The sequence below is a fragment of the Rhamphochromis longiceps genome, linkage group LG17 (assembly GCF_057381845.1).
Source record: "Rhamphochromis longiceps isolate RC_006_pf linkage group LG17, R_longiceps_female_GT1.1, whole genome shotgun sequence".
In the NCBI taxonomy this organism is placed as follows: Eukaryota; Metazoa; Chordata; class Actinopteri; order Cichliformes; family Cichlidae; genus Rhamphochromis; species Rhamphochromis longiceps.
Genome location: NC_140573.1, coordinates 33,444,106 through 33,587,016, shown reverse-complemented (window position 1 = coordinate 33,587,016; position 142,911 = coordinate 33,444,106). Strand labels below are relative to the sequence as shown.

The 142,911-nt window shown below is 40.7% G+C and overlaps 8 protein-coding genes and 1 pseudogene across 14 annotated transcripts; 7 read left to right on the top strand and 2 right to left on the bottom strand.

Annotated features, from left to right (window-relative positions):
- Positions 1 to 24,367: 24,367 nt before the first annotated feature.
- On the top strand, positions 24,368 to 30,641 carry tmem229a (transmembrane protein 229A). Its single transcript, XM_085386977.1, has one exon. The coding sequence runs from the start codon at positions 24,459 to 24,461 to the stop codon at positions 25,521 to 25,523; it is 1,065 nt and encodes a 354-aa protein (XP_085243103.1). The 5' UTR covers positions 24,368 to 24,458; the 3' UTR covers positions 25,524 to 30,641.
- Positions 30,642 to 42,124: 11,483 nt separating this feature from the next.
- Positions 42,125 to 44,447, top strand: LOC146650032 (uncharacterized; annotated as a pseudogene).
- A 15,811-nt stretch (positions 44,448 to 60,258) lies between these two features.
- LOC146650031 (actin nucleation-promoting factor WASL-like) lies at positions 60,259 to 85,538 on the top strand. 3 transcript variants are annotated; one of them, XM_085387702.1, is made up of 12 exons: positions 60,259 to 60,771; positions 69,261 to 69,395; positions 69,544 to 69,630; positions 70,829 to 70,925; positions 72,649 to 72,672; positions 77,844 to 78,030; positions 78,941 to 78,983; positions 80,163 to 80,316; positions 80,504 to 80,521; positions 81,297 to 81,838; positions 81,931 to 82,039; positions 83,070 to 85,538. In XM_085387702.1, exons 1-12 carry the CDS (start codon positions 60,667 to 60,669, stop codon positions 83,129 to 83,131), a joined length of 1,563 nt encoding a protein of 520 aa, XP_085243828.1. In that variant the 5' UTR covers positions 60,259 to 60,666; the 3' UTR covers positions 83,132 to 85,538. The 3 variants fall into 3 exon arrangements, with proteins under 3 accessions (XP_085243828.1, XP_085243830.1, XP_085243829.1); XM_085387704.1 differs by lacking the exon at positions 72,649 to 72,672; XM_085387703.1 differs by lacking the exon at positions 80,504 to 80,521 and having other exon boundaries at positions 60,274 to 60,771.
- Positions 85,539 to 90,006: 4,468 nt separating this feature from the next.
- Positions 90,007 to 96,958, bottom strand: lmod2b (leiomodin 2 (cardiac) b). 2 transcript variants are annotated; one of them, XM_085387700.1, is made up of 6 exons: positions 96,342 to 96,958; positions 95,369 to 95,845; positions 94,097 to 94,357; positions 93,794 to 94,009; positions 92,630 to 93,085; positions 90,007 to 91,069 (listed from the first exon to the last, which is right to left on the bottom strand). In XM_085387700.1, exons 1-6 carry the CDS (start codon positions 96,615 to 96,617, stop codon positions 91,043 to 91,045), a joined length of 1,713 nt encoding a protein of 570 aa, XP_085243826.1. In that variant the 5' UTR covers positions 96,618 to 96,958; the 3' UTR covers positions 90,007 to 91,042. The 2 variants fall into 2 exon arrangements, with proteins under 2 accessions (XP_085243826.1, XP_085243827.1); XM_085387701.1 differs by having other exon boundaries at positions 90,008 to 91,069; positions 92,630 to 93,082; positions 96,342 to 96,957.
- Positions 96,959 to 97,818: 860 nt separating this feature from the next.
- Positions 97,819 to 106,409, bottom strand: asb15b (ankyrin repeat and SOCS box containing 15b). The gene is made up of 14 exons (XM_085387553.1): positions 106,290 to 106,409; positions 105,917 to 106,025; positions 105,217 to 105,269; positions 104,944 to 105,075; positions 104,650 to 104,814; positions 104,454 to 104,560; positions 104,197 to 104,335; positions 103,942 to 104,113; positions 103,435 to 103,595; positions 101,294 to 101,438; positions 100,312 to 100,467; positions 100,107 to 100,209; positions 99,869 to 100,022; positions 97,819 to 99,739 (listed from the first exon to the last, which is right to left on the bottom strand). The coding sequence occupies exons 2-14, from the start codon at positions 106,021 to 106,023 to the stop codon at positions 99,570 to 99,572; spliced, it is 1,764 nt and encodes a 587-aa protein (XP_085243679.1). The 5' UTR covers positions 106,024 to 106,025; positions 106,290 to 106,409; the 3' UTR covers positions 97,819 to 99,569.
- A 1,112-nt stretch (positions 106,410 to 107,521) lies between these two features.
- LOC146650028 (uncharacterized) lies at positions 107,522 to 111,104 on the top strand. Its single transcript, XM_085385840.1, has 7 exons — positions 107,522 to 107,533; positions 108,101 to 108,193; positions 108,430 to 108,486; positions 108,589 to 108,747; positions 108,982 to 109,198; positions 109,339 to 109,427; positions 110,764 to 111,104. The coding sequence occupies exons 1-7, from the start codon at positions 107,522 to 107,524 to the stop codon at positions 110,863 to 110,865; spliced, it is 729 nt and encodes a 242-aa protein (XP_085241966.1). The 3' UTR covers positions 110,866 to 111,104.
- A 1,083-nt stretch (positions 111,105 to 112,187) lies between these two features.
- LOC146650027 (uncharacterized) lies at positions 112,188 to 117,968 on the top strand. The gene is made up of 7 exons (XM_085386648.1): positions 112,188 to 112,297; positions 113,292 to 113,399; positions 113,557 to 113,613; positions 113,702 to 113,860; positions 114,273 to 114,432; positions 114,781 to 114,881; positions 115,151 to 117,968. The coding sequence occupies exons 1-7, from the start codon at positions 112,286 to 112,288 to the stop codon at positions 115,313 to 115,315; spliced, it is 762 nt and encodes a 253-aa protein (XP_085242774.1). The 5' UTR covers positions 112,188 to 112,285; the 3' UTR covers positions 115,316 to 117,968.
- Positions 117,969 to 119,662: 1,694 nt separating this feature from the next.
- On the top strand, positions 119,663 to 125,704 carry LOC146650026 (uncharacterized). 3 transcript variants are annotated; one of them, XM_085386711.1, is made up of 7 exons: positions 119,663 to 119,859; positions 120,539 to 120,738; positions 120,936 to 121,028; positions 121,129 to 121,218; positions 121,355 to 121,465; positions 122,917 to 123,040; positions 123,198 to 125,704. In XM_085386711.1, the coding sequence occupies exons 1-7, from the start codon at positions 119,835 to 119,837 to the stop codon at positions 124,886 to 124,888; spliced, it is 2,334 nt and encodes a 777-aa protein (XP_085242837.1). In that variant the 5' UTR covers positions 119,663 to 119,834; the 3' UTR covers positions 124,889 to 125,704. The 3 variants fall into 3 exon arrangements, with proteins under 3 accessions (XP_085242837.1, XP_085242836.1, XP_085242838.1); XM_085386710.1 differs by having other exon boundaries at positions 121,126 to 121,218; XM_085386712.1 differs by having other exon boundaries at positions 119,663 to 119,955; positions 121,126 to 121,218.
- A 1,209-nt stretch (positions 125,705 to 126,913) lies between these two features.
- On the top strand, positions 126,914 to 135,819 carry LOC146650025 (uncharacterized). 2 transcript variants are annotated; one of them, XM_085386708.1, is made up of 12 exons: positions 126,914 to 127,778; positions 128,539 to 128,736; positions 128,818 to 129,195; positions 129,406 to 129,756; positions 129,842 to 130,216; positions 130,766 to 130,968; positions 131,488 to 131,589; positions 132,436 to 132,528; positions 132,942 to 133,052; positions 133,259 to 133,421; positions 133,633 to 133,878; positions 133,966 to 135,819. In XM_085386708.1, exons 1-12 carry the CDS (start codon positions 127,334 to 127,336, stop codon positions 134,811 to 134,813), a joined length of 3,513 nt encoding a protein of 1,170 aa, XP_085242834.1. In that variant the 5' UTR covers positions 126,914 to 127,333; the 3' UTR covers positions 134,814 to 135,819. The 2 variants fall into 2 exon arrangements, with proteins under 2 accessions (XP_085242834.1, XP_085242835.1); XM_085386709.1 differs by having other exon boundaries at positions 126,917 to 127,778; positions 133,298 to 133,421.
- Positions 135,820 to 142,911: the final 7,092 nt, after the last annotated feature.

The following is a 142,911-nucleotide window of genomic DNA, read 5'->3' as shown; positions in this document are numbered from 1 at the left end:
TTGGTCTGCGTTTGAGTCCTCCTCTGCAACACATACGGTCTGCCCCAGCCAGACCGTGACAGTACGACCTGACAATGGCATGAAGAAAACAAAAGGCTTAAATACAGACATGAGGTGATCAGGGGAAGTGGCGACACATGGGGGAAAACAGCTGACAGACATAAACCTAATGACAGGACCAGGAGAGGAAAGCTAAATACAATAAACAAAGAACACATGACATTGTCAGAATAAAACAGGAAATACTAAAACATGACAACACAACTTAACAGACCTAATATGTGATGAATAAATACAAAACCCCAAAACATAGAAAACCCAGGAACAATAACTGCCTAAACTAAAGGCAGATAGGAAATAACAAACTAAATCACATAACAAAATGAGACAAATACAAACATGAACTCAGAGCGCTGGGTCAGAGACCCAGCCTGTGACAGTTTGGTTCTTTTGCCATCAGAATTATTGTCTAAAGGCCAAGAAAGATGCCCAATGGATTTACTTTACCAAATGCCATCCCGGCCTTGCTGTATTGGTCCATTTGATTGACCTTTGTTTTTATTGTTTATTTTATTTTATTTTCACTTGCTACACACGGGACAGACATGACTCAGGGAAAGAAAAGGGAGAAAGAAAGAGAGATAGGGAAAGAAAAACAGCAGGGAAGAGGAACGGTGATAAAGGGCAAAAAACAGTCAAAAAATACATATATCAGTCACCTGGATCACCTGTTGAGAAAGAAAAAAGAGAAAACAAGCAAGAAAAGAGAGCAATATAATAAACAACATCATCGCAATAATCTATGTGAATATAACAGTAAATACTAAATATTAAATATTATTGTGCAGCACGTAGGATCGACAGCGCACAGTGTGCTCTGAGGTAGGAGCCAAAAAGGGTGTAGTTTGTGTCTGTGAGCACTCGTGTGTACACCTGTGAGCATGAGCGCGCTCGTATTCAAAAGGTTCCTTCATGTAATGATCTGCTAGAGGGTGTGGGGAGCCACAGCCCCATCATGAAGCAGGTATGGAGGAGATCCGGCTCCAGAGACCCTCCTACTCATCCTACTTTTTAAAGGGGATTTATTGCTCTGTGTTAAACTGATACCATGAGAAACCAGCAAACTCATCTGAATTCTTACAGTAAAAGCTGATGTCCGCATTCTTAGAATGGAACTACACATCACATCGACGCAGCTACCATTGATTATGATTGGCCTGTTAGGTACCATCATATCCTCCTATGCATGGCAGGCCATATAAAACTCTAGGACACAACCACGAGGTAATTAACACATACATGTAATTGCTATAACAGTCCAGCATGGCAGGAAAAGGGGTGATGTAAAAAGCCAGATTTTCAAAATGCATGTTAATTAAAAGCAAATGTGACTGAGACTGAGATCTGACGTATAAAGCTTTTTTTTTAAAAGACGCAACAATCTGTGCAAAAATTGTGCCAGTTTTCTTCTCGGGGGATTTATGTATATTTTCTGAAGCTCGTTCTGTCACTGTCTAGGACTCCCTGTGTTTGTCTGCCTTTTTCTGTCATACCTCATATGGAAGCTCCCTCTTTCTCCACTCTAACATATCTGCTGTTTCTCCTCCTCCCCCCACTACTTCCTTTCACCCTTCATTTTCCAGTGACACAGAGGATCATATCCTCTCTCAGGGGAAAAGGATGGAACTTAATGCGGGTCAGGGATACACATTGAAATGCCCTGTACCCACCCCTAACCCACTTAGTCACTGAGATTGTAGTGAGCGTGGTGCTTTGGGTGGGATGGGGGTGGAGGGGGTCGGTGTATCAATATACTGTATGCATGCTAGAATCTATATGATTCCTACCAACCCCCCCAGCAACAATCATGGGTAGTGCTGTCCTCACAGTTGTCTCTTGCAGCACGATAACAGGGCCATTATGGCTTAAATGCACTTGCAGACCTCTACTGCACTTCTTTAAATTCTCACAATAATGACAGGAATGATTATGATAATGAAAGCTTCCCACTTCTTTAGCATTTGGAATGAGAACATTTCTAATTCATTATGTCAACAAAAAACAACACGACCTTGTCGGTGTTCTTCACAGGGGTCAGGGCTTTGTGCAGAGCAGCTGAGCAGGCTGATGACTTTTCCTATTAAGACACGTCCCACTTACCTGAAGGTAATTGATTGGTATATGAATTATATTTTAATATTTTTTCTCCTTTGGGTCGCTTGTGTCATTTTGTGCTAGAGGCACAACACCATGCAGCCACTGCATCACTGGCCTGCATCGATAGTGGGTGCCAATCAATCAGCGTAATCAGTGTAAATCCCAACCGTATCATTCCTATATTTCCATTGTTTCTTGTTTTATTTTGAAAGCCTGTTTCAGTCTTTACGCTGTGCTCCTGCTATTTTGATATCAGTCAGCCAGTTGCTATATTTAATTTTTTTGTTTGTTGTTGTTGTTTTATTCCACAGCAGTCACTTCAAGATAAAGTATAAAGATGGGGAGAAAAGCCAGTAATCCGCGAGTCCCTTGTGAGCAAGCAGTGGCAATAGTGGGAAGGAAGACCTCTCTTTTGACAGGAAGACACCAGGCTCAGGGAGGGACAGCCATCTATACTGACCTCTCAGTCATTTCTTGTGTTTTTTGTATATTTTAATTAAATAATAAAGATATTTATTTATGGTGAAAGTTGGGAAATTACTGAAAAAATAATAAAATGGGAAACAAAACATATGCAGCCAAAGATCTTCCGTGAGTATGTTTATCTCCAGTTGTTGAGAAATTGTACCTTCCTATACACAGATTTTACTTGTTCAAGCACTTTTCTTCAAATGTTTTTGCCACACTCTATGGCCCCTGGACAAAGGCTTGTCACATTTTTCCTCAAATTGGATTCAAAAACATTCTCAAATGACAAACTCCAGTTTTATAGTTCTTGTTGTAAAGCAAGGGCGAGTTTTCTCGGAAGAGGTAATATCCTCAAGAGGAAGATTTCTCAGCAGGAGCTCTGCCAGAGAAGAGTGAATATGTTACAGTAGGAGTTGACCTTGGTGAGTATGAAGAAATAATGCTGAATTTGCAACTTGATTCAAAGGCCTTACTTGTCTTTTTGGGCGGAGGCTCCATAGGAGTTATTAGCAGTCAGGTGGAATTTCAAAATGGCTGGAAGTGCAACGGTGGAGAGTGGGCAGGAGGATACGTTTCAGGTAAGCATTCTCCTTTGCAGGTATGGAGATCAGCAGTTAGGCTCAGGTAAGAGTAGCTGGTTAATGTAAAACTCCTCAGAGAAACTGGATCCAAGAGAACAGGCTTGTCAAACTGGCTTCAGATGGGTAAAAAGGAAAGCAGATGGAGAAAGAGAGTTACAGAACGAAAAGCACAAAAACCTGCTGGTTTCAAAGTTGTCCTGATTACCACCATATTGGCACTAACAATCTGGCAGAGAGCAGTAGCACAAGCCAGCTTTTAAATATCATGAGCCTGGAAAGTTAATCAGAGTAGATACTGGAAGGAAATCCTGGGAAGGAGAAGCTCTGCCCACAGGCAGATCAGTGAGAAAATGCCAATCCATGACTTCACCTGAAACTCTGTGATAGGCTTCAGAGGGAAAGAAAAAAAGATAAAAGAAAAACAAAGGAGGAAAAAAATGCCAGGGATACCAGAGTTTTGGACTTTTGGATTGTGATTTACTGTGGGTGCTTTTTTTGTGCTTAGACTACAGATGTGTTTTTTTTCCTCATTGATAAAAACAGCTAACAAAGAGATAGCTAAGCCTGCCTTTAAGCATTTCCTGAACTTTTCTCTTAGCCTAAACATTTTATCCAGTCTGTCAAGCTTCAACAAATGAGGATGTCATATGGAAAAGTGTGCTAATTACTGTTTTGCCTCAGCTGGAGTGGCCGCAGGCTGAGACTGCGGCCAGAGGTCAAGTAACCATCTGGGGAAGTTTTTCACAGAAGGCTGGTCAATGAGTTCAGCAACATATTTTTTATATCAGTACTGTAGCAGAGCAACATGTCAGTGCTGTCAGTGGAGAGGCCATAAGTTCATCTTTCTGGTTAAGAAAACTTTTCACATATTTTCACATGCTACATTAACAGGGATTTTTCCTGCATTCATATGCTTATCCACTGGTTTCCTTGTTTCCTTCGCAGACAAGGAAACCAGTGGAACAGCACTAAGCTGGGAGCTTAGTGCTGTGCTGTTGTGTTTAATGAAGCAATCAAGTTAATGGGTCTGTTATCATTTTATCATCATCAACATAAGATGTTTGGATATTGTGCATTATGAGCTGCTCACCGCATGTTTAATCTCATTCATGAGCATTAAACATGCCGGAGGCTACACTTGAGGAGGCTCCTCAAGTGTAGCCTGCGGTCACCCTCCAATCAGAGCGTTTGGTCATATTTTGGTGAGTTGCTACATTACCACCTGGTGGCGTTGCAACAACATTGCTCATTACTCACAAAGTAATCTGATCTTGTATTGATCTAACTATGACTCAGTATGTTTCAAATGTAATACTAATGAAAAACAATGTAAAATATTATATTGTTTGAAATGTCAAGCGGTCCCCTTTAAGGAGATACATGTAGAAGGCCCTGTAGTATAACTACCTTCTGATGTAGACTGAAGTCAGGCTGGACGCCCTTTTGCCTTAAGAATTTCCTTAATTCTTCATGGCTTACATTCAACAAGGTGCTGGAAGCATTTATTCATTTTGGTCCATATTAACATGATAGCATTGCACAGTGGCTACAGATTCGTACACCGTGCATCCATACAGAGGCTCCTGTTTCTCCACAATCCAAAGGTGCCCGTTTGGATTGAGGTCTAGTCACTGTTGGAGGCGATTTGAGTCCAGCGAACTCAATATCATGTTCAAGAAACCAGATTCACATTTGTGAAATGGTCTGTATCCAGCTGGAAGCAGGAAGAAGATGACCAGCAATAATGCTCAGGTACACTGTGGCATTTAAATTATCATTGGGTACTAATGTGCCCAAAGTGTGCCAAGAAACTCTACCTCACATTATTACGCTGCCAGCAGCTGTCTATATATGTTTGGACCGTCTGAATGTCGCAAGAAAAATCGAAACTCATCAGACTGGAGTAATGTTTTGCAGGCAACATTAATGAGTGGTTATTTGAGTGACTGTGAGTGATGGCCTGGCCATTCTCTCCTAAACATCAAGAAGGAATTTTTACCTGAGAACTGCTACTCACTGGATATTTTCTCTTTTTTTCCAATCTCTGCAAAGCCTAGAGATGATTGCATGGTAAAATCCCAGCAGATCAGCAGTTTCTGAAATATACAGGCTTGGCTTTGAGCACCGATAACTATGGTCCATTCAAAGTCACATAAATCATCTTTCTTCCCCATTCTGATGTTCGCTTTGAACTTCTGTCAGAAGTGTTGGTCATGTCCATGTGCCTAACTGAATTGCTACCAAGTAATTAGCAGATTACACATTTGTGTTAACAGGCAGTTGAACGGGTGGACTTAATAAAGCAGCTCGTGAGTGTACGACCAGCTGTGTCTATCACTGATAAAAGTTTGACCTGAAAAAAGGAAGAAAAAATTGGAGTGCGATGTGTTGATTTGTTACCTTTTCGTCTTCTCTTTCTGCAACTCTAAATTTGGATAAGCAGAAGAGAATGGATAGATGGATGGACATTTAATTAAAAAAGCAATATCACAAGGCAAAAGAAATAAAAAAGAGATTTTTTTTTAATTGATGACGCCCATACAAATTGTATGCAAATACAGTCATGCAGCATTTGCATCTTCTTAAACATTCATCTTCTCTGGAGGAAACAGTAACAAAGGGGAGGCTGAATTTCACAGCTGACCCTCAGGAGCAAGAGAGGGAGCGAGCGACAGAGCAATAAGCAGAATGAAGAGAAAAACCACTAGCACTCACAACCACTAGCACTTTATATAGCCTCTGTAGAAACTATCTACACCCTCACTTATCTTAACTGCACTACTGTATAGCTCTGTGTAAATAATCATTCTGTACATTCGATAATCTTTAATCCTACAACTGTTTACAACTTGCATAGTTCCCATTTCTGTATAGCTGTATATCCCAGATTCTGTAAAGTTATTTATTTCATTTCATATTCTGTATAGTTTTTCATATTTATATCCTGTTCATATCCTGTACATAGCTTGTACTCACTACAGCCTGTACATACTTATAGTTATAGAATATTCACAACATACTTCATACCGTGTACATTATAACATACCATAATAGACCCATTTCTGTAATATACTCACATATCTATATTATTGCTAATATATATTGTAATATATCTATATCACTAAAGCACTTCTGGATGGATGCAAACTGCATTTCGTTGCCCTGTACCTGTGCATGTGCAATGACAATAAAGTTGAATTCTATTCTATTCTATTCTATTCTAAAAACAGACACAGTGGGAGAGGTGGGGGTGGTGATTGAGGAGTTGTTGGTATCTGACAGAAGAAAGAAGGGTGACTGGAGGCAGAAGGAAAGAAAGACAGATGAGGAAATGAGTGTGCTTCTCACAGGCAGATACATGGCATAAACATTAGCTCCTTGGGGACAGGGAACGCTCAAGACACGTCACGCTGATTATCTGTAAAGTGGCAGACTCCTTCAGGAAATCACCTGTAAGGAAACACATTAGAGTGCAGCTTGCGTGATTTGCATTCACTTTGAAGCAATCATTTTAATGACAATCATTTTGTTATACCAGAAGTAATGATTGGCCCCAGCGATTCATCTGAAAAAGCTTGGTCATTTGTGAATAATATTAATACAATGAGGCGCTGTTGGAGTCTTGCCTGCAGCTGCACATTGCTTTTAATCAGACAAGAAGTCAATTTAAATGAATGGGAAGTCAATAGAAATATACTATAAAGAGTTTTCCGGTTTACTGATTTATTTATGTTAAAGTAAATCAAAAGATTTTCTTCCCTGTTTTTTAATTGACCTAAAATATCAATGTATGATCATATCATTTAGTAACCATAGTAAATAACTAGTATATTAAGGTATAGAGGTCTATAGGAATATGACCTCTTTCTAACCCCCTTTATGGTTGCTCCTGCTAAACAAATGAAGTGTAAAGCATTCAAGTTTCAGGGTGAAACATTCAAGAAAACCCACTGGAGACTTCCTTTTGTTAACCCATGTAGGCAGGCCACCGTGGGACCTCATTAAGGGGGAAAGGTTTTGTTTTTGTTTTTCCCCTCATTGAATTTTTTTTCCATCAACAGCAAAGAAGCATCTTGACAACCACCTTCATTTAAGTTTAACATCTTTATTTTAGGATTCGGAGGGATTTTGACATCGCGGAGTTGAGCACGGTGTCTTATTTCCATATCCGAGCTTTTGTTATGCTTATCAAAGACGCCAAAAATAGGCTTTACAGAGCAACAATAGAGAGAGCTTTCTCTTGAAAGGTGATTCTTAATGATAAAATGGCCTTATCTTTCACTAGACCCAGTGACTGTATCCTGTGGCATCCTGTGTAGGTGCTAAATTAGTTCTGTCAAGAAAAAAAGCGCATTAGTACAACATAATTCGTAATTCGGTAAAGTTACATTTTTTGTAATATATTGTGCCAAATCATAACAATTCATTCATATTCATTTTGTGGCATTTTTTATTTAAAGACCTCACACTGCTATAAATGGAAATTGATAATGCTACACTCACTGGCTCTCCTCCTTTCATCAGCTTCTACAGAGATATAAAAGTTGAGGTCATCTGTGACATCTTTGCTCTTAAGAGCTCAGACTGACGTGCTTGCTGCAGAGGATGCTGAATGTTTTTGTTCTGCAGTCAAGGCTGGCCTCATTGACATCTGAGCCTTCGGTTTATTCCAACAAAAGCTTTGTGTTACTAAAGGTGTGTTTAGAACAACACAGGAAAGGTGAGGCTAATTTGGAGTGATGCACATCCAGCAGCACCTGCAGGTCTGCCACCAACTTCAATCACAAGCTGGCTCCCCAAATGAGCACAAAAACTTTGAGAACTCCCTTTGTCTCCAAACCTGTTTTTGATCTTTGTGGAGAGGCATAGCAAGGGTAAGAAGGGTCTCCACTTTGGGAACTTGAGAATAGCATCCCTGTGTTTTGCGGTAGTTCTCTTGGTTTCTTTAGAGTTTGCGCTTCAGCACTCACTGGAGCGGGATGAGAGTCCCTACCTCCAAGTATGAGGTCATTGTTCTCTTCTGGAAAACAATGGAATGCTTCCTCTAGGCTGGGGCGGAGAGTCTGCCTCAAGCAAAGTTCAAGTACTTATTCACAAGTGATGGGAAGATGGAGATGTGAGTGGGGCCAACGGATTGGTGCTGAGTCAAAAAACTGCCACATGAAATCTTAGTTATGACTGAAAAAGTGATGTTGTAGGTACAAGTGGCTAAAATGAGTTTGTTTCGTAGGTTGACTGGGCTCAGCCTCAGGGTTAGGGTGAGGAGCTCAGACTCTGAGATACCTCTCAGAGCAGAGCTGCTGCTCATGCGTATTGGTTACGATGCCTCCTGGGTGCACGCCCAACTGGGAGTAGATTCAAAATACAATGGAGAGATTATGCTCTATATCTATCTGTATATCGGGAGCACTTTGGAATCCGCCAGGAGGAACTGGAAACTGGCTGAATAGGACACCTGGAGTAACCTCCTTAGCCTGCTGCCACTGTGACCTGACTCTGGTTTAAGAGGATGGATGGATGGATGGATGGATGGATGGATGGATGGATGGATAGATGGATGGATGGATGAGTAAGGACTCTCAAAAAAACCCTGTTACCGGCGTTAACACCAGTTATACAGTATACGGAGTATGTTCATAACCTCCAATCAGGCTTTAGCAAGGTTTTAGTCTGAGGTGGCCAAGGACAACCCTAGTCACCTGTTATCATCTCTTAGCTCCATTGCCAGGTCAAAGAACATGGAAACTCCATAAAGAACAGCTCATGCTGAATTAGGTCATATAGGCCAGAGGTCATCTATGTCCTGGCAGACAAGCCACCTGCGGCTTTCTCCTGTTTACCTTCTGGTGCCATAGCTAATAAAAAACATCCTACACTCTGCTTTTTCACTGCACATCCACACACAAGCACTGACCCGACAGCTCCCTCTTGTACTCTAGCGCTCTTATATCTTTATTTATTCTCTCTCATGTGATCACTCAGTCCCTGCCTGTCTCACTCTGTCTGTCTGTATGTGGATAACAGCACAGGCAGGGATAGCGCTGTCTGTAAACACAGCTGAGAAGCAGGCTTGGCTGAGGATTCAGACAAAGGCAAAACCAAAGGACTTGGAGAGTGACACAAAAGGAGCTTCATAAATGATCCATATCTATTCTACTGCAGGTCTAATACATGCCTCAGCTGGTGGAAGGCTAGACCAATCAGAGCATGACATACATTCATAGAGTCTCAGTATCCCATGGCTGCAATTTTCCAGACCTCCCCTGTGGCTTACAGAGGATGGTAAACAAAATTGACAGGATTCACACAGGCTTACAATACGTAATACATAACAGAGTCTGTCTGTCCATTACTATCCATCCTCCTTCTTTTGTTCCATCCCTGAAAATAACCACAGAAGTAGTCCCACCAACAGCCTGAGCTCTTTCCCCGGGCAGCTAAAATTAAATCATGCCATCCGATTCTGCCCTGGCTGTCTAGACAAAGAAAGAGAAACACAGAAAGAGTTGGAGAAGTCCGGATAAAAAACCAGAGGAACACAGAGCAGAGACTGTTTGGTACTCATTATAAGTAATAATGAGGATGAGCAAAGGTCAAAGGAAGGATAAAAAGACTTGTAACTGTCAGAGTGAGTCAACAGATATGCAAAGAGCAGGTAGGAAAAAAGAGATATAGCAGTGTGAAAAATATGCGTAAGAGTAGGTAATGTGGGCTACTCTTGTTTGTGTGTATGATGTTAATTATCCTTTAGCTTAGCCTCTGCCAACAATATAACAGAAGGGATGGGTATCGAAAACCGGTTCTTGTTGAGAACCGGTTCCCACTGTTTCAATTCCTTGGAATTGTTTGCCATTTTTGCAAACGATTCCCTTATCGATTCCAGTCGCCCCGAATGACGTCACCACGTTGCGGAGCGTCATTTACCTGGCAGGAAACACGGCGCGTAAGCAGCTCAAACGCTCAAAAGTTTGATTATACTTTACGAGAACGGATGACAACAGGGCAACTTGCAATACTTGCAAAGTGGATATTTCATTTACGAATATGCAAAAGCATTTGCTCACAAAACACGCGATGACCTTAAATGAATGTCGTGTTTTTAATTCCGCTCCGGACTCGTGAATCTCAACCCAGCAGCAGCGGTAACGTTTGCACGTCCTCTCCCGTTAATGCGGCAGGTAAATAATCAACTAACAGTGCATATTATGTTAGCGCGATCTGCCTTATTACAAAACCTGCTATTACTGTGCATTTAGGTGACCATGATGAGAGAGACAGATGGAGTCTGGCTGGCTCAGATGCTGGCAGTTGTCGCTGCAGTCTACCGGTAGCGTCTCCTTTCAGGCCAGGATAGACGAATGTCACCGAGCAGTGTCACCGAGGAGAAGTCAAAGTCTGAAATAGAGTTTGGGCAATAAGAAATGATGTTTACATTTTTAAGTTAGCATTGAGACGAAGTATGAGAGGTTGCTGTTGCTATGCTATGAAAGGTGCATACTGAACTTTAGAGAGGCTGTTTCTGTCTTTCATATTTAACCCTATGACCCTATATTGCAGGAGGAAGCTGGAGTACTTGGAGGAAAACCACTCCAGATACTCTGTATGGCATCTGTTCCTTATGTGCACCACATATGATCACTTCTAAGCTTTGTATTTGTATCATGCTCATTGCATGATACAAATACAAATACTGGCCATTTACCATGATCCTCCAGATCCCATCAGGCGACCACATCTGTAGGAACCTGAGCAAATGTGGTTGAAGCACAGACAGTTTTTGTGATTGAATCAAGGTCCCCTTGAATCCTGCCACCACTTTCTCATAGAAAATGCACAAAGACATTTCCTTAAAAACACAATTTCCTTTGAATTGACTGATGCTGGTGCATCTAAAATCCACTGCAATACTTGTGAATCAAATTTGACCCAGAACAGCATGTACAACTGTTTAAAACCTTAAAATATTTTGATTTTTGTGGGCTTTTTTGGGTCACTATAAGAAAAGTATTAAAGTTTCAGACTAAAAGAAAAGAAATTTAGACTATTTTTGCTGCTGTCAAATGTCAAACCAGGTCAAACTGAATCTGCAACAATACATAAGGGTTACGGCAAAGTCACAAGTCTTTGTAAAAGATTCAACTGGGATGAGGGGGAAAACAACTGCAGTGTTTTGGAAAGAAAACGAGACAAAGAAGCAAGAGGTTTATCAACATTTTAAAACAGCTTACATAAGTGTGGCTGTAGGAAAAACACACACATACACACGCATACGCAAAACCTGGTCTGCAGGTCAACAGAAGGAGTGAGCCAAACAAGCAAGCGCTCCTTTCCACAGAAAGGAGTGGGCAGCTTAAACTCTGGCAAAAACAATGTTCCACTGACATCAGCCGTGCCCCCTCTCTGCTGAGCTGATGGCTGAGTGGAGTCAGCTGGACCTGAACCACCAGCACCATGAGACACAAGAGAGAAAGACAGAGGAAGAGGGGGGAAAACAACCCACTTCACATAGGCCATAACATGTTTATTGATTTCAAAGCAAAGCACTCAAGGTTGAAAATGTTACTATGAGTGCTGAGTGAGTTTTTGAAGGGACTTTTGAAATGTCACCCAAAAAAAGAAAAAAATGGGAGACGAAGAACATGCAGCAGTCGGGTTGACAAAAGAGAATCTTAGACTATAATGCTTGTAAAGAAAGAAGTGTTTGTGTTTCATCCATCCAACCATTTCGTTAAATCCAATTCAGGGTCGTGCATGGCTGGAGCTTATCCCAGCTTTCATGGAGCGAGAGGTGGGGTAAACCCCACACAGATCACCAGTCTATCGCAGGGCTAACACAAAGACACAGACGTATGTTCATGTTTTTCAAATCACACACTGCAAATTCAGTATATTGTCACAGTAGAGCTCTAAGCTAAATGCTAATATCGGCAAGCTCACAATGACAGTGATAACAGCTTTATACTCTGAAAGCTGTGCACACTGGAAGAGAAAATAGTTGCCCCCATATGAGTAGAAATGGGTCAGGGAGCACAAATATGATATGAATAAGGTAAAGTTTTTGTATTTGTAAAAGCCCAGAAATTTTTGACCACACTTTGTATGTGTTAGCAAGCTACAGTAGTTATCGTAGGAAGTTGTAAAAAGAAGAAAAGCACACTCCGAATTTCCTAAATCTCTGAGTAAATCTTTCCAAAGCTTAACAGATCTCAACTCAGTAGAGCACCTTTGGGATGTGGCAGATTTGCCTCATCGATGTACAGCCGGCAAATCTGTTGCAACTGCATGATGCTGTCATGTCAGTATATGGAACAAAATCTCTGTGTAATGTTTCCATTGCTTTATGGAATCTGTGCTAAGAAGAATGCATTCAATTCAATTTTGTTTGTTTTTATTTTAAGGCAAAGACCCTACAATCATACAAAGAAAACAGGAAAAAACAACAGTTATATTAACCATTTTGGTAACAGTGGAAAGGAAAAACTCCCTTTTAACAGGAAGAAACCTCTGGCAAACCAGGAGGGAGGCGAAACCATCTGCCACAACTGGTTGAGGGTAAGGGGACAAGAGGAATTAAAACAGCTCTGAAGCCCAAAAGGGATCCAAACTAGTACTATGAAGGTGCAGCTAATGAAGTGGTGGGTAATTAGCCTAAAACCTACAAATGTGGACATAACAGGATCAGGATTGTCACAGTTGTGCGATTCGTCCTGCTGATGTCTCACATCTTTATCAGCTTTTGCCTAACTAAAAAGATTTACCTTGTAGCAGTGCTGCTTTTACATCTTTCTTTGTCTTTTCTTTACTTCTTTGACGAATAGAAAGACATGAAAAATATATATAATGTAAGTAGAGAGCCACAATTTACAGTGTTATCCTGACAGCGAGGAGCACTTGTTTGCACTCTGTCTATGACAGCAAGGGAAGAAAAATCCTGATGAGGAGAAGAGGTAACAAGCACTGCCACAGTCAGTAGAATATCAGTCTAACAAACATGAAAGAAGAAAAGAGCAATGTGAAATGCAAAAGCTATGCACAGGTAACAAAAAAAGGAAAACAAAGGTTAGGATGAGGTTAAGGGTGGAAAAGGGTGGAGGGAGGCTATTTAAGACAAGGGTAAAGGAGGGGTCACTAAGGTTACAGCAGGGGGAGAGGCGGGGCAGAGAGAGGAGGAGAGGGTGAGCAGGAAAATGAGATGTGTGATGATGGTTAGGAAGCACAGATTAATTATACTAGGAAATCTACTGGGAGTTACTCAGAAGAGAAGAGAAGAGAAGAGAAGAGAAGAGAAGAGAAGAGAAGAGAAGAGAAGAGAAGAGAAGAGAAGAGAAGAGAAGAGAAGAGAAGAGAAGAGAAGAGAAGGCAAAAATAAAGGAAGCTTGGAAGAGAAGGTGAGGAAAGCTGAAAGTCTCCAACAATAGAATTATGTAGCAAGTGTTAAATGAATATTTAAATAATATTGCCCATCGTCCTTGGAGAAGATGTGGTTCATAAAATTGTAGCGGAGGAGAAGCAATCAGTGAATACCAGTTGGGCGAGTGTGAGTCAGTCACAAATGAATTAGAATATCAAAAGCAGAGGAGAGGAGCGAGCATTCAGAGGCAGATGCAGCAAGAGCAGAGAGGTATAAAGCAAGGTGACACAGGGTGAGTCAGGTTGTTATGTTGCTGTGTGACCAGGTGAGGCCCAGAGGGTCTCAGGGTTGCACAGAATTTCAAATGAGGAAGAAACTGCAAACAAAAGCTGCCACGACATTCGGGAACGGTGCAAACCTCCAATCAGTTAGATGATCTTTATCACCTCCTTTCTCCCCCTTCTCCCAACTCCGTAAGGAGCACTACTAATTCCCATGTACTCATGCAGATTTCCACATTTAAGCGACAGGCACAGGCCTGCTTTTGAAATCTCGAGATGAGAAAAGTATAAAAGGAAAAATGCACATGCACGTGCAGGCTAGATACACAAACACATCACTATACCCAACCTGACCATGTGAGACAATATGAGAACATAGGGCCAGCAGTCCATTCAATAACAGCTCAAATTGGAGGAAATGGGTTCTGAAATTACATTTTCAGGTTCTCATTTTAAGTGCATGACTGGAGATTCGCATTCATTTCCTGTGGGACAGAGGCGGAGGTGTGGGTAGGAGATGGGGTCAAGCGTCACATCAATCAGGCGTAGCGCAGTTTCATCTTACAGCCATTCACAACCTGTAACGAGCTTAACGGGACGAGAAAATGTTTTTTTTTCTGCCCAATTGAAGAGAGGCTATCAAACACCTGGTGTGTCCATTTTGTTCATTTACAAGCGCCTTTTTCATGTGAAGCGAGTGTGCTAGAAATGTCCTGTGATGGACTAAACGTATTTGGATTGTGTGCCTCAAATGGAGTGACGTCCTGTACGATGACAGCAGGAGCAGAATGATTCCAGCCAGCACAGTGCGGTGAGCGTTTGGCCATTATTTGAGCCATACGTGCCCAGGAGGGTGAACATCATGTTTTGTTTTGGGGTTGTTGTTTTTTGTTTTTTTTTTTTGGGGGGGGGGGTTTAAAAGAAAAACATTTTGGTGTCAGAGGGGCCCACCCAAGCCATGGGAGTCTGTGTCGCACTGCTGCCATCTAGTGTGTAATTCCAAAGAGACAATATTTTGAAGCAGCACAAAGAGGATAGGGATATATACATATATATGTACAGGTATTGCATTGGTGGTGCTGCATTTTGGTATTATATTGGTTACAATAATAGACAAGTTATTGTTCATGACATGCATGAATGTTGTTGCTTGTGTGTCATTTAAATACTTGAAATCTCTGAACATTAGTAAAGTCAAGTCAAGTCAAAGTTAAGTTATAAATGTACATTACACATAACAGTCACTAAATCCACAATAAATATGCACTTTAAAAGGTAAGGTGTGATGGAAAACAGCAGCAGAGCGAAGGATCTCATGTGGCATTAAGAGAGAGGAAATGCATTCTGAAATTAAGATGCAGTTAGGGCCCTTAAATTGGGACAGGGACAGCTTTTTCTGTTTGTGGTTCTGTACATTACCACAATGAATTTTAAATCAAACAACTCAGACGTATTTGAAGCACAGACTTTCAGTTTAATTCAGTGGTCTGAACAAAAAGATTGCATAAAACTATGAGGAAATAAATTGTTTTTAACACAATTCCTTCATTTCAGGGGCTCAAAAGTTAATTCAATCAGTGATAAATAGACTGGTTCTGTGGCACTTTTCTACTCCGAGCACTCAAAGTGCTTTGCACAACTGAAAATAAAATGTTAATTTCTAATACTTGGTTGAAAACCCTTTGCTGGCAATGACAGCCTGAAGTCTTGAACTTATGGACAGCCCCAGATTCTGCGCTTCCTTCTTTTTTAATGCTCTGCCAGGCCTTTACTGCAGCAGCTTTCAGTTGCTGTTTTTTGTGGGCATTTTTGTCCAAGGTTTACTCTTTAACAAGTGAATTGCTCAGTTCTGTTAAGATTAAGTGACTGACTTGGCCATTCAAGAATATTCCTCGTCTTTGCTTTACTAAAGTCCTGGGTTGTTTTGACTAAACGTTTTGGGTCGTTGTGCATCTGTATTATGGAACACCGCCCAATCAATTTGACTGCATTTAGCTGGATTTGAGTATGTCTCTGAACACCTCAGAATTCATCTGGCTGCTTCTGTCCTGTGTCACATCATCAGCAAACACTAGTGTCCCAGCGTCACCGGCAGCCATGCAAACCCAAACCATCACACTGCCTCCACCCTGTTTTACAGATGATGCGGTTGCTATGGATCATGAGATGTTTCACGCCTTCTCCATACTTTCTTCTTGCCATCATTCTGATAGAGGTTGATCTTGTGTTCGTCTGTCCAAAGAATGTTTTTCCAGAACTCTGCTGGCATATGTAGATGTTTTTTTAGCTAAGTCCAATCTAGCCTTTCTATTCTTGAGGCTTATGAATGGTTTACAACTTTCAGTGAACCCTCTGTATTTATTTTCAGTCTTGGTAGACTTGGATATCAATACGCCTACCTCTGGTTTTTTATTTGGTTGGCTTTTGTGGAAGGCTTTCTCTTCACCATGGAAATGATTCTGTGATCACCCGCCACTGTTTTCTTTTGTGGACGTCCAGGTCTTTTGCATTGCTGAATTCACCAGTGCTTGCTTTCTTTCTCACGATGTACCAAGCTGTAGATTTTGCCACTCGTAATATTGTAGCAACTTCTCAGATTTGAGTTTTCTGTTTTTGCAGCTGAAGGATGGCTTGTTTCATTCTTTAGCCGCATGTTGTCTGTTCACAGCAAAATCTTCCAAATGCAAGCACCACACCTCAGATCAACTCCAGGCCTTTAATCTGCTTAATTGATTAATGACATAACAAAGGAATTACCCATACCTGCTCATAATATAGCCTTTGAGTTAATTGTCCAATTATTTTTGGTCCCTTTTAAAAGAGGATGGCACATGTTAAGGATCTGAAATTCCTAAACCCTTCATCTAATTTAAATATGGATACCCTCAAATGAAAGCTGAGAGCCTACACATTATGTCCGTGTCCATCATACATCTATAACTGGAATATGTTTCATTAAACAGGCAAAAAACCACACAACTTGTGTCAGATTCTAGAGTCAGCATGACAGGCTATATTTATGTTTTGTGCTGACACACCCTTTTATAATCATATTCATTATACTTTCTACATCATTTCCTCTGTCTTCCTTTTTATTTAATTATTATTATCTTACTAGGATTCTCCTGAAAAAGCATTAAAATGCACCACATTTACAAAAGAGACAAGACTGACAGACTGTAGGACATAAGCTCAAGGTCTACAGAGTTTTAAACACGGACACGCTGGACATCAGACACGCTGATAGGTCACTGAAGGACAGGCTGAAGTGTGGTAATGGTTGCATGAAGCATCCAGATCAAAGGCATTTCACTCACTTCTTTTAAGTCTCATAAATCTGCAGGAATTTGTTTTGCTGGACTGATTTTAAATGACAACTGCTCATGAGGGAAAGAAGCCAGCTTTATTGTTTGACTCCTCAGTGAAGTATGGCACTGAATAGTTTATGTGCATGATTATAATAACCAAGGCATTGTGAAACGTCAAATGTGCTGGAGCTGTAATAAATGAGGATTACTCAAAATAATTTTGCAACACCCTGAGATCATTTACAACCCCACAAAAACATTTTTTATCTGGATTAGTAATGAACTTTCATCTATTTTTTTTCTTCTCATGATAGAACAAATATTTGCTTTTCTGTGTTCTCCGATAAATGAAATTAAACTGTAAAATATGAGTGAGAGCATGGAGAAATACAAAGAAATCCAATATAGGAGGCAGTGCTGGCGTTTTCTATCTCTTTTGTGGACTCAGATGAGATCAAATGGAAGCTTCACTACACAGAATAATATTCGAAAATCCAGAAATGATATGAAGAAAATCATTTTCAGTTTGATTTCTATTACCAGGATCTTTCGCACTGAGGTTTACAATATAATACAGTATCATGCTGAGCCTTTGGCTTATATATAACCTTGTTAATTAAAGAATGGTCCGTATATTTGTAATATACTGCCTGCAAACACAAAGTCTACTGAATAAAAAACTTTTCAGTCTGTCAAAAGCCAAGACTTGTTAAAAACTAGTGTAAATCAGAATGGATTTTGAGTCTTTTTTTCTTTTCTTTTCTTTTTTTACATAGTCGCTAAGTTTATACAGCAATCTGTTACTGAGCTGCACCTACCAAGTTAGTTAAATGTAGCATCAAGATTCAGAGCAGAGATCAATGCAAGTGCCTATTTAATCAATAAATATCTCTAATTTTCTTCATGCACTGAAGGCGCACTGCACTCTTTCTACTTATTCTGTCTGTCAGGATGTGCATGACTAGCTGACTAGCCGACTAATCGTTGTTGCTGTCACTAGTCGGTACTGGACTTGCTAGGCCAGGGGTGCCCAATCCCGGTCCTCGAGAGCTACTATCCTGCAGCTTTTAGATGCATCCCTACTCCAACACAGCTGAATCAAATGGTTTGATCTCTTCAGCATGCCATCATGTTTGGCAAAGGCCTGATAACAAGCCATTCATTTGATTCAGGTGTGTGGGAACAAGGATGCATCTAAAAGCTGCAGGACGGTAGCTCTCGAGGACCGGGATTGGGCACCCCTGTGCTAGGCATTTAATCTAATTGTTAGAATTTTAATTGATGCCCAGGGCTGGTAAATTATAATTAACTTCCTCCAAAAGGTGATTGGGCTCTCCCTAGCCATAGGGTGAGGAGTTCAGTAATTATGGAGCGGTCCAGAGTTGAGCAGCTAGTCCTCTACATTGAAAGGAAACGGCTAAAGGTGTTGCCTATTGGTTAAAGTGTTCCAGCTGAGTATGTCCTACTGTGAGGAGGCCCTAGCATAGAGCCAGGGCATGCTGGAGATATTACATTCATTGGCTGGCCTGGGAAAGGGTTGAGGTTTCCCCATATAAATATAACCTGAGAAGGATGAAGAGCAAGAAGAGGCGCCATCATGGAAGGACAAGGCCCTACACGGTATGTACCACCAGCAGATAGAAGAAGTGGCTGATGTCAAGCAATCTTACCAGTGGCTGGACAAAGCTGGATTGAATGACAATCCAGCAGATAATAGGTAAGAGAAAAATCTGTGCCGAGTATGACCTGGAAGTCCTGAGGTCAAAATGGGAAACACCGACTAGGGTGATGGAGAATGACCAAGCTAAGATCCTGTGGACTTCAGATAAGTGGTGGACGAGCAGAGGAAGCCCGCATAGCAAGCTGGTCTGGCCCAGATCTGGTATCAAGCCGGCACTGCTGGCTGACTTCTGGCATGGTAAGTGGTATGTCATCCAGATATGGGCCAGGCCTGGAATAGATGGCACTGTCTATGTTCCTATTTTCCTATTTTAGTTAGAAGATCCAAATGCCATGTTGCAATACTATACTGCTATGGTAGCCAACCTTTCAAATGCAGGTTTGACAGGTTTGTGAGTGTGCACTTTATCCAAAACCTAGTGACGGTTTACTCACCTTTGCCGGTGGATGGCTGTAGCTCAGGAGGTAGAGCAGGGCACCTACTAATCAGGTTAGTGGTTCGATCCATGGCTCCTCCAGTCTACATGTCAAGAGTAAGAATGTGTGTGGCTGTAGTTAAGAAGCGCTCAATTTAGAGAAAGTGTATAAATGTGGCATGTTGTATAGAGCACTCTGAGTAATCCGGGAGAGTAGAAAAGTGCTATATGAGAATCAGTCCATTCAGTGTCTAAACAGAGTTTCATCATGTTACTTTTGCACTATCATGTTCCATCGCATGTTGTTATTACATGGCTTGATTAAGGTACACATTAGGCTGACATCTGGGGCCAGAGCTGAAACTGTTCTGGGCCAGAGCTGAAACTGTTCTGGGCCAGCACAGGGCCAGCAGTGTGTCTGCAACTGGCCTTGTGCTGGCCCATGTGTGGGCCACATCATCAGATCTGGGCCACCAAAGGGCCGTCATTCTTTGCGGTATGTGGGCCATCTGTAAGCACATTGTGTGGGCCAGATCCAGGCCATACCAATTTTGCTATGTGGAAGACGGCCGTATAGTGATAGATGTAGCTATAGCAAGTGATAGCAACGTGAAAGAAGGAACAAGAGAAGCTCGAGAAGTATCAAGCACCAGAAGGAGCACAAGCGGTGAACCTCCTAGGACCTGGCATCCACATATGTGGACATCACATTTTGGGTTATTTAGACCAAAATACTCAATTTTGCTTTACAAGGGCCTGATATCCACTTACGAGGACATTATACTGCTACTGTTATATCAAATATTTAAACGAATATCCTCATATGTGGCTCTTATTTTTCTTAAAAACAAAAATAAGGTAAAAAAAAAATCTGGTAATTCTTTGTTTTGACGTTCTTGGGCCCCAATATGCCCAAATATCAAAGAGAAATTAAAAATGCATACCATGGAAGAGTTCGGGTCTTAGGAGGTTAATACTAATAACTAATGATTAAATGCAGAGTGTTGTGTAAGCAAATAGTGAATGGAAAAAAAGGTGAGTGTAGACGAAAAACCAAGAGCATCATTCCACTGCAGCCTAGACCTATTGCAGGTCTAGGCTGCAATAGGTCCAGCAGCCTAGACCTATTGCAGCATAACTAAGGAGGGTTTGAAGTCACCTGATCCAGCCCTGACTGTATGCTTTATTAAAAAGGAAAGATTTAAGCCTAATCTTAAAAGTAGAGAGGGTGTCTGTCTCCTGAATCCAAACTGAGAGCTAGCTCCATAGAAGAATGGTCTGAAAGCTGGCGGCTCCCATTCTACACATAAAGTTAGGAGGGTGTGTTACTGTTAAAGAAGAGGTAATGGAGTGAGGTATGTAATAGAGGGAGTGATATCGCTCTGCTGGCATATATATTTGACCCAGACTATTTGAAATGTGTTCTGCTTTCTCGCCTCTAAATCTGCTGTCACTATTCTGTGACTGAGATAATACTAAGCCAGCAGAGGAGCGCCGTTATCTCCGTGCCCCAAAAAGACCACTGATATCTCTATTTCCTGTGCGGGTGCGTGCGCACAAATACACACACACACACACATGCATAAACAGATACACTTCTTTCCCAGAAGTGCAACCTACAGATGCATGCCGACACTCCCAGAAATCACTCAGCACAAACAACTTGCGCTGAATCTTTTTTTTTTTTTTTTTCATTTTCTGTCTGTGAAACCATGACTGCTGAAATAGGTGGAATATAAACAGTGGCATATTCATTCTGTCTCAGCAGGCGCACACACACACAAACACACACAGACGTCCTCTGAGTAAAGCAACCCAGGCAGAAACAGTCAGGGCTCAAATGAAAACACACATCTCGAGAAGAGATAAGCGAGCCGCGGCATCTTTCACGAGAGAATTTTTGTAGTTGCGTCAACAATTGTTGCACCGTGTCACCCACACCGCCTGGATTCACATCAAAGCCTGCGATGAAAATGCACTCAGTTCTCTTTAGTGAACATGAGCTCCACAGTAACATGCTCAGCAGTGCCCCCGTGTGGTCATACAGGGACACCGAGCACATTATTGCATTGTATATGACCATAAGACCAAAATAATGCATTGTACAACACTGAAGGCTTTGCAAGGGATTGCGATTTAAAGTTGTCTCGCTAACATTTTATACAAGTCTCTGAGAATTGAAGCCTCTCTGCTGGACACACTATGTGATCACACCATTTTTAAATCACCCAAGGATCTTTTCCTGCATTAAAAAAATGTCATCAAATGTAATGTTGGCCAGCATATAGACCAGTCGTGGGTGCTGGCTACATGTAGGATTAGTGCAGTCTGCGTCTGGCCTGTACAGCGTGGTTAAATGCGACTCATAAACTCAAGTTTCACTTCCTGATCGAAAAGTTGAAAGCCTAAAATGCTTTCTCACTGTGCGCGAAGCTCTTGCAAAGGCTGTGGGCATTTCGACAGCATAGTGCAGGCTGAGAGCGTATATTTTTGTGTCTACTGGTTATCACGTAGCCTATTGCTCATATTTCCACTAAGTTCAGTTATAAAATCATTGTGGTCACTATCACGTTTGCTATGTCGTGAGTCTAACTGTTGCTGGAGTAGTGGGTGATAATTCGATTTAATCTATTCCTCTGAACGACTGAGAAAGACGTTTTTAACCCATCTTTTTATCGATTAAAGATCACGACAGTGCAGCAGTAACAGTGAAGGAAACCTCAAGAGGAAGTAGAGAAACATCATGGTTAGTCTGCATGCAGACTGAATCTAATGACTGCATTTTTGTTTTGTTTTCTTACTCTAATGTAAGAATAAATAAATACATAAAACAAATTTGAACACGTGATTTAGGATTAAGGTTATCCCTCAATCCCTCAATACACTGCTTTACTGTGTGGCTTTTACAAATGAGTTTAGTTAGCCTAGCACAGGGCTGCCCAATCCCGGTCCTCGAGAGCTACCGTCCTGCAGCTTTTAGATGCATCCCTACTCCAACACAGCTGAATCAAATGGTTTGATTACCTCTTCAGCATGCCATCATGTTTGGCAAAGGCCTGATAACAAGCCATTCATTTGATTCAGGTGTGTGGGAACAAGGATGCATCTAAAAGCTGCAGGACGGTAGCTCTCGAGGACCGGGATTGGGCAGCCCTGGCCTAGCATAACAGCAGAGTAATCGGCTGTAATTATCATTAATGAGTCGTAATTATACAGCGTCAGGACGTCGCAGGGGGACGTGAGCTCAATTACTAACCACGTCTGCAGCCATGCTGCCTTCTCTATCAGCTCGTGTTGCGTTCAGTTGCTATTGGAAATGTGCAAAATCAGCACTGTGTTTCTTCACTGACATCAGTGGCTGCGCATCAAACTGCGTGATCATCATATTTATAATTTCTAGCATGACTGTGGGTTGTAGCGTTTTTGTTGCATACAGTTGGTTTCATATTTTATTCTATTATTGTTCAAATGGAGTGTTGTGCAAAAGTCTTGGATCACCCCTCATTTCTCTAAAAGTGATCTTGAGCAACAGTCTAATGGCAGGGGTAGGGAACTCCAGGCCTCGAGAGCCGGTGTTCTGCAGGTTTTAGATGTGTCCTTGATCCAACACAGCTGATTTAAATGGCTAAATTAGCTCCTCAACATGTCTTGAAGTTCTCCAGAGGCCTGGTAATGAACTAATCATTTGATTCAGGTGTGGTGACCCAGGGTGAGATCTAAAACCTGCAGGACACCGGCTCTCGAGGACTAACGTTTCCTACCCCTGGCCTAATGGTCTTTCAAAGTTTGTGTCTGGACACTTCTTTTATAAGGCTCTAAACACTGATGTGTGAATTGATCAGCTATTAAGCAACAAAGTCAAGCGATGAGACAGTGTTTTATCTAGACATAAAGGACTTAGCTGTCTGTCACAGAAACATGTAATTTATTACATTTTTTTTAGATAAACCTTGAAAAGTGACACATTTTACAGACGTAAATTAGTATTTTTGAACCAACAAGAAGCTGCAAATCTGCCATTTCTTGCACATGTTCTTTTTCTTGCACATGTTCTTTTTCAGCTATTTATTAATAAGTGACTTTTATGTATATATATGCCTGTATATATTGTGTTATTCTTAGTTAGGGTATTGTCTGTCTTTGTTAATGTTTGTTTATAATGGAGCACTGTAACAAAAAATAATTTCCCCTAGGGATCAATAAAGTATTCTGATTCTGATTTCTTGGCATTGTTTGTATTTTGGCCTTTAAAAAAATGAGGAAACTGAAACAAGTGGAAAACAAAAATAAGAAGTGGGAGGCCTAAACATAACAAATGGGGGCATCTTAAATTACAAGGAACCTTGCCTATGAGAGTTCAGGGTATGTTGAAGAATAAACGTGGTCATGGTGACTTTAAAGCTCATTAGAATTGTACAAAATCCGCTTTTGTTTTGTTCGGGTTTTTTTTAATTTATTTGTTTTTTGCCTTATAGACTGTATTTCTATGTATGTTTGTACCTGTTTTAATAAATGTCTGGAATCGTTTCCTATTTTCCTTGCAAAATATTGGAAAATGTGGGTTCTTCATGACATTTTCAGTGTTGCATTGTAGTGAATGTGAATGTACACCTGTACATTTTTTCACATCTCTTTTAAACAGTTTGTAAATTAAAGCAACCAATGCATTCCTTTTAAAATGTAGGCCTACTGTGACATATTTTCATAAGTGGGTACATGTTTTATTCGTGCTGTAACAACAGAAAGAACACACATCGAGGACATACATCCCACCACTGGCTTCATTCTGGTCTGTAATTCAGCTGTCGTTTATGTACTATGCTGAAAAATATCACTGTGCCCACAAAGGAAAGGAGAAGACTGGCGGGTAATTAACATGTATAAACAATTCAGTTTCAAAGTTGAATTTGCAAATGCCTTATCGGGAAGGAAATCCGCTAAACAAATTAGTTAAACCTCAAGTACAGCCCGCGGAAAGGGCGTCTTGATGAGAAAAAGTAAGCGTAAACAGCACATTTATGGTACGTAGGAAAACTAAAACCCTGTCAAAGTGTACTCAGAAAACTGTTTCTTCTGGGGAGCACGTGAACGCAGCATCCCGTACTCTTGCAGGAGATGCTTTTAGTCGCAGCTCGCTCACTGCGCGTCTGCAGCACAACATAAAAGAAAACAATGCACAGGAAGGGGACAGCTGGAGCTCTCCGCACAGAGTGATCATGGCCGGTCGGTGGCGCGACGGTGCTCGCGTGTGTTCGGGAGAGCAGGACGGTGGCCTCAAACCGGCACGAAAGCTCCGCCAGCAGCAAGAACCGGGCTCAGACACCGGGGACGCGACGGAGCCGCCGCGAGGACTGCCGCGATGGATGCGGCTTTACTTCTACGGGATGCACGGCGTGACTCTGGATGTCCTGCTGTCATCCTTACAGGGGCTTTTGCACTCACGGGACCCTAAGCTGATGGGCTTTTCCTCTCCGTATCTTTGCATCATGCATTCGCTGACCCATTTTGCGCTGGAAAAGATCTACTCACAGAAGAGGTGCTTCCTAGGTCGGCCTGTGGTGTTTCATCTTGTTTTCTACCCGTCCATCTACATCGGGCTGCAGATTCTGATCGGGAACATTAACACTTTGGCCGAGCAAGTGAGGGTGGTTTCTGGGACTCAGCTGGTAGTGCATTACATCCTGGCTCTCTACTTCTCTCAGGTGTTTCACAGAGAGCTGTCACATCTACAGTATCGCCCATCATTCTCCGCTGACCTCCAGCTGGAAGGCAGACCCCCGCACGGTCTTCCCGGCTTTGCGCGCTTCTTATTCTTCGGGATGCACGGCTTTCTGGACGAGGTCCTTTTCACCTCTCTGTTCAACCTGGTGGAGAAGTCTGACAGGACCCTCAGCGGTCACACGTCCCTGTGGTCTTTCCTGATGTACGGAAGCTGCAGCTTCGTGGTGGAGAAGCTCTACCTTTACCTGCACTTCAGCCTGGGCTGGGGGTCCTGGCGACGACTCCCCATCTACATCTGCTTCATCTACACGTGGGAATTCTCTTGGGGTCTGGTCCTGAGGCAGTTTAACGCTTGCTCGTGGGATTACTCCCACTATCCTCACAACTTCATGGGACTTATCACCCTGCTCTACCTGCCCGGGTGGATCTGCTTGAGTCTCTATCAGGACGTGCTGTCCAATGTCCTGCTGAGAATCAAGTGCACCAAAGATGTGCATGATTTAAGTGAAGAGAATGGAGACGTCAATGGACAACTGGAGCCAAACAAAAAGCAACTTTAATTCTAAGTTTGATGGTTGTAAACTAATATATAAGTGAGGAAGAAATACAACTAATTTAATAAGGGACATCTATTTATTATCAGGCAGTAAACAACAAAAATCAGAGTCTACGTTACACCTTCTAAAAATGAACATTTGTCCATATATCAAAATATTGGTAGCACTTTATAATACAGTCCACGATCAAGGGTGTAATAGACTTAAATGGAATTTACATGTAGACAAACTTGAATAAGAGGGTAATAATTCAACTTTTTTTTTTTACAGGAAAGCAGAAAAATGTTCTTAAGTACTGCATTTGTAATTTAAGTAGTGCACAACATCTGGGTATTTTACAGGAAATGAGATAGAAATCAATCATTTTAAGTAGTGTATTATTTCCATCTATTTTAGTGAACAAAAAAAGATCCAAATTTTATTCTATATTTATGCTCTACTTTTTATATTGACATTGTGAATTGCATTGGTGTGCCTCAGAGTATAAGTGGGCGGATCAATCCAAATACTGTTAGATATAATACCGAAGCTAGTATTGGTGTGGGATTGATACTAGTGTGATAGGATTGAAATTTTGTTTCTAGGTTGGACTCCAAGGAAAAGTAAACACCAGCCCGATTACTCTATTGTTAAAAGATCACATGGGCCACCTGTGTGGCCTGCAGTATTTGCAACTTTTAGTTTTTTCTTCTAAGTGGGAAAGGTACTTTTATAGGTAATATAAATGGAAAATTGAATATAATCCAGAAAAAAATGCAAAAAGTACAGCATATTTACAGTACAGGATGGTTAAACTCAGAGAAAAAGAAAATACCTGGACATAATAGACTACTTAAAATTATAATTATTTCTTCTTTCCTGTAAAAACTTGACTTTTTAGCTCTAATTCTAGTTTATCTACTGCTAAGTACTTATAGGTAAATAATTATCATTTGTGGGTTTACCACTATCATTCATGCAGTACCTAAAATTATATACAGTATAATTATTTCTTCTTCCCTGTAAAAGCTTGAATTATTACCCCTAATTCTAATGAGTCTACTACTAATTATATCTAGATTAATATAATAACATTGTCATTTCAGATAAAATACATTGGCATACCAATTCTAATTCTAGAGTTATTGCTCTCTTAGCTGCGCTCTGTATTATAAAATACTATCAGATTTTTTAATACGTTTCATTTTCTTCAGGCTGGTGAAGATTGGTGTGTTCAGCAAGATTTTCTGTGGAGGTAATAACTTCTGGAAGTTACGAGTCGACCCTAACCCTCGTTACCTGTGCTTTTATTCTGCTCTGCCTGATATTTTAGGGTATAGCAAGGAATTCAAAACTTTGGACCCTAACTGTTTAAATTCAATTACTGCCGTTTTTACCCATTTAGTGGAAAATACAGTTGTAACATGAACAACTTTTACATGTCCTCATGACTTTGAAAGTGTGAAGATTCCGTTTTGTATGGATTGCAGTGACTGATTTCCCGTTCTTCACATATGGCAGATGTGTTTTGGATTTGATCGCTTACGTTATTCACCTATACATCAGCATGCTTTAAGTGTCCTATCTGCATGCTAAAATACCAGTAAAGCTTTCTTTTATTCATTAACTCACATGTATCAACTAATATTCCAAAGTCAGTATTTTTAAGACAGAGTCATCTGTTAATTTTTCACCTTTTTATTCGACTCCTTAACATTTCAAAACAAACTGCATCCACTCAGCTTGTTAACATGATCACAGAGCAATGCATGGCAATTCTTAGAGTTGATATAAACCCAGTGGTATATGTAGCAAAGGAATCCGTAGCTAAATGATTATGAGGAGACATGATGTTGCAGTTTCTTTTTCATGACCCAAACACTGATTTGCTCGAGTGCCTTCCTGCGCAAACTGAGTCCAAGCGACACAAAAAAAACTCAGCTTTTTATCTGCAAGTGCTACAATTGTGGGTCGAAAGGAAGTGCCTGACTGAAAATGGATTTTGGGGGCCAATGTCAATATTGATTTTTTTATTGATATACAAAATATGTGACTTAGTGATATATGGGTTAATATAATATTGATATAATATAGGCCATACCGGTTCACCAACATACTGTAGCAGCCAGTCACCTATATGTATCACCTGTATCATCTATATTCTCTAGATATTAACCTCCTATGCTGCCTCATTAGAAGTAATATGCTTCAATGAACTGCAAAGAAATGATTCTGCTCTGTGACCTTTTTGAACACCATTAAAATATTAGAATCAGTCACTTTGCACTTAGAATTAGAAACACGATGATCTTCTCTGGGATTGATTGATTGATTATTTAGGTGACAAATTATTTTTTGTCTATACAAATTTAGAAGCATACTTTGCACAGGTGCTTTATTTTATTATTTTGTTTATTAACAAATATTCATATTAATTGTTTTTTTAGTTTTAAAGCCCTTTGAAATTCTACTGATATGATTAGCACTGAGAGCTGAACTGAACCCTACTCAGCCTAATACTTTGGCTACTGATTTTTTTTCCTTGTTTAACCTGGCAGCTACACTGGTGTTCTTAAACATTTACACTCTGTCCCACATGAATAACTTTGTACAACTTACAGTTTTTTTCCATGACAGAATAACTGTATTTTAATCATACTTAACTTTCGTGTTTGGCTGTGCACTTTTTGAAGATTTAAAAAAAATGACCAAACTACTTTTAAAAAGCTATAAAAAAAAAAGAACGTTTGAAAGAAATTGCACAATAACTAAAAAAAAATATCTAACTTGCAATGGCATGTACTGTATGACTTAGAATTTTAAATAAAAATACAATTTTCCTGTGACGCAGCTGGTATTCCTTCATTTCTTTAACATTTGCATTATTCAGCAGAGGCGCAATTACACCATATCTATGGAAATATTTACTTCCTGTTGAAGAGTCAAGGTTAAAAGTTAAAAGCAGTCCAGGCGTAAAGTGAAAGGGTAAATCAAACCCTTATACAGAGGTTTTGCCCTGTGGAGGGTGCGGTTTCTTTTTATTTACTGACTTGGTGTTTGCATTCTGCTAAAAGGCTAGGAACAAAAAAGGTCTGCCAGACACTGGTAACTATAGGAAATACTTGTAGTTTTCCATACCACAAGCTTGAACAAATCTCAGCAGATCCAGGCACACAAGCAACAGAATCAAGACAATCTTGGTTTTATGGCTGCAAATCATTTTCTTTAGTGCATAAGATAATAGTTCCTGGCACAACCTGATAATATGTGTGTTATCTGTAATTACTGCTTTCTGGTTGAGTTAGCACTGATATAAATCAAATAAGACAGAGAAAATTGCAAAAAAGCAATGTAATTCATTTAAATTTTTAGTTATGTGATGCTGGGGTTTTTTGTATAGTTGTGTTCACTTTCTCACTCCCTCTCTTTCTCCCCGCGACACCATGGAGATCATTGTGACATAAGCAAATACGAACATTTAGACATCACACACACCACCCAGAGGACTCTGAGTGAATACACCAGTGACCTACAATATTTACTGTAAATCACAATGGGAGCAACATACACCAAGCCTCATTAACACGTTCAATCAGAAGTAATCTGTGACTGCTGTTTATAAAAATGAACATGCATTTTCAACATATCTTTTGGTATCTAATACTAGGAAGTGAAACTGAACAGTTGGCTTGATTATTATGGCAACTTCCTTTCCAACACCTGAATAATAAAACATTATAATATGGTCCTTAAAACTTTACTAGACCAGCGGGAAATTCCATTAATTGATATTTCTCTAATAGTCGCCACATTACATATCTGTTTATGTCCTCATTAATCCAAATGTCTAATCCGACAATCACATGGCAGCAGCTCAGTACATTCAGACAAGTAGACATGGTGACAGAGAGTTTAAACTGACCGTTAGAATGGGGAAGAAAGATGATTTAAGTGACTCTTTGAATGTAAGTTGTTTGTTGGTACCCGTTAGCGGCAATTCTCTGGGTGAAAATGACTTGTTGATGTCAGAGGTCAGAGGAAATGGCAAGGCTGGTTTGAGCTCATAGGAAGGCAACAATAATTCAAATAACCACTTGATTGACCACATTTTGTACCGCTCCTCAGCTAAGAACAGGAAATTGAGGCTACATTTTGCATGGACTCGCCAAAATTAGACAGTAGAAGGTTGGAAAAACATTACTTGTTCTGATGAGCTTCGAATTCTGCTTCAACATTTGATTGTAAGTTCAGAATCTGGCATAATCAATATAAAAGCATCCTGATCCAAGTACTTGCTGCTTTTTTGATCCGAGAAAGACCCTTTATGACCACCAATCTTTTGATGGCTTCTTCCAGCCGGACAACATGCTATTTCGCGAAGCTCAAATCATCTCAAAATGTTTTCTTGAACATGACAGGTGCTCTGTTGAACTGAAATGGCTTTCACAGCCACCGTATTTCAATCCAACAGCACCTCTGGAATGCGATCGAATGATAAATCTACAGCAACTCTGTGGTGCTATGTGTAATGCTGTCATAGAAGTACAGGCAACTTTCTCTGAGGAATGTTTCCAGCACTTTCCTCATTTGTCATTTATAGACTTAAATAATCCACTGCTTGTCAGACCTTTTCTCTCAAGCAATCAAAAGCCACTGACAACGATCTAAACTGGAATAAAGGTCAGTGCGTCTGGTGATTCATGTTTATTTTTCTCACACAAATTATATTCGCTATACATTTGCATACACAGACATATTTTTAAAAGAGCCGAGATAAATTAAATAAATTACTGAGAATTTAAAATGAAAAATGTTTTCATTCATTCAGTACTTTGTCATTGCAGAGAAAGAAATAAAAAACTGCTGCAGTTTTTCTTTTTTTTCCATTTGCATATGCAGTCAAATCATATTCAAATACCAACTGGCTGTAATATTGTCAGGCACAGGTGACACATCTGTGATTTGGTATTGTGCTTGTAGTTTATAGATTCTGTCAGTGGTTTTATTCATAGTACATGAAGTAGCCCTATGCTTACTGAGTTGTTTTTTACTGACACAGCAAAAGGTAGCAGTATATATATATATATATATATATATATATATATATATATATATATATATATATATATATATATATATATATATATATATATATATATATTGAGTTAATCGTTGACTATAAGCTCATCTTCTATGTGAGTAGAAGTTTGATTCTGGGTTCTAGACCAGACTAACAATTTAGTTTGTAACCACCAAATTTAATTGTCAGCTGCATTAAAGTTCTTATTAACTTTATCTTTAGCGGTGCTGGCCTGCTCGGTGTCATCTAATCCAACTTTTCTCAGAGTGGGGGAGTTCTGGTACTGCCCTCGCTTAACACTGAACATCAGGGCCTTGGCAAGCTCTTTGTATGTCCTAGGAGTGCATTTCAGTCCTTTGTAGCACTGACAGTTAAATCTCCTGCTTAAAGACTTCAGGTCTGCCAAGCTTGGACTTCCTAGAACAAAGTAGCGTTTCTGAGTATTCACAACCCTGAAACTTTCAGGGTTTAGGTGGAGGTAATGGCTGGACTTGTAGTTTTTTCTGACACAGCGGCCATTTCCTCGGCACAGGAAGTCGCTGCACAGCTGGGCAGCTGTCGTGACATTGGTGATGTAAGGATTCAGGGTGGAGGTGAGGTAGAAGGAGAGGGCTTCACAAGAAAGCTGGAGAGGAGAAATAGAGAGAGGAATAAATAAGATCACTATAGTTGTGGACACAAATTTACATGCACTCATCGTGGGCATGAATGTCACGGTAAGTTCAGGCTTTTTATGACTTCTTTCAACTGTTCTTTTTCCAGACTACAATAGATACATCCCCAGTAATATTTGGTAAAATATTCCTTAGCAAGTTGCACCTCAACCAGATCCTTTCAGTAGCGATCAACAAGCTTCTGGTATAATTCTTGCTGGTTATTTGACCACTCTTCTTGGCATTATTGGTAGAATTTATTTAAATTAGATGGTTTCCTGGTCCAGCTTTTAGGCAAAATAAATGTAAACTTGTGTACGCAAATTCTTGTTTTTTAACGTCACTGAACATGTATGCTGTTCTCCCTTTCCACCGTGGAAAAAGAACAGTTCAGAGAGACCATTAAAAGTTCAAAATTACAATGATATTCATGCCCGTGATGTGTGCATGTACCTTAAACTTCTGACCACAATTGTGTCGCCTAAAACAGAGGACAGCATCACAATAATTCAGTGACCGTGAATTGTATTAACATGTCCACGTGAAAAAAAAAACTGATCAATACCACTTGCATACCTATTCCTTAAAAACAAGACTAAAGCTAGCTTAGCTTTGCTTAGCTAGCCTTAATGATTACTAAATGACATTAGTGGGCTACGGTGGCGGTGGTGTTAGGTCAGTTTTGTTAAGACCAGACTGAAGACACTATATCGGTTGACGTATATTGGAGTGGTTCAATAACATGGACAGATTAATTCTAATGAGGCATAGGATGTTATTGATTTTCTTACTTTATGTTGACTTAATGCAAAAATTTCACAAGGCTAGATCTGGCAAGTTTGTTTCTGCAGAGAATTAAGCTAAGCAGCTGCTAACTGTAGCAGCAGTGTCACTGTTTTATAAGATAAGATAAGATAACCTTTATTAGTCCCACACGTGGGAAATTTGTTTTGTCACAGCAGGAAATGGACAGTGCAAAAGTTATGACGCAAAAATTAGAATACAATAAGAATAAATACAGTACACAGCTGTACAGAATAGAATAAAATAATATACTATATACAGTAGAATAAAATAGAATAAAAATATACAATAAGATAAAAATAGAATACGAATGCTATATACAACTGAGTAAAAATACAACGATGCCAGAAAAGATTACTGCACTTAGTGTTATTGCACATGTGTGGATGTGTGTGTTTGTTCAGTTAAAGTCTTTGTTGTGGAGTCTGACAGCAGTGGGGAGGAAAGACCTGCGAAATCTCTCCGTCCCACACCGTGGGTGCCGCAGTCTCCCACTGAAGGAGCTGCTCAGTGCTGTCACAGTCTGCTGCATGGGGTGGGAGACGTTGTCCAACAGGGATGACAGCTTAGCCGCCATTCTCCTGTCACTCACCACCTCCACTGGGTCCAGAGGGCATCCTAGAACAGAGCTGGCCCTTCGGATCACCCTGTTCAGTCTCTTCCTGTCCCCAGCAGAGATGCTGCCGCCCCAGCAGACCACACCATAAAAGATAGCAGAAGCCACCACAGAGTCATAGAAGGTCTTCAGGAGTGGGCCCTCCACCCCAAACGACCTGAGTCTCCGCAGCAGGTACAGCCTGCTCTGCCCTTTCCTGTAGAGGGCGTCTGAGTTATGAGTCCAGTCCAGTCTGTTGTTCAGATGAACACCAAGGTACCTGTAGCTGTCCACAGCCTCAATGTCCATACCCTGGATGTTCAGTGGTTGCAGTGGAGAATGCTTGTGCCTGCGGAAGTCTACCACCAGCTCCTTGGTTTTACTGGCGTTGATCTGGAGGTAGTTCAGCTGGCACCAGTCCACAAAGTCTTGAGTCAGTCCTCTGTACTCCTTGTCGTCCCCATCAGTGATGAGGCCGACTATTGCAGAGTCATCAGAGAACTTCTGCAGGAAGCACTGGGTGGAATTGTGGGAGAAGTCTGCAGTGTAGATGGTGAAGAGGAACGGAGCCAGAACCGTTCCCTGTGGGGCCCCCGTACTGCAGACGACCCTGTCCGACACACAGCCCTGAGTCCTCACATACTGTGGTCGGTCGGTGAGGTAGTCCAAAATCCAGGTAGTGAGGTGATGGTCCACTCCAGAGTTCTCCAGCTTGTCCTTCAGAACCGAGGGAAGAATAGTGTTGAAGGCACTGGAGAAATCAAAGAACATGATTCTCACAGTGCTTCCAGCGGTCTCCAGGTGAGCGAGGGAACGATGTAGGAGGTGAATGACGGCATCATCCGCGCCAATGCCAGGCTGGTAGGCAAACTGAAGTGGGTCCAGTGATGAGCTTGTTAGGCGCCGAAGCTGAGCCAGGACCAACCGCTCCAGGGTCTTCATCAGGTGGGATGTCAGAGCCACCGGCCTGTAGCTGTTGAGGTCCTTGGGGCGTGAAGTCTTTGGCACTGGTACAACACAGGAGGTTTTCCAGAGCTGTGGGACTCTTCCCAACCTCAGGCTCAGGTTGAAGAGGTGCTCCATCACCCCACACAGTTGGTCCGCGCAGGACCTGACGACCCTCGAGCTGATGCCGTCTGGGCCCGCTGCCTTCTTGCCATTAATCCTCCTCAGTTCCCTCCTAACCTGGGTGGTTGAGAGAGACAGGCTGGAGCCTTGTGTTGAGTGTGTATTGGATGCTGTTGTTGGGGGTGGGGAGGAGTGAGCAGGGTGAATAGAGGAGGTGTGAAGTGTCTGAGGTGGAACAGCAGCAGTGGGGGTGGGTGAGTCTGCAGCCGATGTTGTAGACTGTCTCATGGTTGAATCAAATCTGTTGAAGAAATGATTCAGTTCATTTGCCCACCTCACATCCCTCCCAGGCAGAGAGTTCTGCTGTTTGTGGCCTGAGATGGTTCTGAGGCCTCTCCAGACTTCACCAACGTTGTTTTGCTGAAGCTGGTTCTCCATCTTCTGCCTGTAGCTGTCCTTCCCATTCCTTATCAGTCCCCTCAACTCTCTCTGCACCCTTTTCAACTCCTCTTTGTCTTTGGATTTGAAGGCCCTCCTCTTCTGCTTGAGGACAGCTTTAATTTCTGGGGTAATCCAAGGTTTGTTGTTGGAGAAACACCGTACAGTCCTGGTAGGTACGGTGTTATCCACACAGAAATTAATATAGTCAGTAATGCATGTAGTAAGGCTGTCGATGTCCTCTCCATGGTCGTCACAGATCACCTCCCACACAGTCAACTCAAAACAGTCCTTAAGAGCCTCCTCGCTCTCCTCTGACCATCTCTGCACTGTGCGGGTGGCTGGTGGCACCCTGCGCACTAAGGGCTCATTATACATTCAAGAGCAAGCAAACTAGCCAACACGTTCTCACTCCCAAAGCATAACATTTTACGCTAGGTGCCAAATCGTCAACATATTACGTTTTCGGCTACCCACCACGTTCCTAAATGACGACTTCAGAAAAATGAGGAAATATGACAACCGTATGGACTCAATCTACACATGTTCGCTCTTTTTCTTCAAATCGCCGACAAAACGTCGGCATGTTACGCCTCGGGAGTGAGAACGGGCTGAACTAGCATACATATTATAAAATGTACTGTACAGTTGTTCCTGTGTGAGAGCACTATTTTGATAGATCTGTAATGTTACTGTACTGTTGCACCCAATGTGACCCAGTGTCCTATATTGAGATTCACAGCCAGCTAAACTCTCTCTTGCATCACTTCCTCCAAGGAACAGGCACGTGTTGTATTTGGACAGGATTTAATGCAAAAAAGTGTGAAACTGAAATGATACAGAATACAGAAATGTCACATAAACATTAGCTTGGGTTGAACTTAAGTGGACATATAAAACACATCAAAAGTTTCCAAATCACTTCAATAATGTCATATACCCTCTCTTAAAGGTAAACACAATTAAGAAACTTACTCATATTGCCACTCAAAGGGATTTAACGGAGTGGATGGCTTTGGATCAGAGGAAAACACGCCATGTCTTGCTTCACTCATGAGCAAACACTTCCTATCACACTTCTTTTAGTGACTAATTGGCTCAACATAGCAAACTGTGCAAACCTGCGCCCCCTATAGGCCTGGAGAAATAACATACAAACAGTTCCAGTACAGTTACAAATCTAATATTTGTGATAAGCTAAGCAGCTGCTAACTGTATCAGTGGTATTACCTTTTGATATAATCAACAGAAAACAAACTAGCATATTTACATATTAGAAAACCAGCTATTCCTGACTGAGAGTATTGTTTTGATAGGTTTGTAATGTGTGGAGTAAGAAGTTCATTAACTGCAGAACAGGCAGAATTAACAAAAAATATCTTGCAGCTATAAAAAGCCTAATGCACTGAATAGCAGACACTAAGGACGTGTAATAAAGTTATTTAACAGCATGTAATATGTAATAAAAGGCAATTAAGATATGCAACTACAAGAATATTAATTACATGCTGAGGTCTCTGTCAGAGCAATTTAAACATCCAGTTAAATGTACCATCATTGCTTAATTTAGGCTTTGCTGTTGTGGATTAACTATTGTGGTTGCTAAACCAGCCGCCACAATCACTCAGCAGATATTGTCAGTTGCTGAAGAGATAAACCGCTTCCTGTATCGTCTAATTAAAGTCTTTGTCTTGTTCCGTCTGACTGACATCAATACATTGTTATATCTTTCAGCAGTCCAATGGAGGCCTGTGGTGTGATGTTACCTGGTCATCATAGTCACCGCTGGCTCCCCATAGCACAGCGCCAGATGCCCCCACTGCCACACTCTCCCCGACGGTGCTGATCAGATCCCCCTGGACGCAAATAGTTAATCATCTTCACTAATTGTTCGTTACACATGTAAAAAGACTGAGCCAATATTTAAAAATGTAAGATTAGATTTGATGAATGTTGAGCTGTTTCAAAGTTAAGCAATTTTCAGTTTTTAAAGAGGTTTTAAAACACATTGAATTTTACTGTTTACCGTTTACAGAGATGTCCTTAAACCTCCCTAAAAAAGATTTTACTGGTATGAAAATTACCATTATCAAATTAGTGTTCTATATAGTACTTGATTGTTAGCAAAGCAGTCCAGGTGCTAAACTGGCCTATACCTGCCATCATTGAAAGCATTTCGGACATTATGAAATTAAAAATATGGCAAATGATGCCCAAACTGTTGAGCGCCCCAGTGTTGGTGAAAAATGCTGGAGAATTTTTGCTTTCTCTGCACTTTTTAAACTAAAAAGGTTTGCAAAGAATTGCATCATGGTTTTGAGTTGAGGTTTTTTGCAGCATGCTCACACAAATGAGAACAGAAGATAAGGATTACAACATCGTGTGGTGGTTACCACCTGAGAAGGATGTTGTTACACCAAAGAAACTGAACTCCCCTTAAAACTGGACCTCCTGGCTGGAAACACTCCACTCTAGGGATGTATAAAGTAACCTAAGATGTAAGATGTAATCTAGTCAAGTGTGCTTGCATTTACTCTCTAATGAGTTACTGGAAAAGATGCAATCTGTTTAAGCTGCAAAGTCATTTAATTTGTATGCTTAGTGCTTGTCATTTGCAAATGCCTCCCAAGAACATCCCAACCAGGTCAGAAAGTCATGCTGCAGACTATTACGTAATGTGCCTATGAATAAAGTGTTAAACAAATCCACATTTAAATAGTCTTTGTTACCTGGCTGAGGAAGCGTTTGTTGTCATCAACAAAAACAGGACGCATGTAAACGAACACGGGTGCAGTAGCACTCCATCCAGGAAGGGCAGACACCCTCAAAGCCTCCTGGACGCGGTTTCTCACCATCAGAGCGGCTTTTGGATTGTCTGCTAGAGAGGTCTGAAACAGATTCAGGGAAAATTACCGCTTAACCCTGCGCGCCACCTTTTCCATCTGCTGCCCTCAGGGAGAAGGTACAGGTCTATACAGGCCAGAACATCCAGACTGGCCAACAGCCTGTATCCACAGGCTGTGAGGCTCCTGAACTCTCTGCCCCCCTCTCACGGACAATAACCATATCCAACTTCTTAATAGCAATGAACTGGTCTGCATTGGTGCATCATATCTTTATTCTCTTCCCCCTCCTGCCCCCCCCCCCTCTTTCTTAAATAGATAACTATCATATCTGATATCATATCTCACAGTACAATAATATTGAATGGGTTGCATTGTTGTATTTTGTCATGTTTCTCAGGTCTTTGTCTGAATTTCTACGAACATTATTGCTAAGGATTGTCTTATTGCATTGGAGTCACACTGGGTTAAATATGTACACTTGGGTTTTAAGGGGTATTTATTATTTTCTTCTTTTTTTTAGGTTGTATGGAAGCCCCAAACGCAATTTCATTGTTCTTGACAATGACAATAAATAAATAAATACTAAATAAATAAATACTTAAAATAATAATATTAGAAGTATGTCATCCATATAGGAGAATCACCAACCTGCAAGTAAACAGAGGGGTAAAGGGCTGTGCTTGACTCCCATAGCCAGAGCAGCTCATCATTTTGCCTCCTCACCTCCTTGGAGCACTGGCCTGTGTAGTGCTGGTCCTTCCAGCCATAATTATAGCAGTTGGGGAACAAGTAGAAGCCCCAAAGATAGTTGGGTCTCATAGCTCTGCCCAAGGCCAACATCCCTGACATAAGATTCCTTGCTGCCTCCTAAGAGGAAGGAAGCCAGGAGTGAAGGAATGATGGCATGAATAATTAATAGGTGCTCTGAGCTCTGTATTGTATATAATTTATCATTAAGCCTCAAGCAAAGCGCTCTGACCTGAAACTGCTGTTTGGCTTTTACTGTGGCCTGCTGTACTGAGAGGGAGAGATTAGCCTGCATTACATGGGCCACTGACAAAGTCTGGTAGATTCTTTTGGTTCCCCAATTTCTGTCCCATAGGGGGCGCCATTCCTCCCAGTCTATCACAGCCAGGCCTCGGTTTGTCCTGGAAGGAATGAGGAGGGTGATGGAGGTCAATATCAGCATTTAATGTGTCACTAGGGGCAAAGACAGTATACTCTGGCCTACTTACATGGATGGGATGTAGTAGTTAATATCTGCTCTGGCCTTTTCCAAGCTGGCTTTCAGGTTAGCTCTCTGAGGGATCCCGCCGTAGAATTCTTTCCTACTTTTGAGGTCTATGTGTGGATAAAGACCCAGTCGATCTGTGTAGAACAGAGACAGAAACTGCCCTGGAACCTGCAGCAGGAACAAGACCCAATAAACTTATCTCCACTACTCATAAATAAGTTTGCCTTTTAAGACAGTTTTATAACCTCCTAAAGGTTGTATAAAAACACAACAGCTGCTGATTATCCATCATCTTTTCACTCTTACCTTGGCAGGTGTGGCCACTCCTTTAAAGGCTGAGGTGTCCAGTGAGATGTTATACCTTTTACACACTAGATCAGGGATATTCCAAGTAACAATGAATGGCTGGTGTTCAAACAGCGGGCCTACGGTGTGGGGAAGATGGGCAGGTGCAAGGCGAGGGGTTGTTGCTTCCGGAGGAGATGAAGTGGTGTTGTAGGGAAGGAGGGGTGATGTTTTAGAAAGGGCAGGCAGTGTTGTTTTGAAGGTTAAAGCTGCGGAAAGGGGTGACACTGGAAGAGGGGCCAGACGCTTTTTTAAAGCACTTTGAGGTGAGGTTGAGTTGGAAAGGGGAGACAGTGAGGCTGGTGGCAAAGGAGATTGAGTTTTAGAAGTTTTCGCAAGTTGAAGATGAACTTTTCCAGTAGAAAGAGGATACAGGCAGCTCTTGGTGTGAGGTGATTGAGAGTGTTTGTGCGAAAAAGGTGCTGTAGCTTTGTGGGACAAATTCAGATGTTTGCAGGGGTTAGATGGCAACCATGAAATTTGTTTTAGGGGTTGAACAGGATAGAAAAATGTGTGGCGACAATGGCCTGAATAAGGACTAGGAGAGACCTCTTTGCCAAACGGATGGATATTTTTAGAAGTTATAGGTGAGTTTGCAACATCTCTGTGGGGTGCTGGGTTGATGAGTTGAACTGATGTTTCAGAGGTAGAGGACTTGGCATTTGAGTCAGTCTTGATTGGGAGTTTTGACAAAGTTTGTGGGGTACGTGCAGGAGAAGAGAAGGTTGAGTAGGACTGTGATACGCTGTAAGATTTTTCCACTGAAAGAGTGGAAATGGTAGCAGGCAGGATTAAGATTGATTTGTTAATGTCAGCAGCAGGAAGTGCCACGGTTTTTGGCGCCGTCAGGGCTGCTAACGCTAATGTGAAGAAAGAGATGGGAAAGATTGACCGGGTACGAAAGAGAAGCAACAGCACACATCTTCTGCTGCTTTGTGCAACTGAAACCATCCTTTAACCTGCCTTAAAAACAGAACATAAATAAAAGAAACACTCATACCCCACAATATTAATATATAATCAGTATAGTGCATATTTCACTAAGATGCTCAGAGCACAGTTCTGTGCATAATGTCTACTTTTTTCTGAGTGGCTACTACACTTTCTTTAGTTACTGTACTGTATTCATGAATATGTCAAGGCTGTTTTTAATTCTGCACATCAGTGTCAGTACTAGCATGGATCAAATTTTTTCTCTAATAACTCCAGCATAGAAGTCTCCCAAATGTTAATCCAACCTGACAAACCTGGCCTGATTTTAATCCCCTTACTTTGCTAAAAATAACCTCAAGCTGCAAAGCATGTTACTTCTATGCATGATGATTTCTGTTACATATATAAATAGACTAGTAATCACAAAATACAAGCTCAAGGCTGACTTAGACTATGTAAAGAAAAGAAGCACAGTACCTGGACATGCCTTTATCCAAATGTCCCAGCTTTGCATGTGTCTCACAGAGTGAGAACGTCCTTACAAGAAGGGCACCGATGTTATGAAGGTGGAAGACATAAACAGAAGTATGAAGGAGGCGGCGTAACATGATGAGTATCGCTGTGTACCGGGATAGACTCAGGAAAGACAAGAAAATGTGTTGACCGCCCAGTGCCAAGTTTGACCTGGAGCAGAAAGGGGGAACACCTGGGTGTGAGGTTAAGGAGCGTGCCATGTTTCATAGTGCACGCATAGTGTTTCAATGCACAGCTTAGGCTGCTTATGACCTTGAGTTAGTTATAATGAAACAATTAAAACAACAGAAACAAAGGTACATAACTCAAATATACATTTAAAACAAAAAAAATGAAAATACGCTGTCATCTCGTTTGATTTGGGGGTTTCGTCATGTGTTTTTCAGTGTGAGCTTTGTTGGTTGCATACTGTAAAGATACAGTAAAAAACTGATCCAATGCTGAGAACAGAATTGAGGCAAAGTAAAAAAGTGTTTACTGGCTTTACTTTTATTTTTACTTGTAAATATATAAGCAAGCTAGTTTAAAAAAAAACTAAAAAAGCATAACACACTAATGCTATCATGACCAGCAGCTCATTCTGTCCCTGCAGTGAGGAGACACAAAAGTTTGACACCCAAGTGCCAAGAGAAGAGTAATAAATAAATATTAGGACACATTTCTCCTAATAGGAAACACAGGCAAAAAATATATATATATATATATATGGGCACAATCATTGAAGTTTACAGGAACAAATAACGAAAAATGTAACTGACGGCTACACTGTTTTGCCTCCATGTTGCAAATGTTAACCCTGTTTACTCTGTATGTGCTCTATGTATTTATGTGTCTAGACAGACATGTGTAATACACCATTTGGTGGTAGTTATTTCACACGTTAGTGGCACAGTGTAAACACAGGTACTTCTTTGACACACATACAGATGCTATACACGCACAACGTGTGTTTTTGTTAAAGTTGTGACTTCTTTAGAGCCACATAGAGCTGAATTTGATATGACGTGGGCCTGGTCATGTTATATATATATTAGGAGTGCAACAATACTCGTATCGATATTGAACCGTTCGATACAGTGCTTTTGGTTCGGTACACATATGTATCGAACAATACAAATTTTTTTATTTATTTTATCAACTTTTCTTCTGACGATGCTGTCTGTGTTGAGTGCTCAGTGGATCTGCATTTGACTACTCCGCCTAGGCTGCACTGTCGAGTGCAGATCCACTGAGCGCAGTGCAAGCTAGCAAGACAGAAGCTAAGCTCATTGCAACATGGCAACTGCCTCAACGCTACCTGAAAATGAACCTCCCCCACCCTCATTCAGATCTGGTGTTTGGAACTATTTTGGTTTTCATGTGAAGTATGACCCTGATGGTAAGCGTGTCATGGACAAAAGTAAAACAGTATGTCGGATGTGCCACGCAATGCTCAATTGGTGGGAACTAGTGCGTTAGCGCAGTTAGCTTGTTAACGTGTTGACGCCGTGCAGCCCCACGCACGGGCGATCTGCGGTAACTCGTTAACGGAGATTTGCCACGTTATGGCGTTAATGTCATTTTAATATCACGTACACATATACACATAATGTCCCTCAAGAAGACGCTGAGAAAAAATAAAGAATAACATTGAGACTGTAACTTTGCCTTAAGTCATTATTGATTTTGTTTCTTCACCTTGAGTCCATCCTCTGCCAAGCTGCACCTGTGATTCTGCAGCTGCTCGCTGATGAGCTGACAGATAAGTAAATCTTTTCTTGGATATTATCCTCTGCATCCTTACCCTATCACCTCTGCCTCCCACAGGGCGCCAGCCTGCACTGTTGAAACACTATTTTTTTTGAGTGTTTCAACTGGAAAAAATAGAATGCCATTGATCAAAACTAGAATGCCTTTGATCCAAAGTAGAATGCCTTTGATCCTTTGTGATGTCATCATCTTGCTGAGGAAAAAAAAACCCTTAAGTAGGAGCTTTGCTCTGTTAAACTTTGCTGCTCAACGGACCTTGACCTGACAGTAAGCAAACCCTTTTGGAGAGTTTTGAGAGAATTTCGCGTTACCTAGCAATTCACTGACCAAGCCGACACATTTCACCATGTCAGCTAACCCATCCTTCCGCTCAAATGAGCTTGGAATAGTTAAAGGGAGCGTTTTGGGAAACCACTACAAGGTAGAGGCTTTCCTCGGAGAAGGGGGCTTTGGTATTGTAGCCAAATGTCGTGATACCATGACCAACCAAGCTGTGGCTATTAAAGTCAACAAGAGCCGCCCTGATATTCTGCAACAGGCAAAACTGGAAATTTTCATCCTGGAGCAGCTGCGAAGGTTGGATCCAGATGCCGCCAACATTGTTAAATGGAACGGCTTTTTCCACGACGGAGAGCGGGTTTGCTTAAAGTTCGAACTCCTTGATCAATGCCCGTGGGACTATATAGGGGACCGGAAAAACCAGGGTCTCCCCATAAGCGAAGTCAGGCCAATTTTAGGTCAGCTCACAAATGCTCTGTCCCACCTGGGTTCTTTGGGAATAGTGCACGCTGACCTCAAACCTGGAAACATCATGGTTGTAAACCGCCATGAGTCTCCCATCAAAGTCAAACTTATAGACTTTGGCCTTGCATGTCCGGCGTCTGCAGTGATGCCTGGTGACCGTGTGGGGACAATTGGTTATAGTGCACCTGAAGTTATGCTTGGCCTTCCTTACAATGAAGCAAGTGACATGTGGTCTCTGGGGCTAGTAGCTGTGGAGCTTGGTACAGGGGTGCCACTCTACCCTGGAAATGAAGACTATGATGTTTTGAAATTCATCATAGAGACTCAGGGTCAGCCACCAGATCATGTTCTAGACTCTGGCGTGTACACTGAAGACTATTTCATTAAAGACAACGGCAACCAACAGCGCTGGACATTTAAGACTGACCAACAATTTCAGTACGAGACAGGATATGAGTCCCTGGAGACAAGATACATAAAACCGATGCGTCTCGATGACCTCTAACAAGTAATGATGTTTAGAAGAGGACCTGAAAATGGCCAACGTTTGTTTGTAAGCTTAATTAAACAGATGTTGGCCTTGGATGCAAACCAGCGCATTACACCGTCGGAGGTTCTCCGGCATCCCTTTTTCAACCCTAAGAGTTCCCCTTACATTGACATGAGTGCTGAAAGACCACAAAACCCTGTGGTCTTTCAGCACCCTTCAAACTTGAAATGCAAGAGATCAGAGAAAATCAACTGCAGTTTTCAAAACTCAGTTGAATTTTCTCAGCAAGTATTTGTCCACACGTCAGCCAGCCCATCCTTCCGCTGAGATGAGCTTGAAATAGTTGAAGGGAGTATTTTGGGAAACCACTACAAGGTAGAGGCTTTCCTCGGAGAAGGGGGTTTTGGTATTGTAGCCAAATGCCATGATACCAAGACCAACCAAGCTGTGGCTATTAAGGTGAACAAGAACCGCACTGATATTCTGCAACAGGCAAAACATGGAAATTTTCATCCTGAAGCAGCTGCGAAGGTTGGATCCAGATGCCGCCAACATTGTTAAATGGAATGGCTTTTTCCACGACGGAGAGCGGGTTTGCTTAAAGTTCGAACTCCTTGATCAATGCCTGTGGGACTATATAGGGGACCGGAAAAACCAGGGTCTCCCCATAAGCGAAGTCAGGCCAATTTTAGGTCAGCTCACAAATGCTCTGTCCCACCTGGGTTCTTTGGGAATAGTGCACGCTAACCTCAAACCTGGAAACATCATGGTTGTAAATCGCTATGAGTCTCCAGTCAAAGTCAGACTTATAGACTTTGGCCTCGCATGTCCTGCGTCTGCAGTGATGCCTGGTGACCGTGTGGGGACAGTTGGTTATAGTGCACCTGAGGTTATGCTTGGCCTTCCTTATAACGAAGCATGTGACATGTGGTCTCTGGGGCTGGTGGCTGTGGAGCTTGTTACAGGGGTGCCACTCTACCCTGGAAAAAAATATTATGATGTTTTGAAATTCATCATAGAGACTCAGGGTCTGCCACCAGATCATGTTCTCGATCCTGGCGTGTACACTGAAGACTATTTCACAAAAGACAACTACTACTACAACCAACAACGCTGGACATTTAAGACTGACCAACAATTTAAATACGAGACAGGATATGAATCTTTGGAGACAAGATACATAAAACTGACACGTCTGGATGACCTCGAACAAATAATGATGTTTAGACGAGGACCAGAAGATGGCCAACGCTTATTTGTCAGCCTAATTAAAGAGATGTTGGCCTTGGATGCACACCAGCGGATAACACCCTCTCAGGTTCTCCGGCATCCCTTTTTCAACCCTGGCCTCTCCAACAGGTTCCCAAGTATCAACATTGAAAAACCATACAGAGTCAATCTCCAGCATGGCATCTTCCACCCTGGACAAAAGTGATAAAAACACAAACTGGGGTTGGAAAAGGATATTAACAGCAAATTACACTGGAAATATTAATTAAGCTGCTCCAATAATTATCACTTTGGCTTTTTTTTTTTTTTAAATTTTCACTCCCCCCACCCCAACCAGTCGCGGCAGATGACTGTCCCTTCCTGAGCCTGGTTCTGTCGAAGGTTTCTTCCTTTTTAAAGGGAGTTTTTCCTTCCCACTGTCGCTAAATGCTTGTTCATAGGGAATCTTCTGATTGCTGGGGTGGCCAAAACTCTAGGGGAAGTAGCAATTCTTGTGAAAATTTAAAAAAAAAAAAGCCTACCAATATTCAAAGCAGAGCAGCGGACACCTTACCATCACATCAGTCCTTTAATCCGACCTAAAACACCATGTTTACAGAAATAAATTCCATACAAATTGGAAATAAATTGTTGTTTTTGATTGTTTATAAATATATAGTGCTACCCTTCAGCCTCCTAGTAGACATACCTGTGTTATAAATGTGAAACTCCTACGATTTTCAGAAAAGTTGACCTCTGACCTTGAAGTCAAGGTCACTGAGATTTAAGCTTCACAGAGATTTTCAGTAGATGCAACCATGGTATTGATTTGAAAAATCTACACAATCACAAACTTGGATGTCCACAGCGCCTCGCCATATACCAAAGATTAAGAGGTGTTTTTTTTCTAGGTTTTTATAAAGATTAAAACACAAATAACAAAAATTCCAACGATATTGTCATTTTTGACAACGCTATTTTGATGTTGTTTAATGTAGTGCAAAAAAACAAAACAAAACAAAAAGTAAATAAGGTATATACTACATAGTATACAAAATTTTAGTGGTCAACAATGGGGTCAATGAACAGAATGAAGGAAGGAAGTCTTTTATATGACAATGGTGTGAAAAAGCGTTTTCCTATTTATTTGTATGTTTGTCACACTTAAACATTTCAGATCATCAAACATTTTTTTTCTTTTTTATGTAAAAAGAAAAGTTTTGCGAGACTTCGCAAAACAAACTCGAGATCTCGCAAAAGTTTTAGCCGCATTCTTCGGACGCCAGCTCGAAGCCGACCGGGAGGTCGAGGCACGATGTGCCGGGAAAGCGGTGTTCCTCCCGGCTGTAGTAGGTCTCGACCTGCCGTTAGCTTCGAGCTAACGGAAGGTCGAAGGCCAAAGAATGCGGCTAAAACTTTTGCGAGATCTCGCAAAAGTCCGTCTTAATTTTTTTTTCTCCCATGTCCCCTGCGGGGCTCCGTACGAACGAAATGGCTCTTAGAGCCGGATCTTTGACGTGAACGACGCGAGCCGGCTCCTTATCGCGAGCCGTGGGTTTTTGTTTTTTTTTTCTCTCACCCTCTCTCTCTCTCGCACTTTTTTTCCGCTTCACTCAGCATGCAGCCTTGTGCTTTACGCTGGGAAGAGGGGGGAGGGGCGGTAGTTACACTCAGTAGCACAGGAACAGAGCAGGAGGGAGAGACAGAGAAAGAGCAAAAAGGAAAAAGCTGAAAATTTAAATAGTTAAAAGTTGAAATGTGAATAGTTAATTTTTGTATTATATGATTTATTTATTACATTTTATGTGGAGTGAATAAATAAAAGTATATTTACGGTGGCCCCAACAGACAAAGCACATACAAACTTCAAATCACGTACGAACTCTGAAGCACGTACAAACCCTGAAGCACGTACAAACTCCAAAACACGTAAAAACACATGAAAACTCCAAAACACATAAAAACTCGTACAAACTCCAAAACACGTACAAACTCCAAAACACGTAAAAACTAGGGGTGCAACGATACACAAAATTCACGGTTCGGTTCGATACTTTGGTGTCACGGTTTGATATTTTTTCGATACAAAAAAATGTTCATGCCTTTTTAATTTGTCATTTATTAAAATTATAAATATATATTTTAACTCAAAAGTAGAGTTTTTAAATTTAACCCTAACCCTTGTGCGTGTTTTTTATTTTGACAGCGAATGCGCACCTGCGGACCACTTATGTGCAGCCCTGGTTATTTAGCTCGTCATATTGCAGCCACAGAAATTCTTTTGTCCATGAAACCATAAAGCTGCACTTTCTTTTTGCCTTATAGTCTGATTTGTCATAACTTCTCCGTTTTGTGGTAAGCTTTTCTTTGGCTGTCACTTCTTCACCCTGACCTGTCTTATTTGGCTCAGCAGAACTAAAATATATATCTGTCTGTGAAGGTTCTCAGTCATCCAGGTCATCGTAGTCAAATATATATCCTGCTGCTTTTACACACGCACTCACATAAGCTCAGCGATTCTCTGCGCGATCAACCTCTCACATGTTTAAGCTTGCTGCGTGAGATTTCACTTGTCATGTTTGCATAGTAAGCTAACGATTAATAAGACGATGTCAGAGGAATTGGTGCACAAATTATCATCACTCACAGATCAGTGCTGTCGCTCTCTATACACAGTTTGCGCGATTGCAAAGTGAAAGCAAAAAAACAAGCGCAAATTCAAACGCGATTGCAATATGTCACATATTGACAGTGGCTCACCGATGCCAATGACATAATTACCCAGCTACATTTCTGAAAGAATGCAAAAGCATTGACATATATTTTTCCTTCCTACAATAGCCCGACGGGCAGGGCAGAGATAGATTTTGGTAGCCGGACTGAAAAAAATCGCTAGCCCCGGGACGTTGGGCTAGCGATATTGCGAGCCCTGTATCTGATTGAGGAATCACTCATCTTTGGAAAAGAGAGTTTATTACAGAGAAATGTCTCTTTCCAAAATAAAAGCTATACTATCCGCTTCTTCTGGGCTATATTCTCAGCAGCATATTAAACATATAAGGAGAATCATGTGCTAACAGCTGTCTAAATGACTCGGCTAAAGTTAGTAGCATGACTGCGTAAATGTGCAGTCATATTCGTTGTGTTCCCACTAGTGCTTTCAGGTTAATCTCGTTGAAATGACCTTAACGCCACAACACGGCAAATCTCCGTTAACGAGCTACCGCCGATCGCCCGTGCATGGGGCTAGACGGCCAACACGTTAACGAGCTAACTGCGCTAACACACTAGCTCCCACCCATGTAATTGAGCATTGCATGGCACATCCAACATACTGTTTTACTTTAGTCCATGACTCGCTTACCTTCAGGGTCATACGTCACATGAAAACCAAAATAGTTCCAAACGCCAGATCTGAATGAGGGTGGGGGAGGTCCATGTTGCAAGGAGAGCTTAACTTCTGTCTCACTAGCTTGCCCTGCGCTCTTCCTTCTGACGATGCTGTCTGTGTTGAGCGCTCAGTGAATCTGCGTTCGACTAGCGCTCAACACAGACAGCATCGTCAGAAGGAAAGTTGATAAAATAAATTACAAATTTTGTATTGTTCGATACATATGCGTACTGAACCGAAAGCACTGTATCGAACGGTTCAATATCGATACGAATATCTTTGCACCCCTAGTAAAAACACATGAAAACTCCAAAACATGTAAAAACTCGTACAAGAGCCGGTTCTCTAAAAAGAGCCGGAAATCCCATTACTATTTGTTTTACAAAAAAAAATGTTGCCCACCCACACACAGCACAAACACATCCTCCAACCACACACACCCATATTTTGCTCCATTGCGGTTTATTTCACACCTCAAACATTTGGTAAACAATTAAGCAAATACAAGTAATCTGCAATAAATTACAGGTAGTAAGGAAATACACCACTAACTCTTTTACGCTAGGTCCACACCTACACGGGTATTTTTTAAAACGCAGCTGTTTCGTCCACACGTAAACGGCGTTTCGAATCACCGAAAACGGAGATTTTTTTTAAAACTCCTTTTTTGCGTTTACATGTGGACGAGGAATACAGAGTTGGTCAGGCAACGTCACGCTGTGCACCATGTTATTGTTTACATAAGATGAATTGCAGAATGACAGATTAACAGTATTTTGTCTCTATCTTCAGGTTATACACGCTTACTTATACACACGCAGTTACTGTCCCTCTATTTAGAAAGGCAGAGGCATCATGGTGTAAATATATGTAGTTGTTTTTTTCCTGTGTAATAATATTCAACATTGCTATCAATACATTTTTCAAAAAATGCCTCTGTTGAGCTCGAAGAGTTTTCTTCTTCTTCTTCGGCCATGTTCTCTCAATAATGCACACCCTTTGTTTGTTGTTTACTTTTCCCGTTCTTTTATTGACAGCAACACCGGAGGGAAAACCATACATTCATTTTTAGCAGTTCGCGCTTCACAACATACGGAACAGGAAGTGAAGTCACCTATAATCACCAAAATAAAATCATTTCCAAAATAAAATGACAATCAGAAAACAGTTTTTACAACATAAGATAAATTAATATATTTACTCGTGAGAACACAAATCTAACAGCCTCTCTGTGCAAAAGGGGTTTAAAAACTTAAACAACTGTGGGATACTGTTAGTCTGTGATTTTGACAGGGGGAACAAATTGTGGCAGGATCAGCCTAATATTATTTGTATCCCACTGTAACTTTACTGTATAAAGAGCTAACATCTCCAAAATGTCAGGAGTAATTAGTCATTACAACAAGTGTTTGTGAACTAAAAATCAAGAATGTGGGATACTGTTTGTCCCCCAGTGCATGTTCCTGACTAAGGGAAAACCAATTATGCAGGAGAGACCTACCTTGGCACTTGTGCAGGTGAAACCAAAGGGAAAATATGCTTCACCATATCTTCTAGTCTTTGGCTTAGAATGAAGTTTGTTTGGAAACATATTCAGCTATGCTTCTAGTGATGGGATTTCCGGCTCTTTTTAGAGATCCGGCTCTTTCGGTTCGGCTCACTAAAAAGAGCCGGCTCTTTCGGCTCCGAACCGGCTCTTCAGGTTGTTTTGTTGCTTTAATTAATTTATTATTAACAATAATATAAAATTATGCACAAAAGGAATTACTAACATAAAAACAAGTGGTTTTATTTATATATGTTTATATATAAATATATGCGGTGGCCCCTAGAGACAAAACACGTACAAACTCCAAAACACATTTCTAGCATGAACTGAACTTCCAAAGCAGAGCTACTAGATCACTTAAATTACACAATTGAAAGCATGTGTGTATTGTTTGTGTATTTATACACAGGCACTCATATATATATTCAAATAATTTAAAAAAAAGTTCATTTACCTGTTATTACCACACACCAAATCCGGTCGTTGGTACTTGCTGGCTTGTGTAGCCACAAGATAACAAAGGCTCAACACTGCGCCCAGCATCCTGGAGCACTTCTGTTGTCTTTTGTACGTGTTTTGAGTTTTTATATGCTTCTGAGTTTTTATGTGCTTCGGAGTTTGTACGTGTTTTTACGTGTTTTGGAGTTTTTACGTGTTTTGGAGTTTGTACGTGTTTTGGAGTTTGTACATGCTTCAGAGTTCGTAAGTGATTTGAAGTTTGTATGTGCTTTGTCTCTAGGGGCCACCGTAAATATACTTTTATTTATTCACTCCACATAAAATGTAATAAATAAATCATATAATACAAAAATCAACTATTCACATTTCAAGTTTTAACTATTTAAATTTTCAGCTTTTTCCTTTCACAAATTTAAAGTGAAAAGAACACAAAACACTGCAAACCACAACACAATTAAATATAAATTATAATATGAAAACTAAAAGAACATGCATATTCTCTGTCATATGGACCTGCATGAATAAACTTTCTCAATCCTTTATCATCTGCAACTGAAAATAGTTGTGGATGATTACTATACCTTTCTAATGTTGTTGTCCCTGCCTCTCTTTCTCTCTCTCTGGCTCTGTTCCTGTGCTACTGAGTGTAACTACCGCCCCTCCCCCCTCTGCCCAGCGTAAAGCACAAGGCTCGCGTGCAGAGTGAAGCGGAAAAAAAGTGCGAGAGAGAGGCTGAGAGAAAGAAAAAAAAAAACCCACGTGACGGCTCGCGTCGTTCACGTCAAAGAGCCGGCTCTAAGAGCCATTTCGTTCGCGAACGACCCATCACTATATGCTTCATCTCCTGCTTTGCGTTTGTGTGGGCGCCCCGTGCTAGCAGTGTCCAAGCATTGTTTTTTTTTTCTTCCCCTTGGCATACCGCACCCCGCAATGGCTCTGCGCCCCCCCTAGGGGGCAGGCCCCACACTTTGGGAAGGTCTGCGTTAGCACATGATTCTCCTTATGGGGACCTGATATGTTTAATATGCTGCTGAGAGTATACCCCAGAAGAAGCGTATAGTATAGCTTTTATTTCGGAAAGAGCCATTTCTCTGTAATAAACTCTCTTTTCCAAAGATGAGTGATTTCTCGATCAGATTTTTTTTATTATTGTTTTGTTGTTTCAGCAACATTAAATTTAAAAACTGTACTTCTGAGTTAAAATATATATTTATAATTTTAATGAATAACAAATTAAAAAGGCAATATATCGAACCGTGACACCAAAGTATCAAACCGAACCGTGAATTTTGTGTATCGTTGCACCCCTATATATAAAGAAAAGATCGAAAATCACATTCTCAAAACATTTACAGATCATGAAAAGCATGAAACGTAAGCACAGTTTTAACAATACGTCTTCAACTTTCCAGAGTCAGTTCTCTGTCATCACAAAGAAACACTGCTGCTGTAAATCAAGGGAAGCTGTTGCCTTCTTGGCCTGACCATCTTGCTTTGGTGTGGTGCAGGGGTGAGTCTAGGATCAGAGCTTTGGGGGTGCTTAGCACCCAGAGAGCTGCCCAGCCAGGCAAGATAAACTTTACTCGTCACGATGAGACTTCTTCCCTGTCTCTGTGAGTCCCTGGATCCTTAAATGCCTCCAGTTGTCCCGAGTTCCCTCTGACTGTCTCCTTGGTGCATTTAAACCCCTGTTCCTCCCTGTCCTCATCGTCTGTTGTCTTCATCTCCATTATCAGTCATCATAATTTTACCATCTCTGTGTAAAACTGCAAATTTCTTTATTAGATCATAAGATTCTTAAATTTATCAAGTCTCTCTGTGCCTGGGTCCTCGTCTCAAAACATGACAGCATTGTTTTGTACATTTTAACACAATCCCCACATTTGTGAAAGAAAAGAAAAGCACTTTTTTTAAAGTCTGTAACAAAACCATCAAATCTGATAAAGGTTATTTAAATGCTGCAAAAGAAGAATGGATTGGAATAAAAAAAATACATATGGTAACCTTAATTACTGGGGGGCATGATGAATGATGATCATAGTGAGTAAGAAGTAAACTGAGTGCATTTACTCGACAGAGATTCACTTTTAATATGTATGCATAATATAATACAGATACATAAAAATACACTCCAAAAACAGAGTCCTTGAAATGTACAAATGTACAAAATATTGATAAAAACACTATAAAATGGAGGCAACTTTGCCTATGGTACATGTATGAAAAGATCTTTACTAAAGATACTACTATGGCTCTGCAGATTTTTTTCTTTTATTTTAACCTATGTCACCTCACCTTGAGATTGGCAAATCACTTTTGCTGGTCAACTCTCTCAAGCAGTTTAACGGTTTCGGTTTTGCCTGTCACTATTCCCTGTCTGTTTCCTTACCTGGTTCTTCATGACCTTGTATTTTCTCCTCATGTTCCCCTCTTTCCTCCTCTCTCTCTCTTTGGACTAACAATCATACAAAAATAGATTGTATTCAATTGGATGAAAAAATTACATTAATATGAAAAAAAAATACTATTAAGACCACTAATAAGTCCTCTCTCAGTGTACTTTCAAACAAAAGGCAAATAACCAAACCACATGTACATCAAATAAAAGATATAAATATTGAAACACTGATCCAACATTATCCTTTATTGACGGATCATTTCTTACACTTTTACCTGAATGTGGCTCCTGGGTTTAATATCGGAACATATGACAAAATAACCGGCTTCTCTCATTCCATTTCAAACAGGACAGTGGTAACAACAGCAGGCTACGGACAATTTTAAGTTTTAGATTTTAAATAGGCTTTATAAATGTCAATAGGAGCAACAGGACGGTCAAATGTCGCTGATTTTACTACACAAGGACGAATTGCAGGTAACAAACATTGTCGGAAAACACGTTTCCCACACTGCAGGTTACCTGGGTGTAATGTTTTTCAGCTAAAAAGAAACATGGTCTGACTCCTACCTAACTATATAAAGAGTAACTGAAGGTTAAATGCAGCTACTATGTCCTGTTTTAAGCCAGGCACTCATACCACCGCTCAGCCACCATCGCTCTGGCAGAAAGGGCGCTAGAGCCAGAGCAGGGGAGAGGCGAGCTGGAATAAACCATTTTGGGAGGGGGGGGGGGGGGGGGGTATCTAGGGGTGCTAAAGCACCCCGAAAAAGGGGCTAATATCGCCCCTGGTGTGGTGTGAAAAGCCAGGAGTGAAAAGGAGGCTGTAAAAGGCAGTGATCCATTAATAACTTGCAGCACAATGCTTCCTACAGTGAAATTGTCAAATATCATACTTTCGTTTTCTGTGATTTCTACTCTCTTTAAACCCATCCTGTGGGCCAGAAAGGATTTTTAGGAAAGCTATTTTATGTCCCACAGGCCACTTTCACATCCCCATTACATCATAAAATTTTCCTTGATAAATTATATCAAGGAAAATGGTATTACATGAATTTCTTCACGATAAGAAACCAGCTGCTCTATAGAAAGGTTCAACAGCATTCAACAGAGTACATGCTTACCACTATTTTTATTTCACACTGTCATCCTTGAAGTGGATGCTGTGGGCAGTAGGTTTACACAATGGCAGCTACAGGAGAGCTCCTTATTCCAAGGTATGTGCAGCTGGTCATTGTCAAGAACAGCCCACCAGTTTAAAGGAGCTCCAAACCGTAAGATCCATGTCTACCAAAGGCTTTGAGCAGTTGCATAAGCTGCATTGTTTCCTTCCAGACAAAGCAACTGCATCACTGTATCTCATCCACTTGTTAGCCTCCCATGACGATGCATGTACGCAGAATAGCATGGAATGCATCCTGACATGCATGTTTGGTTAATGTACTGTGTCATGATTCAATAACCAATGTGCAGCTTAAGTAACATAATTGCTAGTTGAGTGCTGCCATCTTGTGGCGTAGCTGTAAAAGCTCTCATCTGTCTCTTACAGTGTTAACAGTAATTATCGATGAGCACCAGTCCTCACTATATGGATTAAAACAGACACGGTAGAGGTGGGACATTGAAGAGACTACAGCTTTACCAAGTGCGCATTTGTTTTCATTTTTCATATTGATTTTTGCATACATAGCAGAAGAGACATGGAGTCTCAGACAGGTAACATGGGCTTTACACACAACAGTTTACATTCTTCTTGCCCAGTCTGTAAGTGATGAAGCTGTAAAGGCAAAATTTATTCTCATGTGCATCCAATTTCATGCCAGAACTCTGGACAGTGGGGTCCATGCAGGCTGCAAAATAAACAATCTTCCATTTATTTCTATTCTTTAATTAAATTTCCTACTCAATTAAGTTGCCATGCGAAAGAGTCTTTGCTTTTACATTGACGTGGATTTCGTTTTGTTAAAAGCAGGCTGGCTTTATGACGTCATTCTTTTAAATCAGTGTCTATGGAACACCAAAGGGCAATCCAAAATTTCAAGGTCCACCAGTAATGTATAGCTGCATGAGTTCTTCTTATGATTACTTAAAGATGAAAGCAGTTTGAGAGCTTGTTTGCATCATCTTGAGCATCCTGATGGCAGCAACTATTTGGTAGTGTTTTTTTAGAACATTGCTGCTACTGCTTAAAGATTCTTTGGCTTTGCAAGAAGCTCCACCTCTATATCACTTTCACACAGTCCAACAAAGCTGCCTGTGGTCTGACATACAAGTTTCTCCTTCAATGGATTGTTTGGATTCTGAGTGACTCATTAGTCTGTTTGCTTGGCACCACACCAGCATTTACCAAATTCTTCCAGCAGATGACGCACTCATTACTTCCTAATTCCCACATCCAGACCTGTGTGAATGGAATGGCGTTTCCTTTGATGCTTGTTTTTAAAGGATTTCTTGGGCAGAGTTTGGCCCAGTATAAGAAATGTATGTACACAAAGTACTGACACAGTAAATTCTTTTGATTGGTCATGTTTTGTGCAGTTGTATTTTGTAATAAAAGTGCTTGTTTTCCCAAACTCTCACAGTGCACCTGGTTAATAAACTATAAATGTCTGATTCTTAATGATTCTAATATTTACTAAAAAGGTGGTGCAGTGGTTAACAGTGTTGCCTCGAAGGAGGTCTTGGGTATGAACTCACTGGCCAGGCTGGGCCTTTCTGTGTGGAGTCTGCACGCTCTCCGAGTACTCATGCTTGACATAGATTGGTGACACATCCAGGGTGTACGCTGCCTAACGCCCTGTTTCAGCAGGGATAGGCTCTGGCACCCTCGTTACCCTGAATTGGAGAAGTAGAAGAAAATAGATGGGCCTTACTAATGGTTAGGGCTGGTAACTAGAGATGCCACAACAATTTTCCAAACACAAAATTGTTGTTTTGGGGTTTTTTTTAATTGTTAATCTAGTAATAATTAAATTGTCAAATTGTTGTTTTTTAATAAGTTAAAAAAACAACAATTTAGCTGCAGACAAAACAAGAAATTCTGAGAGTTTTCTAACATTTTATATGAAAATAATTCATTTATTAGGTCACTGCAGGACCTACAAACATGGGTATGATGAGTGCTTGGTTTGCATATGAGTTCTCACTTAACTTTGAGCACAGAGTACTGATGAATAACAGCTCTGCCTGCCAATTAACTGTGAGCATTTTAACATAATTGTTTTATTTAAATAGTTTTTATAGGCCTGGAGTCATATCAGACCCATAAAACTCTGCTCTAAGAGTGTGTGTATATATGTGTGTGTGCATGCATGAGTTTGTGTGTGCTGCCATGCCTAATTTGCGGAGCCCTTGGCGGAACACACCTGCCAGTTTGAATAAATATTTTTGTTTAGCTGACCCCGTTGTGATATTTCCAAACTAAAACTGCATTTTAAAGATTCTGTAGGGATGTTGAAAGGCCATCTCTGTTAAATATTCATAAAAAGGCCTGTGGGGAACGCCTTCCTCCAGAATCCAAAATATAATATTGATGCCGTCCTCTCCCCCTCTTTCTCTCATAACCTCGATTCCCAGCTTACTGGAAAAAGTGGGTCAAAAAAAATGTTGGGAGGGCAGCCCTAGAAGGTTTACTAGCAGTACTAGAAATACCCCTCAACAAAAAAAACCCAAAGCAAAATAAACAAAATAGAGCACTTTCAGCATAATAAAGTAGAACTGCACCTACGTAATGAAGGGTTTCTCTCTTTAAATTCAATTCAATTTAAATAGCGCCAAATCACAACAATAGTCGCATTAAAATGATAAAGTGAAAGCCCAATAATCAAACCATCCCCTTTGAGCAAGCACTTGGCAACACTGGGAAGGAAAAACTCCCTTTAAACAGGAAGGAACCTTTGGCAGAACCGGGCTCAGGAAAGGGAGCCATCTGCTACAATCGGTTGGGGGTGATGGGAGAAAATACACATTTAAATATAAGTCCACGTGAAACCCGCATATAAACCTGATTTCTTGTGCATTGCTCATGCTTGTGTTTCACACATTCCTGTTTGCATTGCTCAGAAATGTCCCAAAGGTGTCTCACACAAGCAGCAGCAGGATCTGCCCAATTCAATTGTCTTATTGAGCAAGTTCATACCGACCAATATTAGCTGTCAGTTTCTGTAAAATTAACTGGATAGTGCATGTCTATTCATTCTGACGTGTTCATAGATGCAGAATGCACTTCCTTATGTTTGACTATACTGACTTATGTTATCTCTTACTCAGTCTTTAGATTTTAGATTTTAGATTATTTTTTTGCACTTGACTGAACGTGTAAAGCACGAGTTTAAAAGCAGAAGTCTCACAAACCAAAAGGAACCGAAGAACTCTGAGTTCTCTTTTATTAACAATAAAGTAAGCAAGACTGTGGTTGCTTTTTATACTATTGAAGATTACCATATTGGCATATTGGCAAAAGCATCACACACATCTTCAGAGTGATTCCAGATAGCAATGTAATCATTCATCTCGAAACACCTAGACACAAGGTGGTTGTTTAAGTCCGCTGCGTGGCCACATAGATAACATATCTCTTACTCAATGTATGAATTCATTCTCAAAACCTCAGCTTGAGCACACTCAACCTGTCCTGCATGGGCTCTGACCTGCATTTGCTTCTACATGGGTAAAACAAACTCCTTGCTTTCCACCAGTCTCTTGTTTAACTTGAAAAACCTGACTGACAGCCACAGAAACACCTAAGGAAACTCAGCACTGCCCCACTTTGTCTCTGGTTAATGCGCAATAGAGGTGTTATATGTGACTCACCCTCAGTTGATAGGCCACTTTTGCAGACACGTTTTTAAAAAATAGAGGGGGAAAAAGGATTTTGGAGCAGTGATTGAGAAAGAAGGGTGGGAAATAGAAACCAGAGAGTGGGAAAACAGGAAAAGCAGTTATACCTGAGGGTGTGTTTTATGCTGAGAAACAGCTCCTTCACTGTTCTTATCTATGTGGCACTATATTACCGCAGTTTACTGGAACGCTATCACTTCTGCTTTATTTACAAAGTGAAATAATTGACCAAACATATTATTTTAACTCTATAATATATTGTCATAACTCAGACAGCAAGCCAAAGGCAGATTTTATGTTTTTTGCTTTACACTGCAGATGTCAACAGTGATAATTGAGCCTGTCATTGACCCAGGCAGAGGATGATTGATCTGAAAGGCATACTCGTTCACCTGTGCACACACACACACAGTCACACGTACGCACAAAGAATCACATGTTCTTGTATGCAGTAAAACAAGCAGACACAAACCAATAACATACACACACGCTCCTGTTCAGGAATCTCTGAGCAAAACCAGAACGTTCTTCTTTGAAGAGAAGAACAAAACTAAGTGTTGTGTAATGTTGATGACAAGAATAGGCATGCAGAATGTGTCCAAACGAAAAAGCCGCTTTTGCAAACTGAGTACCAGGTTAGATACAGTTTTGTCAAGGTTTATGCTTAAGGAACTTAGTGTGAGGTTACATTTCATGCCACTCAGGCAGACTGCTTAAGTTATTCTACAGCTGAAGGCATCTGCAGTGATTTAAATAAATGCAACAATTAGACAAGGACACGAGTATGAAGATGATAGGAGTTAAAGTTCTGTGCCACCTACGCATATATCAGAGTCAAACAGGGTTTCTAATCCGAGTCAGCGAGATTATGGATGATCTTTATTTCCAGTGAATATGAAGTACTTGCATATGAATCAAAATGCAAATTGGAACAACTTTATTTATTAGTTATATGGAAAACACCAGAGAAAATTTTAACCAAAATCTTTTCAAAGTGTAGGCTTTGTGGTGTACATCACCAGTAGTGGTGATGTAACTATTGTTTTATATACACAGCTCTAGTCAGAAGCTTGCCTAAATCTTGCCTCATCATGGCCGTGAATGTCATAGTAATTTGGGGCTTTTCCCTGGGTGGAATAATTACATAGAAGAACGAGAATAGGGTGTACAAGTTTGGATTTTGGGTTGTTTTTTTCTCTCATTGACACAGTTTACATAAAGGTTTACATACAGGCTCAAAGATAAACATACACCCACACTACTCTTTGTTTATATGCACCTTAACAAGTTGCACCTTGGCCAGATGATTTGGTAACCATGAACAAGCTGGAACTGAACTGGACTTCTTTAAGTTGCTTGAAGACATTTCACCTCTCATCCGAGAAGCTTCTTCAGTTCTAAGGTCAAATGGTGGAGACTCCCAGATTTAAACCCTATGGGATTGTCCCCCCATTTGACCTTAGAAGTGAAGAAGCTTCTCGGATGAGAGGTGAAACGTTTTCAAGCAACTTTAAGAATCCCAGACACTTTATTCTTTCCGAGTTCCTTAGACCAAGCTTCTGGGATAATTCCTGCTGGATAATTGACCAATCTTCTTGGCAGCACTGGGGAAGTTAATTGAAATTGGTTGGTGTTCTCATATGGACCTGGCTTTTAAGCATAACTGAGAAATTTTAAATAGGGTTGAGGTTGGAGCTTTTGAACGCCATTCCAGAATATTAATGTTAGCCTGCTTTATACATTCCAAAAGCAGTTTTGATGTGTGTTTGAGATCATTTTCCTGTTGGAATACCTAAGTGCATCCAAGTTTCAAACATCTAGCTGTAGATATGAAGGAGAAGTCCTCCTTCTTCTTTATTCCATCCACTTTGTGCAATGTATCAATATCACAATAACACACACCTTGTCATTGTAGCAAGTAGTTCCATATTTGTCTCATGTGACCATAAAACTTTACTCTAGAAAGCAGTTAGCTTGCCCATGTGGGCGCATGCAAATTTCAGTCAAGCTTGAAGATGTCAGTATTAGAGCAGCTTCTTTCTTGGTCTGCATGATGGGACGGTGTAAAACTGGCTTTACTGTGGATAGAGACGCTGGTGTTCCAGCCATTTCCATTTCATGGTTCTTGGGTTGTTCCTGAACTTCCTAACCAGTTTACTCTCATATGAGAGTTTGGGTCTCAAAAAGAAGTTGTAGAACAATCATGATCACTAATGAGAAGTTAATAGTCCTTGGTCTTGTCAAGCTAAAAGCCATTATAGAACCAGCACCAATTATTAAAAGATTAAAGTGAGCATACATATTTGGGCCTGTATATATAATTGTGACCCAGAGAAAATCAGTAATTAAAGCTGTACATTTATTCCACCCTGAAAAAAATTCAAAGAAATCATTAAAAGGTCAAAATGACCATGATATTCATGCCCACAATGAGTGTATGAAAACGTCTGACCACAACTACAGGTCTGTCGTGAATTGTTTAAGTAAATACATGATGTTCGCACAAGCGTCAGAAATGCAAAGTAGCGTCAGGGGTGCATTCCTGCATGACAGTGTAGTTCCCCCTTTTTTTATCCACTCGCTAGGACTGCCATACTGCAGACAGACCTGTTTATGAGCCTGGCTGAACACGAGTATAACAAATCCCCTTAGGTGCATTATTAAAATATGAACAAGTCATGCATGCTGTCAATGTTCAGAGCTAGTTACCGTGGTTTCAAACCGCCTGCTTATTGGGAGTGTGACTTCTTTTATTGTGCCATACTCTGCCATACATTAAGGGCCATATGGCAGTCACTTGGCATGGGATGAAGAGAGAGAACAGACTTTGAGTTTACAGCATATGTAAGCACAATTTGGGCATTACCCCTGAGGGTATATATAGTAACTGGAGCAGTCTTAATTTTACCCTGTGTTATTTATAGGTCATTTGTAGTGTGATGAAACCAGCGTGCATTGCCTTTAAAAAGTTTCCGTTCAAGGGGGGGTCATCATCTCCCATTGGATGTTTAACATCATAAGGCCAGAATAACTGGATGCATTACTTCTCTGACTTCAAGAATTTAGAAACATACATTAGACGGAATGTATTTTTAAAAAATAAAAACCTATTTATCCTTATCAGTATCGGTTTAACGAGTAGGGTAAACCTTTGTATTAATTCTGAACTAAATAATTCCTCTGGTAAACAGCATTATGTCATTGTATTTGTGAAACTTGTACCTTGTTTCTTATCTCCTCCCATTCTGCACTCGCATTCCTGTCATGAAACCCAGGGGCGGACTGGACTAAACCATCTCTATGTAGACGGCTTGGACTTGTGATTTCATTAAATAGAATTTGATAACCGGGCTCTCACCAAAATGTGAATGATAAAAAAAATTGGATATGTATAAATAAACTTTTACCTGTTTGTTGTTCTAAAGTTTTCTTTTAGTGGTTATGCAGCACACAGTTGGGATACGTCTGCACCCCATTCCCGGATAGTGGACTAGTCTTAACACTGCCATGTTGGATGGAACTGGCGCTGGGCTCTCTGGCGGCCGGACTTCCCAGGAAAGTTTTTGCCGTTTTCCGTGTTCGCTCGGTTGCTCTAGTTTTGACCTTATTTTGTGGAGGAGGGGGACCTCGCAATACATTCCTCAGCGGCATATTTTTTTGTTTCTGCAGTCTTGCCGACCCCTGGGATAAAGTGAACCGGTGTGCGGGGTCGGAGCCAGGCCACGGATGACCGAGGGATTGTTTATGTATCTTTTTGGATCTCTTAACGAGTTAGAGTCCGTATATACTTTATAAACTGATCCTCAATAATGAGTGGACATCCGCCGCCACGGCGGCAAACAAATGTCGGCTCGACACTACTGACTTCGCAGGAAAATGAATGTCTTTTCAACCACCTCGGCAGGAAATGCATCGTAAGTTTTCCCATTAATTTGTTCTGTGATAGCGGGCTAAGAAAAAAAGGCTAATGCAGCTAACTTGCACCGTGTATCCCGTCCCGAGAAGGAAAATAAAGATTAGCTGTTAGGTGTAACAGTGCGTTTATGGCCTACAGTTTTTTGTTTTGATTTTAGGGTTTGTGTTGACTGAGAAACATTTGGGATTTCTAACTTGTAAGGTTTGTTTTGACAGTCCAGGCGGCCGGAGAGGGCAAGTAGGTGTAGCGATTGTGTCAAATGTCCCGTTTGCGACGGTGACATTTGGGAAACGACAAGTTTGATTTTACCCTCTGGCCTGAGCCGGTATGATTTTTATCTTGAAGGCTGGACACACCTGAAATCACTCAGGAAATCCTGAAATTCCGCTGTCATTAGCCTAACCGCATCGAGCCTAGCACTGGCAGAGTGCAGTTAATAGTCGGGGTATTGGAGCTGTTAAACCCATCAGCGGAAAACGGGGCAAAGGAATGATTTTTCTTTTTTTTGCACTGGCATTACATAACGTGGCTGAACCTAGGTTGTTTTCGGGAAGTGTGTCCCCCGAAAAGAATGTGCCGAGCAGGCTTGGCTGAGCTCTTGACAAAGCTGACGAGCCGAGAAGCCCTCTGGTAATGCAGGACTTGTCAGTCACAAAAAATCTGACGAGAATCTGTGGGAGTAGCCCGATGTACCGGTGGGACTGCAGTCAAGACCACTAGTGCAGTGTCACGACTCAATGTTGTAAAATAGCCTAATGTTACGTAACATGTTTAGCATTCAGCTGATTCATTTTTATGTCCTCATTAAGCACCATGTCTTGGAGCGACCCACATCCAGTAGATCATAGTGTTATCTCAAGTAACAGATATGCAGCTGCACCTTCACTTCTCCACAGCAATGTCTGCATGTCTTCTAAAAGTTGCATGTCTCATTCTATTGACATTATGATTCCTCATTTCTTTGTGGGCTGACACAACAGAATGGCCATCAGCTGACCATAAAAGAAACTGGGGGCTTAGATCAGTAGATATTTGCCTTCCAAAGAGTCTGTGGCTTACCACAGCCCACATTTAGTTAATGTTCGATAGTGTCACACCCATATTGCTATCTGTTAAATTAATCTATTAGACCACTTATCACACTCCAGAGTTGGGTAATCTTGGCAAAGAGTATTTAGTTTACTTCCTAATTAAGGTCAACAAAATTGTTGAAAATTAAGCGTATGACAGGTTATTTTGAGTTTCAGTTTTACTGTTTGATTTATACTTTTTTTTTTGTATTGCTGTGGAGCAGTTTGGTCCCACTATGTTGCAAATGTTACCCTGTGGTTTCATCATGAAAGAATGGCACACCTTCACCTGTTATTGATTACCGTTGCAGAGGAGGCTGGTTTTAAAGTCCAGGTTTTCCAGTTCAATAAAGTGGTCTGTTTTTGTGCGCTCTACGGGAGGCGAGGTCAACAACAGGGATATTAAATTCTCCACTGCCCTTTCTTAGTGACTTGCATGTAATCTGTTCCTGGGTTACTTCCTCATAGTAATCATTGTTTCCTGTAATTGTGCATAGTAAAGGTGTTGCGCTTGATTGACATACAACTGTGTCTTCCTCTTTGCTGCACTAAACCAACCATGCTGTTTGAGATGCTTGTGTGTGCGTATGCACACATGTTTGCTTTGGAAAGGCCATACTTCCTGTCCCATGACACAGTATATCAAGCCTGTATGAGGTCACACGGTTGGATGTCCCGCCTCCTCCTTAGACACAGGTTTCTAAGGTGTGCCTGACAACTATGCAACCAGTTTTAAACCCCAGTAACAGGCTTCATCTGGCTTTCTGGCAGTTGTGTCATACAGCATGTGACTGAGACGTGCACTGAGGAACATTCCTCACAGTCCTACGCTCTTGTGTGTTTCTACACGTCTTTTCATTGAAGAGTGAGTTTGGAAGAGACAAAGTGTGTGTGTGTGTGTGTGTGTGTGTGTGTGTGTGTGTGTGTGTGTGTGTGTGTGTGTGTGTTAGAGAGGCTCGGGGGAGAGGGAGGCTGGAAGAGACAGACATTGTGTGTGTCTCAATCTAATTAGAATATCCACCAAGTGATGTAGTGGCTGACCGAATGGTTGGCGCTCATGCAACACAATTGTTAATCAGAAAATGTAAAAACCACAATAACTGTTGTTTAACCTTTTTCAGCACCATCATCTTTCTAATCGAGACAGCTCTTACCTACCAGAGTTGCTGTATCTGTAACAGCCTTGTTTGTATACTATTCCTTGTTACAAACTAACAGACCTTTTTATATATAAAATATATCTAAAGCATGAAAGTTTCCCTCAGATTGTTTCCCTTATAACACCTTTTTAAAATATGAATTTACCTGCTTCTATGAACGTTTAAAATGTAATATATGCCATAGAGCTGGGCGATAGAACGATATGTATTGCGAAATAACTTTTTCTCGATAGAAAAATTAATCTACTGCGATAGACCTCACCGCTCTTGTCCTCTTAAAAAAAGAACAGCCAATCCAAATTAAGTAGCGCAGAGCCTAACCAATCACAGCCGCAGCGTCACGTCACGTGACTTGTTACGTACAGCACAAGTGCCAAGCCGCACATGTGTATTTGTTTGGGAAGCAGCCAGCCGCCGTGCCGCCCGGGTAATGGAGGAAATGAGTGTGCCGACTAGAGAAAAGTCAACCGAGAGCATGACCGAAGGTTACCGAAGAGAAAACAGATGATGGTTCCGATGCCGGAGAGATTGTCGAAAGGAAGAGCCATAGAAGTTCCGTAGTGTGAAGGTATTTCGGCTATTTCAAATCTGACAAAAAACAGAGTAGCGCGCACTGTAAATTGTGCCGAAAGCAAGTCTGGAAATACAATAAAGCGGTGCATGCTCAATCTCTGACTGGAAGCGCTAATTCGTCATTCGGCTTTTGTCAGACTAAAGTAACTGTTAAAACTGTTTGAAAAGCTAAGCTATACAACAAGGAGAGATTGAGAATTTCCTTTTAGTTCTCAGTTTATTTGATATTGACAAAAGTTAGTCAATTTTGTCTGATCTTGTGGGGCGATCATGGCTCAAGAGTTGGGAGTTCGCCTTGTAAACGGAAGGTTGCCGGTTCGAGCCCCGGCTTGGACAGTCTCGGTCGTTGTGTCCTTGGGCAAGACACTTCACCTGTTGCCTACTGGTGGTGGTCAGAGGGCCCGGTGGCGCCAGTGTCCGGCAGCCTCGCCTCTGTCAGTGCGCCCCAGGGTGGCTGTGGCTACAATGTAGCTTGCCATCACCAGTGTGTGAATGTGTGTGTGAATGGGTGGATGACTGGATATGTAAAGAGCTTTGGGGTCCTTAGGGACTAGTAAAGCGCTATATAAATACAGGCCATTTACCATTTTTGATCTTCTGTAAAACAAACTAAGATTTATTTTTAGAATTAATATTTTGTTTCTAAGTGGAATTGAAAATTTAGTAGTCTTTTTTGTTTGTTCTATTTTGAAACTTAAACGCTTTAGCGGCTGCCTTTTGTGTAGTTTGCAATATTTGCCTTTATTTATCTGAAAAAGTCTCATGTTCCTTAAGTACATCTACCCTGTTGAATTTATTATGGGAAATAAATATTTAAATCAAAACAAGCTGCTGATTATTTCACATTTTACTTGTGAGCAACGGCACATTTAAATCTTACAAATATAGTTATTTGGCTTATATCGTGATAGATATCGTTATCGCCTGAAATGAAAAAAACATATCGTGATATGAAAAAATCTTATATCGCCCAGCTGTAATATGCCATAGGGCTGGACGATATATTGAGTTTTGTTTTTTTTTAAAAATCAATATTTTTATACGAGATATAAGATGTGACAATATCCTTTATATCGATATAGTCTGTTCTCTTATAATTATAGTTGTGGAGCCACAAGTTTGCCTCTCTTTCGTCCACTTTTGTCTTTACGCAACCTTACTCGGCCTCACCTCTTTCCTTCACTAAACACAACTCCCCCTCCTCCCCCATCGCTTCACCTGCAGGCAGAGACAAGATGGACATGGCAAATCTCCGTTAACGAGTTACTGCGCATCGCCCCATGCGTGGGGCTGGACAGCGTCAACGTGTTAACGAGCTAACCACGCTAACAAGCTAACCACGCTAACAAGCTAACGTGGTTAGCTCTATATTAACATGCTGTATGTTAATAAAAGTGCCTGTGTGACATCTGGGACGCAGCTTTGACTAAGAACTCTCTTTTTGTTCTTACTTTATGGCTTTAAAAAAATATCGAGATATATATCATATATCGCCATCCAGCTAAAAAATATCGAGATATGAATTTTGGGTCATATCGCCCAGCCCTAATATGCCATATGTGTTAAGTGGGTTAATCTTGCAAAATAAGAATGGAAGTGGTGCACATACATATGGATTATCAACTGTAGAAATCCCTGATTTAAAACTGTGAAACCACCTGAAGCATAACCTTGTGTATTAAACACATTTCATCCTCCAAAATCATGCATTGAGAAAAAGAGACACCTACAGGTTCACGCACAGTGGTCTCACTCATTAGTTTTACTCATTGGTATTCCTTGTGCTGTTTTACCATCAGCAACACTGACTTGGCAAAAGGTGGAAGGCGTCCAATTCACGCTGTGTGTGTGTGTGTGTGTGTGTGTGTGTGTGTGTGTGTGTGTGTGTGTGTGCGCGCGTGCATGTGCACATGCACAGACTGCTTGATCAGCAGTCCTGTCCTACAGGAAGTCCCGTGGTCGGCCTCCTCTGGTGATTTGTGCTGGAGAAGGGGAACGTGACTCCTTTTTCACTCCACCTTTCCCCTTTTGTGATTTTTTTTTTTCTTCTTTCCTTCTTTCCTTCTTTTTAGTCTCACTTTACGTCTTATGTCATCTGTTTCTTTCCCTTTTCCTTGGCTGTCTTTTGTATTTCTTGTATTCTTCCTACTCCCCGTTAAACATAGCATTGAATGTCCAGAGTTTAACAGATAAACATGAGCCTAGTGGTCTGAGGTGTGGACACAGGCCTCTCCATGTTGATTTTTTTTTTTGTTTGTTTGGGGTTTTTTGTACTTTACCTTCATATCTTTACCAGCTGGAAGAAGATCTAGTAATGACAATAATGAAAAAGCTTTAACAAAATAATTACAGGAGCAGATTCTCAGTGTTGTTGCTTCCTGCTGTTTTTTAGAAGTCTTTCTGTTGTTTTTATTAGTCTACATTAGTACAGACTCACACAGCAGCAGAATCAATTTGTAGTAGTTGTACATGTGTTACACACATGGCACAAAAACAAAGTAATTATTACTCCACACTTTTGAGGGCGGATCAGTCTAAAAGGAATACGCTGCATTTACTTTCGACAGGTGACCTGTCATACAGTTACAGTTGATACACTGTTGGTATCTTACTAATATGGATAGTTTGTGACATGGTCTCTCTAATTATCACTATAGCTGACTACCAAATTCTGAAACATTACACATGCTTTCTCTTTTCCTGTTGATTCATCTCAGCGGTGGTCTGATTTTTCTATTAAATTTCTGTTAAATTTTTGCATTTGATTCCTGCAATCACCAAGGGTGGAAGTGCTCTTTAACCATAAATTGCTTCCTGAGGAATTGAAAATAGAAAGAAAAATTGTAATGTGTTACTAATACAGATAGTGAACTATGTTACTTGATCTTTTACTTGTTGTCATTACTTGCTTATACTAGCTTTCGTTTCTTCCTTTTAATCGACCCCATGTTTATAGTTATATTGCATTAGATTGTGTGCTGCCTGGGCAATTGCATGGTGAGGTCAGTACACATGTAGAAACTAAGTGTTTGAGGATAAGTGCATAAGAGAGAAGAAGAGGGAATTAATTCACTAGAGAATGGTTTGGTGTGTAGGGTCCTTTTGGCCGGGGTTTAATGACGCCATACTCAGAGCCCCACTTCCTGCAGCCTTTGGCCCTGTCAGGAGCAATCAGCGCTCTATGGGAGGATGAATCCATAGAGCCTCAAACCTTGGATACCACACAGGCCCTGTTACTGTGAAAATGCATTACAAAACAGAATTTAAATGATTCTTTCAATCCTGGCTATTTCTGATCAAAATCTAAACCACCAAGAGTTGTAGTGTTAAGAAATGTAATGATTACATAAATGCAGATAAAAATATCTTTTGCAGACGAGCTGAAAAAAAAACTGCCTGTTTTCTGTTGTCTCATTTAATGCTGTGTTTTAGTCATGCAGTTAGTGTGGCTATCATGGCCACTTCAGGAATGGGCTGATGCAGCTTTTTCCAGTTTGAACAATACAGACTTCTAAGCTAAGCTAGAGGTATCCAGTTAGAGAGGAGCTTTAATATAATAAGCTGTCTTCTTCACTCTGAGTAAGAAACTTTGAATCATCTTTTATGTGTAATTTTTTTTTAAGTTAAACTGTATCAAATGAATGCAATCAGCAATACAAATGTACTAAATTGGCATTCATCACTAAAACAATAAATTACAACAGGCTCAAAACAAGTGCTATGATAAATTAAGAATTTATTTACCTAATTTAATGTTGCATCTCATAATTTACACTTTGCTCATTTCAGCTAAGATTGAGTCATACTACAATACTGCATACTGCTGTGATACGGTTGCAACTGAGTGTAACAAAAGCCTTACCTTTCCCTGCTGTTAGTCTATTAGTTGAGCTAATGGGAGACAGGTGAAGGGAAATGATGTCAATCATATTGACATCACATTATGTTGCCATGATAGTACAGTAAATGTTTGCTGACAAGTATTTCTTGGTGCATGACAAAATTAAGAAAAGAAGCATAAAAAGAGATTTCAGTAAGAAGTAAGACAAAAGTAGTACAAACTCATTCTCATACTAAAGTGGGGTTTCCAACAGATTTTGAAAGTGTCTAAGAGTGACCAGAGTGAGAGTGAATAAGCAAGAAAGAGAGGCTCCAACACAAATTGCACTTAAGTTGATGCTTTATTGTAATGTTGAGTTGTCTCTCCCGCTATTGACCCAGTCACTGCTCCCGATCTGTGACATGAGAAAGACAGACCAATATAGAATTGAATTGAATAGATTGTCAGATATCTGTATTTTTTTTTTTTTTTTTTTTTTTTTTTTTAAACCAGGATGGGATCAGTATCAGATCCTAATAGGAGATCAGTTTGTCCCAGTATCGCAGCAGTTCCTCTGAAAGGCCAGGACTGCCATTTGTTTAGCTAAACTCAGCTTGTAGGAAGAGTGTGGAGTCACTGACTGGAAGCATTTTTCTTGCAGAGATATCAGAATTGGCATTATGAGGGCAATAAACAATGCTCAATGGTACCCTGTGTTTTATTTTAGCAGTTAAACCCAGCACAGTGGGCTTTTTTTTTCATATGCAGAAGAAAATTTATTTGCATTTTGACTGCAAAATCAAACTTTTAGTTTCAGTTCAATGGTAGAAGGAAGTGGAAGCTAATGAGGTGTCCATCCAGATATTCCAAGAATCATCATGATGACGTCTGCTGTACTGCAAAGACGAGCCTTGTGGTGTGGTTGTTACCAGTTTCAGTATTACATGTAGAATAGGATTTTTTCTGATGATACTGATCTTGTACTGTGACTGACTTTTGAGGATCTGTCCAAAAAAAAAAAAAGAAAGAAGATATGGACAAAACCACAAAAGCCAGAAAAATGCCCCCCTCCCAAAAAATCCCCACAGCAAATGTTTGTATATTAGAAAAGGGTGATTTACTTGCCCTGTTTTGGGTTTTTTTTGTTTGTTTTTTAACAAAACCTCTCATTCCCACTAAATTACAAAGAATAATCTAAGGGCTCCTCCATATGTTGTCTTAATACCTCCAGTACATCCTGGAACTCACTTTAGATGAGGCATTTCTTGTCGTGATGGTATTGCTTTCATGTATGTGTTAATGGCTGTGAACGTGGACCCCCTCAGTGTTAGAAACTCCCTGCAGCAACCTGTAAAAACTGCAGGTGTCTAACCCTGCCTTATGATCATGTCTCTGTGTGCACTACAGGTGTGTTTTTAGTGTGTTTGCACATAATATGATGCCTTTTTGTCTTAAACAAATGTTGGCTTCTTTGCCTTTTTCTATGCCTTTTATTGGGCGTGTATATGGGTTATGCGTAAATATAACTGGAATTTCTTTGGAATATTTAAATTAAGGAGATGCTGAAATGCATGCAATATTCATAATACATAATTGGAGTAATTATGCATCGAGTCTATATTGTACATGTCATTAAAAACTAGTGAAACTATCAGGGTTTTTTGTTGTTGTTTTTTTTACTTATTTTAAGGCAAGTGGGGTATTTCTGTTCTCTATCTGTATTTCATTTCTAATATTGCTTTATTCCTTTAGGATCCAGCTTGTAAATCTCTGGCACATGGCTGTATAAAACATGCTTTGTATAGAACATTAACACAGATATTTGCGATTCTCACTCTCCTCCTCCCTCTGTCCTTTTTTCCAGACATTGTCTTCAGGTGTGGTCCAGGTATTCACAGCAGATAGGAGCTCCAGCTGGAACAAGAAATGCTGCGGGGTGGCCTGTTTGGTTAAAGACAACCCCCAACGATCCTACTTCATCAGGGTCTTTGACATCAGGGTAGGTATATGGGAAGCAAGGGGCAATTCTGTGTGTAAAAGATGGCTTCTTATTGAGTTATCATGATAATAAATTTCAGCTTTCTACTTGCCTTATTAGTTGTTTGTTTATTTATTTTGTATTCAGCCGTGCTTCTGTTTCTCCACAGGATGGGAAGGTGATGTATGAACAGGAGCTGTACAACAACTTTAGCATTAGTGGCCCCAAACCATACTTCATCACATTTGCTGGAGATGTAAGTTTTTTCCCTCAGCAGTTACATTTGTCTTTTTACTTATCTTTCTCAACCTCAGGTTAGTTGATAATATTTAGACCCCTGCTTTAAATTTCTTTTGTGTTAACTGTTAGTGTTGCTGAAAAATATTCTCTTGAAAGAAAGTCAGCATTTAGATTGTTCTGCAGTGTGTGACCAAGAAAGGATATCGATAAGGTTTTAGCGATACCTAGAGTAGGGGGGTGGCTCAAGACTTTAACACAGTAATGTACTAATGTGGGTTTTTGGTTTTTTGTTTGTTTTTTGGGGGGGATTGTTCAGCTGTGTGTGGCTCTGTTTTTGTGTACTGCTGAGTAAACATTACACCCATGCAGTCTCACATTTTAATGGAATTAGTAGGTACAAGTTGTACTTTCTGTAGCCAGTATGTGGCATTGAAAACCATAAGCCTATGTTTTGGTTCCTTATTTTTTGTTCAAATGTTCCTGAAAGCATGTCTACATCAGTTAAAGTTTACCACAGAGCATATTTCCTTCATCATAATCTTCATTCAGTCCAGAAATTCTGATGGAAACCTGCCATGGAAAGCATGTGTGACCAAACTTCCAGGTGTGCTTACCAAAAGGCACCACCATTAAAGTTACGGAACTAGAAATTTGAGCTTTGTGTCACTTCTAAAGCTTTTCATGTCACAAGACATCTTTATTTAAAGAGAATACAAACTGTTAGCACGGTGGATTAGACTTGAGCTGACCGTAAGCTTTACGGCACTGTTGTTCAGTTGCAGTATACGCATAATGGAAGTGTATTTGGAAACCCATAGATCAGCGGTCCCCAACCCCCGTGCCTCGGACCGGTAGCGGTCCGTGAGTCATTTGGTACCGGACGCGAGAGTTGAGGCTCAGGTGTGGTTTTCAGGGTTTTTATCGGTTTTTCAGCGTTATTTTGTTATCGTTTTTATCGTTAACTCGGTTTTCCTGGGTCTTTTCACGTGTGTTATGAATAAATCTTCCTTTTTTCAGTACCGGTACTAGTTTTTGTTGTATTTTTCCGAGACACCTTAAAGGCCGGTCCGTGAAAATATTGTCGGGGCATAAACCGGTCCGTGGCGCAAAAAAGGTTGGGGACTGCTGCCAGAGACTATCCATAGATATACAGAAGTACCAAAATTCTATTCATAACAGTTTTTTAATTTCTTTTCTGTTTTGTGTGTTCACAGACATGCCAAGTGGGTCTGAACTTTTCCAATGAAGATGAGTGCAAGCGTTTCCGGAACACTGCGGGAGAGCTAATGGGGAGAAAACTGAGGAAAACCGGTACCCACTTATTGCTATCACTGCTTCACCTTAGGTCCTAACTACTGATCTAACTTGCTGGGGGGAGAGAAAAATGACATAATTAGCAAAGTTTTGTCTTATGCTCAACAATCTGGTTTGTCTGATTATATTTCAAGCCAAATCATCACCATTCATCATTAAGTGGGAGCACAAGATCAAATACATTTCTAAACTTGTCATTTTTGAAACTGTTGGATGACAGAACTGGGCAAAAAAAGGTCTAAATTTCAATACATAAGCAATCTTAATCAGAGGTAGTCAATTAATGGAAGATGTGCCTTGGGGCCACATTTAGCTGTTCCTTATGTTTTTAATTTTTTCCTTTGTCTTTTTTTGCCTGGGTCTGTCTGCTGTTATCATCTGCTCTTCTCCTCATCTTATAAAGTTTTCAGAGCTGTTGGTAACACGTTCAGTGAGAGTACGATCCGAATACTGCCCTACTGTGACGTAGTCTTATTTAAAAAAAAAAAAAAAAACAGATCTTCAGAGTCATCTTAACAGAAACCTCATAAAGTTGGTGCTGCCAAAAAACTTTCAAACATGTTAACAGAAATTGAAAGCTTTTAGGGGTTTTCCCCACGTACTTCCAAATGGTTCTTCCAAATGTTTCTTTTGACACAAATACCATCACATGACTTTTCAACCAAAACAAATGCATCATAATACTGCACCCAGGCTTTTGGGGAAGAAATATGCTGACTGTCCCAAGGGGGGCACTGCAGTTTCAGAATGAAATGTGCAGAACCAATCAATGATTCCTGCTTCATCTCTCAGGAGTAGAGCATTTCCAGTGCTTTCTTGTAATTTACTGAACATGGCGATTGGTTTGAGAAACCAGTTTTTAAATATTGCACCCCTAAACTATTGTGTCAGTATTTACAGTAACACTTGAATAGCTCCAGATTAAAACAAAACAGGGTCAGGCAGTTTTTCCTTCAGTTCATTTCTTCATGCACCAACAACTCTAAAACTCTCCACCTAAAGACAAAGTCATCCACACAGACTCTCATACTGAACATGAAACTGAAGAGATTCTTATCCACAGCCATCCAGATGCCTTCTCAGACTTGGCACTCAGTTCTTAACTTTGATTATCTTGTGCTTGATTAAAACCGAGCAGTCTCCACTCTGCTTGTTCTGCGGGTCATTTCCTGACCTTTGAATCGATCGTTCTCTTTCATATTTCCCCCTCAGCCCGCTGCATTCGGTGCTTAATCGTATCAACAAGGCTTCCTCTTTTTGATCTTCCACCTCAGGAAAACTCAAGCCATTAGTGTGTGTGTGTGTGTGTGTGTGTGTGTGTGTGTGTGTGTGTGTCCCATGTTAATTAACAACCTTTGAACTTCTAGAAACTAAATGTATTATTGTTAATATGAGATGCAACATCTCTTGTAAAGCCCTCTTGAGTTGTTGATAGTTTAAGTGTGGACTCTAGCTGGTGTGCGTGTGTGTGTGTGTGTGTAAGAATGTGTGATTTACTCCTTCTAAACACACTAACTGAACTCTGCTTGGCAATTTATTTTTTTCTGAATAACCCTCCATTCAGTGCAATACACGCACAATCCCGCCGAAACCTACAAATCGGCTCTCTTCTCTTTTTAACGTCTGTACTCTGACGCGCTCACACTCATCCGCTTCACATTAACACAGCCCACTACTTAGCACAGGAGTGTAATGACTTAATTTGTCTGTGTGTTCACAGAGAAGAGACGCGACCCTGCAAATGGTATGTTTTCCACTGTTTCTTTCTGAAATGATCAGAAAAGAAGTGTAAAGCCAGAGTCAGACTTGTGTCTGATGGTGTTGGCAAACATTTGTGACACTCTGCTCACTGTGTCATACTGGCAGGGTTTCTGCGTAGCTCATGGTTTCAACGATAGTTCATTTCTTCTTATACTGTGGAGGAAACTACATAGCTACATTGCAGTTTAACTGATAATGCCTACATGAAATGTAAAATGCTAACTACATATGCAAACTACATACACCTGTATAGTTTATTAAGACATAAGCTGTGGGATATGTCACATAGAAAGACTTAAGCATAGCATCTGTCTATTTTACTGAAATTCATGCTGACAAGAAATGCAAAAAGAGGTGACTTGGTCTGAAACAGACAAGGAAAACGTCAGGCCTACAGACTGATTGGCAACCCTCTGGCAATTGGTGGTTGCTTGGGAAAAATGTGTATTCTCTTACCAGTTGATGAGTGGCTACTGGAAGTTGCCAGTAGTCACAAGGTGAAAACTGATCACTTTGCGACCGATGTCACACAGCAACCACTCAGGGGATATACTGGGGTTTTTTCCCTAGCAACCAGAGGTTGCCGGAAGGTTGTCAACTGGTCTCTGGGCCTATGTGACTGAGGTCTAAGCTATCAGCTGGAATGACCTGCCAGTTGACAAGTCATAGGGCAAAACTTTCAACAAGCTTCCCCCTTTCCTGATCTATGGCTTCTAACCATAGTTGGGCGATATCTGGTTTTAGTTTGGTTTAAGTGTCTTTAATTAGCCCAGCTCATAGCTGGGAACCAGATTTCACTTGGTACCAATTCTGTTGTGATAAAAAGAGGTGAAGAGGAATGTGTGACACTATGGATTCATACTTTGCTACGTTAGTTCTCAAACACTTGTGACAATGAGGGAGAGTTGCTTACTTCCCACACAAAAACAATAAACCTTTATCATGCACTGGTTACCCAAACAGATGACCTTCCTAAAAGGGGATGTACAGAAGCGCAAGACTACAGTTAACTTAATGAAAATGGCACGGAAAAAACTAAACAAACCTGAAAACTAAAAACTTGAAATGTCACTAGAATTTTATCAAAAGTCCCAACAAGCACAAATTCCAGAAACCCAAAGCTCCTCTACGAAACCCTTAAGTTCCTTGAAACACATTTGTAATCCTTAATACTTACTTTTAAGATTGAGTGGCTGTATTATGACAGTGATAATAATATACAGTCAAAACAGCCAGTATGCATCCTGAGAACATTTTGCCAGCATAGAGCTGTTCCCCTTTGTGAAATACAAAGTAAATAGAGAAGCTGCTTATAGCTGGAAAGACTAGTTGTGAAACAGCTCCAGGAGCAGCTCAAGAAGAAGTGATGTGTTTGACATGAATCATCTCAAGGTTTTTGATGTTGCCTGTTTTGTTTTTTTGGGATGTCTTTTTTTTCTCTCATAAACAATGGTTGTCTGCTATTTGTTTTGATTTGGGGGTGTTTTTGTTTGTTTTTTGTTTTGTTTTTTTAATGAATAATAAATGATTTACTGTATAAACAGTACACAACACATTGCAGGGTGTTATCAAAAACACAGCAAAGAAACTACATGCTCTGTTTCCTATTATTTGTCTTACTCCTTTTAAATTAGCTTTAAACCGCCTGAGAAACATCAACATTTTGTGAGGCGATTCAAGGAAGTTTCATAAATATTTTCTTTGAATGACGGCTTGAGAACTTCTAAGAAATGTCTGATTTGGTATTTTTAATCCTGGTCGGTGTTGGAATGTAGAGCAAAACCATAATATGACACGACATTGCCCCGTAGTGGAGTCATGCCCTCGGTGTAGCGTCATTCTGCCGCTTAGTATGGTCTGAGTAAACAGATGGAATACATTTGTGGATGTGCAGACGCTTGTGTTCTGGACATGTGTCACAAGACACACAGCCTAGTTTGAGACAGCAGTGATGAAGTAGTTTTAGACTGGAAGATTTGGCCCATATATTTGTTTGTGTGCCAGCATAAAGAGGTATTAACTTAGACAAGTATTTGGCTGATGCTTAGATTGGGGGTAGGTTAATGGAATTGGGCATGATGGTATTCTGATTGTATACATAAACATCATGTAAATCAGCTCAGGATTCATATTTTGGACTTTGAGTTGGTATTCATATGCAGCTTTTTCAAGGTCAGAGTTGGAAATGACAATTCAAAAACTGGTTTCTAAAGGCAACTTGTTCTATATACCTGTGCCCAGTAAAGCAGCCACCTATCCACCTATCCAAATCCCATTTCTATCTTGGATTTGCCGTGCATGGTCTCTTTTTGTGGAAAGGTACTTTTTGCATAAGTAAGTTAGTCAATTTCCAAAGGAAATCCCTTTGGAATTTCCTCTCCATTCCTAACTGTCTTTCTCTCCTTTCCCATCACTGCATCATCACTCTGTTACTGTCATCTCTAGTCTGGTTTTTGCTGTCCTCTCCACTACTCCTGCTGCCTGGTTGAGCACTTGCCTGCTCATCAATTATCCTCATCTGCCCTCCCTCTCTCTTCATTTAATCAGTCTGTTTTCTCTCTCATGTTTTTATCTATCGCCCTGCCCTTCTCCCTCTTTCTTTCTCTCCACTGATTCATCATGTTTTAGAAACCCCAGAGATTATTGTGGGATTATGACATGGATGGGTTTTAATGGTTACGTAAAACAGAGGCACAAAATCCAGAATAACTTGCTGGGATTAGATATGTTTTGCAGGAAAAGGGAGGAGGTAGTGGACAGACTGGTGGTGAAATGATCACAGCCAGCCAATCCGGGCATTACAATCTTGACAGTAGGGAGTCGAAGGGGATGAATAAGCTTTAGCCGCTGGCTGGCAAAGTTTTGGCTCTTTCCCCCTTTCCAAATGCATTGTTGGATGTTAGCTTTTTCAGCTGAGGAAGGAACCATATAATCATCATCAGATGCAGGAAATCTATTCAGTAAATGAAGACTCGGATCCATCACATCTTCTTGTATCGTTTTGGAAGCAGAAACATCCTTCTGAACTGGATTCACATCTGACACAACGCAACAAGTGGATAGTCTTTGATTGATAGCTCAGACGTATTGTTCACCAGACATTTCTGCACCTCTTTTTTTTTTTTCTTTTCTAAATTGAGAAAGAAGACCTGAGATCTTTTTGCTGCCTTTAAATCCGACCTCGTTCCCGCCTTATCTTTCATGCCAAGCCAACAACTACGATGATGTTCTGCACCACCTTTCTTTCTGCTCCTTCTGAGGAACTTAATTGTGAAGCTTCTGGAAGAGGAGCAACTATGGGAGGTGGAGGGCTGAGCCCAGGTAGCTGCCTGTCTTCCTTACATTGCCTGGTTCTCCCCCAGGATGAACTGTACCCATCTCTTTCTGACCCCACTGCTCGACTTTCCATCTGCTCTGAAGACCGAGCTTGCAACTTGGTGGACAAAGTGCTTGTAGACATCAGTGTGACCACCTGCAATGCAAGAAGCAGCAGGTGTATTTGGGATAACCTGAGAAGGCGACGCAGTCGGTCTGCATCGCCTTCACCCAGCAAAACGCCCAACAGTCCTTGTAGCAAGCGTGTCGGAGGTATGTCTTTCATTTGAGGTGCCAATTGAAAGTTGTACAATTCTATTGTAAAGGCTGGAGTTGTTTCGCACGATGGGATCAGAGATGCTCACTGCTGGGCTAGGAACAGTGATTGTAGGTTTCTTTGGTTGAGGATCCTTTAAAGGAGAGGCGATGTCTAAGGAACCCCTGAAAAGGTTAGCTATTAACAGTCCAGGCTACACAGCAGCAAGTGTGTTTTATTGCAGCCTAAGAGCAGTGAGTGATTTGATGACATGATGTGTCATCAAATCAGAGAAAGTGTGTTGTCCCTACTTTAACCTGGGAGAGTAATGGAAACAGTTTTTTGCAGCTTTCAGTTACACAGCACAATATTAGCATTAATCGGTAAATATTTTTACACGCCTTAGCTTTGGGTTCCCAAATCCCCATTCTGAGAACCACTGTGGTTGAGACAGTAGTAGTGCTTGCTTGTTGTGTGACTGCTGGTTTGCAGATAAAATTACCATGTGACTTATTGACTATATTGGTAATCTTGCATTGCCTGTGTCCATTCTCCTTCATTTTAATAGCTGGAAAACAAAAAACAAATGAACTTGTTCATTACTTTAGTATGTAAACAGACATTTTTCGTTGTTTGTGGTCAAATAAAGTCTGCTCTCTGTTCTGTGTATGCCTTCTCCTCTTGGACCTCCCTGGTTATGTAATCCATAATAAGAGCAAATCTATTAACTGTCTAGACCAAGGATGTCAAACTCATTTTACCTCACAGGTCAAACACAGGCTACTTTAATCTTATGTTGGCGGAAGCAGTGAAACTCCTATTTCTGTGAGTGTACAGAGAATTAGCCACACATTTAATCAATGAGATGTCTTACTGTATTAAAAAAAGAACAGTATGTCTCAGTTTTTTAATTATTTCAGTGTTGTATGAATTGCTATTAGGGATGTCTTTATTAGCAGGAAAAGGTGTAACACTTGTGAAAATACAGTTAAAAGTCTAGAATTTATGTGCTCCTTCACATTTTCCAAAGTCATCCAGTGGGCCAGATTGGGGTCTTCCCCAGGCCTATTCTGGCCCCCGGGCCTTGTGTTTGAGACCCATTGTCTAGACAATTGATGAGGACCAAAACTGAAGAGAACAAGGTTTTGAACACGTTTTAGACAAAAATGTACAAAGTCTTTAGTCTTAATGATGTTTAGCTTCATCTCTCTGTCTTAACTAATGTGATTATTTAGTTTAAATACCCCAGGGAAGTATGAAAAATGCTATTATTTATCATATACTGAATATTCTGACATTGTTTTCTCACCAACAGATTTAAATAACATGTGCAGATCTCCACACAGTCTGTAATAGTCATTAAAGGATGATTTAAGCACATAAAGTAAAAGCACAAACTCTATTTCTATATAGAGCCAGGGTCACAGGTCATGTTTTATGGCTTGTTAAACACTTTTATGGCATTTTAATCTGAAGACAGTTCGTGCATTAGGCGTTTAAAGACACTTCTTTAGATGTAGGAGGAAAATCCTTTGTTGTTTTATATGAGCTGTAACTTTAGTACTGTCTTCTTCATTTTCCAGGACCCGCATTGCCCATGGCGACTGTCGATATCAAAAACCCAGAGATCAACAGCGTTCAGCGTTATCACAACAATTCTCAGATGAACAACATTGTGCACTCTTCCTTTCCTAAGAGGGAGAAAAAAGTCAAAGGGGGGAAGAAGAAGAGGTTGACAAAGGCAGACATTGGCACACCGAGCAACTTCCAGTGAGTGAGCCCAGGGTTGTTTGTTTAAGGTCAGAGGTAAACGCTGACCTTTGGTCTCCTTGGTAAACTGTTTTCCCTGGACTTTGTGCTTTTTCCAGTATTGTATTTTTTTGTAGGTCGTGTTTTTACCACTTACCATGAATTTCATATAAATTGAATGCCATACTTTTCCTACACAAATGCCTGGAGTTCACATAAGTGCAACAAATTGGACTGTCATGCATAAATTAAATCAGAGCAGCGCTGCAGAGTTTGACAGCACTAGGTGGCGCTACAGCAGCACAAAAAGCTTAAAAAGTCAGCTGTAATCCTGGTTCCCGCTTTGACAATTTGCTCTTTACAAAGCCTAATAATCCCACGTCACAGCCAGCATGAACTGCTGCACTATTACTCCATTTCCAAAATTTTAATAGCCATTAGTCAATCACCCATTTACCCTTATAAATAATACATTTAGTTAATTATGCAGCACTTGGAGAAATTACACATGTTGTATTTTATAATGTGGTTTTTAAGACACAGCAGGAATAATTAAATGAATTTTAAGCAGCGCTAACGTTGAAGGTAGTCCTCTGAGAAAGTCAAAAGTAGCATTTAAAGCTATGCTATGAGTTTCAGATGTCTTAAAATTTGATATAAAAGTTTGACACATTTGCACTGATGAACTTCTGCATCTGAAGAAGAGGTGAGGGGGTGGCAGCACTAATCCATTTAGTGCCATCCTACAGAATAAATAAACACATATCTTTGCTTTTACCTGACAAACACAGATTGGCTTTGCAGTTAATAGCTAATGGATCTTTGTCTGCTTTTTATTTGAATATAGGAAACATCATGTACTGTCTATGTATTCTGCCCCCTTCCTGAACACATCATGTCTCACATGCTCTCTCTTCTCCTTTTCTCACAGGCACATTGGACATGTAGGATGGGATCCAAACACAGGCTTTGATGTAAGCAGCATCCACAGAACCTAACACTAATATGTACATGTTTGTTGTGCGTGTCTGCACATGTCAGCTATGTGACCTCTAGACATTTGTGTGTAGCTCATCCATATGTCAAGTAGGCATCCCTCTTCTTGACAGATAGTTTAAATTTTAATACTGGCTCCCAAATATTAATCTGAGCTGTGTGGCTGAGCCATCCGGAGTGTTACACAAGGAGATTTTTTTTTATTTATTCATTTTTTTTGGTGATGTAGGGAATCAACCCACATCTGCATAATCCATGGACTCGTTCCCAAAAAGCTTCATCAGTAACTCTGTTGGACTCTGGATGATAGCTCTGAGATTATACAGGTCAAAGAGACTTGGTCTCCCTGTAAATGAAAAAATGAATTTCAGATGATTTTGGTTTCATAAGTTAATGCTTTCAAGGAGATTTTTTTTTTTTTTTTTTAAATGAGTGACGTCAGTCAAACAAAACCTGCTCACCTCTTAAATCCTCAGGCTTTTAAAACCTAGGCACAAATTGGAGGATTCATAAAAGGGTAAGGGATATATTTTATAATCTGTTCTTCAGGTACTTTTAGTAAAGTCAAAGTAAAGAACTTCCCCTTAAACAGAAGGTCTTTTTTTTAATAGTCTGCTTGAATCAATTTGTCAAACCTGTCATATTATTAGAAAGCCAGATTAAATGTCATATTGAGGTCTTCATCTCTTGCAACTTGATCTCGACTTGCAACAGAGCATTTTCTGCTTCCAGAGTCCACTCCTGTAACAAGTCCTACACAGACCTTTGGTAGCTCAGAACTGAAACCACCAGGTGGCACCATAACGGCTGATATTCTGGCCTTTTCTCGAGCCCACTCTTATTTCAGCTTTTTATTTAGAAATGTCTCCCCAAAACAACATGACATTGACAGAAAGTTACTCCTCACATTCAGCTTTTGATTTGGCTCAGAGTGCATCTCCTAAAACTTCAAAATATTCTTTGATATTTTCTTGAAAATATTTCCTTATAATCTTATTTCCGTGAACGATAAAGGTATTTTTCTAGTTGATGTTTGTCTGAAATTCCTGTTTGTACATTTGCAGCTGCACATAATCTGATTATCTGTGGGATAACCTGAACCTAAAGTGTAGGTGCAGAGGCTAAATGTCATGTTTAAATCTCTGTTTATTCTTCAGCTGAATAACTTGGACCCAGAGCTGAAAAACCTGTTTGATATGTGTGGCATTTCTGAGGCTCAGCTAAAGGATAAAGAGACCTCTAAGGTCATCTATGATTTCATCGAGAAGAACGGAGGTGTAGATGCTGTCAAAGATGAGCTGCGGAAACAAGGTACGGCCACAGAAACGAATATGTAGCCCGGGTTTTCATATCTTGATATAAGAAATAGGAATTTAACTATACTGTTAAATTTGATGTATGTGCGTGTTTGTGCAGGACACTCACCCTCTGAAAATGTGTTTAATGGGTTGATTGTCTTTAATTGACAATCTAACTAGTGTGGTGGTTTTATCCCCAGGTCCGCCCAGGTGGAGTGGTAGGTTTCTATGCATGACCTGCTGTGACTGTGCATGTAGAGTCAAACTATGAATCCGAGCTGTTTCAGGTCTTCAGTCTTTTTAGTAAGATGTTTGCTGTTTTGCACCTGATTGTTCTCGAGTTGGATGTGCTGTCGACTCTCTGGAGACATACCAGCTGTTTGTCACGTTAGACAGGTTTCCTTTGTTTCACGGAAACATTGTCCTGCAATGACACTACTTTAAATACTTTGTTTCTATCTAACCTCTCACATGAACTTCAGCCACACTTGTAAATGTTTGGCCCGTCATGTTTTAAACACTTTGCACGTGAATTTACGTTTGTTTAACCAGGCTTTAGTCGTCAGTGAAGCAGAGCCAAACTAGCTTTTTGAGCTTTGGAAAGCATGTTTTTAAATGGTGTTCACATACTTGGAATGGGGATACGAAGTCCAATTTGGGAGTATTAACATCTTTCTTTGAAAGTTTGTGGACATTTTTTTTTTCTCAATACAGATTTTGTGAACAAAAAAACCCCACCAGTTATTTGCAAGAAGGCTGCTCCTTCACTCAACTCTGTAATTGCATGGCTTTGCGCAAGAGGACCTGACGAGCACTTCTTGACTGAGATTCCTTAAAATCTTTAGGAATTGTCCAGATTTTCCTCTGCCCTTCATTAAAATTATATGTAGAGAATAAAAAGGAAAAATAACCTGTAGGGGATACAGTGTGAACTACAAATGGTTCAATCACAAGTTTCTGCTTTAACCTTTTTCTTCTCCTCCTTTTCTTCAGCACCTCCACCTCCACCTCCATCCAGAGGCGGCCCTCCTCCCCCACCCCCACATCACGGCTCCGCCCCTCCCCCACCACCACCTCCCGCACGGGGACGAGGTGCACCTCCACCTCCTCCCCCCTCCAGAGCTCCCGTCTCTGCACCCCCGCCTCCCCCTCCATCACGGCCAGGCATATCTGCTCCACCGCCGCCTCCTCCCAGCCGCGGCCCACTCCCGCCACCCCCTCCACCGGTCCACGCATCCCTTCCCGTTGCACCTCCCCCACCACCCCCGCCTCCCCCCTCATCCGGCGCTGGCGCACCACCTCCTCCTCCTCCCCCGCCACCTCCTCCTGGCCCTCCACCCCCAGCTCCTCCACTCGCCACAGAAGCTAACGGAGGGGACAGCAGCCTGCCGACATCTGGAAACAAGTCGGCGCTGCTGAGTCAGATCAGAGAAGGAACCCAGCTTAAAAAGGTGGAGCAGAAAGAGAGGCCAGCATCCAACGTGGGCAGAGACGCGCTTCTGGACCAAATCCGACAAGGAATCCAACTTAAAACTGTGAGTATTCATCCATCCCACACGGCATCTCTCCATCCGCTGTGCTTTCTTTGCGTGCTTTAACCACCACGTTTTATGTATTGTCTTTACAGAGGGACGATAATAATGACTCAGCACCTGCCTCACCAGCCCCATCATCAGGCATTGTTGGGGCCCTCATGGAGGTGATGGAGAAAAGGAAAAGGGCTATTCACTCTTCAGGTACTTTCAAATATATCAGTCTTTATCACCTACTCAGCTATCGCTACAACATATATCTGTAGTTAAAACTAGGACTATCTTTGTTTCCTGTTGACTACCAATTTTTACCTCTCAGCCAGAAAAGGCCGATGGGGTATGACCCCGGCATTTGTGAATGCGATGACTGAAAAAAACCTGTCTGACTGACTATGAGGCAGTGTAGGATTTTCAAACTGATACCTTAGATGCATCTACTAAAAATCTCAGATGAGTTTCTATCTCAGTGGCCTTGACCTGAAGGTCAGAGGTCAAGTTTTCCACCCGTATTGAACATGATTTTATTAGTAAAGCATTTAAATTCAAGCTTACCTGACACACTGTTAGCAGCCTATAATAAGTACTGATGTAAATCACCCTGCAAAAAAGGAATGGAAGTGATCTTTATCAGTTAATTTCATTGGCTGTTTTACATGGAACAAGGTAGGGCAGCCTTGAGTCTCTTAGTGTTTTTCCACTTTTAGTTGGCATTCACACAAATTCAGCTCCATATATCGAAAACGGTTTCACATGAAGTCAATGCAAAGTAATGAAACTTTCTTAAGCTATTCTTGTGCTACGCAGTCATCGGACAGTTTTATAAACTGAAATACAACAAGGGGAAAAAAAGCTTGTCGTCGATCTCGGAGCGTTTTCCCTGAAGAGGCTTGTCAGCACCACCAAGTTTACACCAACTGCAGTCATTTGAACGTCATTTACTCTAAATCTGATGACATTTAAAGAATACAATGGAATAGAGTAGCCCTTTATTGTCATTGTACACGTACAACCAAATTGTGGAACAACTTCCTCATCAGTCGAACATCCTCATGATTTTTTGTTTTTCACTTTCTCATTTAAAAACAAAACAAAACATGAAAGTCACCCTCAGAGAATTTTGAACAACAGTATAATTCATCATACATAGCCTCTGTGTAAATATTGCTGTTTTATTGCCTGCATTAAGCACTTTTCATCTCTTTCAGCCTAGATAACATGATTTTTCTTTCTACAGATGAGGATGATGATGATGAAGATGATGAAGACTTTGAGGAGGAGGATGAGTGGGATGACTAGTGTTTGTTTGTTTGTTTTTTTTCTTTTTCTCCCCTTCCCAAACCCCCCATTCCTCAATTCCCCAACCAAATGATCACAACACTAAAATTGTATTTGGAAAAAGAAATCGTTAATTTCAAAATTATTAATGTAAATGTTCTATTGATTTGCTGTATATTTTTTGTTGCCTTCATGCCTTTTTATTAATCTGTGCAATACCTCATTTAATCTGTAAATGTTTGTCATTGTCATCTTCGGTCGTCGGCCCTTCATCTTCTCCCTTTACGCCTTATTGGCTGGATCTGTCTCTTGATAGCAATATGTCTCATCTCTCATTTTAAGTGTCCCTTGCCCCCCCACATCACTCCCTCATCTGTCACTCAGGCATCTTTCATATCTGCTGCCTCCCATTGCACACGTTCCCAGTCGTCAGTTTAACGTGCAATTTTATATCAATTTGTCTTTCAAATTTCAGAGTTAAATGTAGTTTTGGGGTGGTAACTTACAAAACAGGTCGCCACAGATCTTTTGATTAGTCGTATCATCGTTGTTCATTAGGAGGGAAAAGAATTAACTATTTTCATACCCTACTGCTCTGTAGTTTATTTTTACGTATTCAAATGATCCTAGTTTAGCACTCATATTTTCTTAAAACAAAGAGGATTTTTGGAATATTTAGCTTCATTTGTTGTGGACTGTAAATTTTCTCCAGAGTTTGAGTCTTGTTATATTTTTGCACAGATTAAAAAGAGGAGACTCGCTGCATGAATACAGGACATTTTTCAGGTCTGCTTCATTATGGAAATTACATACGCTTTAGGTAATGAGACAGAAATACACCTGAACATGAAGCTTTTTTTATTTCATTTGTTTTTAAACACACAACACTACATAGAGTACATGAATGGAGGTAGCCCACAGTGTTATGGCAGGCTATCTGTTGTGATTTTTAGGGTTTTGGGGTGTGTTTTTTTTTTTTTTTTTTTCTTTTTTTTTTTCCAACAACACTAAAGATTCAGCTGAATCTGTGTTCTGTTTTTTTACAATAGCAAGCAGAGTATTAATAAATGCCTGTTTGTTGAAATCAGGTCATTCATCATGTAAAACTTGTGGAATAAAGACATTTTAGTTTTCATACCTGATGCTTATCATGGGTCCATATGCAAAGTTACTGTGCAGAAACACCAGGGCTAACATCATGTACTTCCTGCTATAGGAAGAAATGCATTCATGGCATTCTTCTAACAAGTATCATTATTTTAGCTAACTGTAAATCATGAGGTGTAACATAGGAATTACTTCCATAAAGAACTCTGTGGTTAACAGTTCTCTACAAAGACTAAAGATGCAAGCTGTCATTTGATCTGAACTAAAAAAAGGAAAACGGTTATCAGCAAGTTTAACATTTTTTATTTAATGTTAAATAGGACAAAATACTTAAGTCACAACTAGTTAAAAATCTGCTTAATTGTTAGAGAACTGTAATTTCCACAGTTGTGCAAATTCCTTCTAACCTGTTTGTCTGTAAAGTGATATTGTATAACAACTTTTGCTAAACAGCAGTTGATAAGTTTTCCTTTAGTGCTTTCTGTCTGAAAGGTTCTGCAAGATATGGTTAAAATTATCTGTCAGCACAAACCATCTTTTCCTGAATGTGTGGAATAGCTTGCTTATTTCCTACAAATTTAGATCTTAATTACAAATCAAGTTAAAATTTCAAGTTGGGTCTGTCAAAATTTTGATTTAAATATATCTCAAAATTTCAAGGTTTTTTTTGTTTGTTTTTTTTGCATTGGCAGAAAATGGCTTTAGAAGCTAAACAAAATTATGACAGATAATGGAAAATAAAGAAGGCAAGTCACTTCTACTAGTGAGCAATGGTGACAAATGACAGGTATTGGTAAACCCTGTATTATAAAATTAGCTCTAACAGCAGCCATAAATGGAAAATGTTAACATTTATCATAAAGTAATATATTTTCTGTTATTGTTGGCAAACATTAACCATTAGCATATGTTTATAGCACACATTAAACCCTTGGCCTCAAAAATAGAAGTAACCTGACTTCCAACCTGTACATAATCAGTGAAGCATCATGAAGACTGATTGGTATGGTTTAGCTAACCATATGCTAGCTGCTTATGCCAGAACAATAAACGTGGCAGAGAAAACCGTGAACCGAACTAAGGGTGAGGAGTACCGCTCGCCAAGAAAGGGGGGAAAAAATCTAAAACCTGTTGCTGTGTCATAAGTTGTCATGTTTAGTAATTAAACCTTAAAAAAGCATATTAGCATTCCAGTCTGGGTAATTTTGCTAATACGTTTCTGGATAATTAAAAAAAAAAAAAAAAAAGGCCAATACAACACTCGCAGTGCGTGAAGTTTCTTGAAAAATACTGTGATTGAAAACATTTAAAGCTTTTCAAACTATAATTCCTTTCCTTCTGTTTGCTGTTTAAGAAAACAAATATTTCCTTCAAATTATGTCTTTGAGAGACAAATTGCCACTTGCTTGATTTTCTAACTGACCTCTTTTTTTTTTTTTTTTTTTTTTTTGTCAAATACTAAGATACTTCTTGGGAGAAAAACTAGCCATGTTTTGCTGATGTTAGCTTCTGTAGGTAACTCGGTTAATAAGACGTTGTGAATGCCAAGTCTTACCAAAAAGGCTGGACGAATAATGACTCTTACAATGTACACTCCAATAAAAGGTTGATATATACGTATTTTGTTATTTGGACTCGTTGCTATGTTTGTTGTTTGTTTTAACCTTCACATCTTGTCACAATGGATGTCTCCTCCAATCTTTGCCTTTCGTACAAAACCACTGGTAAATCTTTTGTTGTAGGTCTCACAAGACATGGTAACATTCCTTTTCTATAATGAAGAGGTCAAATGAAAGGAGATCACAATCATGTCAGTCCAGCATGTAATGTGAGCAAGGAATGTAGGTCCCATCACCTACAGATCTGGAAACAGCTGGACAGAGGATTATCACAGCCTTTACTGACCCAGGTAGAATAAAGGGCAAAACATGGCTGCAGTCCTGACTGTGAATTTCAGCTGTTGATTCTTAAAATTAAAAAAAATAAGACTTTTTTTTTTTTTTCCCCCTTGTGATCAGAATGAGCTCATGTGAGGTAACAAGATAATAGTAGTCCAGTCCATTGAGGCTGTGTTACCTTATTTGACAGGAGTCTGTAAATCTAAGCATGCATTTCTTTGTATTTGGTGCCACTTGATGAATATCAAAATGCATTATACTCTAAGTAAATGAAGAAAGCTATATACACGCACAAGACAGACACAAACACAAGAAAGAAAGACTGAGGAAATAATAATTGGCCTTTCCATGTTATTTATAGACATGTATTGACCACAACAGCAATGTGCTTTGGTAATTTATTTTTAGTAAATAGCCACATCAGCTGGTCTGTTATCTTCCCTGTCTTCTGGTGAGCTTATGAAAGGGATTAGGGCAGGTATGGCACTTTCCATCAGTGTGCTCCTACTTTGATAGACTACTTCCACAGAGACCAGCACACACAAAGAGAGAAAAAGCTTTTATATAAGCAGAAGCACTTCTGTGAAGTTTTTGTGTGTTTAATGGGAATGCTTTCAAAGATATTATGTCATTTTCTTCCTTTGAATATGGAATTTTTCAGTTAGTGAATGCAGAGGACCACTAAATATGTCCTTACCACTTTCACTGTAACTAGTATTTCAATGACCCTGAGCCAGTTTATTGAAAAAACAAAAAGGATGTTGGGCAAGTTCATTGGCCAGTGAGACAAACTGGATAAATTACTCAATTATATTTATGCCAATATAATTCCTTGATCAAAGGTTAAATTTGATACTCCCATCCATCAACCCACAGATTGTTGTACACAGTGACAGCACAGCTAAATGCGGTGTATCTGATATCCCCGTATTGGTGTTGTTTCTATATCATAATAATGTTGGTTCAGCATTGAAAGCCAGATTAAAAGATTAAAAGCCACTGACCAATCACGTTCTTGTGATGTCATAAGTTTGAGATCTGGTGGAAAAAGCTAAAACCATTAGCTAATTTCTTGGTAAGTTGATCCTGGAGCGACACTGTTATAATGATATAGAACAAAGCCAACACGGGGATATCAGAATTGGCACATAACACATAAAAGTGTTTTAAAAAGTGTTCCTTAAACAGTCAGCCTTTCTGCGATAGTAAATAGTCTATTGTAAAATAATCTACCACGTTAACATAATTCGGCACTACGTGTGTCAGCTTTTGACCCTACGAAAAATAAAATGCTGCTCACCCCTGACTCACCACTGACATTTTATCAATGGAGTTCATCATTGTAATAGTTAACTGTACTCTTCTAACAGCAGCAGTAGCTGCCTATGTTAATATTTCAAACAACCCGAATGTTGTGACTCAGAGGCCTAACAGCTCTGGGTTATGTGTGGCTTTGGCAAAATATGTGATACATGAAAACTTGCCTGCTTAACATTTTTTGTGGTTCAGAAAAGGGTTTTAAAATTCTCTGCAGAGCATTAAACCCAGTGTACATCCTTAAAATCATGGCAAGAATTCCATATGGGATAGTGTAGTGACCACCCTGAGTGCATCTACAAGCAGGAAGTCTCTGCTCTTTATCGATGATTTTTATGGAAGAATGCCTCTATTTACAGCTTGACAGACATGACAAAGTGCTGTGCTTGAGTAGAGGAAGTTGTTTCTTTTTTTTAAACTGCAGGACACTTAGCTAGTATTGTGTATACTGAGCTGCTGTGCATCGGATGCCACTGATAGAATGGTTTCCAGTATAAATAGTCCCCTCCATAGGAGCCCAGTTTAACTATATTCAGACTTCTCACATCTAGATTATTGTTGCAACTTCTGCAGCTTCCATTTGTGCAAATTTGTGCAATGTAGTGAGCTTATTGAAATACGTTTTATGTCTTCCATCCTGTCTTCCACCAATGAGAAGAAGTCTTCAGACTCAGTGGCTATATGTGAAATAAAAAACATATTTTTTCAGCAAATTTGAATCTTGAATGTTGAAACCTAAGCCTTCTGATGCACAATAAACCCAATGATCAAGTGACTGGTGCTTTGGAGACTGTCGGTCCTGATCAAATCTGTAGTTTTCTGGCCGTTGCCACCTCTCAGGGCCTGACACTGCTGTCTTTGAACAGCTGTTCTGTGGATTTAGGAGTTGGGGAACTCTTCCAAGACATATAAACAAACACAAGACCAGGATTAGGATGGCTGACACTAATAGATCACAATTCTCAGTCTCTTGATTTCACTCTCTCAACTCTCATCCCCCACCTCATATGATCTTCTTCTTGACACGTCATTCCTTCTTTCCATTCTGATTTGTCATCTCACTAGCACCTGACTATCATGTCAGTGTGACTGCTCTAACAGGGCATACCACAACCTGATAAAGTTCAAACTGAGGATCAGAATGGGGAAGAGAGGTAATATAAGTAACCCAAAAGAGGTCAAAACATCTAGTGAGTGGCAGTTCTCTGGATGAGAGAACCTTCTTGTTAGAGGTCAGAGGAGAATAGTCAAACTGCTTTGAGGTCATAGGAAGGCAACAGTAACTCAAAAACCACTTGTTACAGCCAAATGCAAAAGAGCATCTCTGCATGCATTTAACTGAAACTTGGAGTACATTGGCTATAACAGCAGAAGCCACTCTAGGTACCATTCCTGTCAGCTAAAAGCAGGAAACTGATGCTCTCAAAATTTGATAATAGAATATTGGAAAACCCATTGGCTGCTCTCATGAATCTCAATTTCTGCTCCGCCATCCGGATGGTAGGATCAGACTCTGGTGTAAACAACCTTAAAGAATGGATCCATTCTGCCCTTTGTTCATCCCTTTATGACCCCAGTCTACCAATCTTGTGATGGCTGCTTCCAGCAGGATACTGTTGCCATGTCACAAAGCTCAGATAATCTGGTTTCTTGAACATGACAATGAGTTTATGTACTAAAACGGCCCCCACAGTCAGATAGAAGCTAATAGAGCACCTCTGGGGTCTGGTAGAGGAGATTCGCATCATGGATGTGTACCTGCAGCCGTGCGATGCTGACAGTTAATATGGACTATCTATATGGACTATTAATCTCTGAGGAATGTTTCCAGCAGGTTTTTGAATCTATACCACTGAGAACTGAGGCAGTGTTCTAAAAGGGAGTTCAGTCTAGTACACGTCAGATATACCTCGCAAAGTGACTGGTGAATGTACTTATGCCACTTTTGCACTGTATTAGTATTATTCTTTTAAATTTACGGAGGATTACAATAAATTCCTGCATTTAAAAATATTTATTGTTACTTTCATGATGCCACCTCTTATTTTTATTAAAATGCTCTCCCGAGTCTTCAAATCAAGATAAACAGAAATCATCCTTTTTACGGTTGCAGCAGATGGCTGCCCCTCCCTGAACCTGGTTCTGCTGGAGGTTTCTTCCTGTTAAAAGGGAGTTTTTCCTTCCCACTGTCACCAAAGTGCTTGCTCATAGGGGGTCATTTGATTTGGGTGTTTTTTTCTCTGTATGTATTATTGTAGGGTCTACCTTACAATATAAAGTGCCTTGAGGCAACTGTTGTTGTGATTTGGCACTATATAAATAAAATTGAATTGAATTGAATTACAGACATGCGTCAAATCTATTCTATTTCTTATTCAAAACGTTAAAAAAAATCTATTCAACAGGGTTTATTGGGTAAGGTTAAGGTTATGATGACTTACACCTCAGAGGATTAAAACCTTCCAAAGTTAACTAAAGCTGCTCTATAACTTTATATCTCAAACATCTGCATGTTGAGTTGAAGTGATATCAGCTGAAGTTGAACTAGGCCTGGACATTTGTGCAATACCACTTTGTACCACAAAATGGTGTAGTGAGTCAACTGAACCTTTATTTAACCAGGCAAGTCATGAAGAGCACGTTCTTGTTTACAATGGCAGCTTATCCAAAAAGCAAAACCTCTGGAGAAACTCGGTGTAGCTTAAAAGAAACACCAACTGTTAGAAAGTAACACACATCCAAAAAATACATTTCAGCACACACTGCTAAAAAACAGCTGGTACTTACAAAAAGTTATTTAAAGGTGGCTAACATTAGCAAACATTAGTTGTCATTAGTCGTCCCAAGCTAGGCTACTGGTCATAGGCTGTGCCATTCACTGGCATTCACCGGGCTGAACAAATATGGGGCTCATCAGTTTTTATTTGATATTATAAAATTTTTAATCACGCTTGTTTGCGTAGTTTCTTCGCTTGTCATGCACTGTGAATTGTTCAAAGAGCGCAAAAGCCTTGCTTTAATGCGTGTTATCTTGAGTGGGTGTATTGTGAGTGTGTTGAAGTGGGAATATGCATCAGTGGCGCTTGACCAGTAAGCTGACTCACTGATAAACACAAAAACAGTGGCTCCGTGGGACTGACTGCATTCTTCCCTTTAACAGCCTGACCCCTTTCTTTCAAATGGAGCTCATCCAGAAACCAAAGAGTCAGAAAAGAGTCTGCATCCTTCCACAAGTGGTATTGTAAACAGCAGGTGGCTATATTTAGCTATATTTAAATCAGTTCAACCACAACAAATCATATTTACAGTTAAGGAAACAGCGATTTAGAAAACTTGTCAGTAAACAAATTAGTTCACTCCTTCCACAAATTAAAATACAAATGCCATGTACCTAATTCCTATTGTGAATACTTAAAAAAAACAAATTCAACATTTTTAAAATGTAAAGCTGTCATTGCAGTGCAAATTTCCAGTGTATTTTTTATGAGTAAGAATTCACGTCGGCCTCCTTAGAAAACCCAAGTTTTCACCTGTCATCATTCACCACCGTCGGTCAGTCCATCGTCATCAGTATCCAAATGATAACAAGATGATGTCTTTTATGACACTTTTATCGTAGATGACGAGGGACTTCCACCTGGAAAAGACAATGATATAATCAAGCTAGGAGGTATTAATGCACATTACTGCTCACCACGTGACTTTCATCTCTCTGACATTTTGTTTGACCCAAATCAAGCAAGAAAGCACGGTGGTTGGATGCCTGGGCAAAAATGTTTATTCCCCAACCATTTGGCAAAAACGTCCTTGAAGTTGTTTTGGTCACTACCAGATTGCCTGTTTTCCATGGCAGATGCCACCTTGTCTGCAAACACTTGCCAACTACTCCACAAGCAGTAGTGAAACTGTGAAGAGTCCCACGCAAACTGTAAACCACCTTTTATAATCTGTTGGATGCACAACTTTTACTTTGAAGGCGAACGTTCTCTGTTTCCAGTTTGCGCTGCACTTTTTCAAGGTTTGCCACCACCCGGTAAGTAGTTAGCAAGTGTTTGCAGACAAATTGCTGTCTTTCACGCACACTATAGGCTATGGCGGCAACCTGCTAGCATCTAAAGCAATCTAGGGGTCAACTCATGACGACAAGTAATTTTATCGGTTCACATATTTATGAAATTTTTGTTATTGTACATTAGCTAATGTTTTCTCCCTTCCCCAGTCTAATGCTAAGCTAGCTAGCTACATCTATTAGATTCATCACCCAGACGCATTGGCTACCATTGATGAACTATTTTCCTAGTTGTAATAGCAGGATACAGCATTTTCATTGTGTCATTATGATTTCTGACTAACACAAACTGGAGCATTGCATCAGTGATGTGCGTAATGTCCTCGCTGGTGTCAGTAGATGTGTTAAATGTGTGTTGCTGGTCCGTGTTGTGTTCTGGTAAGGTGTTGTGTCTGTCTTTATCTAAGTTTCAGTCAACAGTTTCTATAAATACCTGCATTAAGTGGCTGGAATTTCACAGCTACACTTGGAGACCCTGCTAGCTGAGGGCAGAGCTAATTTTCCACTCTAACAATGTGAAGAGCTGTAATAAAGCTTCAAAAGCATCTCTTTTCTCGGAGGTAAAAATAGTTTAGCTCTCAGAATAATAGCAGAAAAACAAAGTCCAGATGGGTTCATTTGCAGTTCCCTCTTGTTTGTCCTATTATATTTTCCTCCATATCAGTTAATCTGCCTCTTCAAAATAAAAATACTTGACTTGTTTGGACGTCATTATTATTTACTGGCTGTAAAAGCGTTGTGATCACGCCAAAGTGCTGGATGGCAGCAAGTAGCCTTTTGCCTGCCTACCCTCTACAGACAGAACATAGCATGTCAGCCACAGAGATGACTCAGACACCGCTGACTCTGTGCATACACATCTAAATTAAACTCCCCGCTTGTTCAGTTTGCTTTCGAGAGACTCTGCAATTTTGCTTCAAGAGCTCTGCTCGTCTGCTTGTGTTTCTGCTTGAGTGTTGAATTTTGAACTTTTCTCACACTAAAGCTCGAAGCACTCTAACCTCACACAATGTTTGGCTGAGTGCACTTCTAAATAATCAAGTTTCAGTCTGCTACAACTTTTAATGTGACTATTAGTAATTAGAAGCAAATTTGGGGCTAGAAAAACATCAATTTAACACCACTTACCCGTTTCAGATTGCGCATGCTGCTATTGCGGATGGACTCCATCAGCTGATCATGGGCTGACCTCATTGGTGTTGATGGCCTGCTGCCCTCCTCCCCTCTCCTCTCTACCGACACTGGCCTAAGGGCATTTTTGAGCTCCTTAAGGATGCCGTTTGTCTCATCATTGCCCGACACCTTCCCCTTCTTCCCCTTCTTCCCTTTTGTTTTCACCGTCTTTTTCTTGCCCGCTTCATGCGCCTTGATAACCTCTGCAATCATCCTCGTGGGCTTTTTCTTCTCCTGCTGCGGGAGAGGAGGTGGAGGAGGAGGTGGCGGAGGAGGCGGGGGTGGAGGTGGGGGAGGAGGTGGCGCAGGGGGTGTCTGTTTTTTAGCCAGGTCGTTTCGGGGCAGTTTAGGTGAGGACCAGGGAGAGGCCCTGGGTGAGCTGTAAGGTGATGAACTTGGCGTTCCTCTCTGCTGGCAGAGAAAGGCGCATAGACAAATAAATGGATAAACAGAAAAAGTAATATTTCTGGAAAAGCTGTGCAGGTGAAAGGGTGCGCATTAAAGTTTGAGCAGGTGTTCATTTAGCATTGTAGAGGAACTGTGAAAAATAAAAATACATATATAATAAATGGCCAAAAATTCATTCACCCAGGGGTTAGTGACGTCCAACTTTTAAAAGGGAGTTGTTTTTTTGTTTTTGAACTAGGTGTCGAAAATGAGTAGTATCAGACTGTGACATCACTGCAGACTGATGACATAGCAATTTATCAATAACAAGGCAGCTACACCCTCAACAATACCCTGATTTATTGCTTATTTTACTCTAAAATTGGACATAATTTGCAAAATAAATACCATGACCTATTAAATATGACTTCTGATTGAAATCATAAAGCCATCAGGGAACATTTTAATGAGATTTCAGGAGATTTTTGTGTTTATTTAATTTTTACATTCTCTTTTAAATTTCCTTATTATTCTAGCATCCCCAGTTTTCCTTCTGTAGTTTGGTGTCAACGATGACCTTGGAGTGATCGTCAGCTCTGGAGTTAACATTTATGATGAAGATCTTACTCCTTTTCACAAAAATAAGAACTTTGAAAACAGTAAAGTCAGTATAAATTTTAGTATAAGTGGGGTGCGGGATGCTGTCCAGCTAGACAAAGTAAAGCTGCAAACCAGTGCAGTGGTTCTGGGGTTAACAGCTCCTTCTTGTGCCCCTTGCTGGTTCTGCTGCTGCTGCCTCTGCTCCTGCAGCCGTTTCTGCCTCTGGCGGTCTTGGTTCCTGGTGAGGATCCCTGTCATGCTCATTCTCGGCCCAGGTAGGTTGAACTGGTAACCCAGTTTGATCAAGGTGTAGTTTTCCCTCAGAATTTTCACCATCTCCATTTCCACCTGCAAGACGTGTTTGCTCATGATGATGTCATGATGTCATTAGCACAGCACAGACACAGAATAGGAATGAGAAGGAAGAAATCCAACCTGTCCTCCACACATGTGCCTCTGGTTATGAAACCTGAGCTCCGTCAAGGTGTTGTTTCCTGGTAGTGCTTGAACCAGAGCCATCACGCCTTTTCCAGACACATAGTTAGACTCTATATTCAGGCTGATGATGGAGGAGTTCTCCTTTAGCATCTTAGCAATGGCCAGAGCCACGTGGTCGTCAGCTCGAGTGTTTGCGAGGCTGAAGGTTCTCACGTGTGTGTTTGACCTCAATGCTTCAGCAAATCGGATGAGAGTTTCCTGAGAAGTAAATTATTAGTATTTATATTCTTCAGACATATCAGAACCTCGAAGCACAGAGCATTATAAAAAGTGAAAGATAATATGATTCTGTTCCCTTCAGCACTGCCACCACCACATAGACGCCAGGACATTCCTGAAGTCATCTGACACTTCAGAAAGGCCAGTGTTTACCACACTGACACAAAGCCTTGGTCCCAAGCTGCTGTTACAACAATACTAAAATTAGCCGCAACTTGTATGAGTAACTTTCCTGCTTCTATTGTGCAACCCACCAGAATGGCTTTAGCATCAAACACCGATTTTAGAGCACATGAGAAACTGGGACTGTTTTGGAAAGCCACACCACTCCAAACCTTCCAACACATTCAGTTTTTAATGTGGTTCCTTAGGAAAATCGATTGCCGACCCCTGAATCTCATGGGTGGTTTGGACTTGCCAGCCTCAGCCAGGGTGACAGCTGCAAGCATCTATTTTAGTCAATGAGAAATAATTTGGAAACTAACGTGATCATCTCATGACTTCGTTTCTAGGATGCTAATGTGGATAAAATTTAAAAAGCTGCTAAAAAATGTAGTCATCATCGGAAGATAGCTGATTAGCATTTTGCTCAGTTCTTTCCTTTTTGCTAAAAAGGCCTGCAAAGTGTCCTGTAAAGAACTTCCTGTATCTTCATCTGCCAGGTTGTGAAATTTAGCTAAAAGTTGAGCAAAACTGCTGGATTTGGAAACAAGGCTTATAGATTTAAATTTCACAAAGTCACAAATTTGTTTAACTCACGATAGAGCTGATTGCAAACCTGTTTTGTTTGATTGCCTTATGATAACACAAGTGAAGCAACACACAGAAGGATCAAAACCTAAATGAACCTAATGTTGTGATTCATGCAATTCTTAGTCAGCAGCTAATTGTTATTATTGTTATTATAACCATAGTTATCTGCATTTCCTGTGACATGTTGGTGAAGATATTTTGTGAAATTAGTTTGTTATGAAAGAATTTTATTTGTACCTGTGAGATGTCATCTATATTATTGAGATTAACCTCAGTGAGTTCAGAGTCATTTCTAAGCACTCGCTGCAGAGCGTCATCGACTACAGTTGGGTTTCCAGTGGTGTTCGGGTCAGCAGGTGGTGGAGGAGGAGGAGGAGGAGTCCGCCTAATAGGCTCCACCCTCTGGGGCTTGAGTAGGGTTAGGTTCTCGGCCCACGACGTCACCTGCCCTGAATTTTTTGACGGTTCAGGTTTTGATTTATTATTTTGCTCTTCTTCCTCCTCGTCCTCTTCTTCCTCCTCTTCTGTTACAGGTTCTTCTTCACTCTCCGTCTCTTCTTCCTCTTCTTCCTCTTCTTCATCACTGTTCTCTGCTTCCTCTTCTTCCTCACTTTGTTTTTCATTCTTTTTTTGCTCCTTCTCATTTTCATCATCTTTGTCCTCTTCTCCTTCACTGGTTTCTTCTGTCACACAGTCCTCCTCCTGTTCTTCATCCTGTATTTTAATACAGTTAATGTCTGTGAAGGTTCTCAGTCATCCAGACCATCGTAGTCTAAAGAGCTTGGAAAGAAAAGCGTCTGGATTCTTTAAGTTGCTTGAAGACGTTTCACCTCTCATCCGAGAAACTTCTTCAGTTCTAAGGTCAGATCTAGGTAGAGGATCAACAGGGGGTTCATGACCCTCTTGGGGGACAGTCCGCTAGGACTTAAATCTGGGACTGTCCACCATTTGACCTTAGAACTGAAGAAGCTTCTCGGATGAGAGGTGAAATGTCTTCAAGCAACCTAAAGAAGTCCAGATGCTTTTCTTTCCAAGCTCTTTAGACTAATACAGTTAATAAAATCTTGAAATGCTAGCAGGATCATGTGATATGGACAGCGTCTTACTAGAAGAATTTGTAATAATGTTACTTTAAGTTACTCTGTTCTTTAGCAAAACTAATAGAACACCAGAACCAAAACATAAAAATAAAATAAATGTTAACACTAACCAGTTTTGGACTTGCTCCACCTAACTCATCCTCCAGCAGTCTACGTGTCTCGTTCTCCCAGTACTTCATGAGGGCCTCTCTGCTGAAGGTGCCTGTCGGGGTCTTATCTGTCTGGTCTCGCTGTCTGAGTCCTATGGGCACATTGGCATCAGGATCGATGTCCGACAGCTCCTTTTCCAACTCAGCCAGCTCCTCGGCGCTGAGAGAAGCCAAAAGCTCATCTTCATCAAGGTCTTCATACTTACTCAGCTCTCGACGATACCCAAAACAGCTCATGGCCAAAGTGTGATAAGCACAGAAGTGACAGAAATGCAGACAGGCCGGTTCTTGATTTGCTTATGATCTGGTGTAGACCCCAAAATGAAGACGCTTGGGATTGGAAATTCCAACAAAAGATACGGTCCACTATGAAACTAGTAGAAATTCAAAGTTAATTCAGGTCCTTAATGGCAAAGAAAAAAGTTGTCGGCATATTCTGGATCCAGTCTTCTGCCACTGAAGCCCACTCCAGTCTGAACCAGATCTGTCCTGGCCAACCGAGTTTATGTGACGGAGATCCTCCGTGTGTGTCCGTGGCCTCTCCTCTCTAATCTCCACAGCTGCTGTTCAGGCCTTAAGAGAGGGATCAGAGGGGAACGTACTAAAGTGTAGGCACCATGATGCAGCATCTTTTTTTGGGAGGTGCTGCTCTGAGAGGCAGAGACACAAAAAGCCTGTGAGCTCAGAGACCATGTGTCCTGTCAATGTAGTAGTCTGTAACCTTTGTTTATAGCCAACTGGGCTCAGAATATAGTCAACACAAGAAGTAAGACGCATGACATATAGTTGAAAAAACGGCACAGGCTTGGCCGCTACATATCCTTCAGCAAAAAGTTCTCTTTCTCTTTTATGCCAGTCTTGATGAATTTATAAACACATAAAATAGTAGATAAACATATTGAGTGAGGGACAAAAGCCTTATTTATATTGAATTCTGCCAACTTTAGTTGGTTTACCCACCAAAGAAATGGGACCTAAAATGTAACATATATTTTATTAGCCACAAGTTTTGGGTAGTGGCCACTGAGATTCCTTCAAAAGGTGGCTGGGCTCTCCCTCAGATCCCACCTTTCAATACCTCCCAATAATTCAAACCTAGAGGAAAATTAAGCTGTGTTAGGGGGTGAACAGTGGGTATTACTGGTCATGAAATCAGGCTTTAAATTCAGTAGAGTGCTCACCACAGATTCTGTCTCTTCATTCACTAATGTCCACTAATACTAAACCTCGTTTTGTTTAAAAGTTTTGGTTTTAAAAAATATCAGTTGCAAGAATTGATTTCGTTTGATTTCTTTTCTTTTGGTTGTGCACAGACTCCTGACTATTAACTCAAATAGAAAACAATAAATTCATTCTTTGGTAATTGGATGTCATCAGATCATAAAGACACAGAGGTTACACAACTTTGTAAATGTCACAGTTTATTATATTTCACTGATATTATGACTTTTATGTTTACATTTTAAGACACCAGATTGTCAAGACACTAAAAAAGAAGGCTGAAACAATTAATGCGAGGTTTACCCGTCATCTCTTTAATGGCCATGTGGGCTTGAGATTTTGTTAACCCTTAGACACATAAGTGGGTCAAAAAGGATCTGGTGTGGTCTTTTCCTTGCAATATCTAATTAATGAAAAGTTGTTATAATTTCATGTTCCAACTATTCCTTAAAAAAGTGTTTTTGATATTACGCCAATGACATTTTTAACTTACCTTTTATACATGTACAAAGTTTTAGTTTTTGTGTTACTACCCCAAGCTTCCATAAGTGGGCCAGAAAATACCCGTAATCATTTCCTATGGAATTTCATGGGAACCTTTGATTATTGTCAACTGCGACTGTCAGGAAAATATATTTTATTGAACACAAAGAGTGTAACACGTTAAGAAGATTATTTTAAACAGCAAGAACTAGCAGGCAGCACACATTTACCACTTACAGTGATTGTGTCACTGTAGATAAACAGCTTGTGCTGTTCAGGGGGAGGTTCAAATTTCTACAGTAGATGCCAAACAAGCTTGTCATAGCCAAAAGTTCTTCTGAGTCTGTGATGCATGCATCCCCTATGCAAGAACTGGACGGGTTTGTATTGGGAGACAGTCAGGGGAAGAAGTTCAGAATCTGGGGGAAATCCCGGTCCAGCAGTTTTGCACTAGGTTCAAAAAGACAAGACGCAACATCACCACAGATAATGTTGCCTCCTGTGCAGTGTCTTCTGAAGAGGTTTACAGCACAGAGTTTGCATTCAGCGGTACGGCATGGAGGAAAATACCAGAAAGGATTAAAAAAAAAACACAATTAATCACATTCCACGGTTTGTTGGCACCTACACCTGCCAGTGTAAAACACAGAGGTGGCCCATGGTGCTGTGGTGCAGCTTCACATTGGTATCTGGTATCGCAACTGCATGACGGGTCGTCCTCACCGAGCTCTCAAAGGAGCTTGCTGCATCACATATGAGAAGCCGGCTGGAAGGTTGCTCCCAACGGCAAACCACAATCACAGTGACAAAAGTCACAACTGGGCCCCAGGAAAAAAAGCCAATCGAAGACAACAAGATTTCAGATCCAAGTAACGAAGATCATAAAGTCAGCAGTCAGTGCGACAAAATCAATGTACCTGTGTGAAGGGATTACAGCCAGAAATAGGTCAAAACTTCATACAGACAGGAGGACAAAGAAAATATAAAGAGAGGAAGTATCGCTCATACCGACACACAAACAAAATGGATGTTGACATTGTTCTGTTGCTGGTTTGTATTTTTTTTTTTCATTTCCGATTTTCTAAATGTGAAAAAAATATTTCAAACATCAAATCATTCTTGTCTGAACCAAAATATAGTATAAAATATAACACAAATGATTATTTTTAATCACAATAACAAAAGCGGCATAATTAACACAGGCCATTTTTGACCCACTTATGGAAGAATGTTGGGTCCAGTCACTCGTGCATCCAAGGTTTAACACACGTCGCCCTGCAAAGGTCCAGGACCAGGTCACACTTGCTCAGCTCTCCTCATGCATGAACTGAAACACTTGTGTGAGGGACATCTATTTCATATACTAGACATTCATTTTTTGGTTTTTAATTCAGTCTGTAAAAAAACAACTGAAATAAGGTATTGCATTAAATGAGCACTTTGGCTGTTTTCACACTTTAGTCACATGTATAAATAAAACGTGTTTCACACAGATAACAGGTCACCGTACAGGTCACGCTCTCTGTAGGTCAGGTAGTTCATCAGCCTTGGGGGGAAGGGACCAGCAGCCATAGTTTCAGGGTCATTCAAGGTCCTGAGGCTCATGTGACTTCTGATTACCAGTCGACACAAGTGCTGCAGAGACCGTGGCTTCCCTTTGGACACAGAAACACACATAACCTCCAGCTTTTTAAATCACTTTTCAAAATGTCATGTTTTTCTCTGCTTTAGAGTGCATGTTTTGCACGTTTTTCTTATCTACAGACTTGTCTCTGCAGTTTTACCCAGTATGTCAGAAATCTCATCCCACTCCGGCCTCCTCTGCAGGATTTGTCTGAGCTTAAAACAAATGCTGACATGGCTGACGTAGTCCAGTAGCATCCTTACCACTTTGCCTACAACGTGAGCAAGGCATGATACTGACACAAACTCACAGAACTGAAAAAGAAAAGAAAAGGGAAGTGACATATTGTAGAGGTTAGCTAACAGATGGTCTGTGTGTCTGCCTGTAGTGTCTCTTACTGAGATGACTTTCGGTTGACTGTAAATCTGATAGGCTTGGTTATGCAGCTCAGTCCAGGTACTATCCAATTCTTCACTGTCACCATGACCGCACTGGAAACACCTGTACGGTTGCAAAAATCCGATAATGAAATTGATGAATCTGAACTACATATCCTCTGTAAATAAATCGAATATCGACTAATTTCACAGCAGGTATACGTGCTTGTAAGCGTGATATCCACTGTTGAGCAGCAATCGCAGCATGACGTGGTCTCTGAAGCAGTACTGCAGTGCTGTGGGGAACACCGTGTTGCTGATCACTCTGAAATAACAGTTAACCTCTGCTCCATGGGACAGCAACAGCTCCACCAAGTCGAACCTGGTTACAGAAATAAAAAAAGAAGATTTTAATGCCTCTGCTGTAACACAGCGCTGCCAATACCAGAAATGATAATAGTCAGAAATTACATGTACTGTATAGTCAAATTACATTTATAGTGATGTTAAAAAAATATTTGCCTAATCGTACTTCCTGATTTCTTACTGTTTTGCATATTTGTCACACTGCCTGTGAGCATGTTTCAGATAATAGACAGAGGTAACCTGTGTAAACACTAAATATTTTACACAGTAATTGTCCTTTAAATCTAATAAGTGGTTGGCTTTGACTAGGCCACATTTTGGTAAACATGACATAATTATTGGAGTAATATTGGTAGGCCAAGCACTCCAGGAAATGTTGGCTTTACAAAGGCTTTGTAAGCCTTTTCAGACTGATATATAGCAATGACTTTGTTTCTCATCTGTTCTTAAGTTTCTTTAAATTTTAAAACAATGAGCTGATTTTTGAGATCTTTTAGCCTCCTTTACTTTTTCACACAAATTCCTCATTCAGTAGGTAATAATCGGGCCTGGGTTTGAATAGTGAATAGTGACTAAATTCAGCTTTCTATAAAAAATATAGTTAATTACAGTTGAATTGCACCAAGCAGGTGCAATTACTTTTTCACACTGGGCCAGATTGGTTGGACCAGCTTTTTCCCTTAATAAATTAAATCATTGTTAAATAACTGTACTTTGTATTTACTCGGGTTAGCTTTGTCTAATTTTAAAATGTGTGATGATAGGAAACATGCAAGTGTGACAAAAAAATCAGGAGGGGGCAAATACTTTTTTACAGCACTGTATGTACATACGTTATTTACCTCTCAGCACGTATAGCAACCAGTATGCATCGCAGTGGATCCAGGTCAGTTCTCGCGCCAGCCGCCAGCAACCTCTCCGAACAGGTCACATCACCGTTGGACACAGCGAAGTAGAGAGGAGTCTTCCTGAGGTCCCCGTAGTTCTCTGCAGCATTTACAGTACTTGTGCTTACAAATATAAACGACTTTTTTAAGAGGACTGGAAACTTCATCACTTTAGAAAATCCCAACATCACCAAGCATTGACTTTGCATATTGCTCTACATATATACAGGGAGTGCAGAATTATTAGGCAAATGAGTATTTTGTCCACATCATCCTCTCCATGCATGTTGTCTTACTCCAAGCTGTATAGGCTCGAAAGCCTACCAATTAAGCATATTAGGTGATGTGCATCTCTGTAATGAGAAGGGGTGTGGTCTAATGACATCAACACGCTATATCAGGTGTGCATAATTATTAGGCAACGTCCTTTCCTTTGGCAAAATGGGTCAAAAGAAGGACTTGACAGGCTCAAAAAAGTCAAAAATAGTGAGATATCTTGCAGAGGGATGCAGCAGTCTCAAAATTGCAAAGCTTCTGAAGCGTGATCATCGAACAATCAAGCGTTTCATTCAAAATAGTCAACAGGGTCGCAAGAAGCGTGTGGAAAAACCAAGGCGCAAAATAACTGCCCATGAACTGAGAAAAGTCAAGCGTGCAGCTGCCAAGATGCCACTTGCCACCAGTTTGGCCATATTTCAGAGCTGCAACATCACTGGAGTGCCCAAAAGCACAAGGTGTGCAATACTCAGAGACATGGCCAAGGTAAGAAAGGCTGAAAGACGACCACCACTGAACAAGACGCACAAGCTGAAACGTCAAGACTGGGCCAAGAAATATCTCAAAGACTGGTTTTTCTAAGGTTTTATGGACTGATGAAATGACAGTGAGTCTTGATGGGCCAGATGGATGGGCCCGTGGCTGGATTGGTAAAGGGCAGAGAGCTCCAGTCCGACTCAGACGCCAGCAAGGTGGAGGTGGAGTACTGGTTTGGGCTGGTATCATCAAAGATGAGCTTGTGGGGCCTTTTCGGGTTGAGGATGGAGTCAAGCTCAACTCCCAGTCCTACTGCCAGTTTCTGGAAGACACCTTCTTCAAGCAGTGGTACAGGAAGAAGTCTGCATCCTTCAAGAAAAACATGATTTTCATGCAGGACAATGCTCCATCACACGCGTCCAAGTACTCCACAGCGTGGCTGGCAAGAAAGGGTATAAAAGAAGAAAAACTAATGACATGGCCACCTTGTTCACCTGATCTGAACCCCATTGAGAACCTGTGGTCCATCATCAAATGTGAGATTTACAAGGAGGGAAAACAGTACACCTCTCTGAACAGTGTCTGGGAGGCTGTGGTTGCTGCTGCACGCAATGTTGATGGTGAACAGATCAAAACACTGACAGAATCCATGGATGGCAGGCTTTTGAGTGTCCTTGCAAAGAAAGGTGCTATATTGGTCGCTGACTTGTTTTTGTTTTGTTTTTGAATGTCAGAAATGTATATTTGTGAATGCGGAGATGTTATATTGGTTTCACTGGTAAAAATAAATAATTGAAATGGGTATATATTTGTTTTTTGTTAAGTTGCCTAATAATTATGCACAGTAATAGTCACCTGCACACACAGATATCCCCCTAAAATAGCTAAAACTAAAAACAAACTAAAAACTACTTCCAAAAACATTCAGCTTTGATATTAATGAGTTTTTTGGGTTCATTGAGAACATGGTTGTTGTTCAATAATAAAATTATTCCTCAAAAATACAACTTGCCTAATAATTCTGCACTCCCTGTAGTCCAGTGTATAGATGTTTAGTCCTGTGTTCAGATGGATAAACTTCACACTGATTTGCATTTTTTGCAGTGCAATGTCGCAAATATGAACCACAACTTTATCAGTGATGGGGGCTGAAGCACCCTTCACAGTCACTGAAGAGATGTTTTCATCTGCACTTGTTTTTTGCATGTGCGTGCATCTTTGCATTTACCGAATGTGTGTATTTGCGTGTACCGCTTTAGTCCTGCATAATTTAGAAACTCACTATGATAACTAAATGGCCTGAGTTGATGTTGTGTGCACGTGCGCATCCAGCTGATTCGTACCAGAGATGTGTGCATGTAGCAGGGCGTTGACATCATAACCCTTCTGGATAAGCAGCTCTAGACACTGAACCTGCCCCCCGTCTGCAGCAGAGTGGACAGGGCTCTGGCCTGAGAGGCGAATAGCTCTCTTTGTGGTGATAGGGATGAGAGTCCTCAGGATTCTGAAGAGAAAGAAGATCGGGTGGGTGGGAGATAAACAGGAAGAGAGCGGGGCAAAACACAAAACAGAACAGAGACAAAAATGTTCATTAGATCGTGGTGTGAGCTCTACTGTTATTCAGTGACAGAAGTGAAAAACAGTGATAAACAGAGGGCTCTTTGTGGCGATGAGTACAGAGAAAGCACTGCAGCTGCGGAGACAGATGCTTTACATTCAAATTGGCTGCAAAACTAGAGGAAAGTGTTTTTGGTCAAGTTATTTATTTTGGGGATTATTAGTTAGAATGTTGTTGAATGTAGTCAGATGTTATTGGGTTTGAGAGTGAGCTTAAAGTTGCATGAACTCACAGTATGTATCCTTCATACGCAGCTCTATGGATGGGCAGCTGGCAGGCGTAGCTGGCAACATTTGGGTTGGCTCCGTGCTCCAAAAGCAGCTTGACACAGTCCAGGTTTCCAGATCCGGTTGCATCATACAGGACTGTGTCTCCATTGCTTGCCTGGGCATTCACATCACCACCTAGTGGAGTTCAGAGAAAATACAGCAATGTCTGACCCGTCAGGAGGTTTTTATGAGGCATGATACAACATATACTGTTTTACCGTGGTGTATAAGTATGTCTAAAACTTCAGAGTTGCCATGTTCAGCTGCGATCCCCAGCGGTGTCACGCCATGACCGTCTCTGCTTGTTATTTTGGCTCCATGTCGGAGTAACAGCATCATAATAGCTGCACAACCCTCCTGGGGTGAGGGATAGGACACACATGAACACAGAAGGAAAGAAAGGTAATAAAAACTAGAGAAAAATAAAATTTTGTGCTTAAACCTGAACTTTGAGTTTAGATTCAGCTCCATTCACCTTTGCTGCCTCGTGAATGGCCCTCCACTTGGTGAGACACACCTGCTCTACGAAGGCCCCGCCCATGATGAGGGAAAGAACCATGTCGTATGAGCGTTGTCTCACTGCTGCAAAAATGGAAAACAAAAAATGATTCCATAAAAAAAAAGCATAATAATGAAGGTGTTGTGTCAGCTGTCTGAGTGTGTTGTGCTACCGATTAGCAGAGGTGATTCATTCCTGCTGTTGTTGTTGTGCGGTGAAGCTCCGTGCTTCAGAAGTAGCTTGATGTTTTCCACCTGGCCGGCCTCAGCTGCCAGAGTCAGAGCCGTATCACCGTCCTCCGTCTGCTCCTCCAGGGTCAGGTCGGTGGATTCCAACACTGCAACAAGAACACCATTAAGACTGCGTTAAAGGTGGAAATCTACTCAGCCCACTGCTCCAGTAATTGTAGCTTACATTCCACTAAATAGTTTGATCAAGCTGACATCACACTGGTTTTCACTCTCACCCTGCAGCACTGTGTGGAGGACATCTGGCTGCAGCTGCACAGCTGCTGCGTGCAGAGGCAGCCAGCCCCTGCTGTCACTCTCTCTGAAGGCAGACGCGCAACCTGACAGCTCCTGCAGCGCATCCACATCACCTGCCAAGATACAAACAAGAGCCACAAGGAGACTCACAGGGAAACATTTTTAATATTTATGACCAACAGTGAGTTTAAATGTAGGCGCGTCTTTGCTTAATGCCGCATGCAAAAGGCAAACATGATTAAAGGGAACGTTACCTTTTTGAATGGCTGCCATAATCTTCATAAACTCCACACTATTTGTGTTTTTCCTATGAAAATGAAAGCGTTTACTCTGGAAACACTATGATAGAGCTTCATTATACTTTTGATTGCTGATTGCCTTAAAATTTTGTTAATTTGGAACATAAACAACTCCTAACAATACAGTTAGGTCCATAAGTACAGGTTAAGTATAGTAAAAGTTCATATAATCTTGGTTTTTTCCACAATTGTGCAGGCTCTTTTCAATGTTTTCTGGCAAACTTTAATCTGGCCTTCCTGTTCTTGAGCATAACCAGTGGTTTGCACCTTGTTGTAAACCTTCTGTATTTACATTCTGCTGATTGTAGACTTTGACAATGGTACGCCTACCTCCTCAACAGTGTTCTGACTTGGTTAGATGCAGGATGAATTATGTGCATAGGGCTGTATTCTCTGCTCGGATTCAGCCAAATGCTGCAAAAGTGACTGGATGATGCTTCAGAATGAGAACAGATCGTGATCTGAAGCATACTGGGAATGCTACTCAAGCTGAAAGTCTGCATTTCAATCACATCTGGATTGTTTCATTTAAAACCACTGTGACATTGTATGCGGGCAAAATTACAAAATCTGTATGATTGTCCAAATACTTATTGACCTAACTGTCAATTTTCATTAATAATAAACATTAAAGACCCTTCTTGGTTTTCCATACCTATCTGTTTGCACTGAGCATGGCAGCTTGTAGGCATCTTGAATGCTCTCTCGAATAGCAAACTCAATCAAGTCTTCATTTATGGCCTCCTGTTCAAAGTCCTCCATTTCTATATGTAGAGACAAAAGCAAGAGAAAGGGGCACTTGAATTCTTTTCATAAATAGGAGTTTCGCGTACAGTATGAAGGTGAATTATACAATGTAGAAACCTTATCAGTCTGTAGATCGTGCTTTCTGCACAGCATGCAACTTTCTGGCACGGTATCACCACTATTCATGCAGGACATAAGCATGCTAATGTAAAGCAGTCCTATTGGAAATTACACAACAACCTTAACTTGCATTTCATGTTAGTCATATTAGTCGGTCTCACCGGTTGATCTGAATAAGTCCCCTTGAGGTCTCCAGCTCACAGCCTGGTTGTGTTTTTGTTTTGCAGTGTGTTAAGCTGTTTGGGTTATATTTAGATGTGGCCTGCTTTAGATGACCTGCCTCAGCTCAGACTATGCCTTCCACGTCTTCTCTTACAACTGCAGCAGACAAAGTACTTCTGCACTGTGTGTTCAGTCGAATGAAGTTATTTGTTCCCATGTAATTGAAACACGCAAGCTTGTGAGAAGTTGAGACCTGACTTTTGGAAACCTGCATTCATTGCATTAGCTCAAAATAATAAAATGATGAAGAAGTTCTACATATAATTAATAATCTTAACAATATACATCCCAGTAATGTGAATGAAGAAGTTGAATCAGATGTATGCAAAAGAAGGGATACTTCCCTTCCAAAGCTGCTTACATGGAAAGACAGTGAAAGGACACATGGCTGCAGCTGATTTCTGATTGATTTGCATAATTCATTCCTGTATAATGTTGGAAAAAATAGTGGAAAATGTCAGTGGTAATTTCTCAAAGCCCAGAATGATCTCCACATTAACAGTCTCTCAACCTTAAGTATATTACACTTATGCCCATATCTAGCAGAAAGGGACTGAGCTGATTTGGCCTGTTTGAAGTTTTGAAAAAGTGGGGGGTATTTTGTCCCCTAATTATTTGATGATCATGATTCATAGTAAAATTTGATCATAAAGTAATAAAAGGGAAAGCAGTTACAGCAAAATGTTTAAAAACCATAAGCTGCCAAAGTCTGGGGAACTGACATAGGAGAATTTTTGGAAAAATAGATACAAAAGGGAAATGGATATTAGCAAATTAACTAACTACAAAGAAACAAACAATTTAAGATAGCTTTAATCAAATCCAAAATAACCAAAAATGTAATTAAATATCAAATTATGTTAACGGCATATTGAAATTAGATCATTTCAATATTTTTTTATTCAATGAAATTCTTTTAATGACTTTAACGAGAGCTTTAACAAAGCAAAAAAACAAAACAAAAACATGGTTAATCATTTAATATAAAGTGGCTATAAACAGTATTGTCATTAAATAATATTTATTTTTTTATTTTTTGATGCATAGATCTTGCAACTAGAGTAATGTATATTTCATGGGGTTTCCCTCCCTGCGTCCAAGGGTTTCCATAAAAGGCCGTTTGCAGCTCCTCCCCCTCACTTTTGTCAGTCAGAGGGTGCAGGTGTTGGTAATGGATGTCAAGGTAGGCCAAACGGGCAGTGAGACCTTGTTTGATGGGATTTGATCTCATATCTTACTTAAAACGATGCTACTGTAATTGGGATGGGCTGCTAGCTTGCCCGCTGGCAAGTTCAACGTAAACTAGAGCTAGCTATCTTGGTTTTAACAAAATATCAGAGCAACTCTTACAAGTAATCCCAGCTTTGCTTGTGTAAATTTTTACAGTGTGACTAATTGAATTCCCTTATAATTTAATTTTTTTAAACAGTGGCCCATGCTTATGTCAAACTGTACTATTTATGCTATATTTGACAGTAAATTTAAGGTGGCACTTAGAGCAAGATTTTATTGTCATCAGCTAGTTTTATACTGTTTTAAACCCTAAAAAATTATATATAGCTACATTTATATAGCTTAAACAATACTGGGACTGTTAGACTTAAATGTGAGACTATGGTGAAATCTCATTTCTGCTACTGCACACAAACGTCACCAATCCCAAATTTATTTTTATAACTCTAAATGACTATACATAATGTAAAGCATATACACTGTATGATGTAGCAATACTTTCATATTCATCCCAAAGGTGCCTTTTCTCCTCCTGAGTCTCTTGACAAATTTGACTCTCTGCTTTGAATATGGGTCACCAGTAACCGATCTCCATAGAGTGGCACTGTTGGTGAGTTGCTACAGGCTTGATGTATGTCACATTTGTTCTATGTTGCGGGGCTTTTCTTGGCCCAGAGTTAACCTCTGGAGAACTTACAGAAATCTTTTTTTCTTATTTCTGACAATATGATAACCAAAGAGGTCTGCTATGCTTGGATAAAAGAAATTTTTAATTTTTAATCACAATTCTGTTGGATTTTTTTTTTTTAACAAAAACCTCTCTGATGGTCCCTATTTCCCCTATAGAAGCAGGATCTTCCCAGTGACTATTTGGTTCCCATTAGTTATGTTCCCAACGAGGTGGTATGTATGAAATGAAGAAATATGAGCAAATTTCTTTTACTATTTTTAATTTTATTTTTGTTTGACAAAGGTTGTTCATGGTTTTTGTACATGCCTCTCCAGGCTGGCACTTGTTGGGTGGTGCTAAATATCTATCCATTGGAGCAAAGTCTTGAGAGATTGACCAACAATTTTGGTGACAAATCCACCAACAGAGAAAGCCTGCTTATTTTTATTGAAATTCTCCAAACTGTGTGGCTGAAGTTTGACCATATGAAAGTGGTGGGTAATCATCGACCTCATTCATTATATGCATTTCTGACAGCATATTTATTTTAAATAGCGTTTGGACTGTGACATGCATAGTTTTAAAATGAGATGTAGTTTAATTTGTAGAAGCACACTGGTTCACTGTGCAAGAGAACACTGAAACTCAGTTTTAGGCAGAATTTGTTTTTGTACACTTAATTGTGTAATTTAGTTATTTCAAATGAGCATGTTATCTGATTCCCACAGGAAATATTGATGCAGTACTTTGATTGCCACTATCAGGAACAGCACATACCATCTGGCCCTTACTTTGACTACATGGAAAACCTCTTACGTGGAGCTGATCGAGGACTATTTGATTTCTCATGTGAACCACCACCGTGCCCAAGTACTCGACAAACATTTACGACTCCTCAAGAAACATCCCAGTCACCACCTAACCTTAGAACTCAACAAACACCAGGTACAATGTTAATGCAGTTAATGCACCGGACTTGGGTGCTTTATGTAACTTAGAAAATAATGGGGGGGAAAGTGTACTCAGTGTATTTTTTTGTTTTTTGTTTTTTTTTGTTTTGTTTTTTTGTTTTTTGTCATTTGCAGAGTTTCTGGAGGACGACAACTTGACGCTTTTGATTTTTGTCACCATCTCCATTGCAGTTTGTGTCATTGTTTGTGTGTTTTTGTGGCTGGTGAGTAAACCATCAAACCCCTAACCCAGTAAGTTTATCAACTTTCCTTGCCCTGAAATTCCCAACAAATTAGTGAGTAAAATCTCTAACAGAATGCAACAGTTCATCAAATCGTTTTTTTGTTTTTTGTTTTTTTTCCCCAGCAAGTACTGTTGAGTCAACAATTTCATTCATCCATGCTGGTTTATGGATAAATGCCAACAAAACGTTTGAGTTTAATACCGATAGAAAACACTTTATAGTGGTGTACTTTTATCAGTAAAATATGATCAATATGTTAAACAAACCTGCCAGACATTCCTATTTGGTATTAAAATTGTGTGCATGTTGGTGTAACACCTCCTTTAAGACATGCTATGTAGCTTCACAGGAAGCATTACTTCCATGAGTCTGGTTGGTTGGGAGTAGCGTTTGCAGTAATAAGAGGGCTAAGCATAAAAGCAAAGCGGTCTAAATTTACTGATCAATCTGCACTTTTATTCTCATCTATTGTCATGAGCTTTTGGTAGTGACCACAAGTTTGAGTTCGTGGATACAAGCAGCAGAAAGGAGTTTCCTTCTAAGAATGGGCTCTGTCATTTGAGGAACTCTGAGTAGAGCTGCTACACATTGAAAGGGGTCAGTTGAGATTGTTCAAGCTACTGACTAGGCCTCCTAGGTATGTTGTTGTGGTCATGTCCCACCGGGAAGAGGCCGATGGACAGACCAAACACTCGCTGGAGAGACTACATCTCTCGGCTAGCTTGGGAATCTCTTGGTGTCACCCCCGGATGGGCGAGCTGGTGTGGGGAGTCTGGTCTTCTCTGCTCAGACTGCTGCCCTTGCAACCCAAACCCAGATAAGCAGTGAAAGATGGATGGCTTGTTGCACAATGGCATAAGCATTAAGCTCAAAACTCTTTTTCCTGTGTACAACCTCTCCAGAAGTGCACTCTTGGCTTTCGGTTATTCAGGCAGATAACTGCATTAGTGCAGAAATGGTCCGTAATGCAAGCTGAGAAAGCACGGGACCACAGCTGTGCTGCTGCTTTTTAACAGTTCAAAGAGGACTGCACGGTCCTCTCTGGATAAAGAAACCCTAATTTGGGGTATCTATTTTGAACCTCTTCTAAAGAGAATCGCCCTTAGTGTTAAAACTTCAACTCAGCTGTACAGACTCTTGGCCTGTGTGGTCTAATAAAGCCTATTTCCTAATGAGTCTTCATTTTAGTTGGCACTTCCAGGAAGGCAATTCTTCTAAAGTTCAACAGCTCATCAAAAATTCAGCAGTACTTTGAGGCTGTTTTTGTATGATAAACATTATTTGGGTGCTCTTTTTTTTTTGTTTGTTTCTCCAGTCCAGGTCCCGAAGGCGTTTACATGTTTGCAGCACTGAAAATATTCAAATGCAACCTACTAAAATGACCCAAACGCCGACTGCCTCTCTGAAGCATGATTAATAAGAAGGAAGGGAAAAAAACTGGACGGCAATAGAACGACTCGCTCTCCAGGTTGTTCTGTTGTTGGCACGAGTCTGCTGGATAAATGAGTGATCTGATGGCTTCAAGGCACAGACTAAAGCTGCTGTATGAGAGATTGCGGAATTCAACTGGTGCTATCTCGCAAACAACGCCACAAGAATCCGGTCTTATGTTTTGTTTTGTTTTTTATCTCTCAATTCTTTTCCTCCAACCTGATATCTGAGCAAGTGAAGCAAGAAGAGGGGAACCGTGGCAACAAAACGGGACATCTTTAGTTATGTGTTTGAACCAATGTGAATTAAATGAGATGATGCACAGCTGCATAATGTGTCTCTTTCTCTCCACTAGCTTACTGCTGCCACTTAATGGAGTTGATGAAAGTTCTTGCATTTTGTATGGCACAAGAAAACAGAATATGGATGTCATATTTATTTGTCATGAACAAACTGAGAATAGATCTCTTTGAATGACAAATATTTTTAAATACAAATTAACTTATTCGTATAGTCATAGCGTTGTTCGTCATGATTGTGCGCTGAGATGATTTCCGGGTCAGAGGCAGGACAAGGCACAAATGGAGAAATTAGTGGCTGGATAGCTGTCAAAAATTGCTTCTCATCCTGGCTGCTGTTTAAATCAGTTTGTCTGACGCTTCTGAAAAGACCAGGTTCTTTATCTGCTATTCTGAACTGGAGCCATTCAGGTGGTGATTCAGTTTGGGAGTCGCAGTTAAAAATATCATTGAAACCTCAAATCAAAATATCATTACACTGTCATCAACTGGCCGTTTCCCTGTGGTTAGAGATCGGCCTTTAACTGGAGTATATTTACGCAAGTCCACACATGGAATTCTTGCTTTCTATAATGTAATGTATAAAAATGCACTTCACAAGTGGGTTATGCAACACCTATACGTGCAATAATGTGTATTTTTGAGCCCAAGTATGTCCAAAATAATCAAAAAATATGTAAACAGTAATAGGTTACAGCAAAAAGTACTGCATCAAAGAGCACGGCTGAACGTCTGAACTACCTCATCTGATTTTCACTTTCCAAACAACAGCTTGAGGAATAACCTTGACATATTCTAAGCGAAATATTCTCTCGAGAGAACAAGCATCCACTTTATCCTGACGAACAAATTGATATGTGGGAGTTTATGGAAAAGTCTCAGACAGCGTCAGTGTGCGACATAATGACTCAGCCTGTAGGCGGCCACTCCAACACGTCAGAAGTCCGCCAGTTTGTCTGAAGTGAAAGCAGACTGCCGGCCCATCCTCAAGTTTCACTACACGCTTGGACATTACACCCACAGACACACAGAGATGAGCTCTGTCTTTGGACTGAAAAAACTGAATTTCATGCACTGCATTTGAGAAACTTGGGATTCTTTCTCCATATGAGGAAGAAAGTAAGTATGTCCTTTAATTTTTTAATGTTTTTAACATATGTAATATGTGTAACTGTATACGCTTCCATACTGGCATTGATTTTTCTTAACTTTGCTCATTAAATAACAGGAATATTATTTTATATTAACATTTCCTGCATTCTTTGTTTTTTTGTCAGCTGCTTACTTGTTATGAAATGCCACTGTGCTTTTTATAAAGAAATGTAGCCTTGTGGTTTTCTTCAAGCTGACTGTTTTATTAGATAAGTGCTAAACTGATAAAGGGAATATTACAATCATATAACATTACAGGACTACATCAAAAAGTTCATGTTATGAAGCATGCTTCCTTTTTGAGCTGCATTTAAAAGCAGTTGAATGTTATTAAGAGATCTACAGTAAATGCTGCACGTACTGCTGCTGCAGCACTCTTCAAGAGGCAGTAACGTGACACGCTAAGAGGAGTAAAAAAAATTGATTTTTTTTTTTTTTTTAATAAAAGGATAAAATGCATTTTGCATTAAATGTGACACTAACGAGTTTGCACATTCATTTATTAATTCATTGTTTATCGTTTGAAGCAGTGAGTTTTAAACTGGGAGTGTCACTTTACTTCACTGACAGTCTAAAATATATGTATCGTAAATTTACTGTAATATTGACAAAAATGAGAAAAAGGTTATACTAGGTAAAGCAGATCATTAAAATAGTTTATAGATCAAATTTAAAAATAATTGGATCCACAGATTTAGCTCCATTTCTAGTCTTAAAATGTTGCCCAGCCTTTTATTTATTGGCTTTTATGCCTGGCAAAGACATTGGAATCCTCACCTTTAAGTAAGGGGGGGGAATTGATTATCCTGTAATACAACCACACTACCCTCAAACAAAACACTGAGGTTGAACTGGTCAACTTTCATTTCAGGGATGTGGTAAATCAATGCTCAGTAACAACACCGCAGCAGATGTCGATTGCTGTACCTTATGTAATGTAAGGTATACATTTCCCCCTCAGATCTTGAAAGCACCTTGTCTCCTCCTGAGTCTGGTAACAAGTTTGAATCTTTGCTCTGGAAAATTTGGGTCACCAATAACTGATGATGTGAACAAGCTGCCAGTATTGGTGAGTTACTACAAGACTGATACATATCATATTTATAGTGCGTTGACACATGAACTTCTGTTTTGTGCTTCATGTTAAATTATCTCTGTAAGAGCTTCCATTCCTGATCATTTGTAGTAAAAACAAAAATCCTTCCCTGTCATTAATTCCTCTGTAGAAGCAGAATATCCCCTATGATTATGAGATTCCTGTTAGTTACATTCCCAAAGAAGTGGTATGTATAATGCAACGTGAGAGAATCAAATATAAAATTGGTTTGAATTGAATCAAAGCTGCTCATAGTTCTGTTTCTCCGTCTTCAGGCTGGCACCTGCTGGGTGGTGTTAAATATCTATCCACTGGAGCAAAGTCTTCGGAAGCTGGCCAGCACGTTTGGCACCATCTCCACCAACAAAGACAACGTACTCCTCTTCATTGCAATGCTCAAGAGTTTACGCTTCACCTTAGACCACGAGAGGCTGGTGGGTAATGAGACACTGTGGTCTATGCTGCTCATCTTCTCTGCAAACAGTACTTGAATTTGTGCCTTTGTAAAATTTAAAGTATCAGTGATCAGGTAGAAAGCCCTTTTGGCAGTGTGTTGGTGTGCGTGTAGCACGACATGTTGTAAAATCAAAGTTACCTGTGATATTGTGCAGACCGTTGGGTGCCTGCACTCGTATGTATATCTCCATCAGGTAACGCTTAGAAATGTTCAGGCCTACAGGGCATGTGGAAACACACTAACACTATGCTAGTTTTGCAAATAAGCCCTGCAGCTTAATTTTATGCCAAATTAATGTAATAACCTAGACAGTGAGGGACTTGTTTTAAGGAACATTTAATTGAATAACTGAGGTATTTAAGGTTGGCTTGTTGTCTGATTTCCCACAGGAAATGGCGATGCAGAGCTTCCAGTGTCACTATCAGGAACATGGCTTACTGACTGGTCCTTACTTTGACTACATCAGAGACTTTTTACACACTGCTGCTCAAGGACCAACTGACTTCTCCTGTGAGCCACCACCATGCCTTAGTACTGAACAAACACCAGGTACAGTCCTCACTTGCATTTAAAGTTCAGATTTTTTTGTGAAAGCTTCCAAAATAAAGTAGATTATTGGAGGGGGAGGCATTCGTTTAGGATTAGGAATCCAGCTGTGTACAGTAATCAGATATGCAGCCTTAAGGCAGAAGCGTTTCTTTACAAAAAAAAAGAAAAGTAATTTGATGACCTCTCAAAAACAAAAGGTATTGAAATGACCAGTCCCTAGCTGTAACTAAGATTGATTTCCATCAGAGTATTCTGTCACACATTCAATAAGGGGATTGGTCTGCCCTCTATCATATTTCTAAGGTGTAAGTGTGATTGGTTACATTGTCAATAACGTCCTCCTTGCAGGGGTTCATGAAGGGAATCGTGGGGATGCTTGGTCGAGAAGATCTCCCCTGCTTTTGGTTCTCATCCCCTTCATCACTTGTGTTGCTCTCATAGTGTGGTTGGTAAGTGAATTTAGACTTGAGGCTTCCGTCTGCTGGTCTTTGTGGGTTAGGCTAAAAAAGCCTGGCTGTTAATGTGCCCTCATTATATTGAGCACTTCCAGGAAGGAAGTTGTAAGGTTAACAGCTCATCAAAAATTCATTAGTAATCTGAGACTCTGTTAACGTAATAAAACCCACTTTTCAGATTTACTTTCTGTCATATGAAACTGTATGACCAACACAGGCTTGGTGCTTTTCTTGTTTTCCTTGTTTTTTTGTTTTTTTTTTAGGTCAAGTCTGGAAAGCGTTTACCAGTATGCAACACTGAAAATAGCCAAATGGAACCTTCTGACACGATCCCAACTGTGTCTATCTCCATCCCACTTCAAACACTCACCCACGCTGCTGACGCTCAGCCAGAGCGGGAAGCGATTGCTGAACATGAAAGTGGATGAAGGACGTTTAATAAAGAAGGAAAAACTTGGACAGCAGCATACCAACTCACTCTCCAGTCAGCTGGATAAATGAGTGGTCTCCTCTGCTTTCACTCATCTGAGCGCAGGGTCCACAGCTACTCTGCAAGAGCAAACCCAAGCTGTTGTGGAGGCAGGTGTACTACAAAATTCCCCATCGGCACTTCTTTGGTAGCTGATTATCTTTCAAAATGGCTGGCAAAGCACAGATTTTCCTGCCTTGGGTTCCGCTGGCCTATTTTGTGACAACCAGATTCAGTTTGTTTTTCCTCACACTCTGGACTAATATCTTTAAGGGGTTTGTGCTTCACTTTGAAGCTGCAATCAAAAAAAAAAGTATCGCTGGAGCTTAAAATCATGTAATCATCACACGTCATCCACTTGATGACTCTGTCTGGGCGGTTGCCAAGACCGCCCTTTCACTGCTTCGCAACAACCTGATTTCTACAAGCAGAAAAAGACGTACAGTCACATTAATGCTATCTTGAAAGGAAACAACTAAAATGCTGTTGCTGCGTTTTATCTCACGCAGCCTGTCCTGTACTTGTTGTTGACATTATTATGATCTGCGATCTGTCGCAAATTGCAAACCTGCTACTCACAAACAACACACTGAGCAGTTCAACAAGTGTCCCACTTTGTGTATCAAAGATCTGACCAGATGGCAGATAGCCATCGCCAGAGGCACTTTGAATCCAGTCATTGTATTTTCAAAGCCGTTGCCCAGTGATCTATAGCTGCTGCCCAGCCGCAGTGAGTGTGTTAGAGGTTTTAATGCCTTATTCACTGGGTCAATCATGTTCAGTCATGAGAACATGACTCCCCGAGTGTGAGCGCTCTTGTAGTGCATGTGTCACAGACGGAGCGAGAGACAGTGCAGACAGGACGAGGGAAAGTGAGGGAGATAGGGACTGATAGATGGATGGACGGATGAGCTCAGTGAGAAGCATAAGGAGGGCTTGTTCTCGTCACAAAAGAACTGGCCGTAGGCTGGAGGAAATGCCAGTTACAAACACGACTGATGTGCACAGATCCCTATGAATCAACAGGCTAAGAATCCTTCTAGACCGCAGGCTAAGCACCCTACAGAGCCCGGTTAGTATTCAATAACAGTTGACTGTATTTGAATGATTAACTTCCAAAACACACCCATGAAATATGGATATATCTTTGGTAAAATGTCTTTCTGTCGTAGACTTTGTGTAAACAGTGTTGTCTTTATAGTGAACTGTTTGTAAAGGTTTCATATTTGTATTTTGTGAAAACATGTTATTTGTGTGTGAAGTATTTAAGTTATTTGGTTACGTGTTTCACTTACAAAAAATGTTTCCAGCTGTTTTAGTGATGCAAATGATGAACACGCCCAATTATATCGTGAATGTACAGGAGCTAGACAAAATACTGTGAACGCAGAAAGGAAAGCGCGTTGTAACTCTCACCAAATTCAGAAATCCATCATTTTGCACTGCAGGGGTCTGATCACATTTACAAATTACTATATTTAGATACTGTCCCCATATTTGAAAACTGTTTGTCTTGGATTTCCTCTGTTTTTCCCGAGGTTTTTCACCTATACAGTTCATCTGACTGACATGGCTGCAGTTTGGGAGGAGCATTTTAACTGTTTTTTTTCCCCTCATATTGATAATTCACATGCAACATTGTTGATTGTTCAGTATCTTTTATACCCAGACGAAAGCAAATTTTACAAGATGTCAGTCACCACATTGGACCTACTATAAATCTGTTACAGTGTAATTATTTGCAGAGAGCCTTTCCACTCTCCTCTGCTTGTAGTTTCTTATTTTCTCCACATTTTGCTGTGCTCAGGAGGTTTCTGGGCTTCAGCCCTCCAGCAGTGGGTGTTTAACTCCCAGCCAATAAAAGTTTTCTGGCTTTGAGGGTGGGGAAACGTGGTGACAACATTACACGCCTCCATCTCACTCCTCTGCTCTCTGTCTGTGTTGTGAATGTCTGTACATCTGTTCCTCCAGAGGCACATAGTTAAAGCAGAGTGGCCAACTGGCAATGCTGCACCTTGCTGTAAAGGTGTGGCTGTGTTTGTTGTCTATAGGGTGACCGCAGTGAAATAATCAGAAAATGTTGTTTCATCTCCCTCGTGTCATTCACCCCCCCCCCCCCCCCCTTTTTTTTTTTTTTTTTTTTTTTTTTTTTGAGGAGGCAAAAGTGGGGAAAAGCTGGATGTAACATCTGTAATTAGCATAAAGTGTATACGATACTGTCGCCTTTTACTGTAGTTTTCATTGCAATAGAATTTTTTTTTTTTTAAGGAACTTTATTTTTGCTAATCCATATAAATGGCTACTAAGCAGATGTTCTGCCGGTATTGTGCATATATTCTGATTTGTCATCAAAGTGAACCAAGTTTGTTGCCTTCCTGAAATCTTTGTAATTGAAATGGTAGACTTCATGTTCAGGCATGTGAAGTTTATTTAACACTGGGCTTGATAAAAGGCCTCCATTCTTTTCTTTTCTTTTTTCTTCTTCGGGGAATATTTCGACATGCATGACCTCTGAACAAAGTATTGTATTCAGAGAGAATGGTGTTATTCCAAAGGGACAGAGGTTTATTTGGAGAATTTTTCCACATTCTGTTTTTCTTCACAAACAACACTACCACCCATAAAATGTCTCTGTGACTGTTGCAATAAAACTAATTCATGAAGTTATGTTCAACAAAACAGTGCATTTGGGCTAAATGTTGTTAGACTATAAATGATTACATTTTTCGACAAAGCACCTAAGATCTTGTAAGATTCGGTGTACACAAGATGAATTACTTGACGTTTACATGTCTTTAAGACACACCTAATAATATAGAATAATTAAGTTTTAATTGACCATTTAATTTTCTTACTTGCAGACCATGGCCAGCAGAAATCAGGTTATATTGAAAAGCTTTAGGTAAATATTCTATTCAGCCTTTTAATTTATAGGGCAAATAGTGTATATGCTAAATCACCACTTCCTTGGGTACGCCTTGATAGTGTTGGATTCAACCCCCTTTTGCCTTCAGAACTGCTTTAATTCATCATGGCAATAATTCATCAGGTGCTGGACACATTCCTTTCAGATTTTGCTTCATATTAACATAACAGCATCACACAGTTACTGCAGATTTGTTGACTGCACTACACCGCCACCACCAGCCTGAACTGTTAATAAAAGGCTGGATGGATTTATGTTGTTTATGCCAAACTCTGACCCTATATCATCAGAGTACCAAAAATGGTCAACTTTATTATCCCCAAAGGGCATTTTGTGGTACACTAGCGGCAAACAAGCGCGCAATGAAAAATATCAGACACAAACAAGAAAAACAACAACAGGACTCCACAGTTTGTCACTTAAAACATTAATGGCAGCAACGACAAAGGAAAACTTGTTAGTCCTGCACCGTGGTAATTTGTGTCTGCAGCCAGATGGAAGCAGCTCAAACTTCACTGCCGGAGGGTGTGATAATTTTGCAAGAATTGGTAGAGACTTGCTTAGAATATTTAAAATCTAAAATGTTGAAAATTAATGAAAATTAATTAATGTCACTGATGACTGTCATCAACATGACAGTCATCAGTGACATTACCCAGGCATTTGTGACATTACCCAGGCATTTTGTACTCATCACTGGCCAATCTTGGGCCAATTTTGGTGAACCTGTGTGAACTATAGCCTGTTTCCTGTCCTTAGCTGACAGGATTGGTACCTGGTGTGGTCTGCTGCTGTTGCCCATCTGCTTCAAGGTTCAAATTGTGCAAAAGCAAAGATTGCTGCTGACTGGTTATTTTCTCTCATTTTCTGCACCATTTTCTATAAACCTTAGAGATGTTTGTGGGGAAATCCCAACAGATCAGCAGTTTCTGTACTCAGAACAACCTGTCTGGTAGCAAAAACCATGCAAAAGTTACTTATATTACGTTGCTTTGTTGACTCTCAATATAATGCTTGGTTTATATTGCCTGATTAGATATTTGGGTTAACAGGCAGTTGAACAGGTGCACCTACTAAAGGGGCAAGTGAGTGTATATGAGCAGCTAGTTGTTTTTTGTTTTTTTTGGGGGGGGTTGTTTTGTTTCTCTTTTGTCCCAGTCAAAAACAAAAAGATTTCCAACTGAATATTTATACACAGCCTGTTCCTAATGCTGGTTTACACTGCACTGGATTCATTATATGAAGCTCGCCTCCTTGTCAATTGACTCACTATTGTAATAATTTAAAGAAACTTTTCATAGTTTTTCTTCCTCCTCCTGAACAATGAAGATTTTGGTGCTTTTATATTGTTTAGGAACATCCGCCGGATGTACCCGGACTTTTGTTTTGGAAAGCCGCTGCTAAGCGGTCGCCATTATTCTTCCTGGCTTGACGCTCAAGCTAAAGACGGTTTATTACTTTAAAAACGTTACATTTCGATTTAAACTGTTACAGTCTGTCTGGTGCTGTCGGTTGACCGTCTCTTGAAGTGGTGACGCATCCTGAGCACAGTATGGAAAAACGCTATCATACTACAAGTAAGTTGCTAAGCTAACGCTTGTAAGCTATCTGTCGCTATCCGCCACCGAGACAGGCGGTGAGAAAAGAAGATGCAACGCCATCCATCTGTTGCAGTAAGCAGACACTTTCCTCTAAACCTATAGCCACCCTGAATGCAGTTACATCTCTCAGGATATTTTTGAGCGCTGTTTGACAAGTAGTTACATGGCTAACTAGCTCAGGAGGCTAAAGCTTTTAAATTAAAACATCCATCCTCCGGATGCACTCGTTTGTCTTTGTATATTATCGTTTACGCTAACTCCCACGAATAACGGTAAGATGAGCCCAACATCTACTTGAAGTTTGAATCCAGCTCTGCAGAAAATTGGCGCTCATTCTCTACACTATTGCACACGCACACGCAGGCGTGCACTTTTTCAGACCCTCTGCGGCTTCTCTGCAGCCTTCAAAAGCCTCCCGCTTGCGCTACAGCGCCCCCTACAGGCAGCAATGGCACAACCCCACAAATGGCACAACGTCTGAAGTTTTTCTATGACCAAAACTCGCCAATTTGCTATCACTGACACAGGGCGGATTTGTGCTAAGTTTGTGGGTGTGGATGCCGGAGATGACTTTTTTTTTTTTTAAAATATTGGCCTCATAACAGCACAGTAAGAGCCACATTGTGCAACGTAATGTTTTCAAACTCGTTTTCAGGTGCCCTTCCCTTGGCCTCCCTTCGCCTTATGGCATCTCCTCTGCAGCTGACGTATTCGTACATCTGGCAGGTCGTACGGCAGAAAAACGTTAAGCAGTATGGGAAAGTGGAGGAGTTTGTGACCATGGTGGTACAGACTGTTCCTGACCTCATGAGTTTCAAACAGACTGCCCAGCTGATCTTGGGGCTGAGAGCAAGGGTGAGCTGTTTGTGTGTCTGCATCAAATGCTAGTTGATGATTATGAAGCTGAGAGTAATCCATAAATTGTATGAGTCTAGATTAGTGATTTTTTATTTATTTATTTTTTACAAGCCTCCTTTACACTACAATTGGTGGTGGTGGCGGGGGGCAGTTAATACAATCTGTATGGTGACTAATGTGCTCTTGTGCTGCAGATCATTTTGGATTTGCTTCGTAAAGACGGTCCACCGGATTCTAAGGCGATACAGACTCTTATAAATAAATTAAAGGTCTCCACATTATCAGGGGTAGGTGTGCAAAAAACTATTCTGCTTGAAAGTTTCATTTGCAATTTTTTTTAAATGCGTGGATTAAATCTGAGTTTAAGTGTTTCCTCTGCTGCAGAAGGATGCAGAAGTGGAGAAATCGCAAACAAATTTCATGGTACTGGTCCAGAATCTGCTTAAAAACCCTACTGAGAGGAAGCGCTTCTTCAGGGTAAACATGCTAATGTGGTATTATACAGGCACTGGTTGTAACCCTTGTATTTCCTCTTTTGTTGTCAGTATAGTGTTTAGAGATATGCCATTTACTGTTTACAACATGGTTAAACTTTTTTTTTTTCCCTCAATAGGAAGTGTTCCCTGTTCAGTATGGCACAAAGTTTGACACAGCACTGCAGACTCTGATTGCAGGCTTAGTGTGCAAGCTGGAGCAACTTCTTCCTATGCCCAATTTGTCCCAGGTATGCCTTTGTGATACATTTATGACATTTATCCCAGGGCTCTCACAGCAGGGTGGGCTACTTTTTAGAGATCCGACATGTCTTTTCTCAGGATCTAAATTCAGTTGCAAAACATGCTGTTGCAGACTTTCAGAGTGTTTATCCGGTTCCGTAATTGGCCACAACTAAAGCAGAATATAATTCTTATTCATCTTAACACTCATTAAAGTGTCCAGACACGCTAGGGTGTCTGCTGTACGTCTCTACGCCATGGATAATGGAGCACCTAATTATTTTTTATCATAAATGTAGGTCAGAGTTAGAAAATTAATTGTCTGTCTGTTTGACACTGATAACAGAAATTTTAAAGTCTCTATTTAAAGGTTTTTATTTGTCTAATGTGAAAATGTAGACAAATGTAGACTCAAATCCCTGGAAGGGCTGTGTCAAAAAGGGCATCCGGTGTAAAAATCTGTGCCAAATCAAATATGTGCATTAGAGCAGGGCGATATGACCAAAAATATTTATCACGATATACATTTGAAAATTTGCGATAACGATATAATTGACACTAGACAAAATACTTTACAACTCCACAACTTTATTAGTGGAAAAAACCCCATCAATGTATTTTCACTTAAACAAGCAGCTGTTTTTTATGTGCATTAAAGTTATATAAAAATGTAACAGTGCAAATTCCTCGCTGACAGTTTAACCAAAAGGCATTTCCAGTGGAAATTGGCCGACATATCCTCAGCATAACCATGTATAACATCCACAAAACTTAAAAAGAGGTGATAAACACAAAATACGGTAATATTGTGTTGAAGCACAGTACGTATCACTCCGCGAGGCGCCTGCCTACGCTCCGACAATCCATCAAGCGGTGCGGGTTCGTAGCTTAGCAAAGTCGTACTAAAACATTTGACAGATTTTCGAGCGCCATGTACGACATAAAATCGTTTCAAGGTCAGTAAACACAACCAGAATTCATACATAAGGCACATGGGATTATAAGGGGCACTGTCGATTTTAAGAAAAAATCAAAGGATGTATTTTAAGTGTGTCGTATTTTCCAAAAAACACGGAAATAACGACGGCCCGCTAGCATGCGCTACCAAAAATAGTGCTTTGTTGTGTATCTGACGGACGAAAGCCAAACCAGTTCTACACCATTGAAGTTGCAGCATTTTTACAAACCAATTCTGGTTCATCCGTTTCATTTAACGATCCGCTTTCGCTTTTCACATTCTACGTCGCCGCCATTTGCGTATGCAAACCTAGGGTGCATGCGTGTTTTACCCATATTCTATCGCGATCATTTTCCTATCGTTGCCCAAAATTACACCGATATTATCGTGAACGGTATGATATAGCCTAGCCCTAATGTGCATCCATCCACTGTGCCGAGTCTTTTCTTATAAGGAAGCAACTGAAAGAAGCATTAATTAATTTTAATGCCTGAACTTCAGCTTGGTGCCATGATTTCAACGGAGCCCAGTGTTCTGGAGGCATGTGGAGGCTTTATCCCTGATCCAGTGGATCTGAAGACACTCCTTCTACACCAGCAGGCCAAAGGACTCCTTGGTGTTAAAGGTATACTTTAGGCTGTGTAAAGATTGAAAGTTTTTGTTTTTTTAATTTTTATTCCTTTTTTTATCAAAATATAACAACAGATATATGGGTGTCTAAGCTTGTTGGTATTATAACTCGTTCAGTTCAATTTAAAAAATGTGCACTTCTTTTTGTGCAGCCACTATCTCGTCTTCAGTGGGCGACTGTGTCCTCTCTTCACTTGCCTTCCGGCCCAAACCTGTTGATCCACCACCAGAATCTCCAAAAACAGTAGAGGTCACAGCTAAAGAAACAAACCAAACTTCTGTCAGTGACACCGAAGACGTGGCTGTAATTTCAGATGACCCTGACAGCCCAGCAGTCAACATTTACAGTCCTCCGCGCAGGGGGCGGTATGATTTTAAAACACTTTATAGCTCTGCATCAAAGGAAAGGAGTGTCACAACAGCAGCTCAAAAGGAGAATTTGGTGCAGAAAGAGAGTTCTGCACAAGAACAGCCTGCTCCAACTCCGCAGAGCAAAGAGAATAATGCACCCCAACCGCCACCATCAGAAGCAGAGAAACCAGCACCACAGCCACTGCCTTTGAAATCAATCCCTTTCAGGGTAGTTACGGTGCCGTGCAAAACTGCTCCCACTTTACCAAATGCAGATGGTGCGGGAACAAAAGATGGCCAGAAGCCCCAGACTCAGCGTGTCACTTTGCATCAGTGGGTGTCACAGATAGCCTCCAACTCTCTGTCACTCCCTGCCCTACCACCTCTTCCTCCACCCAGGCTGAGTGCTGGAGATGACGCAAGGCCAAGCATAAGAAGAAAAAAGCAATTTAGGCCTCTGGGCGACAGGTTTACTTGCAGTGTGTGTGATAAGAGCTTCCCCTATCAGTCCAAGCTGATGGACCACGAACGAATTCATACAGGAGAGAAGCCTTTCCACTGCTCAGCATGCAACAAAAGTTTCCGAACACAGGCTTTCCTAAACAACCACCTCAAGACCCACAACGCATCTCGTCCTTACGCTTGTGGGCAGTGCGGGAAGTGTTTCACAAAACTCCAGAGCCTGACGAAGCACATTCTCGCCCACAGTGGGCAAAAGCCATTTTTTTGTAACATCTGCAACAAGGGTTTCACGCAGTCCACCTACTTCAAAAGACACATGGAGTGCCACACAAGCCAGATGACGTTTCCTTGCAAGCACTGCAATAAAGTTTTTCCTACGGCTTTCAAGCTGTCGAACCACGAGCGCTGGCACACCAGAGATCGCCCTCACATGTGTGAGCGCTGCGGGAAGAGATTCCTCGTCCCCAGCCTGCTGAAGAGACACATGGGCTACCACATTGGCGACCGCCAGTATCTCTGTTCCCAGTGTGGAAAGACCTTTGTCTATTTGTCTGACCTGAAGAGACACCAGCAGGACCATGTCCCCAAAGCAAAGATCCCATGTCCTGTCTGCCAAAAGAAATTCTCCAGCAAGTACTGCCTGAGGGTTCACCTGAGGATCCACACCAGAGAAAGACCCTACCGGTGCACTATATGTGAAAAGACCTTCACTCAGGTTGGCAATCTAAAGGTCCACATCAGGCTGCACACCAATGAGCGGCCCTTCAGCTGCGATGTGTGCGGGAAGACTTACAAGCTGGCATCCCACCTGAACGTCCACAAAAGGACACATACGTGCAAGAAGCCCTGGACGTGCGACACATGCGGGAAGGGATTCTCTGTCCCCGGACTTCTGAAGAAACACGAACAGCTGCACACAAGAGAAGCCAACCCTGATTTCTCCGGTAAGCGGAGGCACAGGGGTAAGCAAAAGAAGCTCTCCCTCAAGAGGAAGTTTGATGAGGAAGAGGAGGTCAGCGATGATTATTAACTGAAGAAACGCTGACATTTCAATAAAAGTGTTTTAATGTTGAGGCACTGAGTCATTAAAGTGATGTTAGGAATCATTGACTCTACAGACCAGAGTTATAGCGTGCTATAATCAGTGCCTGACTAGCTGGAGCATCTTAATGAAGAATCCACTGTTTATGTTCTTAAAATAAGGCAATGTGACAAATTAACTTTAGGTGATGAAGTTAGCCAAAATGTCACATTATCTGGAAATTAAGGTAGCCAAGAGCATTTCTGATTGTGAATTAAAATGTTGTTAATCATTTTATGTAGAAAAAAAAGTCATGTTCATTGATAAAAATGTTTTCCCAGCATCATGCTATTGAAGAGGCTATCTAAATATAGCAAACACTTAAGAGATGAGTATCATATAAACAAAAGTATTTCAGCGCATGTGACTGTAGATAAACTGCTGTGTAATAAAATGCTGTAGTGTTGCCACGAAACATTTTAACTTGTCCTATTCTTGTGGAAATTTTAGTAATTAAAACTACTTCCACCACATGCTTTTTTTTTTTTAATGAAACATGAACTGTAAGCCTTTCAAATAGTTTTAGTGATATAATTCATGTATTTGTGATTTAAAACTGATAGTTGTTTTGTGTGTGTGTGTTCACGTAATATCAAGAAACAGACGACCTTTATTTCATCTGTGCACAACCATTTAACCTTATGCAAATATGTGATGAGGTTGTTCTGTGAATTCCATTTTTGTTTATGTAACCCCCAAAGAAATATACTTACTCTCAGTATTTTTTGTGATGTTTTTCAGTAAAATAAATATTTGTGGCAAACATCTCTCACTGGTGTATTTTGTTAAATTTTAATTCACGACAACAATATGCCCACTGTACTGTCTTCTGAATGTCCTGAATTTAGATAGCTTTAGTATGTAAACAACATGCTTTAAAAAAACCAAAATAACTATAATAAAGAAAAATGCCTCTATTAGTGTATCTGAATATACAGGCAGAAGATTTATTATAGTTCTTACTAGTAGTGTTGAACTACTATACTAAGTGTATATTTTTTAGTTTCAGTATTGTTTTATATTCTTAGTGTAATATACTATATATAGTTCAGACTGTGTCTGAAGTCTTTTTTTGCTTTTTTTTTATTATTATATTACCAAGTATGTTTGCATATGTTTCAATAAATTGCTGCAACTGTTTCCCATTCATGTTAAAATGCTTTAAACCTAGTTTTATGTGACTGTATAGTAAGCCTCCTATTAAAGACAGTGGTCCAGGAACAGCTAGCTCGCTTTCTTGTAACCATTTGTACGACAGCACGGTAAAACCGCTTACAGGTCCTCCTATTTTATTTATTTATATATATCGCCGGAACCATAACTAAAGAAACCGTCGGATTTTAAGTGTGCCACTTCCAACCGAAAAATGATGCCGCTTGCTCTTTTTTAACTTCATGGAAACGCCCTGTCGCAGTGCCGTCCAGTGTTGCCAATTCCTCAGTAAGGGAAATCACTATTGGCTGTCCTAAAAGTCGCTAGAAGTCGCTAAATGACGTCATCGTCATCTAATTAGCATAATTGGTCATGCTAATATAATTGGTCATGCTAATGTATTGTAACCTACCCTGTTGGAGAGAGAAATAATATCGTGGAAGAGACATAAAGTCAGTAAAAAAAAACGTCTTAAGTGCATTTATAATTTATTTAGAACTACAAATTAAATTTATTTTAGCAATTATTGTTTTTTTTTAATGTAACAATTCCAACCCTGCTCCTTTTCCGGGCTTGGACCGGCAAAAGTGACCCGAAATAGGCACTCTGGTGGCGTTACCTTGTGTGTGTGTGTGTGTTTATAAGTAGTTATAAACCTTGTGGTCCACAAAACAACATAATAGTAAAAGAAGAACTGACTGCATTACAGTCAGTGCGGGAGCAGCGGCTTCGCTCATGCGCGATTCATTTGCAGTTTGGACGCATAGGTGTGAACATCTCCTGCCCTGATAGCCGCTGGGGGAGGACTATCCTTGGCCTGTGAGCTTTGGCACGGGCGAGGTGCCCACCGCAGCAGCACCCGCTGCTTATTGAGAGTAAGAGCGATATGCGCTTTCACGCCAAAAAGTCGTCATAAATAAGTCTCCAATAACACCAGAAAAAGTCGCCAGATTTGTCGCTAGTCGCTTTTTAGAAAAAAGGTCGCTAAATATAGCGACAAAGTCGCTAAGTTGGCAACACTGGTCTCAGTTCAGTCCATAACTACGGGGCGGTTTCCGTCACCAATGTGGCACCTAACCGCGCATTTCCACTGGCCCAGGATGGCACGCCTCTGGTCCGCTATACGAGCCAAACCGTAATCAACCACTATCTCCGCCCTCAGCCGAGCCGTATCTAGGCAACGCTCCACTTCACTGGCTCCAATGAGGTGACGTCATTTAGGCGACAGGAGGAAGGAGCGCCATGTTGAAAAAAAAAAGTGAAAACATTCCAGCTTCTCTTAGTTGCTCTGGATTTCTGAACTGCAAGAAAGGAGAGATCATGGAGCCGCTGGTGCACTGGTCTCATGAAGAGACCCAAGCGCTTATCGGTGTGTGGTCAGAGGAGAAAATCCAGCGTGACCTGGAGGAATCCTTCAGAAACGAGACCGTTTACAGGGAGATGTCAGGCAGGTTGGCTGCTCTGGGAATAAGCCGCTCTGCTAAACAGTGCAGAGCCAAGATAAAGAAACTTAAACAGGAATACAGAAACACGAGGAGACACGGTGAAAGGAGTGAGGCAGTCACAAAGACCTTCAGGTGGTATGATGCTATGGACACTATCATGGGTGACAAGAGTGCCCGGACACAGAGCAGAGAGCGGCCGTCTTCTGTGGTACTGGAAGTCATGGTTCCTGATGTGGAAGCAAGTAAGTTGGAGAGAAATAAATTAAATACAGATGCAAAGTACAGCAAATACTAACAGCAGTTAGATTTTATATGGATTCTTGCTTCTCTTCTCTATTTTACTGTCTGTTTAGTTTGTTTTTGTATGTTATATTGTATTTTAGTATACTGAGCTGTTGAACTTGATGCAAGCTGTTTTGTTATAGTTTCTGTTTAATGTTTTTGCTGCTCATTACTGTGCAAAAGGCTTGAGTCACTCCTCACCTCTTAATTTTTTTTAAAAAGTGGTCTTTAGCAACAGTTTTCCAGGTTTTCTGAACTTTTTCTCTGGGCACTGGCTGCTTTTTCACTTATTTTGAATCCAGACCTGACCATATTCAGAGGAAAAGTTTTTTTCTTCATTTAATTTCCAAAAGAAGGCTTGCGTAAGAGAGTAAAAGGTGTGTTGAGGAATAAAGATGGTCATATCAAATATTGACTTTCAAGCACCTTAGAACTGTACAAACTCTGTTATGCCTTATATGGGGTGCCTGTAGCTCATGAGGTAGAGCTACTACTCTTTCTAATGATCAATCCTCAGTCTGCATGCCAAATGTCTTTGGAGTAACCCCAAGTTGCTCTCCGATGCATCCATCGGACTATGAATGTGCGTGAATTTGAGAGAGAAGGCACTTACATAGAAAAACAAAGAAACTGAGGGTGGCTCAAGACTTTTGGACAGTACTGAATAACACATTAACTTCCCAGTTTTGCCAATTTTAATTAGTTATTTGTCTCTTTAAGGTCCACCCGCTGTAACAGACACTCCAGAAAGCTGTACGACATCCACCCATTCACTGCAACTCACTCTGTCCAGACCAAAAGCTTGTCCTGCAGGGATTCCACAAGTATCTTCTTTCTATTCTGTTCAGCTTCATGAATTTGATGGTCCTTCTACAAGCAATCCAGTCACCTCCACTGCTGTACAAACGTCAATCAAAGGCAAGTAGTTATCAAGCCAAACATATTTACAAGTAAGGCTGCTTTACGGCTTGAATAAATAATTTTCTGTTACTTTCACAGACACCCCCTTGTGTTGTTGGTCGAGTAAAGAGGTCCAAGCATTGCTGACGCTTTGGGCAAACCCCGAGGTTCAACGGGAGCTTCTCCTCAACGTGAGAAATAATAAAGTTTACACTTGTCTCAGTTCCAAACTGGCCTTGCTCGGTTTTAACAAAGCACCAAAGAAATGCAGGGAGAAGATCAAAAAGCTAAAGCAGGAGTACAAGAGGATCAAGAATGGCCAATACAGGGGTGGAAGCAGCAGTGTGTGGTTTGCCATTATGGATGAAGTCCTCAGTTCCCAGGCTCTCACAGCAAAGCGTTCACAGACAGTGCAGAATTCCTCTACAGTGCACTCCCTAGCTGTACAGGCCGTTGCCCTGGATGTGGATACAGATGGTAAGTTGGAAATAAACTACTATGAAATAACTCCTACCATTAAGAGTAGTTATTGACCTAACTGTGTCCTCATAACTGTGGTTTTGACAAGTTATCTCTCAAATTGATTACTTTTAATTCTATAATAAATAATATTTTTGTGTTTCTTAGGTAAACATAAGTCATAATTCATGCACTTTTTTTTATTCTTAAATTTCTGTGCATTTTCAGATGAAACGCTGTGGTTGCCTGATGAAGTCCAAGTGCTGGTGACACTTTGGGCACAACCAAACATTCAGAAACAGCTTCTCACCGCAGCGAGCGATCAGGTTTTCACGTACCTCAGCAGTGAGCTATCACTGGTGGGGTTTAACAAGACACCACGTCAGTGCAGCGTCAAAGTGAATGAGCTTAAAGAGGAGTACAAAAAAATTAAGCACATGGAGCTATATGGAGTTGTTAAAGGCGACTGGTTTGCTATTTTGGATAGTGTTTTTGACGCTGATGGAGCAACTTTGAAAGAGGTGAATTTATGCGTTGTGCAGAAAAAGCCTAAATCAACAGAACATGAGCACGTGGATGGTAAGTTGTTTAAAACGTAATAATAAATAGTTTTGTGCAGAAAAAAATTTGCTGATCTGTTGCTATATTCTTTTTTTGATTCCAGCAGATAAATTGCGGGCTGTTTGGACACCAGACGAAGTCAGAGTTCTGCTCAGTCGATGGGCAGAGGAAAGCATCCAGGAGCAGCTTCGATCAAATCCGAGAAACGAGAGAGCCTTTGCTCAGCTGAGCTCCGAGCTCGCCACTCAGGGTTTTGATAAGACCACGAGTCAATGCAGGTCGAAAATAGCACTCCTGACACAAAAGTACAGAAGGATCAAGGCACAGGAAGACCCGGAAAAGCAAAAAAGCAGATGGTTTGCCATCATGGATAAAGTCCTCAGTCGCAGCAAGACAGAGACTGAAACTAAACCAGTCAGAGATTCACAGCGTGCATCTCTGCAGACATCACAGCAGAGCCTACCTGACACAGCGGAGGGTAAAATGAGCTCCTGTTTATTCACTTTACAGTGGCAGCTGCAGTAAACATGATGGGATGTGGGTCTCTGTGTGGAAGGGATTATCGCAGCCAAGATGACTAAATTTGCTGTAGCTTTCAGTAAAGTGAGTTACAGTACGATCAAATATTTGTGTTATTTTTACAATTAATTGTTTACGGATTAAATGACCTTCCACAACTGAAGACACCTCTTAAGCAAGATCAGCTCCACCTAAACTATGCAGGATCCATGAATAGAAACTCAACGCTGCATTCCTGCAAAGCATTCACCCTGTGAATTCCAAACAACCTTGTTGTAACACGGTAATAATTAAAAACAAGCCAGGGAGCAAATCTCAAAGCCCCCCCCCGCTTTCATACACATCAACTAACCTTTTCTCAATCCACTAACTCCGCTTTCACTTCCTGCAATTTAAAACATGCTCTTTTTAGACTTTACAGACACAAAATAATAGCTTGATAATTAAATATGCCAATTTCGTTTGTTTGTTAATTTAGATTTTTCAGTCTTTCTTATTCTCTCTGCAGGTTGCCGTTTGTCCGTCTCCTCGTTGTGCCTCCTCGTTCCAACTCTGCGACTGATGTGCGCCTTTGCCTGGCAGGTGGTTCAGTGTTGTAATGTGGCGCAGTACAGAAAGGTGGAGGAGCTGGTGAAGTTAGTGACGGAGGTGGCTCCAGAGCTGCTGACAACCAGAGAGAGAGTGCAACTCCTACTCAGACTGAGAGCCAGGGTGAGAGGCCCACATTAGAGTATATTTTATGAATATTCAACAACAAACTAAGGGGAAAAATACTTAATTAGTGTAGATCAAGGGCAGCACGGTGGCACGGTGGTTAGCACTGTTGCCGCACAGCAAGAAGGTCCTGAGTTCAATTCCACCATCAGGCCGGGGTCTTTCTGTGTGGAGTTTGCATGTTCTCCCCGTGTTTGCGTGGGTTCTCTCCGGGTACTCCGGCTTCCTCCCACCGTCCAAAGACATGCAGCTTGTGGGGATAGGTTAATTGATTAATCCAAATTGTCACTATGTGTGAATGTGCGAGTGAATGTGAGTGTGAATGGTTGTCTGTCCCTATGTGTTAGCCCTGCAACAGACTGGCGACCTGTCCAGGGTGTACCCCGCCTTTCGCCCTATGACAGCTGGGATAGGCTCCAGCACCCCCCGCGACCCTGAAAAGGATAAGCGGAAGCGAATGGATGGATGGATGGATAGTGTAGATCATTAATTAGCATTTGAAAATGTCTCTTTCAGCTTGTGCTGGAGTTGTGTCTCAACGAGAACACGACTGACCTGCTGAATATCCAGCCCCACCTGAATGTCATCCGAGACCTCACCTTAAGCTGTGAACAGGAGGTAGGTTTCTCGGGTACAGTTTCACTCTGTATACATTTTATGTTCTTTCAGACTTTTAAAAATGTCTTTACCAAAGAATTTAGCACAAATGATGAAATTAGGTTGGCTTCCAGCTCTTTTCTGAAAGCCTTGAGCTTTTAGTAACTTTGAGCAACATGTTTTTTAAATCAGAAACAATCGTGTTTCTCAACTGACCTTAGTGAAATATGAAAATAAGCAAACAACAAAGAAGTAGTCGCATTAGTTATTTCGATTTCCCATTTTGCAAGCACAGTGGTCATTAAATGGATGCCCCGTTGTTATCAAATGGTAAATTAACATGTGTATAACATGCATTCATTCAGTCTTTGCACCCCTATTTTGCACCTTTGCTCTTTGCCTGCTCAAATTAAGTAACATTCCTTCCTTAACCCCCTTGAACATTTAAAAAGTAGGGCTAGTCTATACTTCGCCTGAGCGTTGGTCCCATGTTTGTTCAGTTATGCTGAGCTTCTTTGATTTTTTTCCCTGCTTTTTTCATAGCATATTTATTACTGATGTTTCACTGAGCTTTTGAGCTTTGAATAAACTCTTTTGATGTTTGTTTGTTTTTTAAAATCCTAGTTTACTTTCACATATTCAAATTGAAAACTCTGTTTATTTAATATTTCTGTACAAATTAAAAGTAGCCTCCAAATGTTTAATCCTGAGACTGTGGGCTGTGTCCTTCAGCTATAATACACATTGACCAGATCTCAGCACATTTCTCACACTCCATTATCAATTATCAAATGATTACAATTTTTTATGTTTAAAGAACCCAGCATATACATGTTAAACATGTTTGTCTTTGACACCATTTGACAGGATGCCACCGAGTTGGAAAATTCAAAGTCCAACTTTGTGGAGGTTGTTCATGCCATACTGGAGGACCCAGAGGAGAGACAGAGGTTTTATAAGGTGAGACGCACAGTAACACAGTTATCATAATTGAAAAATATGTAATGAGTGAACTTTATTTGAGAAGAAAGAGCTCAACTATTTTTTCCATTTCAGTTTTTGCAACAAGTTCATGTTTCAGTTTGTTAGTTCAATTCTTTCCACTTTACCATCTCAGACTTTCATGAAAAACATCCAGGACAAAGATACACGTCTTAATAGGAATTACACAAAGATTTCCAGTCCTTGCTATCATTATGGAAGAATGATGTTTTTTTTAACTAGAAAACTAGATTATCTTGATTAACTGGATTATCCAGACATTTTGCAAAATTCCTGTGAAGAAGGGTTTATCCACTGGACAAATCTGAGTTGGAGAGTTGTTTCAAATTTGGTAAAGTGAGATGAAATGACCTTTTTCCCATTTGTTCTAGGAGGTCTTCTCCATATACTATGGCAAACAGTATGATGTCACATTGCAAGCTTTGGTGTGGAAATTCATCTCCAGGCTGGATAATCTCTTACCAATCCCTGATATTAGACAGGTAAGGTTTAAATGTGTGGTCTTTCATATCAATACACACACACTGTAGTGCTCCATGACCTTAAGCAAACTACTGAATACAAATTGATCAGCGATGTGTCAGCATGCTTTATTCTGTTGATTGTGCACCGCATTCTCTCTTTTTTTTTTTTATTAATTAATTAATTAATTTTTTTATTTTATTTTCACTTACTGAATACGGGACAGCACCGCATTCTCATGAAGTGTTTTGCAAACCTTTCACAGACTGCACAGTGGCTCAGCTCCGCTCCCTCTGTCACAGAAGAATGTGCACGGCTTATTCTGGAACCTGATCAGCTGAAGGCGCTACTGAACTTCCATCAGCAACAGTCAGGAAACGGAAGCAAATGTGAATAGGTTACTACCCTGGTTAAAATATGATCAGCTGACTGGGCTTGCTAAACTGTTGATAAGTAAATAAGCTTCAAAATTAACTCAAGTTTTAAATTTTCAGCCTGGAAATAAAACTATTCAGAAGTTAAATCTATTGGAATACAACAAAACTTGTATTAGGAAGGCTGCACATCAGTATTTAATGTGAGTTTTTCTGTCTCTCATAGGCTGTTCTCAGGCTGACGAGAATATGTTTTTGCCAAAGCTGTTGTTTAATCCCAAAGGAAACTTCCAGCATGTTTCAGCACAACTGGATGAGCTTTCAAGCAGCAAAGATGAAAGACAGTCTGATTACAGCGAGGCTGAAGAGCCAGCTGATTGCAAAGCACCTGTGAAGGGCTGTGAGAAAGAAATTAAAGGCCTAAAGTTAAAACATGAACAAAGCGATGGCATGGCATCTTCATACTGCTCAGGTATGCAAGCACTGACGCCTTTGAGAATAACTGTTTTCCATTGAATTTCCACATTCTAATGAGTCCTCATTATCTTCCCATTTTCAGATTTAAATTGTGCACCTTTGCAGCTGCAGACCTGCTCTCTGTGTCCCTACTCTGACAGCCATGTGTCAGGACTTCTCAGGCACATCAGAGAAGAGCATCTGATCCAGGAATCTAATCCCATCACAGATCCTGGGAAAGACTGCGTCTTTCAGAGAGTCAAAGATCAAACGTTCACTCCTAAGATGAGGAGGATAACGGACACTTGTGAGTATTGCGGGAAGGTCTTTAAGGATGTATCAGCCCTAACCAGCCACATTAAAACACATACTCTTCCATTCCACTGTGACAAGTGTGACAAGAAGTACTCCTCCAAGTGGTCGCTGACAGTGCACCGTCGGATTCACACAGGCGAGACTCCATATCTGTGTTCGTACTGCGGTCAAGGCTTTAGGTCTTCAAATATCCTTGCTCTGCACGTCCGTATACACACAGGAGACCGCCGATACAAATGTCCCATATGCGGAAAAACATCAATCCAGCATCTGTCGAGACACATGCGCATGCACCGAGGGGAAAAGAACTATCTGTGTACCGAGTGCGGGAAGGCTTTTCTGTCCTCTGGGGAGCTGAGGCTTCACATGAGGTTTCACACAGGCGAGCGGCCGTACACGTGCAAACACTGCGGGAAAGGCTTCATCGCAAAGTGCCTGCTGACTGTTCACACCCGCCAGCACACGGGGGAGAGTCCTTATAGGTGCTCGCTGTGTCCGAAGTCCTTCCGCACTTTGAGAGCACAGAAAAGACACCTGGTGATACACTCAAGCAAAAAGTCTTTCCAGTGTTTGAAGTGTGGTAAAATATTCCGGCAAGAGGAAACTTTCAAAACACATGCTGAGACTCACAAATGATTTAAAGGGGACCTATTATGCTACCACTTATTTTCTGTCCAAATTTTCAAGTTGTGAGGTCAGCGTTCAAACAGACAAAGAAGCCAAAACCTCAGGCTTTAGACTGCTATAAATGCTTGGCTTGCACCAATGGGGTTTTTTTTCCTCTCTTGGATCTTTATGATGTCATTTAGAGCAAACCCACAAGGGGCAAACAGTCAGAGGAGCCAACAGAGAGCTAACAGTGACTAAACTAAGAGGCTGCACAGAGATATATAACGTATATTTTCAACTACAAGTCATTCAAAGCTGCTCTAACAGTATCTATGATAAAAAATATGGAGCTTAAAATGAGCATAATAGGTCTCCTTTAAAAAAATGGCAGTGTAAAATATTTTAGTTTCAGCAGTTGAGTTTAAAAGTTCTCATTCACTTATATAACTCCACTATTGCTTAAAGAACCAGCTTAATTGTTGGAAACGATGTAACTCTGTGTTTCTTTCGGCTACTTCTGTAATACAGAGGGCACATTTTGTGTCTCCTCCTGGTCTCAAACTGGGGAGCTGTTGGGTTTTAGGCAAATGTTTTTGAAAACTATGTAAAGCTAATATTCCATAAACAGTCCAGTTAGCACACAGGTAACTTTAAAAGTTTGTGTGAGCTACAAACTGAAGTTATTTGTTAATGAAAAGTAGCTGTTGCTACTTTGAGTAAAAATCAAATAACAAAAGTTTAAATCTCAATTTTATTTGGGTTCATAAGTGTATAGTTATCAGAAGGTAAGTTCAGCCAAATTATAAGAACAAAATCTCTAAATAGTCAACTATCTAATATCTAAATCAAGATTCTCCACAGATGTTCTTGATCTCTGGTTCAACGTCTGATCCGCTGCTTCTCTTTGTCTCATCAACACGCTTTCAAAGGAAAACAAGACACAAAGAAATTCACAATGCACAACCAAATGTCGTTCTGAAACATTAATCTGTATAATAAAAACATTAATAAATTTTAGCAGTTTGAAAAATGTGAAACATATGTGACTCTTAGGTCTCCAAATGATTTATTTCAGAGGCCTGTTTTCCACTTGTGCTTATTTCCTGCCATGAAAATTGCATCACAACAATTTTCCCTTTCTTTAGTGCTTTTAAGAGGATCAGTGAGACACTGAGACACCAGGACTGGTGCTGTGTAGTTTATGTTGTAGTCGGTATGAGGATTCGTTTTCAGAAAGCTCTTCTCATACAGCCACTCAGTGAGCTGTGATATTAGTAAAATAGTTCCAGTGTTGATGAGCATAATGGCAGTGCGAAAAGAAAACAGGTGATATTGGTGGCCGTCCTCCTGGATGTTGTCCCATGGCAGAGGCAGGACGTAAGGTAGGCCTATCAGAGGTTCCCCACCCAGAGTTCTTAGCAATACACCCAACACAAAGCCACAACAGGCCCAGTACCGGGTCACCCAGCAGGGTAAGAAGAATATACATATCACCTGGGGGGGGGGACTCATTGAATACAAAACGTCTGCATTGACGATCCAGAACAGATGAACGGAACTTGTCATAGCAAGGCCTGCTCCCATCAGTCCACACAGGATGACTGAAACCTTAACCACCACAACAATCCAGTTTTTTGATGCCTAAAATTTAGATTTATGGATGTTTATGGGTGACATTGGGAATAGATATAGAAGCTGTAGCAGCAATGCATATGAAGACTCTTGATTTGACACAACAGAGCTGCAACATTTTTCAATTTGCCCATTATGAAAAATTACCAAACCCCCAAACCATACCACAAATACTGGTCATGTTAAAAACTGATACCCACCTGTTTGTAAATCACATTCTTGAAGATATTACAGCCTCAAATGTGGTGAAGCATCCACACAAGACAGATTCGTCTCATCTTTAGCCAGTGGAATATACAGTCGCAGCCATGAACTCCAAAAAGGATTTTATTAGGAGTTGAAAGAAATGATGTTTTCATGAAAAATATTGGAAGGAACTGTTTTGCTTACAGATTTATAAGACTGTTTATTTTTATTTACCTGTGTGGTCTTTAGAAAATGTTGAGCAGGGTGTGAAATTTGGTGTGAAATTGACACCTGACAGCACCTGGCACCTCCTACGCATTCTGCTTATTTCCAGAAACTGGGCTACACGACCATTACATAAAGACAGACACACAAATACATGTCATACTTAACATAACCATGGTAAGTGTAGTTTGTATGATCAATGTTGTTTACGCAAGAACTCAAACCAAAAAGCAACCATATATTTAATATTTCTTGATATAATTTCAAGTAGATGGGCGTTAAATGCAGTATAAATAATTAATAGGTACACCTTTACTGCTTCCACAGGAATTAAGAGGGTAAGTAGCAGCCAGGTGCTGTTAATTGATTAACTGATCACCAGGAGGTTTGAAACCAGAAGTGTTGGTCTCCCAGACTGCTAAACATCAAGTTTACCTTTGACCTCCAGCTATCACTGGCTGATGGAAATAACACTTTGACCCACTAGATGATATTCAGTCAATAAACCAACAGCCTATCTGCTCTGCCTTTGATAAAGGATTGCGGGATACCACATGAAAGTGTCTTGCAATGGAGAGAAGTGCACTGCCCACTTTTATCAGCTAATGCTGAACAAAAGAGTGACTGAGAAGAGCTCAGCATGGTAAGAGGGTGGGAAATTATAAAATCCTTTTTAGTAGCATCACTTTATCTTTGGAATATTGGCAGAGATATTTAAAGTCAATAAAAATAAGTTTGTTTTGCCTCCGTCTCTAATAGAGACATTTTGTCCTGCTTTGAGAGGGAGAGGATCGTCTGGGCCGACATTCTGCGACTCTTGAATTATGCCTGCATTTGCTCCTCAGTTTTGTCCCCCTGTTTTCACTTACTAAAACAAGAGAAACCCCGAGTTTATAGGCAAGGTGAGCTTGCTGAGAAGCAAGATGCCATGGGAGATTGGGTTGCTCAGCTTCTGGGGCCTTCTCATTGCTAAGATGAGGAATGACTGTCTGATTTAGCTAAGCCAACATACACTGTCCACGCAAATATAAGAACTCTTAATCAGCCAGCTTATTGCACAGAAGAAATTGCAGTCACACTATAGACCCAAGATATTTGCTTCTTTTTTTTGTACCTAAATGTACCCAAAAGGCAGGAATTCAAGTTTCCAATTTCAAAGTCCAAGACTCATATAATGACTGGGAAAGTTGCAATACCAAAGCTCTCTCAACACTGTTTCCATCCTGTAGACCACACAGTATTCACCCCTCACTGCCGCTGACCTCAACCTCTTACTTCCAAGCTGCCACAGAGGGCGATCAGCGGAGAACCACTCACCACTTGTCTGACCCCGAGACCTCATAAGATGGAAACCCCCCTCTAGACAGAATCTTACAGAACAAACCACACTGACTCAGAGAGCCAATCACGTGGTAAGTGTGCTGCTGTTGACATCTATATGACTATGTAGGATTGTTCCGGGTTCTTAGTCATTCAGATCATATGTTGTAATGACTTGACCTTGTTTGAAAGAGAGCCCACAGCTGAATGGAGCTCAGTGGATGAATGAATGGAGGGACATATGTGGCCTAATGTAGTCAGAAAAATACGACAAGCATAGGACACGTGGAAAACAGATCACTGTGTTAAGAGTCTTGCCTTTTTATTGAGAATCACATAAAGATTGATTACAACACCACACTAACACAGTCACTTTTTAAGCTATGATTGCACCTCTGAGTTGTTATTCTAGTAATTATAATGGCAGCATGAGAGTTAGGGAATTTTGATGGATGGATGGGTGGATGACCACCTTGAACCGACGTTGTGGTAATGTCAGCAGACCAACAGCCTACAGTTATTCAACATTGAAATGTTTGCCAGGGGGAAAGAAAAATAAAGGAGTGACAAAATATCTTCCAACACTTCCCAGCAAACATTTTGTTGGTGAATAACAGATGGCAGTCTTTCTCAATGTTGATTTATAATAAAATAAATAGTTATAAAATGATAGTTAACCTATGCTGTGAAACCTGTAATAGTGAATGAACAGTACGATCATGTTGGAATAAGTTGAGCTAATTTTTTTTTCGTTTTTTTCCAAAGAAAAAATGAGAGCAGTTGATGAAATAGCAAACAGCTGGAACGCTCCAAAAATCACTCAAGGTGTACGAGATGAATTAAAAGCAATTTCTCTGTGTTAATTTATGTAAAAACATTGACTCTATAAAGTCTAAATTCCAGGGTTAAATATAATATTACACTCTTTCTGTTTGTAGGGGGCTGAGCTGAAGTGTTGCATTTTCTCTCCAAAGACTAAAACACTGCCAAATCCACCCTTCACAGACCCTGTCTGCTTCTCATCTACTTTCAAAAGAGGATGACAGGCACTGTCATCATAAAACAATGTACCACCTACTCAACTGTTTCCAGATGAGCACTCTGATACAATTCATAATGTATCCTCAGTTTCATCTGGGACAAATCAGGATTTGATGTTCGGGATGCGTCGTTGCCCACATTATTAGATCAGCTGAACGTGTCTAGACAAACTGAGCTGGAGCCTTTAATCTCAAAATCAGCCATGTACAGAGTGGAAGGCCTGATAGAGGACAATTAAACCAACTTACCCCCAGAGCCTGGCGTTTTCAGTGAACAGCCTGAGACATCTGCTGTTCCAAATGTGGTATTAACTGTAGCCCCTCTCAAATACTATCATCTCTGTTGTTGCACACAGACGTTAAATTCAGGGCTTCAAATCAAATCACTTTTATTGTCACATCACATGTGCAGGCACACTGGCACAGCACATGCGAGTGAAATTCTTGTGTGCGAGCCCCACAAGCAACAGAGATGTGCAAACACAACAACACAAACGAGCAAAATACAAGAATGGCCAACCTGAAACTAATAAATATATGTACAATATATAATAGTGTATGCATTTCTGGATGTGTATACTAAATATTTTCCTACGTGTGTGTGTGTGTGTGTGTGTGTGTGTGTGTATACACATTTTTACAAATTAAATAGTAAAAAAAATAAAATAATAATAATAATAATAAAATATACAGAGTTGAATATGTGCAAAACAAGTGGCATTTATATACAGTGTGGAGTGCATAATGTTAAAGTTCCAGTAGTGAAGCTGAGGTGTCTATGACGTGTTCAGCAGTCTGATGGCCTGGTGGAAGAAGCTGTCTCTCAGTCTGCTGGTACGGGACCGGATGCTGCAGAACCTCCTTCCTGATGGAAGCAGTCTGAACAGTTTATGGCTGGGGTGACTGGAGTCCTTGATGATCCTCCACGCTTTCCTCAGGCAGCGCTTCCTGTAGATGTCTTGGAGGGAGGGAAGCTCACCTCCAATTATCCGTTCAGAGCACCGCACTACTCGCTGGAGAGCTTTGCAGTTGTAGGCGGTGCTGTTGCCATACCAGGTGGTGATGCATCCAGTGAGGATGCTCTCAATGGCACAGTGATAGAAGGTCCTGAGGATGCGGGGGCTCATGCCGAATCTTTTCAGTCTCCTGAGAAAGAAGAGGCGCTGCTGCGCCTTCTTCACTGTTTTGTTTGTGTGTACTGACCACGTAAGATCCTCAGCCAGATGTACTCCAAGGAACCGGAAGCTGCTCACTCTCTCCACAGCAGCGCCGTTGATGGTGATGGGGGTGTGTACTTCTCTGCACCTCCGGAAGTCCACTATCAACTCCTTTGTCTTTGCGACGTTGAGGGTGAGATGGTTGTCTTGACACCAGTGGGTCAGGGCGCTGACCTCCTCCCTGTAAGCCGTCTCATCACCGTTGGTGATAAGACCCACCACTGTAGTGTCGTCCGCAAACTTCACAATGATGTTGGAGCTGTTAGTGGCTGTGCAGTCGTAGGTGTAGAGTGAGTAGGGCTGCCACAAACGATTATTTTGATAGTCGACTAGTCACCGATTATTTTTGCGATTAGTCGACTAATCAGATCATCATCCATTGGACGTAAAACTACAGCTTACTGCACCAGCAGCATCTGCTCTTATATAACTATCATTAGCTTACAGCTTTAAGTGTTTAAGGTCTGTGCTAACTAAAAATAAAGACAAGATGATAGTTTATTAAATTTTAATGAAATTTGCAGATTGTTTCGGTGAAGTTTAATAAACTCCTTGCTATCTAAAATATAACAGGACACTGGAGTATATTCTGGAGCATCTCACACTTCTGATAATCAGTTGTCTGCTTGACGTTTATTCAGCTGTGTAAAAACTATAACTTTAATCTCAGACAAACTGATTTACTCAGGAACAAATAAAATACAAAAAAAAAAGCCAAACAATAACATTTTAAGTTATCTAAGTGACTCATATATATTTAACCTGAGTAGCGAAAGACGGCGGTGGGTTTGAAAATGATTTGCGGGGAGTCCGGTGTTCTCACGGCGCTAGTGAGCCTAGCCTCCGGCTCGCTAACGAGCTAGTGGGTAACAGATGTCTCCGAAAACGTAGGAGCGCTTTTGAAAATATGTGGTGTCCTGATAAACTGAGCAGATATTTGAGGTTTACACAGCTACATTCTCGCCTGAAAATATGTTAAACGTTTATTTTGTGACCCAGAAAGAATAATAAGAGTAACATTAAAACTAACTAACTGCCGCCATTGTTGGAAACTGCGCTGGGCCGCGCTATGAATTCTGGGACACAGCTGCTTCTTCTTCTTCTTCTTCTTCAGGGTTTAACGGTAGCTGACATCCTTGTACATGCAATGCTGCCATCTTCTGTTTCAGTCCGTTATTACACTCTTAAATCCTGCCACTTATTCCTGCGTCTTTTGTGATCTTACAAAGCTTCAAACGACGCGTCGACTATTAAATCAGTCGTCGACGATTTTGATAGTCGACGTAATCGTGACTAGTCGACAAATCGTGGCAGCCCTAAGAGTGAGTACAGGAGAGGGCTCAGTACACACCCCTGTGGAGCACCAGTGTTCAGTGTGATGGGGGATGAGGTGATGCTGCCCAGTCTGACCACCTGGCGTCTGTCAGACAGGAAGCTAAGGATCCAGCTGCAGAGGGAGCTGCTCAGTCCTAGATCCTGCAGTTTCCTGTCCAGCTTCGAGGGAACGATGGTATTGAATGCTGAGCTGTAATCTACAAACAGCATTCTCACATACGTGTCTCTCTTCTCCAGGTGTGACAGGGCAGTGTGTAGTGTCAGGGCTATGGCATCATCAGTGGACCTGTTGTGGCGGTATGCAAACTGTAGAGGGTCCAGTGAGTCGGGTAGTGCAGAGCAGATGAAGTCCCTGACCAGCTTCTCGAAGCATTTGCTTACGATGGGGGTCAGGGCTACAGGTCGCCAGTCGTTCAATGAGGAGATGGTGGAGGATTTGGGTACAGGGACGATGGTGGCCATTTTGAAGCAGGCTGGGACTACAGACAGAGAGAGAGAAAGGTTGAAGATGTGCGTGAACACTCCAGCCAGCTGAGCCGCGCATGACCTGAGGACGCGGCCGCGAATCCCGTCCGGACCAGTAGCTTTGCGCGTGTTCACCTTCAGGTCACTATTACTGTAATATATGTCTTGCCAATTAGCATTTCTTCATCAAACCTCCTTTAAATGGCTTGAGTCTCAGAGGAGAGACGTCAAACTCGTGCAGCCTCTTTGGTCTTCAACCGGCTGGTCCGGTGAAACTCTTTTTTCCGTCAGTGTAAAGAAGTTTAACTATCCAATCATGCCTGAGATGTCTCAGTTTTCCGACATGAAGAACAAATGCTGCTGTAGTAAATATAAGACATGTGTCAGCACAACTGTTGAGGCTTAAAATGACAGATTTTTTTTCCCCCTCGATAGTTTTAGTCCAACAGCAGTCCAAAACCCAAACATGCCCACTTTCTCATGCCTTTTGAAACGTCCATTAAATATTCATGTTCTCCACAGAGATTTTCATATTCACATAAATATTATTTTCTGTGTTTAATGAAACCTAGAACATAATCTCGTACGCTCCCACTGACAGCATTGCAGTCGGTTCCACCACTTTTTCCCCTTTCACTTCACAATCCCCCCGAAACCTTTTTGGATCCAAAAGTAGATAAGGTGGATGCTCTGTGGCTGCCTGGC

Coding starts and splice junctions, on each gene's coding strand:
- tmem229a (XM_085386977.1), top strand. CDS start 24,459: ATGGCCGGTCGGTGGCGCGACGGTGCTCGCGTGTGTTCGGGAGAGCAG.
- LOC146650031 (XM_085387702.1), top strand. CDS start 60,667: ATGAGTGGACATCCGCCGCCACGGCGGCAAACAAATGTCGGCTCGACA. Junction 69,631..70,828: donor TCATCACATTTGCTGGAGAT/GTAAGTTTTTTC, acceptor GTGTGTTCACAG/ACATGCCAAGTGGGTCTGAA. Junction 78,984..80,162: donor ATCCAAACACAGGCTTTGAT/GTAAGCAGCATC, acceptor TTTATTCTTCAG/CTGAATAACTTGGACCCAGA.
- lmod2b (XM_085387700.1), bottom strand. CDS start 96,617: ATGAGCTGTTTTGGGTATCGTCGAGAGCTGAGTAAGTATGAAGACCTT. Junction 94,010..94,096: donor GGCACATGTGTGGAGGACAG/GTTGGATTTCTT, acceptor CACGTCTTGCAG/GTGGAAATGGAGATGGTGAA. Junction 91,070..92,629: donor GCATGCGCAATCTGAAACGG/GTAAGTGGTGTT, acceptor TGTCTTTTCCAG/GTGGAAGTCCCTCGTCATCT.
- asb15b (XM_085387553.1), bottom strand. CDS start 106,023: ATGGAGGACTTTGAACAGGAGGCCATAAATGAAGACTTGATTGAGTTT. Junction 104,336..104,453: donor CCATTCACGAGGCAGCAAAG/GTGAATGGAGCT, acceptor CCCTCACCCCAG/GAGGGTTGTGCAGCTATTAT. Junction 104,114..104,196: donor AGACATACTTATACACCACG/GTAAAACAGTAT, acceptor GAACTCCACTAG/GTGGTGATGTGAATGCCCAG.
- LOC146650028 (XM_085385840.1), top strand. Junction 108,748..108,981: donor AGTTTGACCATATGAAAGTG/GTGGGTAATCAT, acceptor TGATTCCCACAG/GAAATATTGATGCAGTACTT. Junction 109,428..110,763: donor TTTGTGTGTTTTTGTGGCTG/GTGAGTAAACCA, acceptor TTGTTTCTCCAG/TCCAGGTCCCGAAGGCGTTT.
- LOC146650027 (XM_085386648.1), top strand. Junction 113,400..113,556: donor TGAACAAGCTGCCAGTATTG/GTGAGTTACTAC, acceptor ATTCCTCTGTAG/AAGCAGAATATCCCCTATGA. Junction 114,882..115,150: donor TTGCTCTCATAGTGTGGTTG/GTAAGTGAATTT, acceptor TTTTTTTTTTAG/GTCAAGTCTGGAAAGCGTTT.
- LOC146650026 (XM_085386710.1), top strand. CDS start 119,835: ATGGAAAAACGCTATCATACTACAA. Junction 121,219..121,354: donor AGAGGAAGCGCTTCTTCAGG/GTAAACATGCTA, acceptor TTCCCTCAATAG/GAAGTGTTCCCTGTTCAGTA. Junction 123,041..123,197: donor AGGACTCCTTGGTGTTAAAG/GTATACTTTAGG, acceptor CTTTTTGTGCAG/CCACTATCTCGTCTTCAGTG.
- LOC146650025 (XM_085386708.1), top strand. CDS start 127,334: ATGTTGAAAAAAAAAAGTGAAAACATTCCAGCTTCTCTTAGTTGCTCT. Junction 129,196..129,405: donor CCTGGATGTGGATACAGATG/GTAAGTTGGAAA, acceptor GTGCATTTTCAG/ATGAAACGCTGTGGTTGCCT. Junction 133,053..133,258: donor CAATCCCTGATATTAGACAG/GTAAGGTTTAAA, acceptor AATACGGGACAG/CACCGCATTCTCATGAAGTG.